This window comes from Numenius arquata, chromosome 8, assembly GCF_964106895.1.
Source record: "Numenius arquata chromosome 8, bNumArq3.hap1.1, whole genome shotgun sequence".
Taxonomy (NCBI): Eukaryota; Metazoa; Chordata; class Aves; order Charadriiformes; family Scolopacidae; genus Numenius; species Numenius arquata.
Genome location: NC_133583.1, coordinates 19,062,191 through 19,176,308, shown reverse-complemented (window position 1 = coordinate 19,176,308; position 114,118 = coordinate 19,062,191). Strand labels below are relative to the sequence as shown.

Here is a 114,118-nt window from a genome sequence, read left to right as displayed (position 1 = left end):
AAAAAGGCTTAGTCTCAGAATCCCGTATGGGTACCTGTTACCCTGATCCCCGAGCACTGCAAACACCATTGCAGAAAGCAGAGCGTGGGTCGCAGACAGAAACCACCCTCCTGACTTAGCTGTACCCGCTGCCAAGGTCACTCAGCTTCTCATCACAGACTGAGGTCTCCGTTCCAACCAACGGAGCAGAGACAGCGTTACCTTAATAACGGTACGGACAGAAGACAACGAAGATCCCGTTTTTAAAGGCTGTGTGTCCCTCTGAGTAGCAGGGTAAGAAGAAAAGCAAACACAAAGGAAGGATGGATCAGAGAGAATTTGCATTTCCTTCCTCTAAAGGACAAGGCCAGAGCTGGCTGCGCAGAACTCCTCTGTTACGCCACTCCAGTGCATCACAGCAGAAATCGTGGTACAAAACAACAATAAAACCTAAAGAGAGGGCCAGGACAATCACGAAGTCACAAGTTTATCTGTTCAGATCATGTACTGCCACATCTGGGCAGCAATGCCTATTTGGGCTCTCCTCTTTCACGTGCAAAGAATTACCAGAAGAGTGCTGTGTAAGATGGCTTTAAAAAAAAAAGAAAGAAACATAAAGAAGGCACCTTGATCTCAAGGAACATAAAGCAGAGGATGTGTACAAAAAATAAAAAATAAAAAAAAAATTCAAGCCTCAGAAGAATTACTACCCACACATTCCCCAGAAAGCTTTGAAGAAAGAAGAGGGAAACAATTCCTTATTATTCATTTTCCATTGCCCCTACTTCCACATTTCCAGTGTAAACTACAAAATGTTAAGAAGTAATCAGCCATATTAAAAAAAAAAAAAAAAGAAGACATTTCTAAGCAGATAAAGCAGCATGCATATCTACAAACACTTCAAGAAACAGAAAAATTTCATTTTCAGCTGCGTCTCAGCAGTGACTAGATGAGCTCAGAAACTTGAAGGTTAAAGACACAACTCAACCCCCCTGCAGCAGGGCTGAAAATCTAACTGTCAAGTATGCTGGGTTATTCCAGCTGAAGTCATCAGTTCCCGCTTTGCCTCCCTCAGCTCCTCAATAACACTGAAGAGTGTCTGAAAGAAAATAAACACGAGGAACAGGCTTTGCGGAGATTGGTATTGGAAGGGGACGCCTTTCACCGCTAGGTCCCAGGAGCACTTTCCCACCAGGCAAGAGACAACTGAAGACCCTACACAATTACACGTGTCACACAAAATAAGTTGGCTTAGTCAAGCAGATGGTAGAAAAGGCCAAAAATCTAAATTAGCTCGAGTGGATTCGTGCCAGTTTACACAAGCCAAAGAGATTCCTTCAGCTCCTGTGCTCTGCTGGTGGGCAGGTACCGAGGCTGCTCAGATAACGGTGACCCCCAGCACCCCGAACCTTCTGACAGCTGGTGGCTTCAGGCAAGGGCTGCAGACACAAAGCAATGTATTATCACAGGTTTTTCAGTGTATTTTAAAACAGCAGCTCATTTTGACTTTCAAATAGCAACAGTGTTTCCTTCCAGCTGATATTCAGCCTTAAAGAAAACAAACATTGTATTACTCTTTACAGGTTACTGTAAAGCTGCCTGTGTTTCCTTACTTTTCAGAAGAAGATGGTCAGCAGTGTTAGCTTTTGTGGGTCTCTGCTGGTCACCTGGGATATCAAGAGGATGTATTTATTCCCATATTGTCCATACTGTGCTATGGAGCAACTCACATGCTATCTGCCGGAAAACATATCAACTATCCCAGCAAATGAAGCACCAACCCAAAGAAAGCCCAAAGGAAAAAAAAAAAAAAAAAGAAAAAAAGAAGAAAAAAAAGAAATACAAACACTACTAAAATGGCAGGAATGAATTCTCATCTACAAATGGGAAAAGCGGAAGCGCTGCAATGTCACCAAACGCTGCAGGTCAGAGAATGACACATGATACAGTTTCTCCATCAGTATCCTCCTCTGTATCATCTCTCATGCGTCATTGTTTGTTGCAGAACCTAAAAAAAACCAAAACCAAAACAAAAAAAAAACCACCAAAAAAAACCCCCACCACACCACAAAACACTTACTGAAAATTGTGTAAAGGAAAGGATATGGGTCCTTGTATTTCTATAAATAAAATCAAACCCAGTGGAGAGCAGCTATCTCAGACTGGAGTACAAAAGGGGTCTAATCTAAGCTTTATTTTTGTTTAGCAGAAAGTACATGTTCTTTCTAAGCTAACTCTCGACACCCGTTCAGCAGCCCCAGCCATATGCAGGAGAGTTAAACAGAAGCTTTCGAAAAGACTTAATTAAATCTTGCAGAAGCCGGGTGAAACAAAGACTTAACTCCTCTGTGCCTATTGTCACGCTGCTGCCCGTCTTCCTCCCTCCCTCCCATCCTCCTCCTCCTCGGCCCTGGCAGCTGGGTGGCTGCTCTCCGCTGCGTGGGGTCTCAGGAGGGCTGCCACCCTGCAAGGTGGCAGTGGGGACATGGCAGGACGGGCAGGTAGGCATTGCACAGCCGCGAGACTGCCCTCGTTTCTCACACCGATCTGACCCAGTTCGGAGCCTTCCGCCAAGGGGAATTACACAACAGGGCCAGATTGGAGCTGCCGCGACTCTTTTATGGCTGAGTTACTCCCACCTGCCCCATCTCTTGCCTTTGCACACACAGCGGCAAGGCGTAATCGCTGCAGGAAGGGCACTTTGCGAGAGATAAACAGATTACCTTCAACTAATCAAAGTTACCATTTGTCTGGGCTTTCCGGGTGTCCTACATGAGACGAACTGTCGAAGATCCTGCCCGGCCGTAGAGAGGGGAGCTGCAGCCCAAGCAATATGCCATAAGGAGGGTTACCAGCACCGAGAAATACAACCCAAACCACCTGCACCACCAGTTTACAACAGAAACCCAGAAGTCCATACAGTACAGTGCCCCATTCAATACCTGGTGAGGCTGCCAAGACAGCGGGGTCAAAACACTTGGAAAAATTCTTCTTGCTTACTCAGGGAGGAGAAAAGAGTTGTCATGTTTATCCTACCCCGGTAGTTGAACCCTGCAATCAACTGCACATCAAATTAACATCCAAGACAGCCTCTCTCATGTATTATGTCCTGTCTTTCAAAAAAGATAAAAATAGTTCTGAAGGTTTTTTTGGGCCTTGCTTTTTTAAGGTAGAACATTTCAGATAGCGAGTAAATGCCACGCGGTGATGAAGGCCGCCTCCTCAGCCCACACAGAAAGGAGGCCCAGGTCTGGACAAGGAAGCTTCAAGGGCTTGCAAATTTGGACACGTTTCTGTTGTCCTCGTGTTTTTCCTCTCACTCTGCAAAGGTTTAAAAATCACCGTTTCTTCTTATGGATGAAGTTGAGAGAGAAATGTGAAAGCGAACTTTTTCCCTTCTAAGTGATAGTTTTTCACCACGAGGTCACACATGCCATGAGCCAAACTATTCAGTGAAACAGCAAACAAACCTCATGGGATCTGGTGACTTTCCCCATTTCTGTATAACATCATCATTTCATCAAAGGACTCATCAGCACTATGAAAAATAAACTATTATTTTACTGGTTTGTAATAGTTAATTAAAAGGAAGGATGCAGGAAAGGGCAGACTGGGCTCCTTCCCAACCTGAGCAAGGAGAAGCAGGATTCCCCTGTACCTCCAGGAAGTCACCGAAGCTAAAGTGGCTTTACAGAAGCTCTTTGCCTGCTACGACACAAGTGATTTAGGCACAGGACATGCTCATTCCTGAGCACACACCCATCCCGTACAAATCCCTTCAGAAAGGGCAGGTTTAACACTAATGCTACTCTGGTGCTGAACAGTAAAGAGGATTCCATCACCTCCCCAACCTCTAGCCCAGCCCAATATCCGGGACTCATCAAGATTTGCCCCTTAAAGCCTGTTTTGTAACCAAGACTTCATGTTGGTCACTGTGGTGCCTGGCCATAGGAACAGGATCAAGCACACTGGCAAATTGCAAGAGGATTTGCACAGACAGTTTCATAAAACCAGGTATTTCAAAGTCAGTGCTGCGTAACGCTCTTCAGTTTCTGCTACACAGTCATGTTTTATGGTAATAATAATTTCCTTTACCTTTTTTCTTTTTTGTTTGGCAGCAAAACAACAAAATGGTTGGTTGGTTGTGGCCATAAGATTTCTCTTACACACTCAGCTCACAAACCAACACTCCAAACTGGATGCGTACGAAGGTAACTGCTGGTTCCTCAGGAGAAATCTCATCTTTTTGCTCAATGGCTGCTAGCACTGTTTTGGTACCTTATAGGAAGCCTTCAGTAACTAATGGAAAATTGTTATAAAGCATACAGATGGATCACTAAAGAAGTCATGAGCTTAAGCTTCTCTGTAAGATAAAAGAAAAATCTTGTAACAATTTGCAAGTTGCAATGTTATTGCAAAATAACAACAAATACTTTTCTGTTCAATTTCAAAAATCTAGAAAGAAATAAACCTGAGATCAATGGGTTTGGACAGTTTGATTCTAACAAACATTAGAACCTCCCTAATTTCCATTATGTAACATGTTAACATCTCCATTTTACATTATCATGTAAAAAACAGCAGGGGAGGTGGGAAATCACTTAAAAGGATAAGTATTTTCTCAAAAAAGAGCCTACAGCGTAACTGACCAATACTAGTCTAGTAGGGACTAGTTTTTAAACGAAGCAAACTTAAGTGTTTACTGAAAAATCAACAGGAACTTCTTTCCCCCAGCGATAACCCCCACAAACTGCATTAAAAGCCATCCTTAACTGATTACTTCGTGATTTAAATCCCTTTTTCCTTTGCCATCTGAGACTGTTAAGACTCGAGCGATACAGTTTTTCAGCTGTGACTCACAGATAACTGGTGGCCACACATTGCTAACTGGGAAGGAAGAAAACAACTCTCCTCCTTCATTTCCTCTTGTTCTAATTGCAACGAAACTAAGTGGCATTGATCCCCTCTAAGTGACGTCTTTACTACAGCAATGTTAAACTGAAGAAAGGGAAAAGCAGCAGCCTGTAAAATTATACACTGGAGAGCATCTCACAGAATCACAGAATGATATGGGGTTGGAAGGGACCTCTGGAGATCATGTGCCAAAGCAGGTTCACCTAGAGCAGGTTGCACAGGAACGTGTCCAGGTGGATTTTGAATGTCCCTGGACCACCCTTCTGAGGTGGGCAAGTGTGCTTCCCCACACAAACATAGGCACAACGCCACTCATCTTTGCCCACATTTGATGAGAGTATAAAGGAGCACACTGCGATTTGTGGAGAGCAGGAATTGAGAGAAAGAATAACAGAGTGCTTTAAAAAACACTTCCATATATCAGTTTCAGGAGTTGCAGGACCTGCTCTTTTATTTTCCTTCCTAAAAGGCACCACAATAGTAAAACCAGCCAGAAACTGGTTGCTCCCTGACAACAAACAACAACAAAAGCTGCTGCAAGAAGGGGTGGGAGAAAGTTAAAAAAAAAAAAAAAAAACAAAACTCTAAAAACAGCCCATAAAGAAAGAAAAGGGAGAGTTAATCCTTCCCCTCTGCTGACATGAGAGTGCCGGAACGGAGAATGTGACAATGAACATTACATAAGGCCCGGCTCCCACTGCGCCCCCGAACAAAACGAGCTCGCGCGAGTCAACGGCAGCATCTGCAGATCATTACACAACCCGGACGGGTGGCAGCCGCGCGCACTGGCGTCACCCACCAACCTCCGGCCACAGCATCCCTGCACTCCCGGAGAGATGCGGGTACACCCCACAGCATCTACGTTTTGTAACCTTTAAAGAAAAAAAAAAAAAACCAAACTTGAATGCTCTTCCTAAGATGTCAGTTCCCACTTCCACACAGGCTTCATAAGGCAGGGACCAGCTCTTTACCTCTGGACAGAGTCAGCAGAAATGGGCAAACTATTTCTATGTTTGTATATATAATTATTTGCCTCAACAGTGTTGCATTGCTTTCAAAAGCAATTTCGTTTAATCACATTAAAGTAGAAATCAACTCTTTCCTTTAAAATACTCGAAACGTCCTCACCAGTGAGCTGCCCTATCTAGAAGAGCAGTTTGTTTTGCACTGCGTAAAATTTCAGGCTATCCGAGGTAAGAAGCATGTGATCAGTTTTGCTTCCAGCTAATTACTGATACTCATCTGGATTAACACCATCACAAATGAACAGAAATTTTGTCTCTTACTTCGCAGAATCACCGTTTATGTTTTTAGCTCTGGCAACTGTTGTATAAATGGCACTTGCATTCCCTGCTAAAGAAAACATTGAGAAAAGGAAACTTTCCTTCCCTGATCACTGTTTCTGCTTTCAAAGCAAACAGCAGTTCAACATAAAAGCCACTTTCAAGTGTGCTTTTACAGGTTTTGCCCATGGTGCTATAGCTATAGGAAAAAAAAACAGCATCTGTGAGAGGAATAAAATCCTAGGAAGAAATTTTAAATGATAAGGAAGACTCAACAGAAGGGCATGGCACGGCAGGATTCCAAATTATATTCAATGCATTTTGTATAGGAGATTAATTTGGGGCAAATTTGCCTACCCTGCATTTTATAAGTCAGCTTGTGGGAGAGGTATGTCAAGCCTTCTCTTTGCAAGTACCCGAACTATGTCAAGACATGAGCCAATTCCACAAGCAAGGAAGATCCAGATAACTGAAAGATCCCTCTAGGAGTTTAAGCTCTTGTTATATACTTAGGTGCCAGCAAAGAAGTTATGTAATAAATCAGGAATAAATTACATAAACAGAAGCAGTAGAACAGAGAGGAGTGAAACGGCAAAGAGCTAATCCCCTCTCCAGTAAAGATCAGTCACTGTCACTCTTTGATGACAAGCTATGGGTTTGGTCACTGAGATATGCCAACACTATGTCTTACCTCCTTGAAGAGTATCCCACAGAAACAGACTGATAGAACTCATAAACAATGTTTTCATCTTTTAGAACGATGAAAATTGCATGTTTTCCCAATGCTGAAAGGCCTAGTTGATCTACCCCGTTTCCTCAGTATCTCCCCATCCACACGCTCTTCCTTCTTTGCCTCCCCGAGAAGCACATTTCGTTACAGGGGAATGATTCATCAGCATTGCCTGTGTCTCCACTCAGGAAAGAAGCTTCCCCATCAGCAGAGGTCCAGGGCAACCCACCATCCCCTGCTTGTGAGACAGACACCAGTCACATTGTCATCGACAGAGGACAAAGCAAACACAGCTTAACTCTTCCTTCGGCCACATGTCTGCGTTGCACTACAAGGAGCTGCAAGGGATTGGGAGGTTGTTTTCAATTTCTCATCTTTCTTCCTCTTTCAGAACTGGACTTAAAACCTGGGGTTTTGGTTTATGCAGTTTTTAGAAAAAGGAAGAATTCGAAGTGGTTTTGTTCCTCTTTATTCCCTACCCCACCTCCAGCAACGATAATTCCACTCACGATGAGAAAGCACTACTTATGCCACCTACAGTTTACTGAAGAAACTTGAACATAAGCGAAAAAAAAGAAAGAAAACTAAAAAATCCTGAAGTAGGAGGAAATGGAAATAAACAGTTTTGAAGTCGCATGATATGAAGATGACAATTAGCATATGTTAGACCCAAGTTGCTCCAGTCTGTCAAGCAATCAGACATTAAACTATTTTTAAGTGGATTCCACTGTAGATTAAAAATTCATTAAAGGATTAAAATCTGTCAGAAACATGGGTTTCTTTCAGAGTCACTCCCTCCAACAGAACATTCTGCTTGCACAGTGCTGGAAAAATTTACAGTAAGTGCCACTTACAAAGGTCACTTTTCTGCTGGTTTTGAAAACAAAGCTACCAAAACCTGTGGATCGTTGCCTTTCCCACTAAACAGGTCAAAATAAACCAGTCACACCGATCCTCACCTATCCTGCCCAAATACATTTGTTTTGATAATATTTAGGACTGACACTATAGGCAGTTCACATGGAAAGCAACGGGATGAAATAATCTCCTGTGGTTGTGTCCTTAGTAATGGAAGCACCACTTTGGTCACATTTCACCAGCCCAAAACCTCCCAATGGCAATTACTGCCTCTCACCATCCAGGACCATCCACACGCCGTTCAGGGCATCGTTTGCATTCACACAAAAACTACCCAAATTAGAGATAAGTATCTGGGGCTCTTTAGCCTGGAGAAGAGAAGGCTGAGGGGAGACCTTATCTATGTTTACAAGCACCTAAAGGGTGGGTTAAAGGAGGATGGAGCTGGACTCTTTTCAGTGGTTTCCAGCGATAGGACAAGGGGAAACGGGCACAAGCTGGAACATAGGAAGTTCCATTCAAATATGAGGAGAAACTTCTTTACAGTGAGGGTGACAGAGCCCTGGAACAGGCTGCCCAGGGAGGTCATGGAGTCCCCTTCTCTGGAGATTTTCAAGACCCGCCTGGATGCAGTCCTGAGTGATGTGCTCTGGGCAACCCTGCTTTAGCAGGGGAGTTGGACTAGATGATCTCTAGAGGTCCCTTCCAACTCTGACAATTCCGTGATTCCGTGATTATTTCACAAAAAGAAACTGAGCTATGAGTCTCAGGATACACGTATTAGATTTTTGGCTTATATAAATTTTGAGTATACAGTTCTACATACTTGACCTTCCTTTCAAAAGAGTTTTGAAAGTAGCACAATGCAAGTTTGGCTAAGGACATACACAAGTGTTAACATAAAGATAATATACCTTGCAGGTCACCATACCCTTTTGGTAAACATATCCAAACGTCCAGTCCCAACATATGTTAAACAGGACATACCCTTATGAAGGAGTACAAGCACAGCCAATGCTGAGACAGGAAGGTGCAACTGAAAAGGGACATATTAGTCAATTATTAAGAAACACTGTATGGTGAATAAGCATCACAACAGTCATCTACAGAAGTAGCTGCTGGCTACTAGACACAACTCTTTTAGAGTAAAAATGTCGCTATCTCCCAAATATATAAATTCACTTCACTTTCATAAATGCTAGGAATGTCTTTTGGAGTACTTGTTCTCACTGAACAGACAATCCTGTATAGATATTCATGCCCATGCAGAATCCAAATGTTATGTTTCCAAGGCTCAGAAGCAGAATGATAAAGATAATTCAGCTGCGATCTTCAAGAAAAACATAACCTTTTGGGTATTCCTTCCCTCAAAGTTAAACACAAGTTTCAGTCAACTGCTTTCCCCAAGTGACCACTTTTTCTATCAAAGCTCATTTAGCGTTTGCAAATGCTGCTTGACTGGCAGCCGTACCCAGCGAGCACGCACAAGAAGAAACTGCAGACAATCCAGTTCTTCTAGCGTCCTGTTGACACGTTACCATCCCAAGCGAAGGGGACCATATGCTGTAAGAAGTCAACATCCCTACCCTCAGCTGCCAATGTCTCCCAAAAACGTAATAGGAACAGAATTTCTTGTCCTATCTCTACTTTTCCTCCCCTCCTCCTGAACTATCAGTTGGATTATTGAATTAACAAGTCTTGAATCAAGTCATTTTACCCAAACTACCCATTTCTCTAATGGTAGGAACTCTTGAGCTTTATTGATTTGGGCTGAACTCTGAAATTTGAAGAGTAACTACAACTTTTCTTTGGATGGGAGTTCTTGGGTACAATTAATAGCATTCTTTAACAGAGAAAACCAGGTACATGGCACTTTCAGAGCAGATCTACTGGCAATGCTGTAAAATCTCACTCAAGTTGATTCACAGTTCTCTCTCTGTTAGGAATGAAGGAGGCAAATGATAAAAGTTCAAGATCGTCTAAAGGATGCACTTTCTCATCACAATAAAAGCATATACATATTCACAAAAAGGTTCCACGCTGGCAGCAGAGATTAACAGCTCTGTATCTCATTCTGTTAAAATAAGCATTTCACTGACCTGGAGTATTGATTTAGTTGAAATACAAGATCTCCTCTCTCATTTTTCACGAGTGCTATGGTAAGTACAGGAGGAAGAAAAAAAAAAAAATTGTTTAGAGGTGCCTTTAAGGGAGACTCAGGAAAAAGAAAAAAAAAACACAGTTTCTTATAGAGTCTGCATGACTAAGCAGATCATCCATTTCCTCAGTGTTCTCTACTCATTATTTGGGTCTAACTTCTCTCAAGTCGTTAACTATTGTCATTACAGAATAAACAAATTCAGATCACGTAATAAAGGCCTTAGCTACTCACATTCCTTGGAGAACAGGATGTGAAGTTACAGTAGATACAAACTTAAAAATGCTGGCTAGGGCAAATCTTACTATGCGTTGTCCAGAGCTAAGAGCTTCCCCCACAAAAAGAAAAAAAAAAAAAAAAAGCTTCCCCAGGAAATTCTCCTCCAGAGATAACAGGACCAGGAGTGGGGGAAAATCAGGAATAATCTTCTGGGATAACAGCTTTTCCTCCAAATATCCCATCTCAAAAGCAGCCAACTTCCTCAACCCCAAATCTTCTCTACTCTATGCAACAACCGTCTTGCCATCCAGTTTTCAGGGCTTTACCCTGTTTGGAGTCACACATAAGCGCTGAAAGGAACTGACTTTGTAAGGTTTATTTTTTGGTCCCTTTCCCTTAATTTGTTGACACCTATGGACGAGAAATTTAAAACCCAACCGAGAACATCACTCATGTAACTTCTTGATTTGAGGAAAATACTCTTTGTTCCTGCTACCTCTCACACCCCAACATCCCCTGCAAAAACAATCCAACTTTTCTTACTTCCTATGCCCTGACTCTTGTGTTTGAGGTTGCTGAGGTGCACAACCCTGGCACTTTTTATTAAGGAAGGAAGTAATATACAACTCTTGTGCTACTTCTGGAAAGGAGAAGCCACAGCCAGCCACCTTTTCACACAAGCATTAAGTAGCGATGCTGCAAGAGTAATCTAAACATCTGGACAGCTGTATTACACTAGGAATGCCGTTTCTTTCACTTTCATCTGCAAGTGATGCAAATAATAAACGCAAAGACTAAATAAAAGACAGTGATAAACAGAAGATGGCAATCAAAACCTCATGCTAATCCCACCAATTAGAGAGACAGTGACATGCCCTGACATTGACAGACAGTTTTCAGATTTCACAGGCACCAGAAGGGTAATAAACATTTGGCCTTGATGAAATTACCCATTTTCCCTCTTGCTGATTGCAGCTTCTCAGGCCTCAGACACACTCACTCTCTGCACCAGCTGCTCTCTCTTTCCCACTAGCACATCATTCCTGAATTGTGCCAGCACAATTATCTGTGTGGCTGGACAGCAAACTGATTCTGCTGAAAAAAAAAAAAAAGAAAAAAAAAAAGAAAAAAAAAAAGAAAAAAAAAAAAGAACCCCCCCCAAAAAAAAAACTGGAAGCAAAATTCAGTTCCCAAACATAATTTACTACAAAGTTGCATGAACAGCTGTGCAGGCACAAAGGAAAATACAATCAGAGGGTGGGAAAAAGCAGCCCTGGGTATGGGCAGATCAAGCTGGCATCACTGTCCACAGGGCCAAGGTCTTAGCAGCCAGGATGCTGCTCCAATACAGGGGATGGACAGCGTTTTGATTTGACAAAGTGAGACGGTCTTTGTAAGTAAACTTCCTTACCTCGGTTACACCACCAATCAAAAGGATGTTCATGTCTCACCTCGGATACGTGCACCATTCTCATATTTAATCCTCTCATTTGTCCCCTTCTTTAAATAGTCCTGGCATTATTAGGTGGTTTGTGTCTATTTCTGAAGTTAATTTTGTTGGTTTTTTTTTTTTCTTTTTAATTGAAAAATCAATGCAATTGCCACTCAAAGGGCAAAAGTACTAGAAATTATATCACGCAGTTAGAGACCCTCGCTGTGCACTGTTAACATCTCTCTCCCCATAGCAAATACTTCTAAACTGCCCAGAGCTCAAAGCAAAACACCGATAGACCTCCTCATGTAAGTCATGTATTTCACGTATTTAATGACAGCCTCTATGAACAGGTCCCTGCAATTACATGTGGGTACCAGCATTAAAGGGGCAAAGAAGGGATAAGGCTCTGTTCTGGGGAGCAGGAAGATAAGCTGCCCTGACCTAGAGAAATTGGTAACTAGCACTGACAGAAATTTCTCCAGGTCAGGGCAGGTCCTCTCCTAAACGCACTCAAGTAAGACTTGTGAAAGGCACATCTCGATGTGGTGACAAAGGGAAGTGAAGCAATTTGCACCGTGAGAACAAATGGGTCATTTCTTTAACCTCATGAAGAAGAATTTGCTTTGGCCATGACACCCACGCCTGAAATCAAGGGCTAATTTTTAGTATCCTACTAAAACAAAATCACTTCCTTCAGCCCTCTACCTTTCTTTGTTTTCATGTTGTATCTTATTACGTCTGGCATAAGTAGATATTCCTGGGATGTCCTAGAACATAGACATTTCCCCAAGATCTTCTTCAGGGAATCAATATTTTTATTTTATTCTTGATCTCAGAAACCTTTGCTTTGTTCCCAGTCTACGCTACATTTTGCTGCCTGCTTGAGAAGCACAGCTCCTGGCACACACTGCTTTCTCCACTTGAGGATGAACCTTCCCACAAGAGCAGCTCCCCCTCCCCAACCCATTCTGTGCAACCAAGGGCTACCGTGGAGTTCTGGCCATAAATACACATATTTATGGTATACATAGCCTCTCCATGCACACCCCCTGCTTGCTTTGTGCTTGTTTCACTCAACACTTGAACTTCACCTAAACTGCTCAAGGAGGCATAATCACCTTTGTCGTGAAGTCCTAAAAGCCTTCTCTCATGCTTTCTCCTGCTAGGAATGAAGTTGCCGCTCCAGAAACCGCTACTCTTGGTCTCTATTTTTTGATCCAGGCCACAAGTAGCCCCTTCCAATTTTTATAACCTAATACTAAATAATGTCATAGACAAGCAAAGATAGAGGTGAGAAAAGACAGGTTCCCACAGCAGCCATGAGAAAGACACCTGTCTGGTATAGGATGCAGAAGGAGTTCCAGCACAGCAAGAAAAAATGAAGTTGAAAAAACTTATCTCCCAAGTTCCGTAATCCTTCCTCCATCCCCAAAATCTCATCCAGACTCTTGGACAATTAACTGTTTCCCCTCAATCTTCCCTGCCATAAATGAGAGAGGTGGAGTTAGCTGATAACACTCATGGGGAGCAGCAGCATGAAACTGATGGGACTTCACAGAGGAACAGGCAAAAATTCTTTGCTTCCCCTCTGCCCCATCCTTTTTTATTGTCTAAGACAGTAAACACACATCAAAAGCCACCCATGAAGAAAACAAAAACTAGGATCTGTGAGAGTTCAAAAAGCCCATTAAAGGGTAGGCTTGAGTTTCTTTTGGCTGGCGTATAGCAAATACAACCTAGCTAAGCCGAAACCCAAAGACAATAAAACATGAAGGTGAGATAGCAATATTATTTTTATTCAAGGAGAAGACATCAGAAATTTCAACTTTCAAATCCATTTCCTGTAAGTAAAGATGAGGGGTTTTTAATTAAGTTGAAAAAAAAAAAAAGAGTTAAAAGTTCAAAAGGAAGATTCATTATTTCTGGAAATCTAGAAAGAGCATCAGTATTCAAAGTTGAGGGATTTTGTACCAGTTTGGAGTTTCCTTAAGGAAATCAGGAAAAAACGTTAGCCAAATTGCAGCTTCTTCATTTTCATCTCTCATTCTACTCTGGTTCTCATGTTGTTATTGTGGAAAAACTGCACCAACAGTTGTAGTTGAGGCAGCAAGACGTGAAAAACTAGAGAATTCCATTAAAAATACGTGACAGTATATTTTAAGGAACACTATACTCCAGAATACTTAAAAAACTGAAAGAAACCAGCAACAGATTTAGAAATAGAAGGATCATTACTTTCAGAACCATTCTAGTTCACAATGACTACGTTTAAGAGGGGAAAAAAAAAAAAAGGAAAGAAGGGTCGAGTTTAAGCTTTGTGTCCTCCCAAGTCTTGTCTGCTGTGGAGGCTGACAGCCCTCCAGAATGACATACAAAGCTCAAAAATGTTGTCTAGACTATGATTGTAACTCATCACTGCTGCCTTGCTCTTGCCAATCACCCAAATCTCAGGACACCACAACGAATTGCATTAACTCTCCAAAGTTTGCGTTGAGGCATGAGACCCCAGGCCAGATGCAAGACTCCACCAGCCCTTCAGTGATGCAACTGCCTACAACAGCCACAGGCGAGGAGACAAATGCACACGTGGGGAAGGACTTTCTAACTTAAAACACTCCTAGAGAAGAAACAACTGTAAAGAGAAGCCAGAAGAACACTTTTTTCTAAAAAAAAAAAAAAACAAACCAAAAACAAACAAAAAAAACCCCCCACCAAAGTCAGTGTGAGAATGTAAGTAAAGAAACTCTTCACTTACAACAACTTCTGTCTCTCTCTCTTTACTGCCTTCTCTTTGTCAGCAAAATGGGTCAGACAAGGTAACAGTATGGAGAGGGAGAGACACAAAAGGAGAGACACACCCCCTCTAAGAGCAAGGAAATTCAAAGATTAAAATACAAACAGCTTCCCTCAACAAAAGGATTTTATCTCTAAGTCTTCCTGCACAGTACAGCCCAAGAGTGCAGAGAAAAGAATACAAGACCTTGCTTGTCTTGATGAAATAATAATATAAGTAACAGAGGGGGAAAGGTAGCACTCGGCTGGAAAATGCTCTGAGGAGGTGACTTCTTCCAGCAGGACAGGCTCTTTCAGTGATAAGAAAGTCATTTGCTATAGCACCTGCCCTTCCCCAAAACCAGAGCTACTGAACATACATATTACGTCTGATGCTTGCTGGAAACATCTTTTCTGCATAATAGCTGTTTGAGGTACGCACCCATCTCCTACCAAAGTCAAGGGAGCACCTGGGAAAAGGGCCATCGAGCAGGAAATCTGCCACAAGCGAAGCATCCGGCTCCCGCAGGCTCTATTTCCCACGGCCCTCCCTCCGCTCACACAACAGGCACACACTCGGCCTGTCATAGGGGAAAAGATGAAGATGTCTGGAAAGGTGGCTACCAGGAGCAAGCTGCTGTCACAACTGGCCTAGTTCCCATCACACTCCAAGAAGGGTTTAGGAAAATATCCCAAACCAATTGTCCTGATGGGCCACCGAGAACCCACAGGCAATCAAATCATCTCTGTCATGGCCAACACAGAAGAGGGCTCAGAGCTTTTTTTTCTCCTCTCTACGTCCTTCACCACTTTGACAGACAGGACACAACAGAAACCATTCCCTTTGGTGGACAAGAAAAACGCTGATTTCCTACTGGCAGAGAAACACAGGACACTGCATCCTTATGCACTGACCCTCAAAACTACCTCTGCCACCATGAACACGTGCAATTTCTTCCCCCAGTTAAAAAGTAATTTTTACAGAACATAATGACCTAGCCCCCAACACTGACAATATAAAGTTTACCTCTCACTACTGGTGAGTAGACTTCTTAAGAGCACGTTATCAGATTTTTGAGGAAAAAGACTGGGGCAGATATTCCAGTTTGTTCAGGAAATGAAACAGTCATCCCTGTCTTTCTCCATACAGTCCCCTCCTTTCCCCACCATCAAAAATGATAATGCTTCCAAAAAAAAGTGATCACAAACATTTGATTTCATTTAAGTTCATGGTTCATACAAGCACACTTATTTCCTTGACGAAAATGTATACTTAATAGATTTAAGAGAGTGCTATAAATGAACTAACTATCATAATCAGATCATTTGACTAACTCTGGTTTGGGCAAGAAGACAGACCCAGTTTGAACACAACTGGGCGAGATCTGTTTGGCCTGTGCAAATACTCCTGTACTTGTGTGTGAGTGCACATGGCGTGTACATTCGCACAGTTACAAGTACATGAACAGTGTACATGTGCAAATACTCCTCATACATATCTTTCAAATGATATTTCATCCTGACTTGATGACTCTGAGAGATGGAGACACCCTAAATTCCCTTAACAATCATAAGCATCTTCCTAATGCCTTCAGTGGTTAATCACATTCATTGTTAACAATCTGTGCCTTTTGCCTAATTTGAAATAATCTCTTTAACTTCCAGGCACTGGCTGCTATCATATCTTTTTCTACTAAATTAAAGAGCCCTTTGGTACACAGCCTATTTTGCACAAAGAAAACTGAGAAACTTTTAAATACCTCATGATAAACTAAATCAATTGAGCACTCTAAGTTTTATAATGAGTGACTTCATCACCCAAGCAACATTGAAAGCAACAGTATCTTCGTTGCTTTTGAAGGTCTCTTTAGAAAAACTAACATTAAATCTGGTCAAAACATTCCCCAACTGATTTCACCTCTCTGTATTTATTCAATATTTCCTGTTATTATGGATATACGTTAGTATTAAAAAAATAATTAGTTTATTTTAGTACCCTTCATATCTACAGTGTTACTCTGAGGGCTCACATACTGCCATATATCTGCTCTGCTCCTGCCATCCTTTCCAAGGTCACTGGTTTCCAGAAGCACAGTTCTTTATTATAGACCTACAGCCTCCCACAACATGGTAACTTTGTGCTCCAGCTCTAAAAAAACCTATTTGGCCATACTAGACCCAGTTACCCAAACAATTCAGAGAACACTGTACAGCTGCCATTCCTTCTTCACGCTTCACCACTCAGCGCAACCTTTACATAACCCACAAATTTATCAGCTCTAATTTCATGTTTTCTTCCAGGCCACTGATCAAAATACTACAAAGCACTAGACTACTATAAAACCCTGAAAAATCCTCCATTCATATTCTGTTTCCCACATCTACTATTTTTAATCTAGGTTTTGACTCAATCACAGAATCCCAGAATCACATGGGGTTGGAAGGGACTTCTGGAGATCATCTAGTCCAACCCCCCAATGACTATACATGAAAAAATATGTGCTGAACAAGATTCGTTTTTCAACAATAACTTTATTGATTAATATTAGAGGAGGAATGAGAATATAATTATCACACAAATCACATATGTGACAATATGTTTGATACAAGAACTTTAACTATCTTTTTTTTTTTTTACCTTCCAGAGCACTGACACTCACCAGCCACATAGAAGTTCCCTTTACTTCACTAATTTTGAGTAAATCCTACCAGCAGCCCTCTATAATCAATTCTTTTTTGAGTAACATCCTGTTGTCCAAGTTGACTCAGCAAGCTGTGTGAGCACCTCCACCCCACAACCCCTTTCCGGGCTATTTCAGGTTCATAGGTTTTGTTTGGTTTGGGGTTTGGTTGGTGGTTGTATCAGCCTTTGGGTGCAACACACAGCTAGAGCAATTCACATGAAATCAACACACCTTAACAACCTGGTTATTCCAGATTCAACAACTCTAAATATAATAACCCACACTTAATTGGTGCTCATATCCTGGATAAGACTTGAGTTTCCCAGAGACTGGTGAAAATCTTTGATGTCTCTAAAACATTATTTCCGCAGTTCTGATGGGCTAGAAAGGCTTTCTTCGCAAGCAAACATTTTAGGGAATTTTTTTTTATTGTCAAGGGAAGAAAGTACAAGTCCAGGTTACGGAATTGGTTGCCCAGAGAGGTGGTCAACGCCCCATCCCTGGAAACATTCAAAGTCAGGCTGGATGGGGCTCTGAGCAACCTGATCTAGTTGAAGATATCCCTGCTCATTGCAGGGGAGGTTGAACTAGATGATCTTTGGAGGTACCTTCCAACCCAAACCATCCTCTGATTCTCTGTTACCCCCACTATGTTTCAATTATTTCCCATACCGCGCTCACCCTACAAACTCTTCGTACCTGATCAGCCACATTGGCTAAGGAATGGAAAGCTTCTGGAGTTTCTGTTAATCAATTCTGCCCTTGTGTAGCTCCAGTTTTTTGTAATTAGATCAAGCTAGCTTTCCACAGAGAATGTCAGGGTAAAGTTATCTGCCTGTAATCTGCCAAATCACTACAAAACCTCTCTAATTGCTTTTATAAGTTTAGTGCCTCTCTTAAGGCTCTCTTGTTATGTAAAGTGCATTGTTTTGCACGTTAGGCCTCGATCAAAGTCCCCCTCATGTCCAGCATAAGTTTCGATGTATTTATGACACAAGAGAACATGTGGATATATTGAGCTTTTCCAACTTTGTTTTTCTACTTATCTGCCAGCAAAAGTCCACCACCTTAGAATCAATTATAGTGGCAGAAGAGAGCTTCTGTTAACATGCTAATACGTGACCAGAAATTTCAGTTACAGCAGTAGAAAGTGTTTTGTGCCAGTGTATTGCATCTACTAAAGGCTCAACCAGGACCACCGCATGTCCACATGCAGAAGAGGAGGACAGTCCCATCGAGTCCTATCAGCAAAAAGCTGGTTCATCACATCAACTCTCCTCTTTTTTCAAATAGGTGTTCAAGAAGCTAATGGTAACTGCACTTCCCAGCCCAAAAACTCCTCCTAGGATTTAGGACAGTAGTAGCGGGCACTGTTTATATGGTTTGAATGCTGTACTACAAGCCACACTGATAGCATCTAACATTTCTCCAGCCTCGTCTTGGAGCAACTGGCTAAAAGTCTTCCCCTTAAGATTTCTGTATCCTTGGACAGTATCTTCAGTCATGAAGTTATTTAGCACTCTCCTCGAGCACAGAATCAATACTTCCTCCAGACAGGTGCATGCCAGTCTTTCCATCTTTTCTGATGTTTGAATAATTAGCTCTCACTAATACCTAAATTGATTTATTCTTCTTTTCTTTGTTTCTGCATTCAAACTTGCAGATATATCTGCAGAATAGCAGCTTTGGGACAAGCTGACAGGCCACTGAAGAATACTTCAAATCACTGCTCCTACTTACACTTTTTAGAGCATGCTGAAAATACTGCTATTAAATTTAAGTGATGTATACTTCTCCCCCCCCCTCCTTCAAGTAAATTCTAGTTACCTTCAAAATGCCACAAGATTTTTGGAAGTGTCAGACCGACCCCAACTCCAGTATTAACTCTGAGCAAGAACAAGATTTAAATTACCACGGCTGCTCTGAGATTACAATAGCACTGAATAAGTCTCTCTTGCAGGACTAAACTGACATTCTGCTATTCTACTTCAGACATAAAATTGAGTCAATGGTACGTCTGACCTTCTAATTTCTAAAAGCCTATCTTCTGTACTTTGAGATATTTTTTCAAAGCATCAATTCTTGTTAAGTTTTATATCCGCATGGTTGGAAGCAATATGTACTTTCTAAACTCCCCCTCTTTTTAATTTCCCCCCAAACTTATTTCAACTGCAGATATACTAATTCTGTTAGCAAATATGTGCAATTAGCATTTGCTGGTTACCACATACGAAATATTGATTGTTAACTTTCTTAGTATTACTTACAATGAGATGTCACCAGCTAGCTAGTTTAAAAGAATGATGACTTAAAAAAAAAAAGAAAACCAACAAAACACCACCACCATATTCTCAAAAGTCCAACCAGCTTCTAAAGGTGCCTGTTCAACAATTTTTCCCCTCTCATGGCAACCTGTAATTCCACCTTCTTCATTCTCACAGTATGTAATGACACTTGATTTCATCAACTAATTCTGCCCCTTTTTCAAACAACAAATGGTATTCCTTTATCATTCCCCTTCACGATTCTATTTCTTATTAAGCATAAAACCCTAGAAATTAAACTTAAGGTTTTTAAAAGTTAACAAGAAATGAAATTTTCATTCATTGTTTCAAATCACGTAAATTTCAGATTCCACACATGCTATTCTACAAGTCCTAACCAAAATATTGATTTCTACTTCTTCTGTGTTGGTGCAAGTAATTAATAAACACCAATTTGAGGGGCAGGGGGAAACCACACTCTATAAACTCTTTTATTTTTATATAGTTAAAAATGTTGCTTAAACACAACAAATTCCTGTCTTGCAATGAGCACTCTCTGAAGCAAACCCAGCTGTAATTAACTCAACATACTTGACAATCAGGAAAATATTATGTAGAAATTATTTTGTGTAAACAGAAAACACACGTCTCAAAATTACGTATGTACCAAGTACCTAGGAATATCAAATGGTACTTAACCTCTGCAGGAACTAAGTTCTCCAGAATTAAGTTTAAAATAAGAAACTTTGTTAGCAGAGAATATTTATCCCACCGGGAACCGTCTCCCAAAAACTTCTAAGCACTTGAAAGAGACAAGTTCAAAGAAATTACACGAACATAACTGCATTCTTAAAAACATTGTACCTAAATGTTTCATTTAACTCACACCCATAAATGACACTGTTTGAAAACACACTTCCTACGTTATTCCATTTTGGATTTGAATGTGATCAACTGGCATTCAACTCAATCCTCATGGGAAAAGTGTCACTCCACCGCCGCTCCCTTCCCAGCCCCAGTAACCCGATAGAGCTCAAGGAGGGATTTGAAACAATGCAATTTGGAGAAACAACGTCAAGGCCACGCAACAGGCAGACCTGCTGGCAGGGAGGCACCACCAGCCAGGGTACCTGTGACGGCAGATGAGTTCAGAAAGGCCAGGCAGTCAACAGTCACCACTAGTGACAACTGGAATGTGTGGGAAAGTATGGGAAAACCACTGCTCAGTGCTGCAGAAGGTGTAATTTGACCTATGGGTGTATACATACACACATATATGTATATACACATTAACGAGGGTCTTTTCAGAGATGCACAGCAGGAGGATGAGAGACAACGGTTGTGTGCATGCGTATACAAATACATACGTGCACACACATGTATATGTACACACCAACACAAAATATAACATATGGCGGACTGCCGGCTAAACGTGAGTCAGCAGTGTGCCCTGGCAGTGACGCAAGCTAACAGCAGGAGCACAGCCTGCATCATCATGGACATGGACCGGTTGGAACGCATCCAGCGGAGGGCCACGAAGATGATCAGAGCACTGGAGCACCTCTGCTATGAGGACAGGCTGAGAGAGTTGGGGTTGTTCAGCCTGGAGGGCTCCAAGGAGACCTTAGAGCAGCCTTCCAGTCCCATTGTGGTCTACAGGAGAGATGGGAGGGACTCTTTATGAGGGAGTAGAGTGATAGGACGAGGGGTAATGGTTTTAAACTGAAAAAGGGGAGATTTAGATTAGATACTAGGAAGAAATTCTTAACTGTGAGGGTGGTGAAGCACTGGAACAGGTTGCCCAGAGAAGTTGTGGATGTTCCATCCCTGCAAGTGTTCAAGGCCAGGCTGGATGGGGCTTTGAGCAACCTGGTCTACTGGGAGGTGTCCCTGCCCAAGACAGGGGGGTTGGAACTCGATGATCTTCAAGGTCCCTTCCAACTCTAACCATTCTATGATCAAGCAACATGGTCGCTCCTGCTCACTTGGCGCTTTTCAGACCGACATGGAACACATCGAGCAGTTTTGGACTCCCCCAGTACAAGGAAGACACAGATAAACAAGAGTGAGTTCAGTGGTGGGCTAACAAGATTCTCAGGGGGACAGAGCACTTGCTGTGTGAGGAGAGGCTGTGAGAGCTGGGCTGTCCAAGCACGGAGGGTATCAAGAACAGGAGGCTGTGCACAGAGGCACGTGGCAGGAGGACACCAGACATAAACTGCAACAGCAGGGGCTGTAGCCTGATGTAAAGAAAGGGTTTTTCCCTGTGAGGACAGTCAAGCACTGGAACAGGGATGCAGAGAGTGATGAATCTTTGTCTTTGGAGGGTTTAAGACCTGAATGAACAAAGGCCCAGTCTGAGCTTTGTGTTGATCCCACTTTGAGCAGAAGGTTGAACTAGACACCTCCTGAGGTCCTTTCCAACCTGAATTATTCTATGACATTAACTTGGACCCTGGAGAACACCATAATGGCCTGTTACAACTTTCTATGCCAGATTATACCTTCAAATCTCCATTAAAATGGAACCGCTATTGAGATGAGAGAAAACATGTTGTTTGGTTCTTCTCCTCAAAGGAGCACATGATGTTCCAGCCCAGGATCTGCTGTACTCTCAAATATCAAAACTGGTATTTCAAGAGATTTTAGGGATGCAGAATTTAACAGTTATCCAAGTGGAGTGTAAGTAGAAAACAGTGGCTAAGCATTCAGCTTTTTTGGGGAGGGAGAAGGTGGTATTCAGTCTGAGGCAGTGTTAACCCATAAAACATCACACATCCACAACAGCTCTTCCTTAAAGCAGCAACCGCTTTTCGCTTTTCTTCTTCACACGAAGCACCTACCGTTAATGAACAACCCCTATATTCTGATGCTGATAAGGTCACAGGATAAGAAGCTAGGCTGTTTGCTCTGTGTATTCAGGATGTATAGCTTCACACCTAGGGAAAGAAGCCTCACTTAGCAAATCAAGGCCAGGTCAAAGCTCCCACCAGAAGCACCTGCAGTAGTCTAAGCAGCCTGTTTTGTTTTCGTCCCTCTGCTGGGTGCTACTGCCCCTAGAGCAGAACTACCAAAACAAAGGCTGTTTATTCTAAACTAATTGATTTTGCATTGAAGCAGACAGAGAGTGCTCACAAGGTCCATTACTCTAAGTCAGGGAGAGGAGTTACCACCTTGGACCAGGCAGCAGGAACATCTTAAACCAATACAGAAGTTTCTGCAGTGATTTCCTATGGGCTAAGTGATTATTTACCAGGTGCGGTGCTTGGATAAGAGTACAAAGAATATTCAACAAAGAATATAATACATTAAGAAAGTTAAAAAGACAAGCAAATGTGATCATTAGCATATTATTAACATAAAAAAAGGGGAAAAAAGAGCTCCATTATTTCCTTTTAAAGGGATTTTTTTTTCCATAAAAATTCCCCACCTGCATATGGACTAAAGTGATGTACTAAGAACTTTTGAAAGCACCAGTTCTGTACAAATCAATGAAGGGGCAGGAGGGGAAATCAATGGGAGTTTACGAGTACCTTATGAACACGAGCACCAAAACATCCAGTCCCCAACGTAACTGCCAGCAAAAGTAACCCATGAACTATTCCATGGAGGGAGCAAGTTAAAAAAGCAGCAAGGCAGGGTTAAGTGAGAGGAGGCAACAGCTCAACACACCGAGCCTTCTCCCTTAACGCTCACCGACAAGCCCCACAGAGACACCAAATCATTACGTTGCATGTCCATTTACTACGGGTCACGGCTCTTCAGTCCCAGCAGGAGGGTGACAGCCGCGGTACCCCGGCACAGCCGACACCCGAGGGGCCACGACACCCCACGGGAAGCAGGTGCGGCCCCCTCAAAACCAGAAACTCCCTTAGGCCCCGAAACTCGGCGGGATGCTGCCGAGAGAGGCCAGGCGAGCCGCCCTGCCGCCCCCAAAGACCCGGGCTCGGCGGTCCCCGGGCGGGCCGCCCCGCTCCCACGGCAACCGGGTGCAGCCCCAGCCCGACCCTCGTCCCCGGGCTCAGCCCCGGGCCCAGCCCAGCAGCCCCCGGCTCCCTCACACCGCCCCCCGCCTCCAAGAGCCGCCCCCTCAGACCGGGTGGCCATTTCCCCGCCGCCCCTCTGGGCCCGGCAGCCGTTGTCCCGGCATTCCCCCCACCCCGGGTGCTCGCTCGCCCACCGCGATAGACCCACACACACCCCGGGGCGGGCGACCGTGGCCCCACGCCGCTGCCCACACACCCCCGGCGGGGCGGGGCGGGCGGCCGCGGGCCTCCGCCGGCGCGCCCACTTCCCGGCCCTCTGCCATTGTGGCGGCGGCGGCCCCACCGCGCCGCGCCACCCCGCTCAGCTCTCACCTCGGCGGGAGGCGGGGGGCTGCGGGTCCGCGGCGGGGCCCCGGGAGCTGGCGGCCGCCCGCCCGCCTCCGTCCCGGTCCTCGGCGCTCAGCCGCCGCTCGGGGGCCGCATCACCCAGCGTCCGGCCCCCCCCGCCACCCCCCGCCGGAGCAGCCGCAGGATCCCCCGGGCAGCAACAGGCGCCTCCGCCGCAAAGGTTCCGCAGGGCGGAGAAAGGTTCCCCCTCGCCTCAGAGGGCGGGAAGGCGGAGGGGACGGGGCGCCCCGGCCCTGAGGGGGGCCCGCTCACCTCGGGGACCGCTCGCCGCAGGACCGGGCCGCTCCGGGCCGCCGGCCGGAGTCCCGCGGGCCCCATCCGCCGCCCGGGCGGGCCTGGCGGTCCCGGAGCGGGTAACAGTGGGAGCCGAGCCCGGCTCAGGGCCTTCCTGGCCGGGTCTCGGCTGTGAGGAGAGTGACCGCATGGAGCGTGGGGGTAGCACCCCCCGAAACACACCGCAAGATGCTGTTAATTAGCCACAGGGTCCCATTGTAATTAAGGCCTCAGGGGGTCTCTCCTCCAGCCTCCCCCTCAAGGCAGGGGTAATACAGAGCCCAGCTCTGGGCCTTGTCCTGTCAGGTCTTAAAAGCCTCCACGTATGAAATTGCTGCTCCAGCGCTGGGCTTCCTCACAGGAGAGAGCTTTTCCCACACATCCAGCCTGAGAGAAGACCCATTTACGTCTACGACTGCTGTTTCTCATCCCCGGGCCATGAACCTGGTTCTTCCACCTCCACACCCTCTCCACAGGTACAGGCCGACCACCACTGAGTCCACCCAAAGTCCTTCTCCAGCTCGACCCACCCCGTCCCCTCAGCCTGGTGTGCCCCAACTCTTTCACAGGACTCACTGAAATTCACCTCGTTCACATATTGGGGGCATCCGAAACTGCACAGGGCGTTTCAGATGTGATCTAATGAGCGCTGAGTAACAGGAGAGCTCATCGCTCATTTCCACTGGCTGGCCATGGTCCCACAGACACAGCCTGGCGTGCTGATAGCCTTCATCATTGCCAGGACACGCTGCTGACACCGCTCCGAGATCGTGCTGCTCATCCTGTACAACAGCAGGAGCCTGGTGTTTTCTTTTGTTAAAGGGAAGGATAAGAACAAGAACAAGACCAGCAGAGAAGGTGCCTGTCTGGTCCCCGGGAAGGTACTCAAACACGCAGAGCCTGAAAAATAGAAGTGGGAGACTGGTGTCTGACCCTGGATATGTAGCGGCACCCTGGGCACGATCAATGTAACTTAACCCTTAGTCCTTCAGGGGTCTCCTGGATTTCAGGGAAGCCAGAGCTGATCCAGAATAAAAGGACCATAACACCACAGAGCCATCTCACAAACAGCATGCCCCTGTGGATTTCGCAAAGGTATGAGGTATCACAGAAAACCTTCACCCTTCTCCCCACCTAGACACATCCACATCCTCCGTAGGACCTTCTTCTGTTAATCCTGACATGAAATTCAAAGTTTTCTTTCCCTGCCCAAGTTCTGTCACACGTCCAGAGAGAGGGATGACAGGAGAGGCTTCAGAGGAAGAGTGGAACAAGTGCAAGTTAAAGCAGGCAGAAGAGCCCCAAGCAGAGCAGTGAGGAGGCCTTACTGGCTTTTATTCCACATTACAACATGAAAAAAACATCACGCTTCAGGCATTTGCTTCACGGTAGCATTGACAAGCATAATCCAGCTGAGGATGGCTGCTTCAGGGGTCACTCCTGTAAGCACTCCAGCAGCTAGCACCTTCTGATTTCTGTGAAGTTAACTATGGCAGCCAAAACAGACCTAGAAAATTATTGTTGGCTTCAATAGATGTATGACCACTATCTTTCAAAGTCAACAAATCTTTGTGATTGGACATCCATGTTGTCCAGTGGATGTGTTGGGCTGGAATCAGCACAGGGGAGCTACTTGCTCAGTCCCACTGCAGTGTTCACCCCCTTCACACAGCTCCACATCGCTCGTGCTTTCTCAGCAGGTGGGTCACAGTCCAGCCTCAGGACACCCACAGTCACCACAATGAAGCAGACATCACCAGAAACTGACACCACCACCAACGTTCAGTCCAAGCAACAAGTGTGAATTATTACTGCTGGTTTGCAACACTGAGGCTGGAGTTACCCTGTCCAGGTAGAACTGGGGTAGAAGGCTCACATGTTATTCCTCAAGGAAACACTTGAGGGTCCCACCACATGTGGCAGCTCTGGCTCTTTAAACAGGTACCAGCTGTTCTTTACCATCACTGTGGAAGATTGGGCTGAAGGAGTGACCCCTCCCAGCATAAGAAAATTAAGAAATTAAATCTTTCAGGTGGAATCAATAGTTCCCACACAATTTTAGCAGAGCAGCCACCACACAACCCTCTAAGTCCCCTCACAGCCTTCCACACATACATCAGCCATCACCAAAAGTGCTATACAGACAAGAGATTGACATGGGTCCTCGGGCTGACTGCTCACCACAGCAGTGTGCCCTCTGTCCTTCCCCGCATGTGAAAACTACAGGGCACCCGCACCAGGCTTTGCTCTGAGCTGGGCAGCTTTAAATTAAGATCTAAATTCCCTTAGCTGGATGTTGGGAAACCCCAAAGAAAAGTGATGTGGAGCACTCCTCCTTTGCCAGGCACCTGCTCTAGCCTGCAGCAGTTATGCCACTCTCAGGGCTGACACAGACTCCCTGGCTTTTGCGAACCCAGCCAGTGCACAGACCCATAAAATCTGTAGAACAGTTGATTTTGACCTGGTCTTCTCATGATGCAGCCACATACTAGTATGAGGGGAACTTTGGCATGTGTGAGCAGCAACAGACCATTTCCCACCACGATGCCAGGTTTCCTCCAGCACCAGCTCTCCTTTAGAGATCCCTGCACGTCCAAGGAATAGCAGAGCCTCATCTCTAGGGACAAATATTGCTGACTGATATCCTACAACTGGACCCCAAAAGAGTAAGGCAGATGCTATCTTATTACAGGAAAGGCCATCAGATTTCAGGGCAACAGCTTCAACTTTTCTCTCTTTAAATGCTCATAACATTTACAGCAGTATCAGTTACACGGATTAGGAGCAGTAGAGGACAATAGTACAATTCTTCTTCCTGAGGTTTTTACAGTTTAACGGACAGGAAGCATTGCTGGTGAGCCTCCAGCTTCTGACGCTCCAACCAGAATCTCCCCCAAAGCTCCCCATCTTCCCTTTGTGCTTTTTTCTGTCCTAGAATCACTTTCAATTAACAGTACAAAAATAAAACCGATGTCATCCATCCCTCCTAAGCTGCACATGCATAATTCATCAACATGCCCTAATTGATTCTCTCATAACCAGGAGCACTTCTGCACTTGGCTATGTCGCTCTTGTCCAGCAGAGCACAATTTATGAAGTTTTATGCAACTTAGAAAAGGCACTTTCAAAGTGTTACCCTTCACAGCTTTTCTGATCAGAGCTTCAAGTTAGATCTCAACATACAGAGCCCTCAGGCCTCAGTTTTGTGTCCAGACAAAAGTGTCCCTCAAGTAACTCTGCTGCACTGGTGTTCAGTGCCCTGACTGGGAGGCCATTACTGCTCTAGATACTCTGGGCCCTCTTCCCACAACAGGGTCTTTAAGAGAGGTGAAAGGCAGGATTTTTTGGGAAGGTCTCCACACCTTTGAATAAATGTTCTGAAATGTGTAATCCATAGAACATGTAGGGAGTTGAAACACCCTTGCAAAAAACTTTCCTTGAAAGTTATTGAAGCATCTCCTAAACCTGCTCACCCTGCCACAGGAGACAAGGCTCTGTGATGGCTGTGTAGAGAGCAGGAGAAAAATACATATCCCATCAGAAGGCTAATTCAGCTTTGCCTTCAGTACCCTGACACTGAAATACCTCTGGATTCTCCCATTCTTAAGCTCTATCCAAGAGTTCAGGAAACTGAAAGCCTGTGATGGGATGCTTGGAAACAGAGTAGATACTATCCAGGTGCAGCCCACAGACATGTTCAAAGGAGCAGGTCTGAATTCCACTCTACAACCCAAGTAGCCAGCAGTCAGCATGTGACACCCCATTCAAAGCAATTAATAAATCACTAATGTCATCGCTGGCACAAACGTGTTGGGTTTGATAGGACCATAAATCACCGCAACTGTTTCTTAAGTACTCTAGTGACAGCATTACAATGGCTACAGCATAAATCCTGCTGCTGGTGGCCATACCCGTTCCTAGATCCCTCTCTTTTAAGTGTTGGGTCTAACCCGTGTTACTTTACCTGACACGGAGGAGGCAAAGTCATTGGTGCACCATGGTGACACTACTTGTGCTTCTTGCAGATGTTCCCTGGCCAGCGGTGCTACACAAGCTCTCTGCATCATACCATTGTTCACCTGCTCCACCACATCTGTGTCACCCCCTTTTCCACATGCCTGTGATTTTCCCAGTTTCTTCGTTTGGCGCTTGCTCTGGATGCTGTTCACTGTTCCCTTGGCTTGCTGCTGCTACACCATCCCACTGTGGAAGAAAGGAACACAGTCCCTCACTCACAGCAGGCACATACAAACTGCAGGATGGGAAACCTGCAGGCGCTGCCAAGCTGTTTCCATCCCAAGAGAAGGACTCAAGCAGTCACACAGAGGGAAGGAAAATGAAAAAATCAGAAGTTCACCCTATTTTTAACATCACACTTAATATAACATTAAGCTTCATGCTGAAGGACTTGGTCAAGGAGTTACCAGGGAGCCTTAGCTTTATGGACATTTAACCAGCATCATGATATCCAGCTGGGATTTCACTTGCACCTCAACACTCAGTCTGCAGCCTTCTCCTCTCCCCACTAGAAGGGGCTAAGGACCAGGCACCAGAGAACAGAAACAAGGGAGTTTTGTTATGAACAAGTTAAAGGTGATCCTCACTACATGAAACAATTCGAATGCTTCCTCTAGATGCTATAGTTTTGCACTAGCCCAATCCATAGGAGATCCAGTGTTGTTACTGAGCAAGATCTTCCTGCTTGGAGAGCAGGCATTTATTTTGCTCCCTTACCCCTATGGTGAGCTGCTTTGGGAAGGATTACAGTATTGAAATGCTGTAATGCCATTGCATAACTCAGCACGGCTCACTCGAAACACGCTTCAGCCTTCAACACCCCATTCTCAAACACTGGGTGATAGAATTGGGCGCAGCCACCCGGAGAAGGCAGCAGGAAGGTACAACAAGGCACCACCTCCTCTAGAGGGAGGTGGAAGGGTTTACAGTTTCAGGTCAGGGAAGGGAGTAGGAAAGATGGGATGATATACAGAGTAACAGGAGGGAGTGAGGGCAAGGCGGGGTGCTTTGCGCACAGGAGAGAAGGTGGTATATTTAAAGAAACAAAAGTAACAAATTTAAGAACTAATACAAGGCAACACAGCTTTATTAGTAAAGGTCACACAGCTGCTCCTGGCAATCCCCACAGCGGGGTATCCGGCTAAAGCAGGACACCCTGCTTAGCCACCCACTACAGGGACAAGGACTGCGCAGCCAGCAGTAAACCCCACCTGCAGAGCCCACAGAGACCCACAGTGCTCAGCCCTCCCCTGGAGGGGGACAAAGTCAAACCTGCAGCTCCAGCACATGCAAGCACATCATTGAATTACCTGCAAAGGCCCATTAGCAAATTCACGGCAAAGTCAAAGCCATTTTAAAATTATGTAGGTTTTTTTTTTCCTTGTTCTGCTTAGCCAGAGCCACGTACCATGGTGCAACTGAGAAGTAAGCAAGCAAAATACAACCTTACAATAAGGCATTACCAGATTCTTGTTTGCTGCTAAGCCCAGCCTCAGAAACCAGATACCTTCACACCCTCTCCTAGGTTCAGCTAGCTCCTTTTAAGCTCTCCTTCCAAACCAGTTGGTTGCAGCAGGTGCAGCAAGGTGAGCACAACAACATCCACCCCCAAAATGCACTGACCCTTTCCTGGCCAGCATGAGCTTTCTGCATCTCAGGACATTTCACTCGTCTAGGACAAGAGGAGGGCACAGGCTAAAAAACCACCTCCTCCCCTTCCTTAGCAGAAAATAAACGCAGTGGCTGGTCAGGGCTGACCTGCCACCAGCTGTGCTTTGGAAGCTGCAAGGACAAGAGTTATATCTTTCCAGCAGACAGCTCTGGGCTACTGGAGGCACAACCAAATTTTTGTGCTGCTCCGAAGAGACAAGGCAACCTCCTTCTGCCAAGAAGCTGGGTCACAGAGCTGGGCGAGGATGGTGTTTGCTTTGCTTTTGCCTATAGCCAGCTCTACTTTTCTGTCATTAGCCGTGGGGCAGAGAAGATGACACGATCCATGACCAATGCAAATATGTTTTCACCTCCACTCCTCTGCCAAGACCTCCTTTCCAATGTTACAGTAAGCTTCTTCCTGGGGAATTAACTTTGATAACACTCCATACACGGGGCTTTTCCCCTGTGTGATAGCACTGTCCCTGTATTAGGCTGCAGATGTCAGGGCCCTCGTGGGCCTTAATGGCCCTGACCAGCCTCACCTGGGGCTTCCACTCACAGCCCCCTTCCCATGGGCACAGGGGCTCTATTTAAACACAGCCCAGGGCGCTTAGTGTTGGATTAGGTCTAGATTTTGGTTGGTGTTACTGAGTATAGTCTGTAGGCTTATTTCTTAGTGTAATTTTGGCTCAGTCTGATCACCAAGAGCTTGCCTGATGATTTGGGTTCTTGGTTAACATTGACTGCTGTCCCTCAGCCTGCCTGACTTGGATATTGTGGTATGAGCACTGACTGGTGAGACCCCTTCCCTGCTTGTCCTGGGATCCCTATGGCTCCTGGTTTATTGTCCCTTTTAGAACAGCAGATGTTTGCTATTGATAGAGAAGTGAGGGGCTACTTTTCAGTCCCTACTCTTCTCCCTGTGGTTGAAGCTGTTGTCCTCTGCTCTCAGACTGCCTGTTGATGAAGACCCTGGGTCTTTGCCATGACTATGGGCTCTATATGAGTGATGCTGATAGGTAGGATGGCTATAGACCAGCTAGAAAGAGTAAGTTTTTTTCTGTTTTGTTCAGTTCACAACTGTATTCTAATTGTTTATCCAGAATCTTATCCTTATGGATGAGGATGGCAAAGAAAGGAGTTTGGGGGGGGATATATGCAATTAAATGACTAATAATACAAAATTTCTTGGTTTTGAGCAGATATACAACAGGCAGAAAATTTATGGGTGGATTATCAAGGTTTGGGAAGAGACTAGTGTGCTTTTCTTACTAATGCTGATAAGATCTATATTTGCTTCAGCATTCTATAGACTCATCTAGGGTTTACTATTAATCTGCAGCCACAAAACAAGATTGCCAGCTTTTCTCTTTTTTAGTATGCTTTTCACTCTCTTCTTTGTTCTTCATGTGGGAGCTAATCTTTTGTTCCTTAGAACACCTGTAATCACTGAAAATTCTTTGATTTAAGCAGCCCATATGTAGGGATTAGTGTTGATTTCACTTTTCATTTATTAGCAGTAGTGCTTCCTTTTTAGTATAGTAATCCTGAGGCAATGCACCATGTGAGACCCCCTGGTCATACTCATGACTGCTTGTTCAGGCAAAGAAGTGTTGGTGTCACCAGGAGCTGCTCCTTTTCTGACACTCCACTGGTATCCATGGTTGCATCTCACCTGGAGCCCTGCAGTCGTTGCCATACCATACAGAGCCTGTTGTACTGGAGGGGTTTCCCCAACATCCTGTGCACTGCAATTCACATTCTAATGTTCAAAATGCCATACAAATAAATGTGAGCCATAGCATGTCCTGCTTTGTACCTACACTTTCTTTGTTGCTATTCTGATGTCCTCCACTGTTTCATTACCAGTAGATATTAGTCACATTTCTTGTGATGCCAAAACATTGTTCTAAAACATTGATGGAGATGAAGATGAACATAATCATTTTAATGGCAGGGATCTTCACAGCAGTTATTCTTGCTTCCCACTTAGTGGGAATATACTGGTGTAATTCAGTGCTCTTTGCAGTCTCTGTGCTCCTGCAGTGGGTGGTATCTCAATTTTGGAATAATCTTACATCATTATAGTCTGCTTTTCCCCCCACAATAGGTGATTTCACTCATTTGGAAAACAACCCCTAAACAACAACCATTTAAACTATATTAAACAGCATTTCTCCATTTCATTGTCTGCTCTGGCTTTACGATTGTTTCTGATGTTCAGAAGCTTAATCTCTGTTTCCAAAGCACACTTTCATTTCTGCAAGGCTCTCAATCTCTGGGACATGACTTAACAATGTAGTTTTGATGGTGGATGTATTTAAATAGGGAAATTATGGAATTGTATATAGGAAGAGCGTAATCTTGGGGCTGCTTTTATGCATAAAATGTCCTGATGCATAAAATGGGAAGGAACATTAATGTGTTATTGTTTCCCGTATGGCTGGAGCCTGGGCAGGTGAATGACCTTCCCTGTTCAAATGCAGTATGACCTGCCCAGCCAGGCCATGGGCAGGAAGGCGGGGAGGACAATGCAATCAAGGGGCTGGGCAATTATTTTTGGAAACTTACTATTTACAGATCAGAAAAGCAGTTAAGGTGACAATATACCTGTTGGAAAAGCTTTGGGAACTGCACAGCATTCCCTTTCATAACCAAAGGGTTATGAAACAGCAAATACTTGCCTTTTAATAGTCTAGGGACTGGGACATGTGTTCAGCATGTGGGGGAAGAGGACTCGGATCCTTCCTGTTCTCCAGCTTCTGGCAGAAGAAGCAGCCTCTGAGATACCCCTCATCACACCCTGTGGTGACCCAGCACAGGACCCATGTAGACGTCCAAATGTACCACTTCCTGGCTCCCTTCTACCCACCTTCTTCATCTACATGGCACTGGTGAGAGCAAAAGTGGAGAGTAGATGGAGCCATACAGTTTACATTACTGTCTGCACTCTCGTCTAGACCACACAAAGAATGATGTTGAGAAAGATTAATTTGCTGAAGTTAATTGGCACTAGGAAGGGGAAGGTATTAGTAACAGTTTTATTTTCAGTTTATTTCCAAGTATCCCAAATAACTATGCGAAAAAGGCAAATTAATCAGCAAAGCGTCCATGCTGCAGCCAAGCTGCACACACCCGTGGTGGGGGATTGTTACAGATGGCTGAGCCTGGAAACACTGCATAGCAACCAGAATTATGTGAATTATTAGGGGAAAAATTAAAAAAAAAAAACAAACCACAAAAGAAGAGACACAAGAAGCCAGAGAATGACTGGAACTCTAGCTGCAGAGGGTTAGAAATCAACCAAGTGTTAGGAGTGTAGTTTACCCAAACAAGTTTGCATATACTTGCCAACAGCTTCCATGGGCATGGCAACCCTGGTGTACTTTGACGTGGAGTCACAAATGGACAGGACATGGGGCGGAGGGCTGCAGCACGAGATGACAGCCCTGGTCACTCCTTTGCACAGCCACTTGCTCCACAGGAGTAAAAAGCAGTGACCAGAGAAGGTTTTTCCATTGATACAGACTACTGGAAGACCACCAAGCAGAGAAGGTGTTTCTGAACATGGGTGCCATACTCTCAGCTCTGCTGGGAGATGAGCTGGAGGCAGGGACTCTGGCTCTCAGGGTGCTTTGATGTTATTAGGAGATCTGTGCTGCTCCCAGGGCTTTGCAGGAGAATTGCCGAGTTCTCTAGTTGTTTCAGGCTGGAGGTATATTCCACAGCACACAAACTTGTTTTTCTTAGTCATCTTTTATTTTCTTAGCGATATTCAACCAGTCCACACCCTGGGTTTACAATTGCTTGCGTACAGTCTAGATGCAGAGCTGAGCAGGAATGGATTGCTCCCAGCTGGTGCTTGCATGGGAAGGAGAAAGCTGAATTCCCAAGAGAGGTTTGGGACACAAGTGCTCCCAGCAGTTCCCCACCATCAAGTAATCGGAGATGGGATGAGAGGCTCTGAGCAGAACTTGCAGACTTGGGTGCTGCGACTGTGGCAGAAGCACAAGGTGAAGTCAAGGTCCTTCCAGAAAATGGAGCTCAGGGATGAGGGGGAGCCACAGCCCTGCCTCTAGCAAACCCGTCTCAGCCAGCTGCTGCCAAGTCCCTCCTCGGGATTATTCCTAACTGAGCAAATTCCCACTATCAGGTGCTATTTCTTGAGGAAGGGAGATATAAGCTGTGGAGTATGATAGTGTCTGCAGGGTGACACATTCTCCTACAAGCACAGGGTAAGGGGTATAACTCCACCAACTACAAAATCCATGTGTTACCAAAATCTTGGTAAAGGTTCAGCCAGGGAAGGCCTAGAGAGACAAGCAGCATTGGAAACAGGAGCAAAAAAATTTCTCTAAAAACGTGGGGAGTTCTTGCAGCCAGTCCAGCAAGCCAAACGGTTTTGTGAACTTACCTGGCTGCAAGAAAGGTAGTTTCTTCTTCCTCCTCCTCCTCTCCCATCTTGCATGCTCTTGGGAGAGAGGTGCTGATCAACTCCAGGCAAGGAGGGAACTAGTTTAGAAGAGTTAGAGCTGTGAGACCTCAGTGCTCTGTTTTTAGCTGTTGCCTTTGTGAAAGGGAGATATGGGGAGTTGCATGGTTAGATCTGGAGTTGCTGCTCTAAAGCAGATGCTAAATATTAATCTCCTGGATGGTGGGTAACCGCAGCTGGTTTGTAAAACTTTCCACAGCAGGCAATGTTGTTCCCTACAGCTCTCCCTTGGGGATTCATCTTCCAGGAGATTCTTCTGTTGCTCGTGGGCAGCATTCCGTAGCCCAGGAGAGCATAACACTGGTTAACAGTAACTAGTGGGAGAAGGTTGTGTATCCTGAGGAGCTCATCAGGCAGGTAGTAGACAGGTGCATCAGGCCGTGCTACAAAACTGGCTGGGAAGGATCCCAGCCAGCACACTGGGAGAGGCTGGCATGGAGATGATTCAAAACGTCTATGGTGAAATCTTGCCTTTATTATCTTAGTCACTAACATCCCACATATTTCAAGGAGACCAGCATTTTACTCCCACGATCCAAAGACAAAGCAAAATAAACCTTGGTACTACTCACAGCCACAATGCAAAACTCTGCTTTATGAGAAATAGCATCCTAGCCTCAAAAAGTAGCTAAACACGCCTCCCTCTTCCTTCCTGGTGCGAAGCTTTGCATCTATTGCTAAAATCTCCTGTGAGTTCTGCTGTCCAAACAGCCTGCAAAAGCCATAAACATCTCTCGTTGCTTCCTCCCATCTTTTTAACTTCTCTTTTGGGCTGAAGCATTGTTTTCCTCCCAGACGACACAGAAGATTACTGCCCAGACACTACATTAAATGTAATGTTGCATTATGATAAGCACACAAACATTAAACACAAAACATAGACTGTCAAATAAGGTAATACAGGGAAAATTCTTGTCAGTCCTACCCAGTTGTACTGGTGATTTGGTAGGTCCAACAGCTCAGAAAGATCTTTTTCTCTGAAGAAGATCTGAAGCAAAAAGAATCAAGAGGAAAAACTCTGTCTTGAAGAAGAATCAAGAGAAAAACTCTCTCTCTCAAAAAAAAAAAAAAAGAAAGATATATTACTTCTTCATGGTGAGGAATAACAGAATTATCCCTCCAGAATGCCCCTATTTCGTAATTATTTGTATATTTATCACAACAATCATATTGCAAGAGGTAGATACATACACCTAAGACATGGTGATTAGGCCCAGAGTAGTGTACCGCTCTTTAGGCAACAGTATTGTTTCCCAGGTTTGAGTTTTGTCATGCAAATGTGACTTGCAATATTGTTGCAAGTCAAGTGTACTAACAATCTCTGAACGATATACACTTACATGTAAATACTCAGTACTAAAACCCACTATTTTTATAGTTTGTTGTTCCTTTGTGTCCAGAAGTGGTAAAAATGTGTCTTTCTCAGAAACCTTTTCCATGACAGAGTGAGGTGGGGGTGTGCCACAGAGAACACGCTGGGCTTTCAGCTTGAGTGAAGAGCTTCAGACCTTCATGTCACCCATTTAGTACCATTTGCGGTTGTTACTGGGTGTCCAAACTGCTCCTAACCCCAGGTCCAGAAGCAGACAGCATGTTTAGATATTTTTCTGCTTATCATTTACCAGTGCTGGTTTTAGAATAAGGATCTGCGTCCCAAAAGGAATAGACCGCTATATAAAATGCCCTGCACTCCTATAAACGCAACTAAATGTTCACAAACAAAGCTCCCTGGAGATGAAAGCCCAGGAGTACGTCTCTGCAGTTGCTAACACAGTGCACCGTGCCCCGGGAGGCAGTGGGATTTTTCTCCTTTGTGGGTTGGCACCAGGCTGAATTACTAAAAATTCAGTGCTTTCCCACTTTCCCTTCTGCCCTGTCTCCAAGTGCTTCTGTTTTGCTCAAGCAAAGGAATTTATAAAACTTTGTTTTTGCTGTATTCCCTCCCCACTGACCAGGGCTATGAAGCACCTCCAAGAAAGAAGAGACACTGTCATCTGCATGAGGGATCAAGCGGAAGAGGGAGAGAAAGAGCCCTCGAGCCGGTGCTGCTGCCTTGACCCGACATTTTGAGTTCAGCAGCAGAAGCAGCGCTTTATGAACTCACCCATGACAGCGGGGATGTGGGTCTGCACCATTAACACCACACGCCGAGGCCCACCTGCATTTCCAAGGTATGTGGGGTTGGTGGTGCTCAGGGTTTCAGTAAACTGCCCTGAAACATCCCTGTCCCAGAGCATTTCTTGGGCCATGGAGGCTGTTCAGGGTCTGAGCAGCACAAGGAGAGGTGTTTGTAGAGGAAGTCATTCCTTTCGGGTGAGAAACCATGATCTGTTTCTTTGATAGGGAAGCTTAGGGCAAGTGTCTTGGGTAAATCCCAGCACAAGTCTCTCTTCACAGCTTCGCAGCCTGTCCCTCTTCACAGCTCTACGTTAGCTCACTTCAGCTGATGATTTTTCCTGTGTCAAAAGCTGCTGAATATTCTATGCTGCTAGGGCAGCTCCAGGGCTTCTTCCTAGGTGTGGCTGAGTTTAAGTTTAGAGAGTGAAGTGATCTGTGTTCAGACTCTACAGTGGTCCGGGTCCAAACGTCTTAGCAATTGCAGTGTTACTGTTCATGAGTGTCTCCTGTAACCACCACCACTGGCAAACCAGAGATTAGGATTACCAAACACTGCAAAAACTACATATGACAAACATCACATAGTTGTTACTAAGACCCTTCATGGAATCCCTTAGGGATAAAACAGCTCATGAGTCCAAAGTTAAACGTTTACACACATCTACAGTGCCTGCAATCATTATAGCCCACCTTCACTAATTTTCTTACTGTTTCCCCATGACTCAAAACTGTCACATACAGACACTTGACCCAATTAACCTCCTGTAGAGAGAAGTCACGAAGAGAACAGATACATAACCTGGATTTAAGGCCTGATAATCTCTCTTTAAAAAAAAAAAAAAAGAGAGAGAGAAAAACAAAACAAACTCCTCCCTCCTCTTAAAAAGTGTAGCTGTCCTAAAACCATACTTTTTCCTGGTTTTGTTTGGTCTTTGTTTTTTAAAGCTGCTGTTGTTAATAGTAATCCCTAAGATCCTTGTTGCTGGAAAACATTAGGAGGAACTTGTTTATATTCCCAGTGTGTGTCTTGCAGGCATTTCACAGCACGCTGTGTATAATCTTTTCTTGCTTCCTCCTGTATGAAGAGTTTTCTTTGCTGATTGAGTGGCTGTTTCCTATAGTAACAAAACAGATAAAAATGGAAAACCCTTGTTAAACCACGAACACTAGCAAGGGATTTTGTGTAGTGCCTGAAATGAACTTTTAACTCATTCCCACTTAGAGAAATGTGTTTAGTCAGAAAATCACTTGCCATTGTCATAATGCCACTTTCTGCGTACTTACTCCATGTACTTAATATCCCCTACTTTTTTCATGTTCTGCCTTTTTTATTCTGTGTACATCATTTATCTTTGCACTTCCACTCTCCCAAAGGCTCTTTCCTACTTGCTGGATCACGGCTGCATCCCCCTTGGTAATACACAGCCTGTACATCACAGGACGCATCAATAACCCCACTTTACAGTGATTTGGGAGAGAGGAGGGGTACAAATACCTGCTTGAAGCTGCTAGATATGAGAAGCTGTGAGAAACTGAGCACAAAGCTCTGAGCAAGACTCTGACCAGTACGAGCTACCGTGGTCAGGATTCAGGTGTCATGCTACTGGAAAGCAAGATGTTTATGCATGAACCTCTACCTCACACAACAGTGATCACTTTGTATTATTTAACTTTCCTGTTGACTTTTAGCTTGCGACTGCAGATGTGCTGTCATTCATATGCTCAGCTAGGCAGAGTTACGTGCTCTTGGCATCAGACTGAGTTCTGAGTGGAGGGTTTTGGCACAAGCCTGTTTGGAAGAAAGCTGTTTGCCTGCTCATGTTCTCATTAGTATCTGAGCTGATGAACCACATTCTTCTGCATTTCTATGTTCCTAGATATAGATCTGGCTTCTCTCTCCAGTCTGGGCTAAATTCTCAGCCAAGACATTGCTTGGGGGGAGCTGGCTGGTGAGCCTTTGTCTGCACTGCTGAGTTCATTTGGAGAGCCTGAGGTGCACTTTCTGCCTGATGGCAAGTCCTGCAGCCCCCGTGAGTGGTCAGAATTGTTAGTGTAGTTGGCCATGATACAGTCTGGTCTGTGATGCTTTCGAGAGTCAACTGCTTCTGCTGATCTGCAGTGGCAGAGCAATGCACAATGGTAGCTGGGACCCCTGTAGGTCTCTCCCCAGCCCCTCGTCACAAATACCTTAGCTGGTCTTAGCTTGTGTTGCTGTGTTAGCTCCAGCCCAGAGAAAAACCTGCCCCAGAACCCATGCTATCACTCTTCTTCTATCACTCTTTTCTCTCCCTGCAAATAACCACTCTTGAACTCCTTTTGCAGCAGATAATGTCAGCCTGCTGCCACTGTCCCTCACTCTGTCTCCATCTGGGAAGCAAAGAAGTTTTATCTGCTGCAAGAAGCTTCTCTTTGCACTTTGCTTGGCCTTTTCTGCTGGAAAGAAAACCCAAATGCTCCCTCCACACACTGGAGCAGGCTTAGCTCTCAGAACAGGTGGTAACTGCATTCCCTGGGGCAACACCCACCTCTGCTGCCCTCTGTGTATTGCCTCTTCACACTCCACTCATGAGTGGTCTCCTTACCAACCACTAAGAAATAGCAAAGGAGAACAGGCAGAATTTGATTGAATTAACAAAACTTTGTCTGCACTTCTACATTTTATTTCTCCACCCAGTTGTTGAATGTTTGCTGTTGCTGGATGCTTGTGCACACAAATGGCTCTAAGCACATCAGTCCCAGATGATTGCTTATTAACTTGCACTTTGGGCTATTTTGTGCTCTTTCCTCTCCTCTCAAGGGGATGCTGGTCTGGTGTGATGATCCTGGTGTGCCACCTAGTGATTGGACTATTCCGTGATCACACATCATTTACCGCGGGCACTGAGGGCACATGTTTTGGCCCCATTTGCCCACAGTCGCCTGGATTGCAGGTAACTTGTGGCAATGCCTGCAGTCTCTTCACTGTGCTCAGTAAGTCCAGGCAGGGAGGATCCCACTGCACTGTTTTCTCTTGCTCACTCCCAGTTTCTATCTCTTTTCTCCCATCTTTCAACTGAAGTATCTGCCTTCTCGCAGAGATAGATAAGAAATGGGAGGAGACCTGCTGGCTGCCAGTTTGCAGGTCACCTGTGGCCATAATCTAATCCACCAAGCAATATTTTTGCACAGCATGTGCAAATTTGGCATTACATACATGGCAAGCAGGTAACATTGGGGAGTCTAGACAGTGTTTAAAGCCTCTGCAGCATAAGGGATATTGCACATATTAGCTGACACGGTACTGCATTGCACCTCATAAACCAACTTGTGAACTATCTGGGCAGATCGAGGCTGGAAGAGTGATAGATGGTACCAAGGCTGGAGCTGAGGCGTCCCTGGGAGAGCTTTGTGTCTGCTGCTCACTCCCCACAGGACCTGGAGGTGATAGGCAGGGTGGAAGGGGGGAAAGTGCTCTGCAGAGGAGTGCATCACAGTCAAACTGGTGTGCAGGCAGACTGACCTCCACTGCATTCCTGGAAAATGTCCTCCGTTCCCAGCTGCAGCTCCCCAGACGTCTGACTTCCCGCCTGGTTTCTGCAGTCCCCCGGGGCATGGGAGTTGTAAAGAAACACCCTCCAGTTTACAAGCATCTTACCAGGGCAGGCTCAGACCCTCCCAAAAGTTTGGTTCCTGGCATTGTACCCTTCCCTAGATGCTGCCAGGGAATCCAGCTGGGTGCTGGGTGCAGTGCTGCACACACACTAGTGCTGAGAAGAGACTGGACTCTGTTACTGGACTTACTACTCACCTGCTATGAGTCATGCAGCAAAATTACGCTGCAGAGCCTGGTAGCTGCTAAGTCAGTAGTTACTGTCTCAGCTGCCCTAAAACAGAAGCTCAGTTGCAAGTAGAAACATGATGATGAGCAAACTGACTCCCACAAGCAGATAGGGCAATTAATAAAAGGTGAAGTGCAGGAAGTCAATAAACTTTGTCAGTGTAGATCTGTGTTGGAGGTCAAGGTAAGCAATTGACTCTCCTGAAAGCCTAAAGGGTTCTTCCTCTCCTCGTAAGGCGGCCACCGGTGAGGAGTCTCTCTGAATGTTGTGAGCTTCCTGATCACAAGCCTTTTTTCTCATTCTCAGAGCAAAGGTGTGCTCAGGCGGGAAGGGGAAGCTGCCGCCTGGATGCTGGGTCTGTGGCATTTGCCTTTGTCAGCAGCTGTGAGCAGGTGACGCATCCCAGCCACATACTTCCACTCTTAGCTGTACTCAGGCACCCTCTGGAAACACAGCTTGTGTCTCCATGGGTTCTCTTACCAGCGCTGGTCCTCCTTCAGTTCTACAATTAATTGCCCTTAAGTCTAGAAGCTTTATTAGAGGCTGATGAAGTGGTTTTATCTTCTCCTTATAAATTGCTGATCTTACCACAGTATTGTGGGGTGATCTGGCGCATGACAGCAATGGAGAGAAGTGGTTATTTTGTTCAAGTGAGTCCAAATCTTGATTCATCCTGAAGTCATCGTTACTATCAGTTGACCATCGCATGTGAGTATGTTGTCTTTCCGGCTGGGGAGTCCCTGGAGGTGAACACCCAGAAGTGAACCTTCCCCTCCTTGCACACCACAGGCCTCTCTCTCTGCAACCTCTCAGCCACAAGATCCCACAGGAGAGGAAGTGCACGCTTACTGCTGGCCTCTTGTTTTCATCGCTCTGCAATCCACAGCAATGTTTTGGGGTTTTTTCTTCAATTTCACTATTAAAGCAAAGTGTCAGTGTGAGGGTGGGGGCTCACTCGCTACATCCAGTGCTCAGGGGGATTTCTGCTGCAGGATTCTCATCACTGCAGTCATTATCCTCTAGTTAATCAAGACTACAAAGTCTGTCCTGATTTCAGCTGAGATAGAATTTTATTTTTTTTTTTCTAGTGGTTGCTGTGTTTCAGGTTTGATATGAAAGGAATGTCAATAATGCATATTGCTTTAGTTATTGACAGGTGATGTTTATATTTTTCAAGGACTTTTTTTGGCTTCCCCTAGAAGCTAATAAGGAGCATGGACAAAACAATGGAACGGCCAATGGAATATTCTGTACCATAGACATCATGCTCGGTATGTAAGTGGGGTTATCTGGGGGGCGGGGGTAATCATGATCACTGCTCAGTATGGTGCCAATTCACCAATTTACCTGGTGGTGAGAGTGATTTGTGTCTTGTATATTCTTTTGCCATTATTGTTATTTTTCCTTTTCTGTTATTGTTCTATTAAACTCTCTTTATCTCAACCCATGAGGGTTTTTTCCCCTTTCATTTCCCTTCCTTTTCTCCCTCTTCTCCTTGCCCTTCCAGGGCAAGGGGGAGAACGGCATGAGCGGCTGCGTGGTCCTGGCGACCAGCTGGGGTTAAACCACGATACAGTCAAATATTGTAAGTGTGGCAGCAGAATCTGTACCTTCCCAAACACTGCCTGGAGGCGGGGGTTTATACAGTTGCAGTGTAAGAAAGGGGGTGAATGTGGACACTGAGGGAGGAAGCATCTCAGCTGGGAATGGTGCCAGGGCATAGGAAGCCTTTCCCTGAGAGGGAAGACCCTGTTTCCTCTTATTTACTCTTATTCATTCTTTTAAGAGAAGAGCTTCTGCCAGCACCTGGGCAATTACGAGAGGACTGCAGCACAAGCTGGGATTTCATTGCTCTTCAAGAGAAGCCAAATTAAAGGGGAGCTCATACTATCTTGGCCCTGCAAAGCAAGCCAGTAGGACTCTCACCTGCCCTGTGGGGAGCAAGGGTGTTAGATTGAGTCCTTCCCAAATATCTCCTGAGGCCTGGAAATGCAGGAGCTGGAGGCCTGAGCACCAGGCAGCTTGTGTAGGGAGCTGTGGCAGAGCTGCCAGGGCGTAGCTGCAAGCTGTCCTACTCTGACAATGTACCGGGCTCTTGCAGTGAAGCAGCAGGCTTCAAGCCCCCTCGCCTGCTCAGGTGAGCCTGGGGACTGAACTCTGCTTTCTCTGAGAAGTTACCCTCTCTATCTCCAGTGCACCGTAGATGCGGCAGGAACTGGAAACTTTAATTTTGCTCTTAGCTCTTTGAACTTGGGTGATGAGGAGATGGGTGCACCTCTGCAGCCTCCTCCTGAATGGCTCTGTGGCTGGTCTACTGGCTGCCAGGTGCCTCGCAGGGGGAGAAGAAGGTGCAGCTGTGGATGGACTGCTCTTCCCCGGATGACAATGCTGCAGGCAGGTCTGATACCTTTGATCTCCAACCAGCCATGGGGGAGAAGTGGACCCTTCTAGGTCTTCCCCCCCTCAGAAGCTGTGACCTTGCTGAGAGTGCATAGATGTTCTCCATGGGTAACTTAATATGCTAGGGGCAAGGGACAGTGCAGAGTAACAACTTATTACTGCTGCAAAAGTACACAGTGCCCCCCAAAGAGCTGGGCTACTCCCACCGCAGAGCCCGCAGGCAAGGAAAAAAGATCCCAGAGGAACGGAAGACTTTGCATGCGGAAAACAAACAAGGATGGGACCATGCAAGGCTGAAGGGTTTCTCTGCACGCAGACTCTCTCACTGCATGCGTGCAGGTATCTCTGGCTGCGGGGTGTCAGAGGAAGGGCCTGGGGAGGGGATGAGCTCCAGCAGCCAGGAGGAAGGGTGAGGATGTGGGAAGAAGAGCTTGCCCTAAAGGCCCGGGAGAGCCTGAGAAAGGCTACAGCCCTATCTCCGCTCCCTGTTGTTGGGCATGGCTGAGAGCAGAGGCGGAGGCGCATGTTCCGCACCGCTGTGGGTTTTGGCTTCCACTGCTAGAAACAGTCCCCGTTTAACTGGGAGGAGATAGGATGATGTTCCTGTCTTGCAGATAACAAGAGGAGAAACTGCTCTGGAGAGGGAGCGAAGGCAGGCATGCTAATCATCAAGCTGCCCTCTCACTAAAACACCCTGCTGCCTACCTGGAAGTAACATTAAGCAGGTAAACAGTACACAGGCCAACACTCAGCCTTGATGTGAGAAAGGAGGAAAATGACAGAGCTGGTGAGAGTCCCTGCTGGGGCCAGAGGACGGGATGGTGGCTTGCCCGCTATTACCAGGGCAGACACCTGGGAACCGGGACCTGCTGCTGCTCAGTGCTCCTCAGCGCCAGCCTGGAAAAAGCAGAGTAAACAGTCTCGCCTGCCTGCCAGGAAAACACCCCTTCGCCTACGAGCCTCTGGGCTGGACTGAAGGGGCGCAATGGCGGCGCCCAGGCGGAACTACAACTCCCAGACACACCCGCGGCCAGACGCATGCGCAGGCTGCTCAGCACGCGTGAACTCCGTTTCCCGGCAGGCCGAGCGCCGCGCCCTGCCCGCCGCCTCCTCCCCCCTCCCTCGCCGTGACGCGTCCGCGTGCCCCCTCCTCAGCGTGGTGACGCGCAAAGTGTGTGCCCGCCATAGCAATCGCGGCCGCCGCGGGGTGTGCGGGGCCGAGCGCAGGGGCCGGGGGCAGCGGCGGCGACCCAGCGGGACATCGGGCAGGTACGGGCCAACGGGCAGGGAGGGGAGCTGGGCTGGGCTGGGCCGGGCCGGGCCGCACCGCGCCGCCGCCGCGCTTTCCTCGGGCCGGGCCGGTTGGCGGCCGCGGCCTCCGCGCCGGGCAGGGGGAGGGGAGGGGGGTCGCCTCAGGCCCTGAGGGAGCCGCCGGGGGAAAGGGCGGGTTGGCGGGCGCGCTCCGCCCCCGCGCTAGGGGGCGCCCTGCGAGGGGCGGTGGGGCGCTGCGCCTCGTTTCTCCCCCCGCGGCCTGTCAGCCCGGCGGAGGGGGGGGGGGGGGCGGGCCTGCGCCGCGCCGGCCCCGCCCGCCCCGGTCCGCCGCTGGCCGGCCCGCCCCCGCCGCCGGGGCTTTTCTTCCTCCTGCTGGGGAAGGGAGGCTCTCCGGCTTCGGGGGTTCCCCCCCTCTCCACCTACCCCCTTAGCTAACCTTTAAACCTTCGGTTGGAACGGGCAGTGCCGGCGGTTCCTGCCGTTGGGTCCTGGCGAACGGGGGGTGGGGGGACGGGACGTGCTGCCGCCGCCTTAGAGCCCGCCAGAGCTGTCATGAGTCTGGGTGCTCCTCTAGGGAGGTAGGGCCCTCGGTTTTCTCTCCAGGCGTGTGAGGAGGAGTGGGTGTTGAAACGGAGCCTTGTGTTTCGTACCTTCCCTTGTAAACAGCAGAAGTTTGTTCCTGGTTTGGATTTTTTGTGCTTCTCCTGGCAGATCAGCACTTAGTTCCAGGTTTGTTTTGTAAAAGCAGAAATACCAGGAAGCTAAATAACTTCGTGGCTTTCTCTGGCCTTAAAAATATTCCAACTGTAACAAATGATGAAATTTTAAACAAATATTTAAAGCAACGTTAGGATTATGTTTTGTGGTAGCCACCAAATTGGAGTTCTGTTAGGGGTTAAAGTGGGAAGTTGAACAAGCAAGGAGTTCCCTCAGAGCTTCACTCGTGTATGATACCAAAACATGATTTTATTCTCCATAGATTGTGAAGATTTTGTTAATTTGTGGTACACTTTCTTCCACGAGTGAACTTCAGTGTTGACAGCTCATTATGCTTCAAGCGTTAACTTTGGTATGGTTGTTTCAGACTCAACAGGTTTAAGCAAATAGCTGTCTGGTATCTCATCCATTTAAAGAATAACTGTGATAAGAGCAAGCTAGGTTTTTTTCATAAAGTAAAGAATTCTTTGTGTTAAAACATAAATATTGAAGAACATACACATCAAACAGATCAGCAAATCTGTATTTAACTAGATTCCAACTCATGAGCTCTTAATTTTCCCTTATGGGGTTATGCTGTTACGTTAAACTTCTCATCTACATTATGTCCTCAGCCATACTTAGAGTCATGTTTAGGAATAATACAAAACATGATTATTTAAGCTTGGTCAAAGTGTAGTTATTAGAGTTTGAGTTGGCTCTATACATGTGGATGTGCAAATCCTCTTGTAATTTGTGTCCACATATGAATATAAATGTGCAGTCTTCCTGCAGAGTTGATTAAAATTGATATTTTTTTTCCCCTAAGGTATGATTTTTGGTTTTATGTGGCTCTCTAATTTGTCATTAAAATTGTTGCAGTATGGATTTTGCACTTGTTTCCCAAGTAACCAAATTGTTGGATTTCAAACGTTATGAATAGGTTTGTTTTCGTACTTTAAAGTGCATATCTCTATCGAAGGCAGTGCATTCGGAACCTCATAATCCTTTTCATGAACATGACACGTAATCAATAAGTGACCTGTAAGAGTGACCTGTAGTAGTGTTGCAGTTGGTGTGACGCTCAAATATGTTGTGGAGCGAAAGGGTGAAGCTGAACCGCTTGAACTGTAGCGTGCGCTTATCAAGGTTTGCAGTTGGAGGTCAGCGGGACTTGTGTTTCTTCGTTGTTCAGAGGTGTTTTAAGTGACGCAAGCAGTAAGGTGTCTGAGATCTCAAAAACCTGTGAGGACTCGTAGGTATCTGTGTCTGACTACTTCTTTGGGTTTCCCTTTTCTGTCAAATTTTTACATCTTCGTTCAGAAGAGTAAAATGCTCACAAAACCTTTGCTGTGATATTGGAATATGAAGTAGTGTTAAAGCAATGCCGCATGCACCACGGTGTGCCAAAACATGCGCGTGTGGATTCTCAGTGCGAGTGTTCACGGTGAATGATAGTTCAGGTTGTAAATATTTGTATTTCAAAGTCAAATCTTTTGAATAGCACTTTCATGTTTTGTTTATATTGGTTCTATTGGTTCTAAATATAATGTTTTGGTAATAGCAGTGTTTGGAAAAAAATATGCCATTCCTTAGCTTATTAGAGTTGAAATCTGTAGTAGGCCGTGATTTTCAAAACTTACAAAAATAAAAAAAAAAGAATTAACCTCCCTGTAGTTTTACATCCACAATGGGATAGCTGCTCCCTGCTCTGCTCGTTCCTGGAGAGCAATTTAAGGTTGAATTTGTTCACCAGCTTGTCCAAGGGAAATAGTGAAAGTCAGAGTTGCTCTCTCAGGCCTTCCTCTCCAACAGGCCGAGTATATTTCTGACACACTGAAGTTCATACCGTTTATGATCTTCTCCTTCCTGCAGAGTTCTTCACTTTAATTCTAGATGGAATCCTTGAAAAAAGTGAAGGCAGTAGGAATTGCTTTGGTTCTTGTATTAAAAAAGTCATTCACCTGCCATAATATTCCATCCATGTATATTTTACTGCTAACATTCATTAAGATGAGAACTGTGGAAGCAGATGCTTTGAGGTAATTTTTGCTATTGCTGCTTTTTGTGGTGTTATGTAGAGTAGTCAAATTTATTTGAATAAATTGGGGGAGGGATAAGCATTCAGAATAGATGAGATGCCTTGGAGAGATATTTAATTTCATTGCTGTGTACCAACAGAAAGGATGGGATTTTTATGTTTTAACTTTATTTCAGGAAAATAGTCGTGTGTCAGTTATTTAGATCTATAATGTGCTTTAAGTGAGGTAGTACTCTGGGTTCTAGGAACAGCTGCGTTTTTTCTGTTTTCGCTTTGTTATGGTATAGCACTGGGTGTCCCAGAGGGCAACGTGGGCAGTTCCTATGGTCTTCCTGGCTGGAACTTTGTTGACCTGTTGCAGGTATTGCTGGACCTTTCTTATTTTCTAGCTAGAGTAATTTAGGGTTTTTAGGGGAAGCAAACTATTCAGATTGCAGTAGAGCCTATACAGGTCTTATAGAAGCACTGGGGTCGCAAGGCACTTTCTTCTGTATCCCTTGGTTATAGAATGAAGGTGGAGATGTCTGAAACGGTTGAATGCAGATACACTTAACAGCACTTGCATTCTGAGGCTCAGAGTAGATTTGTCTGAATGTTTATCTGTGATGTTTAAAAGCACAGAAGTGCTGCTGGCAAGTGGTGTTCAGTTAATGAAAAAGGGAATGGAGCTCTATGAGCTTGGAATAGTTTTCCTTTCCAAAGGTGTTTTGGGGGTGTGTGTGTACAATCTTATTATGTTTTGTTGCCTGCATTTAGGTAGTGTTTTTTCCAAAGCAATTTGTGCATTTGCATCAAATTTCCCAGTCTAGTTCTGTGATGAATGAATAATGAATGCTCTAGATAAAATCATAATTACTTGTCATTTAGAAAGCATCATCTTTCTTTATGCTTAGGTAGAGTTTTTTGTTAGCATATGCTCGTTTCATATAGTACTTATCAAAATGGTGTTCTTCAGACTGGGTGTCTTGTAGTCACAGGCTTATTTTTCTATAGTCTTTAGGTGATGATTTCGGGGGCTTTTTCTGCCAGTTTTATCTTCAGCCAGGTGGTCTTCACTTGCCTTCCATTTAACTAACCAGCCACAATACACTAAATTCAGAAGCACCTATGAGACAGGAGGTAGAGCTGTAGGGTTGTTCATCCATTCCCCAAATGAGAAAAGATTTTAAGCAAATTAGAGGTATCCAGCACTCAGCTAAAACTGGTGATGTTTTTCAGAATGAACTTGGGCTATAAATGGTTATGTAATCTGTGTTGACCTATAGACCCTTTATAGTCTGTCATTTGCCTGATTCCTGAACATGTATTTCAGGAGTTGATGTGTATGTCACTGCCTTAAATATATTTGTATTTAACGTCATTTTGGAAAGTTCTTTCTCTGTGTCAGTTATGACAAGCAGATATTTAATTTGATGGCAGATGGATATTGGCCAAGTTATGGCTAATGAAATGCTGAAAACTTTCATGCGTTTATGGACATGAAGGAATTTCTTCTGCTTTGATTTCTTCCCCCCCATCTTCAATACAGGGTCAATTTATAAATTTGGATTGGGTGTTGCTTCCTCCAGAAGTTACAACTCTTCACAGCATTCACAGCAATCACAGTCTGTCAGATTGGAAACTAAGGGCATGGCAGTGTTTTGAGACAGATTGTGTTCTAGTTTGGTCTGTTAATATTTCTAGTAGATTGTTATCAGACTGAAGAAAACTGACGCCTGGAAATTTAGAGGCTTAAACAGAATCTAGAGTGATAGTTCCCTTCATTAAATGGTACCTTAACAAGTCACTCAGTACTGTAGGGGGATCTCACTTTAGAGGATGGGAAGATAAATCTTTTGTCAGCTGCTGTCTTGCAAGGCTGATAAACCTGAAGTAATTGCTCCAGTGCTGCCTCCTGTGATCATTCTTCCTTCTTACTGGAGCCACTGACTGTCTTTGGAAGCCTTGAGCAAGTAGTGATGGGGTGACCTGCTCTGTTTCCCAGCTACTGCTCTTTTGGTGCTCCTTCCACTGCCCACAGCTGCTCAGAGCTGCCGCTTTCTGCCTCCTTGGCAGCGTGAAGCTAATAGGATTCTTGGCACCTTCACTGCTGGCTGGAGGGTGTTAAACTGGAGTAATGACACTGATCATAATCTTGCTGCCCTGGCTTTGTGTTTCTTGAATAAATCCCTGAGCAATACCAAAGGACTAACTCAGGTCTGCTCATGGAATTGAGGTAGAGTTTTAAAAAGCTTCAATACCGAACACAGTTGCGGTTAGGTGTGCATACTTCCCATCATGATCAGAGTTGTCATACACCAGTTAAGACTTGTGTTCAAAGTGTGCATGTGTTCTTTATTCTTCAGGCAAAGGCCAAAAAAGAAACTTCCAACTTTTAAAGTGAACCTCAGCAGTATTCTGTCAATCTTTTCTCACTCCTTGTTCCTGAGTATCTACTTGCCTCTTCCAAATGAATTGTAATCTAAATCTAATGGATTTAGATTATTTCAGTGTGGGATTTCTCATTTCTCATTTTTCTGCCTTTTTTTTTTTTTCCCCGTGTTTGCTTGTTACCTCTGCCTTAGGCTAAGCCATGACTTCAGGATCTGGGCATGTGGACTCCAAGGCTGAGCTCACTGCATTGCTTGAGCAATGGGAGAAAGAACATGGCAGCGGACAAGACATGGTCCCTATTCTCACCAGGTAAGATCTGTTAAATAAATTCCTAAATTTGAATACCTGAAGTTACTTAGGAGCAGCTTTTACTCTGGTTTTGCTTTACCTGTTGGTAACTCATTTTCTTGGTCTGGAACTTGAACTGTAAGTGTGGTATTTAAATACACACATCTTTTGGTAAGAAATTTATATTGCAAAGATCTTAAACAGACGATCTCTAAAACATGAATTTAATTATCTGAAATAATAGAAGTTAGAGGAGTCATGAAATAGTTGAAATAACTTCGGTATCTTCACCTGAACCTTGTAAAATGTTAATCAAGATCAAAAGCTATGAGAATGTTGTTCCGTCAGAGTGGTGGTGTGGGTTTTGTGATTGTAGTAACATTCATCAGATTAAATGAAAGGATGAGAGCAACTCCTTGGATGAATCAAGGGGATTATCTTGAGAAGATTTTATTGAAGCTCATAGGGCATGTTTAAAGCAAAATTTTAAAACTTGATTAATTTTATTTTTAACTGGATGTTGATTGAATGGCCTTGTATGTGTGAGGAAAAATTCCCTGGACCAATAAATTATTTTTAGGAGATGTGTAGGTACCAGCAACACCATTAATTATAAGACATCTCATATTACAAGAAAAACATTTCAATTGTCAATTGCATTTGTGGTTTCCCAAGCCCCTTGGGTAAACTGATACTGAGCTTGCTTTAATAGGAGATTCACAGAAATTGCACCCAGTTCCACCTCACGCCTCTGCTGGCAGACCTTGGGCCTGCCTGGTATATGCAGAAGGACTTACTGCACTTGTACATTAAGAGAAATCCAGGTTTCTGTACTGCGCTGCTCTGTGGTGTTGGGTCAGACAAGTCAGTGCACAGATTCTGAGCTGGCACTGGGTGGAAATAACAGGAATCTGGTGGAGCTTCTTTGCACGGATCTGTGCCATGTCTCACCTGGCAGGCACAACATTTTTGCTGTTCTTACTATGTTTTAAAAATAGCAGCGTAGAAGAGGGAGATGAGCAGCAGAAAGCCAATCCTAAACACTTGAAAATGAGTAGGTCTCTTGAAAATCATGAAACATGTTTTGGTGTATCTTTGTGTATTGTCTGATTTGTGTCTCGAAGGAAACATATGTGCTATTTCAAGGCTTTGTCTTGCAGGCATAAACAGCAGAAACTTGCTATATTCTAAGAAATGTAAAGAAATTTGAATAAAACATGTCTTTTCTTGTGTTTATAGCAGTCTGGCACTTCTTGCTCCCTCTCAGCTCCTTGAGTTCCCTACATTATTTATGCCTGGACAAGTCTGATAACTCTTTCTGTTCTCTAAGGGTTCTATCCAGCAGAGTGATTATGGATGGTGAAAGCTTGGGTATTTTGGCTTTAGTGGAGATAATAGAGATTTATTTGAGGTAGATAACAAGGGGATCTACTAGCTCTGGCAGAAGTTGGATTTACAGTGCTTCAGGTATCAACAAAAGCCATGTATCTGTTTAGAGTAGAGGGTTTTAAGTACAGCATAGGTTTAAAAGAATTTGCTGGAAGAGATGCTAGGAATCCTCACCAACTGGAGCTTGTGTTAGCTGATGTCCTGAGGCAGGGTAGTGCCCTTGCATATTGTTTTAGACTTACAGAGGAAGCTGTGGTCATGCTTGCTGGTGAGTGACGTTTTTCTACTTCCTTCCGCCTTCTGAGCTAGATGGAAGAGAACTTCCCTGTGAGGATGGGGACCTGTTGAATATGATGCTGAGACAGCGTATGTGAGAGTGCGGTACTGAGTGTTTCAGCAGTAAGAGGACAGATCTGTGCAAACTCTGAAGTGGCTGGAGAACCAATATATTGCCAAGTGAATGAAGGAAATCTCGAAACCTGAATAAAAGTTCTGTGGTTTTGTGAATTGTTTTTCTGTTAAAGCCCTGTGTACCATGTGCCTACGTTATGAGGCAGGAATGAGCTTTGTTAGTTATTTGACTCTCCTGTTGCTTCAACTGAGAATTGACAAAGCTGTTGATCTAGATAGATTCATCCAAGTCACTTAACTAGCATGTACAAAGGTGGTTTGTGAAAAGAAGGGTATTACAAACAAGCTTGGTTGTTGTTTTTTTTCTTTTTGAAAGTCAATTTTAAAGAGGCAGTGCTTTTATTTTGGCCAAACAATTGTGACTATTTGTCTCAAAAAACCCTGTCATTGATGATTCACGTCCCAGTTTCATCTAGGCTGTGATAATTTTGTCATCCCCGAAACCACTCGGCAGCTTCAGCTGGCATGCTGTTTGGCTGCCTACCTAAACAGGATGGACTGATGAGAATGTAATGCTCGCTTTCCCTGCTGCTTGTCTGTCCTTTCTGGCACATAATCAAAATGCTGATTATCACCTTAAAAGACCTGACAAGTCCAGGGTGCAGCTTCTCAACTCCAGTTGTCCCAGTTGTCTGTCAGCAGGCACCCCTCAAGCCATTAGTTCTCATGGCAAAAAAAGAGGAGCTGGCAGTGGAGTATTTAAGTAACTTCTTTTGACAGAAATTCATGAGAGCTCACGCTGTGCCACCTGTTAGCAAGGGACATAATTTGCATCTCTTCACATCCAGACTTTACTCTAAGTAAATATTGGAACTCCACAGGATAAACAGTTTGCTGAAAGGTAATTGTCAGATCAGAGGCAAGCAGGAAAGTTCTCTGTTCATTCCTGTAAGCTAATTTGTTGTTCGTACAGTCTGGGCAGGCTTCATAACATCATCCTCTGTCATACTGGCAAGTCAGTGTAGTTTACAGAGACAGAACTAAGTACATTTTTGCCTCTAATTGTCCCTGGGAGCACAGGATATTTTCTGGAAAGTAGCAGGAATGGAATAGAAGTCAGTGGCATTCTCTAAGGGAAATCCTTAGAAAAGACAAATATTTTTCCAGGGGTTACTGTAACCTTCCAGCAGTTTTTCCCTCCCCTACAACTCTGCCTAGATCTCTACCCTGAGGCATTAAGGCCTTGTTTTAAAATGCTGTGCTGCACATAGATGCTCTACCCTACTCTAGACCTCAGAGTCTAGAGTAGACCCCTCAGTAGAGGGGAGGGAATGAGATTTTATACCAAGGAAATAAGATTTAATTTGCTAGTGTTTTTTGAATACTGCTCTTTATTTCAACTCAAACTGCATGTATTTCTGCTGTAACGTTTAATGGAGAAAGGCAGTGGATGACTATGGCATTATTTATTGCTTGAACATCAGATAATCTCCCTCTTCTTGATTTTGTTTAAATAAAAATAATAGCTAATTCTCTTACTGCTCATTCTAAATGAAGTAGAGCATAGGATTTCTTGTGTCTGCTGAGACTGCTTCTCAGTTTAGGGGAAGGCGTAACTTCAAAACAACCTTCAATTTTTGTCTGATATGGAGGAGCATTTAAAGTATTTTGAAGGTCTATGAATAGGGAGCTGGCTGAGTTTCTCCTTGTCTTATCCCTTGAGGTAGCTAACACATGCTAAAAAGTTGAGCTTTGAATGGAGCTGATGGGATAAGCTGAATTGAGGTTACACAATAGTTTATTAAATATTAAATATTTTTATTATTACACAATATTATTGAAATTTAATATGCAAAAATAACAAAAAGTTGTGTAGGCAGTTTGAGCGGCTGCCCCTGGGCAGACTGAGTGGGAAGGAGGACTAAGTCAGCTGTACAGAACTTAACTCTACTGCAAAAGAAAGACTATGTGATGGTGAGAAGTGCTACTCAAGCCCTTGATTTACTCTAGTTCTCTACAGTATGTGTCATAGAACATCACCAGGACTCTAACATGAATAAATAAAAGGTATTGGCCCCTCCAGAGCATTGTGCTTGTGCATCACTGAGCTGTTGATATGGGTTCAGCGTGTTTTGGAGCAGGGGGTGTATGTGTGTGAGATATGAAGCAAGTCTCTTTTCTCATCCCTCTATTGTGAACAGTCTGAAATCCTCTGGTGGCACTGAATACTGTTCAAATGAAACCTGATAACTGTTTTATAGTGCTTTGACAGACGGGGTGTTGTAAGAAGCTGTGTTCTAGGAGAAGACCAAGTGTGAATTCTGCTCATCTGTTGTTGTTCCTTCTGCAGAATGTCCGAGCTGATTGAGAAGGAGACTGAAGAGTACCGCAAAGGGGATCCAGACCCATTTGATGACCGACACCCAGGTAAGATGCCCTGAATGGTTTTGGCAGCACCAACTCTGTCACAGCAGATACCTGGTAGTTCTTATTTAAGAGAAGCAAGTTTTAGCCTGAATGTGCCCACTGCTGATCAAGGTCTGATACTACATTTACAGTGCGTAATTGTGCTCTGGAGGGCTGATATCTGGCAGTTTTGATGTTTGCTGCAAGATTTTGAGGCCCTGAGTAGAGTTTTGGAAGTGTGTTTCAGAGACTGATTTATGACATAAGGGTATGATCATGTTAACAAGTTGTAGTTAATGTGAAGTAGTAGATGTTAGACAAGACAGTCTGTCTCAGATTATCTTGAATTTGCTTTGTTGAGTAAGTGCAGTGCTTTAGAATACTAGTCAGTGGTGCTTTTACATACAGTCACTGATGCTTTTTATCTTATTATCCTTAGATTTTATTTTATTTTTGGAAATGCCTTTTTCCAAGTTACTGGAACAGTTTGCTTGGTGTCTGCATCTTCACTGTCTACAAAAATGACAGTTTAATACTATTGGATTACTAGAATGTGTTGTGCTTTGACTGGTAGGAATTCTAGGGAGGTAATGCCTACTAGAAGAAATGTGAAGTCAGTGAATAATTCATATGATTTCTTCTGTAGTTTTTCTTCTGAGAAAGGTCCTGCTGACTAGAGTATTCCACAATCAGTTCGAAGATAGCAGTTCAGTATTGATCTTGACATCTTGAGGTAGATAGTTCAGTCTTTTTCTGTTTCTCCCACAGGTCGAGCGGACCCAGAGTGCATGCTTGGTCACTTGCTGAGGATACTCTTCAAGAATGATGATTTCATGAATGCGGTAGGTTTGTTCCGAGAACTGTATCTGTTAATTCTTGACACCTTCTTGTGGGTTTTGTTTACTCTGTGCTGGTTCACCTCAGTACTTATTTAATATTTATTTTACTGGTTTAGGGATTATCTCTTCCATAGCAGTGGTTTTTAAAATAGGTTTAAGTGTGACTCATTTGCCACTGTTAAAGTGACTCAAGGAAAGGGGAGTTCATGAGCTGTGCAGGAGTGCTGGAATATGTGTAGTAACAATTGAAATTAGTTCTTTTCAAGGTTTATCAGTCTCTTTAAAGAAAATGTAGTTCCTCTAACACAAGTTTAGAAGTATAATTAATTTCTGTAGTAGAAATTAATACCAGTAATTCCAATGCCTTTTCTCTGACTACTTGGAAATGATGGACTGCCTGTCGGGGCAGAGGAGTGTGTCAGCTCTAGAAGACTCAGGCAGAGGATTAAGAGGCAATAGTATGGCTTCTCTCTTGCATTGCTACACTCTAACATGAGTTAATAGTTAGAATTTTTGTTACCCTCACCGTCCCTGCAAGCACCTGTATCAGTACACGTTGCTGTAAGGATTCTGTCAGGTTGCTTGCGTGTACTTTTCTGTCTTGAACTGCAAGCGATAAGCAAGCACAGATGCCATTAAAAATGTGCATTTTTAAATGTGTTTTTTTTTTTTTTTCAGCTATTATCTCTTCATGTTTAACTGTTACTGAACTGAAAATTTTTTCTAGGCATTTATCTTTACAGATCAGTTCAAGATAGATATTTAGTCAGTGAAGAGCAGATCAGAGGGGAATTCTGTTTCTCTGAGAAGTAATTTCAACTTCTGAGGCACAGGAGGGAGCAGGTTAAAGGCTAGTCATCTTTAGATCCAGGGCTTACAAACTGACATTTCTTTCTTTATTGTTTTGCTGCTGTGGGAGTTGTAAGGCTTCCGCTGCGCTGGTTTTGGTCAGAGCTGAATTTCAAACCGATGCTGTTCCTGATCTTCTCTAGCTAGTGAATGCTTATGTGATGACAAGCAGAGAACCTCCATTAAACACCGCTGCCTGCCGTCTTCTTCTGGATATCATGCCGGGACTGGAAACAGCTGTTGTCTTTCAAGAAAAGGTATCATCTGTACTAAGGCTTGGTTTTTAAGCTTGGTGTATTATGTACTCCAACAGTTCCTCCCCCGGGAGAAAGCAGTAAAAAGCTGTATTGAAATCCTGTCTCTGGGAGACAATCTATTCAATCTTACTAATGTTTTGGGGCTTTGTGAGGTTGGCTTGTTCAACTGACCAAATCTTGGGTATTTCACAGCTTGTGAGGTATAACAGGAGTGATTCAAACGCAGGAGCTGGAACTTAATGTTATGTTTTGGGAAATGTTATACTTTGAATTATTTCATAGGCCTGTGACTAGAGCAGGCCGTATAGAATGTGAAGACTTGCTGTAGGAGTCTTGCCCAGTAATCCCCAGCTATAGCAGAGTGATAGCATTATTGGAGCTAAGTGATAAGCAAGTCATACTTTAACTAAGCAGTCTAAAATCCACATGCTTTGTGGGGATTATCTGGAGCTGTGATGGACAGCTGAAATGGACTTCTGTATGTTGACAAATGTGGTTTTCTGAAGGAATGCACGGAGGGTTGAAAGTGAGGAGAAAGTTGGTTTCACTCCTGAGCCCTGGTTTCCTTATCTGTAAAAATGAATGTAATGTTTTTTGTAAGTTTGGAAATCAGGTAGTGCTTTGTATAAAAGTTCCAAATCAGTTTCTTTACTATTGGAAATACGGATATGAAATCTAAAGCATGATAAAAGGAAAGAATAATGTGCTCCTTTTGTTGACAGATTGAATTCAATTTGAGATATTTGTAACCTGTCCAAAGGCTAGGACTGTGAGGCTTTGATCAAAAAAAAATTAAAAGCAAAACAGTACTTCCCTATTTGTGGAGGATATAGCTTTTTTCCAGAGACTAAATCTTTCTGTAAATTGAAATTAAATTTTTAAGTTAAGTTTTGCACTTAAGGACTTTTTTTCTTTTGACTTGAGAATATATAGAGCTCTGTTACAGCATTTTGAGTTCCTGTACGTAGGGGGCTTTAGGATAGCTCACAACTGCGTTTGAAGAGGGTACTTTAAAGAGGTTCTCTAGCGGCCAAGGTATTTCACATCTTATCAGTTTATTTGTTTATTTATTTAATGACATAAGAGCATTTAAATAATAATGCAGTTTTATTTAAATATGTAACAGGCAACTCTTTAAAAAACTGTAAGCTGAGAGTTCTCATTGAAATGTATGTCTATTCATTATTACTTTTAACTGGGGTTTTATTGTATTGTACCTATGATTCAAATTATGTGCAAGATTCCTGTCACAATAGTGATGTGTTGTTGTATGATGTTTCAAAATCCAGTAGTGATTTAGAGGAAAAAAATCAAATTTTTCATTCTAAACCATTGTCTTTTTAGTTCACTATTTTAATTTTTAATTAACAGTTATTCAGCCTTGTTAAGAAATGTTGCCTGTCAGGCTGTGTTCAAACACCGATGATTTTTTTACTATTAAAATTATTAACCATACTCAACATTAAGATTTTCATCTGTACACGTTGATATACTCGCACGCGTTTCTCTCTTCTCCAAACATTATGGATTTCTGACTATGTTGAGAATTGTTCTTTTGGTTGGTGAGGAGTCATTAGTGTAAAGAGTTCCTCTGGCACCAGGTAGCTTGTTGATTTAAGTGACCTTTCAATTTCGCCCTAGTAAGCTTTTCCTGAAATGTAAGAAATTTACCCAAATTCCATTCTACTAGGTGTAAGCTCTTTGTAACAGCTTCTATGAAACCTGCTGAATTGCTTGGGGTTTATATTGGTGAAACTGACAGAAGCTTTGGGCTTGTTAGTTTTGACTGATGGATTTATATCCCTAGTGTTTTGCTACTTCTCAGGCAGTAGGTCGACTGGCCACTTATGAAGACTTTTGCAGGTGTACAAATCCTAATTCCAGATATCTGATGCCTGGGAATAGTTTTATGCAGCTTAAAAATGTTAGATTTATTTCCTTTTTTTAGTTCCAGATATTTTTGATTCGTTACATGATTGGTAGGATATCTAGCCTGGTCATTACTAGAGATCGGGAGAATTGTTACCGACAGATGCTTTCACTGTGACTGAGAAGTTAAAAATGAAATCTGTTGGATTTGCTTTCTTATTTTCTTCATTCTAGGAAGGCATAGTTGAAAATCTCTTCAAGTGGGCACGAGAGGCTGATCAGCCACTAAGGACATACGCAACGGGGTTATTAGGAGGAGCCATGGAAAACCAAGATATTGCTGCAAATTACCGGGACGAGAATTCGCAATTGGTAATGATCTCTTGATCACTTTCCTTTTTTAGAGGGCAGATACCTTTACCTTTTTTTTTTTGTTGTTATTTTTATTTGTGGGTAGCTCACGTTCATGAGTATTAACATGGGTCATACAGTGGTTATAATAATATCTGTAAGAGTCAGTAGCTCATGACCATGCGTTTGCTGAGGCCTGGGGCATGCAGCCTGATTATTCTGTTATACCGGTTGTGTTAAAAATGCCAATGGAAACCTAAGGAGGCAAATACTATACTTTTTAATGGGACTCATATTCATAGCTTCCTTAAGGAAAAATTTTCAGAAGCTTTACATCTGTAACTAAACATTTCACCAGTTTAGTGTTGATTCTGTATGATGTTGTCATGGTTTAAGCTCAGCCGGCAGCCAAGACTATGCAGCTGCTTGCAGGTTGTCCCCCTTTCCCCAGAAGGGCAGGGAGAAGAGGGAGAATAAGAGGGGAAAGGAAAGGGAAAAAAAACTCGTGGGTTAAGTTAAAGACAGCTTAATAGAACAATAACAGAAAAGGAAAATAACAATAATAATAACAATGGTAAAAGAATATACAAAATACAGTAATACAACACAAGTCACTCTCACCACATGGTGAATTGGTTCCCCAGGAGTGACCGTGTATTCTAGCCCCTGGCCAACCCCCATTTATATACCAAACATGACATTTACTGTATGGAATATTCCAGTGGCCACTCCATCATTCTGTCTACGCTCCTTCTCAGCTTTTCTGGAAAGCTGAAAAAGGTCCTTGAATAGTATAAACATCACCTGGCAACAACTAAACCAAATATGTATTATTGCCATTCCTTTTCTACCAAATCTGAAAACACGACAGCTACTAGAAAGAAAATTAACACTGTCCCAGCTAAAACCAGGAGAGATGTTTATCAGCAATTGAGATGACTTTCGGAAGAAGGTAGGATAGTCAAATTTGTCTCCCAGGACAGTGTACAGTATGTTGAAGCCTAGGTGAGTTCTAATTCTTGCACAGATAAGGCCTTTAAAAATAAAAGCGTGACCTCAGGTTTTGTGGAACTGCAATTTATCCAAGGTGCTGCTTCAAAAGGGAATGTTGCCTTTATTCTAGGCCGGGCAGGCATGATGGAAGGATGGTGTAGGCTGGTGTGTGGTTCTGTTAGCACTAGTATAGCTCATCTGCTCTTAATGACTTTCAAGCCACTTCCTGCTCATGCAGGAGACTAGGTGCTGATATTTTAGAATGAAAGTAGCTGTAGCAAAAAGGACTGGAGTTTTCTTTTTCACTTTGAAATCATTATATCTTTGGGCACATGTACACCGTAGCATGCTTGACACTTTATGCTGTGGCGTTTGTTGTATGATAAGAATAAAAAAAAAAAATGTGAGTTGCATGATCAAAGCAAGAAGTATGTTCTCATGCATGCTTCTTTTCTGAAACAGGTGGCTTTGGTGCTTCGACGGCTACGAGAGTTACAGGTCACTGAAATGACTACAAAACAAGAAAACAAGCGTCCCAGTCCTCGGAAAGTGCCATCAGACCCTCTGCTGCCTCTAGATGAAGAGGCTGTGGATATGGATTATGGGGAGATGGCAGTAGATGGAGAGCAGGAGGAAGTTCCTGGTGATATGGAGATCTCCTTTGATCTTGATTCAAGTCACAAGACCAGTAGCAGAGTAAATTCTGCTACAAAGCTAGATGATGGGGGACTGAGAAAAAGCAAATCAGGGAAACAGCATGAAAGAGACGGCTTCCGGAAGGCCAAGCAAAAGCTGGGCTTCTCTGCTTCAGAACCAGAGCGGATGTTTGTTGAACTGTCCAACAGCAGCTGGTCAGAAATGTCCCCATGGGTGATTGGCACTAATTATACACTTTACCCTTTGACTCCCGCCATAGAGCAGAGGCTAATTCTTCAGTACCTGACTCCCTTAGGGGAGTACCAAGAGGTGAGCATACGAAGATGGGAGGAAGCACTCTGTGCTTGAGTTCTCCTGACATAACCATGAGTGGTATTGTGGGGAAAAAAATTGCAGAGGTGTTGTATCTCACTGATGTTTACTGATACGATTAAGATCAGTAATCTTCCCTGAGTTGTTAATGACTTTCAAATTGATGAAGTCATTAGTTTGAGTATTACTTGGTAGATGATACTCAAATCTGAACCTAACAGTTGTGTGGTCTAGTAGTTGGAGCATAGCACTAGGAATTTTATTCCTGGTTTCTGTTAAGTTTGGTGATGGTTTACATGACACAGGGCAAGTCACTTTGAAATACAGACATTTTTCCTGTTTCTTCTGGTGGATGTGGTAGACTCCTGCAATTAAAAGTCTGAGGAAATAATGAACTTGAAATGCTATATGAAGTGGTCTGTGTAACCTCTGCAGAAGTTCTGATGAGAAATGACAGTGCCAATGTTATGCAGATGCTTTTCAGAGCTGTTGTTACTTACACGGACAAAGTAGTTGTGCAGTGTCAGATTAACCAAAATGCGTTTCCTTTTTTTTTTTTTTTTTTGAAATAAACCTCAAGTTAGCATATGTCTGCAAGCCACCTTTATCTCTGTCTAATCTTTTTTTAGGTAGTTTAACTTGACTTGAAATAGAACAAAGCAACACAGTTCTGCTTTGTGATATACGTGTCGTATGTGTGCACGTGTATGCGTTGCTTCTGTGAGACGAAGAGAAACCATTATGCCCCTAATACCCTGCATGCTGACTGGATCGCTTCATATGCCAGCAATAATAGGATATAAGAATAGGAATTAATACTATAAAGCTGTTACACAAAGAATTACATGAAGGGTTTTGGTTTGTTGCCCTGCTCTCCTGTTTTTTTTCTGTTCAGTTGTTGGGTAGTTGTCTTTGCACAGATGAAAAGTGGAACCTATCGCCAGGGTGGTATCTGTGTGGACTTGCCATAGCTGCACTTGAAGGAGAGTCTTAAGATTTCCCTGTGGCAGCTGTCATGCACCTTGCTGCAGTCAGCAGATGTATTACAAGAGGTCTGTTAACCTTTATTGCTTCCTATGGATGGAGCTGGTTACCACTGACCTCTCATAACAGGTATCTGCCAATAGGGGAAAACTGGGGGTTTGAGCGAGTGAAAACCAAACCAGACTGTGTATTTCCCATGAAACATTCAGCTAGTCTCCCTTTTTTATTTTTCGCAGCTACTACCCATCTTTATGCAACTGGGATCAAGGGAGCTGATGATGTATTACATTGATTTGAAGCGAACCAATGATGTGCTGCTCACTTTTGAAGCCCTTAAGGTAAATTACTTTCATAATGCATAAAATGTACCATAACATTGTAAAAGCGTCGAATGTATGGCTGCTGCATATGTCAAAGGCAAATGCTTACCTTCTTTAGGCCTGTGTATCTTGCAGGGTTCACTGGGATTGGAATTGGCTTTCACTCGACTTGAATGCATTGTGGTTTGGTTTTATAACTCTCAAGTATTTGAAATTTAAAAAAAAAAAAAAAAAAAGGAGGGGAGGGGGTAAAAAGATCTTAATTTTGCAGGAAGTGCCAGTAATTCCACTTGCTGTCTGCCTATCTGAAGATGATAAAAATTCCTTTTTCTGTGAAATGCTAGTGTTCCTGCTGCCCTTAGATGGCATTCCTGAGTTGTTCCACTGCCTGTCATCTCAAGGGACGTTTGTGAGGAGTAAGAAGCATAAGGGTCTTACTCCCAGAAGCCCCAGCATGACATCTCTGAGCTTAATGTTTGAAATACAATAGCTTTGTGTGAGTGGTCTTTAGATTGCCTCCCCGAGGTACAAAACCACACAAAATAACCACCTTCAAGCCAAACCTGCAGTGCAGCAGCACAAGTTATATTTGTCTGTGCATTGTTTCCCTTTCGCACTAACTTCTCTGTGTCTGGTCCTCCAGTGTCATCTTTATCTCCGTTTAATTGTCATTTGTCTGAGAATTTATTTCCAAGGAACAGTGTTCCTACCAAAGGTGTAGGTTACCCCAGTAGGAAGTAGGTTGTGGTTTACAGTGGCTCTTACTGTTTCCTCCTAAGGTGTTGGTAATACAGAAAAGTAAAGCGTAGTAAACTTCAGTGCAGCTGCAGACTTCCATTTTAAGAATAGCCTTTAAACTTAATTTTGTAAAATTCTTCTTGCCAGCAATATGATGTATACAAAGTGTAAATGCAAATTTAAATATTTCTTAGTGATAATAGAAAGTGAGTTAATATGAAAAGAATAGGAAGAGTTAAGGTGGCCTATTGGATAATTTCTGAGTTGCTCTGCTTTTCTTGTATTTCATTTGCAAGATGTGTAAAACAAAGTGATAGTGCCTTTTGGGGGTTTTGTTATTGGGATAAATACTACATTCTGCCGTTAAATATAATGGGAGGAGGAAATAAGGTGGACAAAGCACGGAGCGCTTGTTTTTTCTGCCTTCTGTATTTCTGTGGGGCAGGGGATGGAACTGATGACAGTTTGAAGAATTCCAGTCTAATCTGCTTTTATCCTTCTTTAGCATTTGGCATCATTGCTGCTGCACAACAAGTTTGCAACTGAGTTTGTTGCTCATGGAGGAGTGCAAAAGTTGCTGGAGATTCCTCGTCCTTCCATGGCAGCAACAGGGGTCTCCATGTGTTTATATTATTTGTCTTACAATCAAGATGCCATGGAGAGGGTAAGAGGCATTCTTTTACTCCTAACTGCAGTGATTCCCATCATTTCTAAGTGTTTCTACCTGTGTTCAAACAGTGAATAAAGATCTCCGAAGCTAAAAAGGAAATTTATATAGAAGACTTTGGTATGTGCAGAGGCAATAGGAAGTATATAAATAATGGTGTATTTGAGCGTTTTGTTTCAAGGGTGTAGATTTCGGTTCCAGTTCCTAGGGAATGAACAGAAGACCTCTATCTTGTTGTCCTTGTCTCAACGCTTTCACCACCCTTTTCATTGTAGTATTCGCTCTTCCCCTCAAGAAAGAAAAACTCCACCATTCTCATTTGTCTTTCCCATCTGTTCCAACAGACTCCTATACCCGAGATTGGGTTTTTTTCCTTGCACAGTCCCAGTGTGTATAGCTTCAGTGTCACACAGTACCTCAGTCAGATTCCAGACAGCAGTGCAACTTCTGTGGTGGTGTTAAAGTGCAGCAGGTCTGGTCTGTGTTGTTCAGAAAATCAAATTAAATGACTCTAAGGGTTCTTTGTGACCTGAGCTTATAAATGTTAAAACAGCTGATAATGAAGGTAAAGTTCCTCGTCTAATATTTAAACACAGAAAAAAAATTGTTAAAAGGAATCCTCCTCTCAGTTCAGTAGTGTTCCTCCAGCAAGCATCCCTTCAGACAGGCTGATGTGGCAGCCCACGCTTAAGCCTCAGTTAAGTTTCCCAGGTATTTTAAACAGTGATTCTATTTACTTTTTTATTTTTTGTACTGGCAGTAGCATGTCTATGCTGATCTATGAACTAATTCAGTTTATTCTAAAGTTACTACTATGCCAATTAAAAAAAAAAAAAGAGATGAACTTTCAGCTTATGGGAGCATCCTGCTCTGATTCATTCCAAGCAGCTGCAAAGTTGTAGCCTTAAGCCTTCCAGCTCTACTTTGAGCGATGGCTTTTGATTCCTGGCCTGTCCCTGGCATTGTCTAGGTTTTTTGGGTTTTTTTCAGCTGAAAATGCAAACAGTTAAACTAGTGACTGTACATTTCTGCTTATTCTTTCCTAGTTTTTTATGCTGTCTGAATGTGTGTTGTGATTTAACATGCTTAACACTCCTGAGCACGTAGAGGCTGGACCGATAGTGATTGTTTAAGGCCGTATCTGTTTGGATTCTGCTGGCATTTGTGTTCTGCAGGCATTTATATGAGCAAGTTCAAAAACCTTTTGGTAATCACAGTTGATCAAGGCTGTCTGTGCCCTGTGTTACATCTCCCTTATGAGGGCAAGAAAGGTGAAATTGGAATAATGTTCCCTCCACTTCATTTTGTCCATTATGTCAGAAAGGTGGACCCTGGCTGCGTATGCCCTGCTTTGGTGTTTCTCTGAACTTTGTCACAAGAAAACTCTCTGTGCTCCCTTTTTTTCATTTTTTTTTTTTTCTCCCTGATTCTGTTTGCTGCTTGCATGGTTGTTCAAAAGGAAACCCAAAAGCCGTGGCAGTGTGTGCTGCATGAGGATTCCTTCTGCTTGACATCCTCAGGCCATGTCATAAAACCATGCAGCTGCTTTGTAGTGACACTGTCTCATCTGCCAGATGTTATTCCCAATATCCACAGATAGCAGGTAGAGCAGGTTTCTGTGGTATGTTCCTCTCTTTTCTTTGGATTTCAGAGGAAGCCAGTTTCAAGGGTCAGTCCCTTGTCACTTAGTCCATGTCAAGCCTCAGGTCTTGGGGTGGAAGCATGGCTGGAGCTGGTAGCACTGTATTCTCTTGAGTATGTCCAAAAAGACCAAAAAAAGTCTGCTAACTTGGCATATAGCAGCTGGTGCCAGTGCTTCAGCACTCTGCACTGTTCCTCTGGGCCCTGACCCTGGCACAGGGTTCTGAGTTCCTCTTCATTAGAAGCTAACAAACATATGCAAATGTGCAGTTCTGAGCACATGGTCTGCACATCTCAGAGGCAGGGTCTGAGAAAAGAGAGACTAGTTCAGTTGTCTATTTCCAGAAAAAGTCAAGCTTTTGAATTGCATTTGATGATCCTTGAAATTACCCTAGACTTCAGTGCTACCAGAGTGTGCTAGAACTTCACCATAGCGTATGATACTCTTACACTGAGAAGAATTTTCTTTCTTCAGTGGAAAATTCTCTTCCTTCTCTGCCTGTAGTGAAGCATTCTTTGGATAGCTTGAAGTAGTACAGAGAAGGACTCTCTGGAATTATACTGCACTAAGACTGCTGTATTTGTTGTGTTTAGGTATGGGAATGGACCAATTGCTAGTCTTACATTGTCATATCACAGCCTTTATTAGTCTCACAGGGGCTTTCTTTTGGTGATCTGGAAATGGGACTTTTTATTTTGTGTCAAGCTGGGAGTAACTGATATTTGTCCTCTGACTGTTTGCCCCTCAAAGAGCCCTCATTCTCGAACAAATTCTCTTCAGCAATGAGTTTGAAGTCCTTCTCAAGAATGTTCTTTTGCGTTCTAGGTGTGCATGCACCCCCATAACGTGCTTTCAGATGTAGTAAACTACACCTTATGGCTAATGGAGTGCTCCCATGCCTCGGGCTGCTGCCATGCTACCATGTTCTTCTCCATTTGCTTCTCCTTCCGTGCTGTCCTGGAGCTCTTTGACAGGCATGATGGCCTTCGTCGTCTGGTTAACCTGGTAAGGCTTGTAATTTTATATGGTGAACAGGGTCATAGGGTCAGGTTTTGCACCCTTTACAGTACAACACAAGAGAGTTCTGTTCTTTGGGTTTGCTTGGGGTTTTTTCTTCCTCAGTTCCCAAGAAATGGAGAAGTGGGGTGAGTTTTCTAAGCAACACACACGTGGATGCCTTTATCTTTATTATTTTTATGATGATGATGATTATTGTCCAGAGACTTGCTACCGTTTGAGAGCTTTTTGGTGGAACTCCTGGATTAGGCAGTAATTATTCAAACTGGTGTCTTAGTGGTAGTTCAAGTGTTTCTCACCACTCCACATAGGTGTCATGTACCCTTCTGGATGCAGATAAATCCAGCCTTGTTCCAGGAGAGGTACAGCTGTGTGTGTGCTGTGGTAACCATGGTATTCCATGAGCACAAATTATACAGTTTATGTACAAAAGCTGGTACATCTGCATCGTATTGCTGCGCAGTCCTAATATCTTGGGTTGTATCTAACTCAGGGACATCAGCACTGCAGGGTGTAAGCATATTTGTGTTGTGTAATTTAATGCCTAATAATATTAGGCACAACACAGCCTCCAGATCTACATTGATGTAACTTCTGGATTTCTTTTGTCATAGTGAAGGAGGGGGAATGGTTCTTTTTAGGCTTAAATCATACAGATAGCCTTTTCTGTTCAGGCAGCTTTTGTCAGCTCTTGAGCTTGTTTGTCTTGTGTGGCAGAATAAAGATTGTTTGGGTTTAGTACAAATGCAGCTGAGAATTGTAGGTGATTTTTTTTTTTTTTTTGCCGAAGATTGAGCTGATGAAACTTCTTTTTTCCCCACCCAACCTCTTTCTGAAGATAAGCACTCTTGAGATCTTAAACCTGGAAGACCAAGGAGCCCTCTTGAGTGATGATGAGATCTTTGCCAGTCGCCAGACCGGGAAACACACCTGCATGGCCTTGCGTAGATACTTTGAGGCTCACCTTGCTATCAAACTTGAACAGGTGAAGCAGTCGCTCCAGCGCACTGAAGGTGGCATTCTGGTCCATCCACAGCCCCCCTACAAGGTGAGTAGCATGTGGCAAGCTTTTAACACGGTCGTTGTGTTTTTCAAGTGAATCCAAGCTGCGGGAGTACGTGGGTGTCCTTTGAAGCCAGTGGAATAACTAGGCACTGTGATTTATAGGGATAGGGACTTTTTTATTTGTACTCTTTTCCTGCCTTGTGGAATGACACTGCAACAGGAAAAAACAAAAGAGCCTTTGAGGTTCATCTGAACTATGTTTGATTAAGGTTCCTGCTCACCTGCTGTGGTTCCTTTTCCATCTTTGAAAAACTTCAGTTAAAGGCAGGTTGTTGTTTGTTACTTGTGGGTTTTTCTATGCTTTTCATCTCTGAAAGGTCAAAATCTGTATGCATAGAAAAGTTTTTCATAATGATGAAAAACTTGGAAATAATTTTGATTTGATAACCACAAATGAAATTTGTCTTTCGGGCACTATAGATTTTAGGAATAACCTGGGAGATTCTTGTGTTGACCGTGATTTTTTTCTGACTTTATCCCTGCAAAGTGATATTTTTTTGGTATTGTTTTAAAACTGAATTTTATGGCTGCTTGTTATGAGGGAGCACATTCAGCTCTGATTTCTAGTTTAATATATGATGATTTTCTAGGAGAACGGAAATAAGAAAACATCAGGGTTTCTTTGCTTCTGCAAACCACTTATTTTCAGTAACTAAAGAAATGTGTATAAGCTGTTGTATTCTTGTGTAATTTAAAAAAAAGCAAGCTTGTTAGGAGTTTCCTTTTTTCTTTAGTATGTTTTGTAGTCAGAACTTAGAAACTTTAAATATTTTTTGCAGCCTTTTTTAATATTTTAGCAGAAACATACTTTGAATGATGGTCTAGTAACTCCTAGAGTAGTAGCTTAAAAGCAGAGTAGAATTTTAATTTAATGTAACTTCTTAAATTGGCCTGAGCCTTCTAGGACTGCAGAGAAACTTTAAGGATATTGTTCTTAAGCTTATTATTGTATATGATAGGGACAATTGCTGTATTCCTTTATAATTGGGAAATAAAACAGAAAGTAAATACTTAATCTGCAAGAGACATTGGTAGACTGCTCTGTGTAGATGCAGTTTTCAGTTAAATCCCAGCAGTGGGGGACTTGATGTGCAGGTTTGCAACCCTTGTGATCTCTTTCTAATGCTTCCAACTCACTTCCCTGCAGGCCTGTTCATATACTCATGAGCAGATCGTAGAGATGATGGAGTTCCTCATTGAGTATGGTCCAGCACAGCTCTACTGGGAGCCAGCAGAGGTTTTTCTCAAATTGTCTTGCGTCCAACTCATGCTTCAGCTCATTTCAATAGCGTGCAACTGGAAGACGTACTATGCAAGGTGAGCTGTTTGCTGTAGAACTGTATTTTAGTACAATAAATTGTGACTCTTGGACAGGACATAACATTTCTAGATTTTTCTACCCCTCTGATAGCATTTAAAACAGGCACACACTGGTTAGTGCTGCTAGGACCTGTGCTGTGGCTACACAGTGATTACGAAAGCTAACACTGTGGAAAGCAGGACTAAAATTTTGAGGTAGAGGGAGGGATGTCATGAGATTTCCGAAGAGCCAAAAACTCAGGCTTTTGATTTCTGAGAAATCAGCATCATAGTAGAGCTTAATCACAATTCTGTGTCACTTTCTGCCTGACTCAAAATTTGTTTACCTTTTTGTTAGAGAAAGGGTAGAAAACCTTCAAAATAAAGGGTGAAGAAATCAAGACAGACCTTAATCCTGGAACTAGGTGGAATGTCTATTTGGATGTATAGTAAGTTTAGCTGACTCAAGAGAGGACACCGTATCGCTTTGTTGATTTCAAGTTTACTGAGCAGATATAACTGAGCCAAGTTGAGTGAATATGCAACAAGCCAGCATTTGAGAGAGGAAAAAGACTGAAGATTGTTACTGTGTGTTGCTCAGGTTCATGTCCCTAGATGATACACCACCAGCTGCTAAACTTCAACATGTTGGTAGTTGCCACTTCTAAGTTTCTCCTTTGTCTTGGCTGCAGACAAGCTGTGGGGGGAACCATGATTTTCTGTTATCTTTTTGTGCCACCTCTTCCCCCCGACTCCCTACCCCCAAAAGATCTGCAGCATCTTTATTGTTACAAAAGAAAGGGAACTGCCAGCAGGCTCAGATAGAATACCTTTAGGATCCTGTCCCCAGTTCAAAAGGAGGATGGGTGCAAAGTTCCAGCCTCTATTCATCCTAATGACCATCAGTTCCCCAGAGTAAATCTGTAGTCCTCTCTAGAGATGTTCACTGGTGAGTCACTGTCTGCTATAAGTAGTTGTCATCAGTAGTATTCTTGTCACCAGGACTTGCTCCTCCTTATTTCTGCTGCCTGCAGGAGCTCCTTGCCTAACTTAACTTAAAAGCCTTGGAAATCTGTTTTACTTCTACAATCCACTGCCTCCCTCTCTCTCTCTCAGGTTGCGTTCTCCTGGGTAGTTTCTGTTCTCTTGTTTCTTACTCTCTGCAGCTGTTCCCTAATTGCTACCTGGGTTAACTCCTACTGTTCCATACAGGCTTATAAACCTTCCCCCCCTTTTCTTGCATTGTTCTGCCCTTCCACCACTTGCTTAACAGCCCTTTTTATCTTCCACACACCTGTGTTTCTCTTAAACTGGTGCCTAAGTTAATGCCTTTTTCCCTATCACAATTGTCTGTTTTACTGCTGAACAGTTTCCTTTTACTTCAGAAAAACTTCCTTCCTGGTTGACTGGTGACAGAGTATTTTAGACAGCAGTGTTTCACAGCTAAGATGTAGAGTTAAATTAGATTTAGAAGTTTAATTTAGAATGCTTTTTTTTAGATAAGTCTTAACATTTTTATTTTTATAAATACAAAATTACAGTCTTTTTAAGAGTCTGTGGGCAGTGTGGGATAAATGTTGACAGACTGCAGGCTTCAAGTCTTCTGTGGAGAACAGCCCTTTGAGTGGAACATTCTAAAATCAAAAAGGCATCAACAAATACATTCAATGTGACTGACTTACTCCTATTTGTTGGAGTAGGGTAGATTGAATACTATTTTATGTTGTTGGAACAACTTTGTGTGTACACCTCTAAGAAGTCCTTCTGTTGTTGTCTTCCAGGAATGACACAGTACGATATGCTTTGGATGTACTAGCCATCCTGACTGTGGTTCCTAAAATCCAGTTGCAGCTGGCAGAACCTGTGGATGTGTTAGATGAAGCTGGATCTACTGTTTCCACTGTGGGTAAGCTGAATATGGTCCTGATGACTTACACACTTATCAATTGTCTTCTACTACATGGTTTTTCAGCTGGCTGTTTCTCACCTACAGTGAGATAAGGGTTAAAATAATTCATGTGTTCAGAGTTGTTATCAGGGATGCAAATAAATGGGAGAGTAGACTGTGGTTAAAATTGTGTCATGATTAGCACTGTGATTGGATTACACATTTGGAGGCATGGTCTTTGACTTGCACTTGTTTTCAAGAGCTCATTAAATACAGATGGAGCCAAATCTACTTTTGTAATGGGACTATTGGGTTTCCTCAACTTCCCAGAAATTCAGGTCTCCTGGGGATACGGCATTTGAGAATATGGGAGAGGAACAATTATTGCTGTTTGAGTTACGCTCTAACTGGCTACCTGCAGAGTCAGTATGCAAATGATGAGATGAGCCTGGATCAGATCTAAGGCTTATGCATTAACTGGGGCCTGACTTTTTTTAAAAAAAAGAAAAATAAAAGATGGGCAGAGTACTAGATGTAGGCAAAAGACAGTTTCTTTTGCACAAAACACTTCTCTAGACAAAACACTAATTCTTTCTTGAGTGAGGGTTTTGATCTGAAGCAGACATGAAACTAACAGGAACTGTGAGGGGAAAAAAACAAACCCAGAGTTTCATTTTTGCTTGACTCCTTTTTGGAAGCTGTGATATGATTTGTTTTATTCACTTCATAACATGGTCCCCTTCCTTCCTCTCTGTTTTCACTTTGTTAACATTTATACAAGAGTTGTTTTCTGCAGTAAGAATCAGAGGCATGCCTGTGCATCTTTCTCTGTGTCAGATTTTGCATTCCTAGGCCAATCTTCTCTGAACGATTGTTTGACTCTCTACTTACTGATGATGAAGTGGAGGAGCATCAGCGTAGGAAAAAAATTTACCAGCGAGGTAGAAAAATGTGTCTTACACTAGTTAGCAGAGCTTCAGAAATTCCCAGAATGAAGAGAATTACCTATTTTCCTCAAATTTGCTGGAGACTTCCTTGTATGTCTGATGAACCATGTAAAACACGTTTTAGAGTACTAAAAACCCTATTTCTTTCCCTCACTAGGTATTAGTATCATCCTTGGAGTTGCTGAGGGTGAATTTTTCATCCATGATGCCGAGATTCAGAAGTCAGCCCTTCAGATCATCATTAATTGTGTATGTGGCCCGGATAATCGGATCTCCAGTATTGGCAAATTCATCTCTGGAACTCCTCGGCGAAAGCTTCCTCAGGCCCCCAAGAGCAGTGAGCACACGTTAGCTAAGATGTGGAATGTGGTACAGTCCAACAATGGTATCAAAGTGCTGCTGTCATTGCTGTCTGTAAAGATGCCAATCACAGATGCAGATCAGATCCGAGCGTTAGCCTGCAAAGCCTTGGTGGGGCTCTCACGCAGCAGTACTGTCCGGCAGATTATCAGCAAGCTCCCCCTCTTCAGCAGCTGTCAAATCCAGCAACTGATGAAAGAGCCGGTGCTTCAGGACAAGCGCAGTGAGCATGTGAAGTTCTGCAAATATGCTGCGGAGCTGATAGAGCGTGTCTCGGGGAAGCCATTGCTGATTGGCACAGATGTCTCTCTGGCTCGGTTGCAGAAAGCAGATGTGGTGGCCCAGTCAAGGATCACGTTTCCTGAGAAGGAGCTGCTGCTCCTGATTCGGAACCATCTCATCTCTAAGGGTCTAGGAGAAACCGCGTCTGTCCTTACTAAAGAGGCTGACCTACCCATGACTGCAGCATCTCATTCATCTGCCTTCACCCCTGTTGCGGCTGCTGCCTCTCCTGTGACCCTCCCTCGCACTCCTCGCATAGCTAATGGCATCTCAGCTCGTTTGAGTAGCCACACTTCCGTAGGTTCCACTGCCACCTCTGTCCATGCTCAGGCAAGGCCGTCTGCATCCCAAGGTCCACTTGCCCTTCCAGGTCCTTCTTATGCCACCAACTCTCCTTTGATTGGCAGGATTAGCTTTGTCAGGGAGAGGCCGTCTCCCTGCAACGGCAGAAAAATGAGAGCATTGCGACAAAAATCGGACCATGGCGCCTACAGCCAGAGCCCAGCTATCAAAAAGCAGCTGGACAGACACCTTCCTTCCCCACCCACGCTGGACAGTATAATCACAGAGTACCTTAGGGAGCAGCACGCCCGCTGCAAGAACCCTGTTGCCACCTGTCCCCCTTTCTCTCTCTTTACTCCCCACCAGTGTCCTGAGCCAAAACAGAGGCGCCAAGCGCCAACTAACTTTACCTCACGGCTGACCCGCAGGGCAGCCTTTCCGAAGTACGGAGGGGTGGATGGTGGCTGCTTTGATAGACACCTTATATTTAGCAGGTAAGGAAGGAAAATGTTTCTTGATCCCTGTCAGGATGTGCCAAAAAGCCTTACCTGGACTCAGGCTGTGCAGGCCCACGGCGGAGTATCCTTGGAAAGAAAAGTGTTTTAATTCAACAGTGACAAGTGGGAAAGCCTTGAAAGGCATTTTTAGAAGTTGTTCTGTTTCTCTGGTCCTTAACACTGACCCTTAGTAGTAGAGCACACTTTATTTTCAGTATCATATTAATTCATTAGCAACATTGACTAATGAAGCTCATAGCTCTCTGCTCTCCTTTGGAAGGTAAGTATGTAACATGGGAGCGTAGCACAGCCTTGAGGATGATTGGCTGACAGATGCAGGATGGCAGAATCCATATTTTGCTCTTTCAGCTGAATCCATGGCACCACAAGCTGCTAGCCTTTTTATGTGGTCTTTCTTTGCTGAGGTTAAATTGGAAGATGATGTAAAGTTTATAAAAATAAAGATCACACATAGATGAGAGCAGTGAAACAAGAATCACCTTGGGAAATTATGATGACAGGAGGTTATTTGGCTGATGTGTCGTGCCTCCTTGAATGTTTCAGAACTGCTAGGAAAAATATTTGTTAGCTGTCTGTACTTATCCAGATGATGGCATTGCAGATTATCCATCAGTCCAACTCTGAAGACAGACTGCAAGTGCTTCAGCTTAATGATGTGCTTTAACAGAAGTACTTAATAGTGCAAAACAAACCCTGAAGGATTCGTTGCAAAGGCTGTTGTAACGTCCTCACTTGAGCGCTAGTTTTACAATTGACAATTAGCTTGTCCTAGAAGAAAGCTGTAACTTGCACCTACATGGTTTTTAAGGAACTGGATTTAATATCATCACACAGCATTTCAGTTTTGCTTTTTTTCGCTTTTGGGTGACCCTTGTATTTCTGCCTTCTCTAGGTTCCGTCCAATTTCTGTGTTCAGGGAAGCAAATGAGGATGAGAGTGGCTTTACCTGTTGCGCGTTTTCTGCAAGAGAACGATTCTTAATGCTGGGCACTTGCACGGGGCAGTTGAAACTCTATAACGTATTCAGTGGACAGGAAGAGGCCAGTTACAACTGCCATAACTCTGCCATCACGCACCTTGAGCCATCCAGGGTAAGTACGCAAAGACCCGTTCTGAGTTTTAGAAGTTCTCACAGCATAAGCCCTGATACGTTTATGGCCTGCCTGGATACGTGCATCTAAAATGCACCTCCTGGCTGGCCTGCAATGCCTGTCGTTAAAGTACTCATAATAGTTACATACTCCCTCTCTGTGAGTTCTACAATAATTATTTTTTTTTCCCAAGATAATAGAGAAGATGCACAGTGGCTGTGAGCCAACAGAAGTAACGAATATGTATGTCTGGAAGCGGAAAAATGCTTAAACTGACTATGTATTTAAGATAAATGTGAGATAAGATACCAGAGTTTGTATAACCTCCCTTTGTTGGAGAAAAAAATCAGGATAATCCATGCCTGTATTTTGATGCCCTGTGAGTGGAGTTCACTCTGCTTATAAATCAGTTACGTTTTATTTCTTCTTAGAATCATACCCCAAAATATTTCTATCTGCTATAAACATCATAGATCGTTTCCATTGTTGTCTGTAACATTTTTCTTTGTCTGCCAAAGGCTCTTTATATTATACATAGTATTAGATACCTATACTTTATCCCCCTAGGACTAGATTAGTAAGCACAAAATCTGCTATAGTTCCTAAATTCATCTTTTAAGCGTAAGTTAAAGCGTACAGGTAAAACAATAACCTCTCTCTTCCCTGGTTTTCTTTTCCCTTCCACTCCCATCTGGCAATACAGGATGGATCTTTATTGCTGACATCTGCTACGTGGAGCCAACCTCTGTCTGCATTGTGGGGAATGAAGTCTGTCTTTGATATGAAGTAGGTATACTCTGATTCAGCTGTGGGGTATGTTGCAGCTAGAAGAACCTTCAGTATAGGCAGAAACCCTAAGTACAAACTCCATGAAAGAACAGTACAGCACAGCTCTTACAATATCTCTTGTGAAAAAATAAAATGTGTTCCCTTTCTTATGTTTAGTATCTTCCCTATTTTATTTGGTACAGATAGTTTTGCTAAATTCTAACTACCTAAAGTCCCATTTAATGCAAGATAGATCAGTAAAATCGCTGTTGTCCCCGAAGGCAAATAAATATGTTTGTATTTTTATTCTCATGTTTGTAAATTATTTTGACAATCTTTCTGCAGCCAGTTACAGAATTTTACTAGTATGGTGATTTGCATGGTGAAATTGTCAGACCCTGGATACAAGCTGTTACTGACCTGGGTAAAGCTGTTTAAGATTGATTTCAGTATTTACAGTTGTTCCTTTTCATAAAAAATGGGTGGAAGGCTCTTTGTTTTTAAAAGGTTTGATTGTTGCCTGCCTTAGTTGTAAGCAACAGTTTTGGTGTGACCTGTTTTAGGTCAGCTAGAGGGCATTCTTCAGATAAAAGGTTTAACGTGCCTCAGGCCTGCATGTGTGTTTGAACGTTCATGATGCCATTAATTACTCCCTCCTTTAAATAGTCTTAGGTTTTTGGCAGACCCTGTTGATGAAAGGTCCGTGATTTTGCTGCTTGTGTTTTTTTTTCACTGATCTGCTGTAAAGGCTGTGTCTGTAATAGATATTTTCCTGCAAATGCCAGTGGAGCATTTTAGCATCTTAGTATGCCATGGTCAATGGTGAAGTAAAGTCTTTCCTACCTTGTTTGTTTTCTGCATTGTTGAAACCTCTGCTGGAGGTGTTGGGGCACTGTTTGGTTCACACAGGTTGTTTAAATCTGCAGTTCCTTGATTCCTTACTGACTCTATCTACAGGCATTCCTTCCCTGATGACCACTATGTGGAGTTCAGCAAGCACTCTCAGGACAGGGTCATTGGCACAAAAGGAGACATTGCCCATGTAAGTACCAATACAGGTCATGGTTGTGGAGCTGTGACAAGAATATAATTCTTCACGGGACATCTATTAACAGATCTGGGTGCTGTGATGCTCTGTGTAACTGATGAGCTAAGAGGATTTAGAGGAGAGCTTTGAAAGTGTCAAATAATTTCTCAGTAGCTCAGTCAACAGCTGTGGGAAATGCCCTATCAAAGTGTGCTTCTTGAAAGCGTCCTTCTTTTGCCCCCCCAAGATTTGCAGCTTGCTTTTGGGTAATTTACCAATATATTTTCAGAGAATGCAGTTGTGTTTTGTATGAATACCTGCAGTTTTGACAGATGCAGGCTTCAGAGTGCTTCTGCTTCTTCTCAGTGTAATTTGCATTCATTATAGGCACTGTCTCTTTTGAAAGAGTATTTGCATAAAAAATTATCATGAAATGTAACTTATTCAAATTATTTATTATTTTAATTCCCTTATTTGTTTAAGCAAACTATCCATTCCTGCCCAGTTTTTAACTTGGATTTATCTGGAAGTCAGATCAGTTCATGTATTGTGTTTATCCGGTAAACAGATTTGTTTTCCAATTCTAGAGGATTTTTTTTGGAGCACAAGTCTTACGAAGAGAGGCTGAGGGAGCTGGGGTTGTTCAGTCTGGGGAAGAGGAGACTGAGGGGAGACCTTATTGCTCTCTACAAGTACCTGAAAGGAGGCTGTAGAGAGGCGGGGGTCGGTCTCTTCTCCCAAGTTACAGATGATAGGACAAGAGGCAATGGCCTCAAGTTGCGCCAGGGGAAGTTCAGGTTAGATATTAGGAAATATTTCTTTACTGAAAGGGTTGTCAGGCATTGGAATGGGCTGCCCAGGGAGGTGGTTGAGGCACCATCCCTGGAGGTATTCAAGAGAGGAGTTGACATAGTGCTTGGGAATATGGATTAGTGTTGGGTGGTGTGGTGGTGTGTGTGTGGGTTGCGTGTGTGGTGGTTGTTTTTTTTTTTTGTTTTTTTTTTTTTTTTCATTGTTTGGACTAGATGATCTTAAAAGGTCCCTTCCAACCTCTGTGATTCTGTGATTCTGTGATTCCTAAGTTTGAATGAGAGCTCGGCTCTGAGGGATGTTACAGATCAAATTTATCTGAGACGATGGTCATAAACCCTTCATACTAGTTAAAGCTTTTTTTATCTTTTTATCTTCCAACGGTTTCTTGGGGCAAAGCTCGGAAAGTTGCCTTTTCATGTAAGTGCCAGGAATTTTAACTCCTTTTCTATAGTTTCTGGCTTTTTTTCCCCTCAGTGTGTGCTTTGGAATTTTTATGTTTGTAAATACCATCTGCTCTGAAAGCAGTTCCATTTCTGAAACAGTTTCTGGCTAAGTGGTAGCTTGTGACTGCAGCTTCACAGCCCGCTTTTCATAACGGAGTTAGTTTCTTTGGAACTAATCATAATTGTATTGAAATATATCAGTGAACCTGCAGTAAGCTAACTACTGGCCAGAAAATGTTGTGAGATTTGGTTCCAGCTGTGAAAAACTACTGAAGGACTGATAGGAAAGGTTATCTTTGGAATGCTCCTACTTGAAATTGAAAAGCAAAATGGGAAATGGAGTGATTCTGGAAAGGGGGACATGGGGTGATCTTAGGCACAGGTATATTACAAATCGTGACTAATCTTTCTTTTTCTTTTTAATCTAAAAGATCTATGATATTCAGACTGGCAACAAGCTATTGACTCTGTTTAACCCAGATCTTGCCAACAACTACAAGAAGAACTGTGCCACCTTTAACCCCACTGACGACCTTGTCCTAAATGATGGTGTCCTCTGGGATGTTAGATCGGCACAAGCCATCCACAAGTTTGACAAATTCAACATGACCATCAGTGGTGTTTTCCATCCCAATGGGCTAGAGGTCATAGTCAACACAGAAATTGTATCCTTTGGCCACTGCAGTAACTGATGTGCTGGGACATGAAGAATTTGTATTGATAAGCAAGTAGCTGTTTGCAGAAGTTGTATTATTGGTGTTACAGGGTATGTATGGTAACAACAGGTTTTGTCTGTGAATCAAGTAAGTAGGGACTGTCAGACAAGTAGCTAATTTAAATCTGGATTCTGCCTCTGATATGGCCTAGAGGAAGTACTTAACACACAGAGAGAGCAAGAGAGATTTTCTTTTCTAATATACTCTGTGGTACCTGTGCTCTCTTCACATCCCTTACCGAGACCAACCTGGAAGCTCTGCAGTAAACTCACGACTGGCAATGACACTTTGAGAAAGAGCTTTTCCATTTTGAACATGTGGAAGGGATTGTGGTGCTAGTATCCGACTCCGGTTCAGTCATATTTGCGAGGGGGTGGCAATAAGGTTTCCTGAATGTAATTAAATCAGTTGTTTGCCAGTGTGTTGAAAAGGAAATAGCAACTTTCAATTGTTTGTTGCTCCTTAGCCTGTGTTTTTTCAGTGGGACCTCCGAACTTTCCATTTGTTACACACAGTACCTGCACTGGATCAGTGTCGTGTGGTCTTCAACTATACTGGCACAGTTATGTATGGAGGTAGGGCATCTCAGTCTTATATTACCCTCCTTGGTCACCTCTGTTTTGAGATAAGCAGATGCTTGTTCGGTGAAATTGGAAGCTTCAGAGAGTCTGTAACTCCAGGCCTTCCTGGCATTTGCGAACTGGAACTTTTTCAGGGTGTTTATGGGACATGTATTGCTGACAGTTTTCTCTAACATCAGCAATATCACAACTCATTTGTGCAATTAAAAAATCAAACTATTGAAAAAGAAAATACGTCTAACAGCACATCTGATGATGCTTGAGAATATAGTTTTGTTCTCTGTGTTGTTTCAATGATCTGCAGTATTAATAAAGGCAGCTCTGGAAGAGTAGATATTAAATGGGTCCTGCCAAGCTATTAAATAAAAAAAATTAATGTCATAGTTTGATTTGATCTTAAGTTGATTAATGGTAATGATGAATGGAAGGTGGATTTGTGGAATAATGTTCCCTTGTATCAGCTATGTTGCAGGCAGATGATGAAGATGACCTTCTGGAGGAGAGAATGCGAAGTCCCTTTGGCTCTTCTTTCAGGACATTTAATGCAACTGATTATAAACCTATAGGTAAGAGAGGAGCAAGTAGCTTGGTGTGGAGGTTTGAACGTTTATTGAAAATGCTGCTTAGTAACGTTCACTTCCTCCTCTCCTTTGCACGTGCAGCAAAACAAATTCTGCTATGACCTGTTCTGGTTGCAGCACGAGAGTTGGATTTAATGCTGAAATAAGTTCAAGTATCATATCCTGTTCAGTGTGTGATTGCAGTTCTGGCTTTATTTTCCTTTCCCATTTCCAAGTAGGGCATAATCTGAGATAGTAGGTCTTTTGGCCAAGATGTCATTGGTCTCATTTCAGGAACGGCTGGGTTTTTTTTGATGGGGGGAGGGTTGTTGGTAAGGTTTGTGGTTTTTTGTTTGGTTGTGGTTGTGTGTTTGGTTTTTTTTTTTTTTTTCCTTTTTTTTTTTCCTTTTCCCAACAGCATTTCCCTATGCTGGTAGTTAAAAATGCTGTTAGTTTGGCCTCCAGCTTGCAAAACTCCTGGAGCTAAGCTAATTGCTGCTATGGACATAAGCAAATGTAGCTTTTGCTATTGAAAGGAGACATGGCTCATAACTCAGTGCCTTGGTTGCCACCTATCCTGGAAGGTTATCTGTTCTTTACTGTGCTTAGAGAAGCCAACAGATGTGTTATCAAAGGAGGAGGCACTGCGCAGAGCAGGTTAAGAACTTACCTCGCTATTTTTTGTGACAGTCCCCAACATTTCTATTCTTTATTACAGGTTGAATTAGTTACAAATGTTTGTGTAACTTTTATTTCGGCTGTTTTTTCTTATCCACACATTTTATTATCTGCTCTTAGACACATACGTAGTATAGTAATAATATGCAGTTAACCAGTGAGTTTGTTTTGTGATGTTTTCCAGCTACAATAGATGTCAAGCGGAATATCTTTGACTTGTGCACAGACAGCAAGGACTGCTATCTGGCTGTCATTGAGGTAAAGGAGCTAAGAATAAACTCTGGGCTCTGTAGCTCTAGTTTCAGTGCAATGTTTTTATTTCTTCTTAAAACCTTCAGAAGTAGTGATTCTAGAGTTCCTACTGTTACTCATGTCCTAAGCAGTGGTGATGTTTTGGTGATGGTAAAGATGCTGTTAGTTTTTTGCTGTCCACACACAGCGGTCTTGTTTTTCTGTCTCTGATTCCTTAAGCTTCTAAACACATTTGCCTCTCTTCTTCAAACACTTCCCACTATACAATGTGCAGAGGTTTTCCTTCTCATAAGCATAGAGAGAAATGCATTTTTTCCTGTTTATAACAATAATTTCCTATTAAAATTTGCATTGTACTGAATAACTGGGAAATGCGATCTTCCTGGGGCTTCCCATGGAGCTTTTCTGTGAATCACTCTTACTGTTCATTTTTCACTTGTCTTCCTAGCAAAAGTCCCAGAAACTAAGGATTTGAAGCAAAAATTACTGAGTGAAACTTCTGGTTTTTTAGGGGGAAAGTCAATTTAAATTAATGGGTCCAGTTCTTTGCCCAGTAATTTGTTGTCTGTACCCAATTTGTTGAACCTGACTATGTACATGTAGTGACTAATTTAAAATCCTGTCAGCGTAATACTCTGTGAACCACTGATCCTTACAGACCAAAAAAGTGAGTCAAGAATTTGTCGTAGGGCAAGCTTCATGTTTAACTACTGAAGTTGGAGTTGTCAAGGTTGTGAGGCCAAGATACGAGAATTTTCTTTTAAAGGAGCCATTGAAAATGTTGCGTCAGTGTGTGTGGCAGCAGTGGTTGCTGGGGCGTCAGACTGCTGTCTTCTGGAGCTCTTGCTATACGACAGCTTTTAGCATTCTCTCAAGGCATATGGTTCAATGACATGATATGATAGGGAGGCAAATTTGAAAGGAAGTGGTGTGTGGTTAGGTGAGAACTAACCCAAACTGTGTTACAAATCCAGTGAAGGCCTTAAGTCTATTAATAAAGAGTGTAACTTGTGGATGACGTGAGCAGAAAGTAGATATTGGTTTTAGTGCTAATTGTACTGCTGCTGATAAATGGGAGGGAAGGATTTTGGTAATGTTTCTTTCACTGAGATCAGATATAGCGCTGAATGTGAAGGCTGAGCTTAATTCCTGGGACTAACTGCTGTGTGGGCATCTCCCCTTCAGAATCAAGGCAGCATGGATGCCATGAACATGGATACAGTTTGCAGGCTGTATGAAGTGGGCAGGCAGCGTTTGGCAGAAGATGAAGAGGATGAAGAAGAAGATCAGGTGAGAAGTATAGCATTAACCTGGTTCTTCAGGAGCAGCTGTTAGCCATCTATATGCAAGAGGCCAGGGGTGTTCATTTATTACCCATAAAGTACAGATGCCTCGTTTGGTCTCACCTAATGTGAAGTAGATCACTTTACTGTCAGTGTAAACTAAGACTATCTATGCAGAACATAGATAGTAACTTTGTGCACTGTAAGCCAACATGATAATTTGTAATTTATTTATTAATTTCCCTAAGTGTTTCAGTCTTGATCAGAAACTTTGCTCTTTATTCTGCTTGTTTGTTTGGTTTTTTAAAATATTTTGACACCCAACGGAGACAGTAGCATTTGAGGTTTTCCTTTTTTTGATTCCAAGTCTCATATTTGGGCATAATTTGTCACCAATTTATGAATGAGACACAACTTGTGACTAATGCAATGAAAGTGCACCATACTTCTACACAGCCAAAAGCTTTAAGAATTTTAAAGAAAGCTGTAGGTTTGCACTGCGATGTGTTGGTTTTCCTTCTCAGATCAGCTGTTTGATCTCTGGCAACTTGACAAAAGAGTTAAGAACTGCAATAAGAGCTCCTCAGGGTGCAGTTGTTAGAATACACAGTAGCACACAGTACTTACTACAGCACGGTGAGAATTAAAGACAAATTTGTAGCTTTTTGGGTGTCAGGTTTTGTTTGGTTTTGTTTGTTGTTTTTTTTTTCTTTTGAACAGGCAAAGACCTTATGCTTCAATTCCCTAAAGATTTTAAATGCATTATTCTCTGCTCTTTAGTGTTTGCATTCTAGTAAGTCATATATTTATATCTCCTGTGAGAAAAGCACCTTTTTCCAAAGAATGCCAGAAGGTAATATTTTGGTGGGTTTTCCAGACTTTGTGGAAAGCTGGATTTCCGATACCCTTTCTGCCTCTGAATCTTCCTGTTGCTAGGTTAAAACTTTGACTTTCTAATTCAGGAGACTGGATGGCAGATCCCAGGAAAGAGTAATTTTCTTTGCAGTTGGTTGTTATTATTACAGTTTCACTGTAATTCTGAAGAGAAAGCAGTAGTACTGTTTTGCATACTCAGTTTGCTGTTCTGTACTCTCAATGTGCTATAAGGTTGCACTTGGCATTCTTATGGAATCATCGGTCGCTGTTTCTGTCCCTAGATTGGATGGATTCGGTTTAGGAACTTTTAGGATGGGTGAAGACTAGAATTCCTTAGGAAACAATGTGAGGGGGGGGAATTACTATTCCTTCCAAAGTGTTTCTACTTCCATCCAGTGCTTGCCTCAGGCGAGTTTCTATTTTTGTCTCTGCTTCCACTGTTTGTTCACACTCAGTATATTTTAGTAAGGTTATTCAAATTTTTCTTTACAAAATTCTCAAAAAATGGTTTGTAGCTGAAATTGATTTTGCATTGTACAATGATTGACTAGCAGCTACCGAGACACTGTTTTGCAAAATCGCCAGTAAGTGTTGCCTTAAGTGGAGATCTGTGTTTGTATAGAGGATGCGGTCTGAATGCTGCTGGTTGCAGGCTGTTACACCAGGTCCCAAGCAGAGATAATGTATCTATCATCCATCAAATGTCATTGAGGATGCTCCCTGTCTTACAAATGGAGATGGCCCCAGGCAGAATTGAATTACGCTAAAAGCTTTTCTGTAAAGCTTAGGGAGTATTCAAACAAAGCTGCTCTGGGATCGATTTGCAAGCTAAGAGTGACTATGTGGTACTGCATAATTGCTGCTTTTTATGATCTTAATTTCTGGGGTGTATAGATGTTTCCTAGACAGTAACTTCTAGGGATGATTACAATCAAGTTTCTTTAGTCAGAGAGATTTGGGTTTAATATAAATGACACTTACAAACGCAAATTCAATTCAATCTGTATCTATGTGGCAAAACATAAACTAAACCCCTTGCTCTCTCTCCCGTAGCTGTTCACTGCTGTTCCTCCAGGTTTGTCCTAATTTTAGGCTTACAAAATACAGGTTTTGTCTCTATAGAGATATCCAGCATTGAGCAAGAATGAGTAGAGGTTTTCCAGAATAAATACGGAATCTCTCTGGCACACTTCTCACAACAGTAATTTGTTTCCTGATGAACGGGAGTTTTGTGTGTTTGCAGATGCTCACACATATGTAGGTGTTTACTCCTTACCTAGACAGTTTCTGTGATTTAGGCTTTGAAAAACTGGAAATAAACTTTCGAACTTGTTGGTACTTATCACAGGTATTCTAGAACACCTTCTGGCTAAAAGAAGATGCTTTCTGATCTCTTTCATTAAAGTGGTGAGGGAGGAAATCCATGTGAATCAACATTACTCTGTTATCTCTTTGGTCAAGATTTTTAGAGCAGATATTAATCTTTTTGGCACCTGTATCTTCACACCTTGACTTTATGCATATTTATATATTTGTATGTTATCTACATGGGTCCACAAGTACAGTTTTTTGTCTGTACAGAAGGTAATAAATACTCAAATAGAAGCAAGTTTGATGGGCAAACCTTGCTTGGAAGTCATGTGATGCAGAGTAAAATTGCTTTAAAAATTGTGCTTGAGAAAAATGAAGAACTATGGAGAAAAACGTCTGCCTGACATCTTTTACTTTAAATTTTGATGCCTTATGATGTCAACTGATAGCTCTGTGACAGATTTTTCTGAAAGACTGAGAGCTTGAAAAGTGAACCTAGCTGGGTTGTTTGGCCTATGGAAATCTTTCAGTTCCTTCTCTCATTTAAGCAAATAAACAAAACAACTGTATTACTCCCTCTTTCTAAAGGCAAACCTTGTGAAATCAACTGATCTGTCGCATAAATTACCCTCAAATTTAATGATCAGGCTGACGTAGCTGAGTTGTGCATGGTACTGCTGCAGTAATTGTTTATGGGTTTGTTTGAAATACTTGAGAATATCACCACTGCAGCTGGGTGCTTCCTCAGCTGTTACACCAGCCTTTCATCCGAGATCTCTGGAAAACTGCCTTTTCCCAGTTATGGCCAGTAATCCAGAGTTGTCAAGCCTTGTTACACGGAATAGATGCTAAATGGGCATTGATACTTCGTGGTCTGTGCTTGCTACGGTAACTGAGGGGAAAGTGAAGATGTAACACTCTTAGCAAGAGCCGGTTGGTGAGCTTTTTTTGTTGGATGTTTTACTCCAAAAATAGTAGTCTTTCTGCCTTGAACTTTCATGAGTTTTGTGTATTATTTCACTGCTGGGTGAGTATCTAAATGGGTCCATCAGTGACTGACAGTCTCGCTCACAAGTATTTGCAAAACTGTTCAGTCTACGGGGAAATAGGCAGTTTCCTATTCTTCAGTCCTGCAGCAAGACCTTCCTCTTGTGTTTACTACTGTTTTCATAGAGTCCTTCAGAGTAAGACTTGGCAAAAGTCAGATGTGTACCTGAGCTACTGGTCCAGATGCTGACCATCTTTTGGTTGTTAGCTTGCTTATTTCTTATTTATTTCCCTTTCTTGGCCGATTAGTATCCCCTGTTTCTCTCAGTAATCTACTGTCTTCTGTAGTGAGACAGACCAGGAATTTCAGAGGGAGTGGTGCAAAGGAAAGTGATTGTACTGATCTGGCCTAGAAATGGCGTGAGGCAGTTGCCACGGGCGAGAAAAGGAGACTTCAGAAATATTAAGTGATCAGAAAAGCTAAAACCAAGGGAACTGGCTGACCACAGAGTAGACTAAAAACTGTGAAACTTAAGTCTGGCTGATGTGATCTTCTGAGTGGGTTACAGGATTTTCAGTCTGTGCATTTTTACCTCTTTTTGTTTTAGTTTTTCTTTCCATACTAGTTCTTTAAGGCCTATTTTTTCTCTCTGTGGTACATGCGGATGGTGTTGCATCTGTGATGCTCAAGTAGTATTCTCAGTTATCGTCATGTTCAGAGGGATTTTTGGTTTCAGCAGCAGATTGCTTCACCTAGCTGTCCCTGTCCTATAAAGTGTGTTCTACTTCTTTTGCCAGAACTGAAGAACTGTTAATTATCCTGCAGTGCTTCTGGGCTATCGAAATGGTGATGGTAGGTGTGTAATTTGTCTTTTTGCATTGGTTTAGAAAATTCTAGGTGATATGAAATGAAAACTTTGGAGATAAGGCAATAAAGACTCGAAAGACAATCGCTATTCTAACATGTTTTAGCCAGGATGGAGAATGTTTTTCCTCAGCTTTCTATGTGGTCTTTGTAATCCCAGTTTCTACTTTTATTTTAGGACTCTTACCCTATCTGCCTGCAACAGCAATTCTCTTATGCTTTTATTGCTGTTGGCTTGATAGAGGTTTGCTTTTATGCAGATACTTATTTGCTGAGGAAAAAAAAACCACAAACCTTAATCCATATTGGCACATGTATTTGAGAACCATCAGATTGTGGTGGCACTTCGTCACTACAAGCTGCCTAGAAAAATTTGTCATCAGGGACCCTTAGTTTTTCAGGAACTGTTCCTGTAACATCTGAAAATATGGTTTGTTTTGAAATTTTGCTCGAGATGAAATGCTTTACAGGATAATAGCTAGGAACAAGTATTTTCAGACAAATGTCTCAACTGATAAAAATATACGTGTGTTTATTGCACACCTTAATAGAGTCTTAGAACTTAGTTGCAGCCGGGGAGGCTGAGTAACAAGTGGTTTCCATCAAAAATCTGTTTACTTTTGAATGGGCATCCTCTGAAATGGATATTTAAAAACAAAAAAAAACCAAGAAAGTTTTCCCAGTACTTGCACTTCTTCCCACTTTTTTAGATAGTACCAAATGACTGTGACTGCTTCAGCCTATGCTGCTGTTTCGGAATCTAGTTTCACCAGCTGTCAGTTAGTGCAAACACAGGAGATTCTTGCAAAGGGAAAAGTAATTTGAGTTTTCAGAAGGCTAGGCCTGGTATTATGGAGTAAAACAGCTTCAGCAGAGGTAAAAGCATATTCTGCCTGTTCAGTGACAGAAACCAAAGGTTGACTTCCTCTCACCTAACACATCTTTCTAGAATTCCCAGAGCAGTTGGGATCCAAGGAAATAAAAGCTGCCCCAGCCGTGATGAGAAATATCAGTCAGAAGCTTGAGAAAATAAAGGAACAAATTCTTGTCCATAGAGGGAAAGTTCACTTACCGGCCAAATTTTGAAATTCTTTGCATGGTATTGGTTTTTGTCATGCAATTAAAGGAATGGGCTTATTTTTTTGAGTTGAGAGGGTGAGATCAGTGAGAGGAAGGAAGAGAAGCAGATTCAGAAATTACACCTAGTTCTGGACTCTTTATATTATTTCTGAGCCCAACAGCACAGAGAATATAATAGTCACAATTTTATCCCTAGCATATCAACTGCGAAATGATAACTTGCACATGCCTCAAAGAGGACAGTGACTTTGGAGTTTGATTATCATCAGGTACCTGCAGTCATGTTGCAATGAAAGTATTTCATAGGCAAAACCAGAGTATTGGTCAAAAGAGTCCCAATTGAACATGCCAGTCCAACTGAGTCCCAGTTACTCTAAAGTTTTTATCTGTGTCATGGATGGGTTTTTGTTCATCACAGGTAAGTAGTGATTGTTAGACAAGCTAAACCTACTTACATAGACTAAGAGAATAACCACTTTTTTATTTCTTCACTCCATGTTTTGCCTCTGACATACTGTATGCTGTGTGCTGTTTCCTGTATTAAATCTGCACATACCTACATCTGCATACTAGCCTATGGTAAGACTCCTTGCTTGTTACATATAGTAACTTCTGTGCATTAGTTTTTAGCTCTGTGACCTCATTAATGGCTATGAAGAAGTAGAAATTCTAACACTGAAGTAGCTAAGAAGGTAAAAGTAGGTGCAGCCCTGTAGTGGGAAGGAGGTGAATACTTAGAATGAATTTAAGGTATGATAATAAAAAGTGAGTTTGGGCTTGCTAGCTGAGGGGAAAGATGGAGACTAGGTAACCTAGGATGTAAAATTCCTTACATGCTTGACCCCCTAGAAGGACTGTTGGCTATATTAAGTGTTTTCCACTGCCCGTTGTTCAGGGAGTGTGAAGAAGTGGGTAGGAGGAGGAATTGGATAGAAACTCTAAACTGACTGAACACCAGACATTGTCACTCCTGAGCTCATAGCAAAGGATCAGAAAGTACCAATACGCTGCACAGATGCTTTGGGAGCAACGAGAGCAACTGTCAGCAGATATGACGAGGAGATTGTGGAGAAAGATAAAGCTAAATCAAGGAGACACTCCTCTGGAGCAAAACATTCTTCAATGAATTTGTATTTGAACAGTGATCAAATGTTCTTTTTTATGAAAGCAAAGCCCCTTCCCATGCTGGAAATAGGTAGTAATTAAAACAATACTGATAATCTGGAATGAGACCAGATTACTAAAAATTAGTTTGCTTTTCTCTAAGAGAAACTTGGGGAAGGAGGGTGAAAGAGAAGTAGTAAAGTAGTAGGTGGTTTCTTGCAAAAGCAAGTAAATTGAACAATATAATGAGACTCTGGGAAACATGAATTTCTTTACAAAAAAAAAAAAAAGACTAGAGAAAATATATAGTTTCTAGAAGCAGGCGCTTACTAGCAGACGATTAAACTTAGCTACAAATAGCCAAAGGTGAATTAAATATGAGCCAAAAGATTTGTAAAAGTGGGAGAAGCTTCACTGATATTTGATTAACTGTTTTGCAGGTAGACAAAAGGCAGCCTCATAGGTGAAAATAAGAATAGTTAGAGTAGAGTAATATCATAGAGCATAGTAATATTAATACCATATAGCATAGCAGTATCACGCTATATGAAGTTACTCTAACTATTCTTACTATTCTAACTTACTCAAACTGAGGGGTACAATAGAGGTTGTGTTTTCAGAGGAAAGGGCTGTTGCTGGAAAGCACCTGCAGGTGAGAGGTGTTGACTTGGAAGTGCTGACAGGAGATGAGCATGGGACTGGGACAGGAGCAGCTCCGAGATGATGACAGCTGAACAGCTCATAGAGCAGTAGCAGAGGAATGTGGGCAGAGAACTATTGACATAAATACTTGCTTTGAACTGTGAATCAGCTCCTAGTAGAGGAAGAAAAAGTGAATGAGGTGTTAGGTGAAAAGATGAAGCTTTTTGTAACAGCTGAGACCATGTCAAATAAGCAAAATATCAGTGACCTGTCCCAAAACTGAGTTAAGGTTTCCAAACCTAGTATCACAAATCGAAAAGGCCTGTGAGATTTTCTCTTGGCAGGTACCAGCAGGCCTAGTGTCAATTCGAGAGATCATGTAACCTGCAGTTGAGGAGTCTCAAATTCTGTTCGTCTGGTCATAGAAAAACTTTTGGATTCAAGAAATGTAAGAAAACTCCATAAAATTCTTAAGAGTGCTTATAAAGCAAGCTGGTGTATTTTTATAGACTGCAGATCTGCAGTGCTGTGAGCCATACTTCCTGAAGGCACTTTGTACATACACTGATTTGGTGCTAAAATACAGGGCAGACAGAAATATGTTAAAATAAAAAAAAAAAAATAATCAAAGTTCTGCCTAGTTAACATGCATTTTGCATCAGAGTTTGAGTAAGTGAAAGACTAGGATTTTCCTGAGCCTTTGGATGTTTTTTGAGAGATGAACACCAGTGAATATACTAAGTATCAATAATTCCTACTACCCAAAAAGACAATTTTTGTGAACTTTATATGTGCAAAATGAATGGGTAAAGGGGACCAGTAAGAAAGTCTATGAAAGGTGTGCAAACATGCATACAAGAACAATATGGAAGAAAATACATAAAGCTTTAACAAGAGCAAAGGGTATTTATTAAGCTTTGAACAGGCTGTAAATACTGGCAACATGAAGAATTAGGTCAAGTATATTTTTGTTACAGTGCTGCCACTCCTATATATACCATTCTTTAAGGATGTTTTTTTAGGGTTTTTTTTTCTTTGTAGTTGTAAGTGATAAATTAATTGAACCAAATCTGCTTGACTTTCTGAATCTTTACATAAGATTGCAAACTGGTAGTAGAGTTAAGTTACCAGTAATTTTCTTTGAGATGATCTTGAGATAATCCTTTACTTTGTAATCAACTTTTCTGATTCTGTAAGTTAATGTCCAGCTTTTCTTGTACTACTAATATCTCTGTAAATGTGCCTGTCTGCAGACATGTTAAAAAGCTGATGGGAATCACTTTTGCCCTCTTAATCATCCTCAAAGTAATTCCAGTGTCATAGACTGTATGTTGAAGCTATTTATGTGCTACTGTGTAAGTGAACTAGTGAATTTTGCAATCTTATCCTAGAGGAACTGGTAGTTCCTGCATCCTTTATACTTGTCTGAAGTGTATAACTGATGCTACTATACGTGATTGACTTGCATTCTTAAGACTTTTTGAGATAAACTGTTACAAACCCTTTGTATATATGGTGGTGGGGTTTTTTTCAGCCTAAGCTGGTCTTTATTAGTTAAGTCAAATTAACTCTTTAGTTGAGCCAAACAATTTCTAGGTTACTCTGGGGCCTGTCCCTGTGTGGACATCCTACTTACATCTGTGCGTAGCTATAACACACTGAAGTTGCAGCCTCCCTCTTTGTTATCCCCTTAGAATTATAACCAGGGTTTTGTTCTCTTGTTCACTTTAAACTGTAAGCTTTGTCTTTGTTCATTGCTTTATTTTTGCAGCCTTTTTGCTTTAACTGGGGTGAATCAGCACTGTAAGTATTTATGCAGAGAAGTGGGGCCAGGAAGCCATTTTGTGTATGAAACAGGGTGGGCGTTTCTTAGATTAAAATTCCTATATTATAGTTGCGATGCTGTGTTTTTGAAGAGCAGAAAGAGTTGGTCGTTCAGGTGTGGTGATACTATAAGGACCTCTGCATTGCAGCTGTTACGTAGTGATATCTGTGTATGCTGGAGATGAAAATGAGTAACACTGGTGTACGGTATTGTAAAGACAACACAGAAAACCCCAAGTATTTGTGTTCACTATAATATATTACGTAATAATAAAATTAAAACATATCTATATAATTACAAATTTGAGTCTCATTAGGGGTCAGGGGGTACTGTAAAGTATTCTATTCTTGGCATCTATCAAGGTAAAGCTCCCTTAAATTAATCCTACAAGCAATTAATATACCTGAATCACTGTGTAACTAAAATGGGTGGCAATGACATCCTTAATTCGAAAGCTGGGTTCCACCATGTCCCTCTGAGTGTTGCCCACTCTATTCAAAAAGGAGCAGTAGATTATTTTTTGTCTTTCTTTTTTCCTCCATCATAGCCTCAGGTTGGGATTGTTTGTAATTTTACCTGAGTTCCATATGAAGTGAGGGGGTTTGGTCTGGCTGCGTTGTAATAATAGAGCACCAGGCTGCAGGGCGGGCGCACGGAAATAGCAGGCAGTGAGTCAGAGTGCTGATAGTGAGGTAGAACGTTGAGTTGGTCAGTTTGTGATTCTGCAATACTACCCTCATGTCTTCTGGAAAGATAACTGGCAGCTGTGAAATCATTTCTGTTGGAAAGGGAAGAGAATATTGTCTAAGGAGGCAAAGGAGGAATGCGAGGACTGTGAGCAGTTCAAGTTCTGATCTAAGCAGCTTTTACAGAGAACAACTCAAATAGAAGAATATTTTCAGGCATCTAAAGGAGTTAGTGATGGCTAAAACCATTCCTTGATACTGTTTTTTAAGTCCTGTGGAGTGTGTTGGTCCATGGGTGTTGTGGATCACTTTACTCCAATGAGGAAGACGAGCACAGGTACATGCTTGTTTTGCATAGGTGTGCACGCTGGCTCTTTTTTCTAGCAGCACCTGTGTCATCGCCCAAAGCTCTTGGGAACGGCTGATCAGTAGGTAGGAGTTTACTTTTGCAGGCGTTCCCTTCACAAATCCAGTTATGGTTTGGAATAACTGTTCTGCCTGTCTTGCCTTGTGACCGTCCACAAGGATTCTTTTCACTGCTCTGACTCAGTATGTTTGCAGGAGCCGTTGGAGAAGGCATGGGTCCCTTATGTGAGCCAGTTATGGTATCTGATGAGGATACAGCCTTGATATCCATTGGCAGACTGGGTATCACTTACATGTGATGGTGTTAGGTGTGAGGAGAGACCAAGTGGAGTCTTTCTCAGCTGTACGTCCCACGGATGGGTTTTGGGTGCAGAAGCCCAATGTGCTTTCCTAAGAGAGAACTCCCCGCATCAGTGCAAGCCTTGTGTCTCTAGAATGGCTCTAGACAGAGCTCTGTGCTTGGAGATTGTTCAGAAGCTAATGCAGAATTCATTTGCCTGTTACTTAGGAGAAGCACCACATTTTCCACGTTCCTGTTTGTGTTCTTTAAAACATGACAAGGTGCAGGTTTTTCACTACTTGTGATCCCTCCTCGTGAACTGTGTTCTGTGTGGCTCATTCAGCTCGGTAAGGGATGCGCACTGTGCGCATGTCACACTCTCTCTGTCACACGTGACTTCTCATAGCGTGGTTTTCACACTATTTCCTGGTTTACCAAGGACAGGTATAATTTAGATCTTATCTTACTATTCTTAGGTGGTTTTTAAATGAGTGTGGCCTGATTTTAATTGCCTACTTCAGGTTGAGTAATTTAAACTGGAACGGTGGAAACATTGATTTTGGTTCTCTAGTCTTTTGTTGCTACTTGTATTTTCACAAAGGATTTTTTTCCTCACTGGTAGGTATAATCCTTCAAAGTTAATTTGCAGCTAATTATACACCATTTCTGTGTAATTTGGCACTTATTCTTGTCAGCCAGAAGAAATATTTAGCTTTATACAACTATATTTCATTTCATTTCATCCTGTATTTAAAGGACGATATTGCTATATATGTCTTGCTTTAAGCTTGAATGAAGATGTTGATGAAATAGTACTTCAATTTCCGATATATACATTAAATCTGAAACGTAATCAAATTCAGTAGTTTTGACATTTTCTTTTAAGTAACTGTGGGCTAGATACTTAGGAAAAAAAATGCTTTCAGAAATTCCACAGGTGTGGACACTAAGAGGGTACCTAACTCATTTCAGAATCCTTTAGGTTGCAACTACATGGACTCTAAATTAATCTCTCAATACACTTTTTAACCTAATGTCTACAGTTCTGTGTTGATCTCCAGACACTGAAAAACTTGGTTTAATTTTTCCAAGCTTTTTAAATAAATTGATCTTCTGCTTTCCAGCTTCAGAGGTGCTGACTGAAAAAGGAAAATAAACTCTCCTGCCTTTTCAGTTTTAATCAGTTTTTCAATTCTGAGTAGAGTAATAAAGTTTAGACATTGGTCTCTCTGCAGATACTGCGTAGAACAAAAGTAAAAGTCAGGCAAAAGCTATTACACTCCATTCAATATATTTTATGGAAAATTAAGCTCAACATGGCACTGCAGTTTAAAACTGAACTGCAAGTAAGATATTTCCTCTCCCAGCGTATATACAATTCAAAAAGCAATATATGTTCATTTGAGGACTCATTGACTCAAAGTAAAGTTTGTAATTGCCTAAAATAAACATAGGCGTCAATATAGGTTATTTTAATTTTATACTTAATACAAGCTCTTTCAGAAAGAAAACCGTGTGTAGCAAACCAATGTTTTTTATACTGCATCTCCATTTAAATAATACGGCGCTTCTAGTCAGTAGAGGAGACCTGGCTGCCTTTTGCAGGTGAAGAAACAATAAAATTTGCCCAGGCTTTTTGGCATTCCTTGTTTCTTTTGCCTATGACAGATGTTGGATTCGTGTGGGTGTGGTGGATTTTTTTTTATAGCACTGACTGAAGAAAAAGCAGGTTGGGGAGACGACAGTAAGGTCTTTTTTCCTTTGTCCTTTTAGATCTGAAAATGCAGCAGTCTAAGCAGCACTGTGAGTGTGGCGAGCTTGAGGACCAAACTAACCCTTGAAGTGGGTTGTTAAAACGTATCTTAACTGCTTCATAATTTTGCAAAATATGTACCCTCCCAAAACAAAGGGGCAATTAAAGCTGAATGACTTGAGAGCTGCCTTCCTGCCACATGAGAGCATTCTGTTAGAGAAAAAGGGTGTGAGCCTGAGGAGATGTGCAGGTATATTGAACTCTGACTTTGAGTCTTGGAGAATTCCTGGAACTTGCCTTGTGATGGCACTTTTTGGCCTCTCGTTTGTCTGGAAGAATGATAGGGCTGTAACAGCTTCTTCCCACTCGGTTTTAACTGTTAGACACGGATTTCTGGATTTGGTCTGCACAATGAGAAATTCAGTTGCTTTATTGAATGCAAATTCTTATGGTTTGATAGAGAAAGATCTTGATCCACAGGTAAATACCAAAGATTGAGGCTTCTGAGCTGCTTTAAACAGTTCTATCATCTGAAAATTAGTGATTCGGGGATTGATTTAGGTTAATAGCATCTTTCCCTACATTCTACATCTCATCTAAATCAGGAATGCCTGAGAGGCTGAACACCAGTGCTGCATGCTGTTTGATGCCAAGTAGAGGTTTTGGTCCAGTTGAAACTAAAGCAGTTTGTACAAGACTAGCAACAAAGCCATGGATTAACAGGCCTTATCGCATGTCCTTCTCAAGAGCGCATTGTGGTGACACGTGCTGATGGCCAGTGTTGGAGAGGAGCTTGAGCCAGTGGTACCTGTGTGGCATTTTGTGGATAAGACTTTGCAGGCCTGCAAACAATGTAGCATGTGTCATGGTCTGTAGTTGCGGAGAGAAAGCGTTTATAGGGGTGATGGGAAAGTGTTAATAATGTGTGATGTCTGGATCTGGGGAGAAGTGAGAACCATAGGTATGTTTTCTTCAATCCTTATTCCATTTTACATTTCCTTTAATGTCTGCAATGGACTATTTTTGCTGTCTTTATAGGAGGAAGAAGAGCAAGAGGAAGAAGATGATGATGAAGATGATGATGATACAGATGACCTTGATGAACTAGATACAGACCAGCTGCTGGAGGCTGAGCTGGAGGAGGATGAGAACAACGAGAATGCTGGTGAGGATGGAGAAAATGACTTTTCTCCCTCCGATGATGAGGAGCTTGCCAACCTCCTGGAAGAGGGAGATGAAGGTGAAGATGAAGATTCTGATGCTGATGAGGAAGTCGAGCTGATTCTTGGAGATAGTAAGTGTGTGCCCGGCTTGGTTACCACAGGTGACAAGGTGACCTTGTCCTCTGTTTAATGTCCTGACAAATATGCAACATCTAAGTCTTGCCTGAAATGACTTAGCTGACTTTCCCCCTTGCTGGTATGAATGGCACAAACCATGATGCTTGTTCACCTGTGGCCTCTCAAAGTAATCTGTTGGTAAAAACACCTCTTACCTGAGAGAACAACTGTGAGTTCTGGAAAGGAAGGTACTGCCTTTCTTCAAGTGCTCCCAGGTGTGTGTGTGAGAACTTCAAGGCGGGCCAAGAAACTCTCTGTGAAGAAGTCTTGCCTGATTGCTGGGCTGTCCTGCCCTTCAAGGGGACACTGGTTGAACTGTTACCTCACCTGTCTTCTCTGCCTTAGTTGTACCTGTAACATACAAACATTTTTGGTCCTTGGTGCTACTCTTTCTCTTTTCTAATTGCTCAAAGTGCAAAAGCAACATGACCTTTCTGACTTCACTTCCTTTTTAAGATTGTTCTGAAACTAACACAACTTTTGGGATAAAATTTAAATTGTTCTCTTTTTCTGGCGTTCCACAAATACAGAAGTTTGAAAAGTTAACAAAGTGTATGTGTGGATGTGTGCGTATAAGAAAGAAAGTTCTGAACTTTTAATGTTGCAATTTGATTTGGAAAAAGGCTTCACAAGAAAGAGGTGGTGAGTAAGATAGCATCAGGCTTGGGATTTATGACACCAGATTGTGTTCCCTTTTTTGCAGCACAGTTTTTGAGTATGTGTGGCCAAGCCACTCAGTTCTTTTTAATTTCCAAACTGTAAAACGGGGATATTGTAGTTCCCATAAGTTAAAAGGTTGGTAAGGATAAGTAATTACAGCGTGCAAGGTGTTTGAAGTCCTGCAGTGATAGGAGATTAATGTGAGAGCTGAGGTGGGAATCAATCTTCTCCGCCACCGCGCTGGAGGATTAAGCGTGCCAGGCCTGTGTTTTGGCACTAATGGGGCTGGCAGGCTCATTCATAGCCCTCTCTCCTGCTTGAAAGTAGCTCAGGCGTTTTTAAGGATGTGGCCACGTCAGGTTGCCAGAGTTATTCTGTGGGCTCAGGCTGCTGTTCTCTTCAAGGTAGTAGGTATACAAATACCAGGCCATATAGGACATTTACATAGCTCAAATTCATTAATAGCGTATTGCGGTTCAACATTTGGGATTGCAGCTAACTTCTGCCTGTCCCAGTAGCTGGCAGGACCTTCTTGACCCAACCCCACTTGTGTTCCCTCAGGGGGTGCAGGGCCAGAAGCTATTTAGAGAGCACCCAGAGTGCTGTAACTTCAGTTGTCCAAGGGGCAGAATGGAAGGGAAGTTCAGGCCATTCCAATAACTATTCCTGTAACAAAACTAGGTGCTACTTGACATTTAGTTATTTCAAGTGTGGAGCGCTGTGTATTATGAAATGGCCACATCTGTACAGTGTTTATGGACAGAACCACTTGATTTGAACTTTGATCTGGTGTCACTGTGGAGCTACTGCCAGCCCGTCCTGGGGCTGTTGGGTTGCTTGGCAGCATCTTTGGGAACTTAAAGTAGGGACTGCAGCTTTGCCAGGCTGATGTATGCATGGTCCTTGCACGGGGTTTGATGAGTAGGGTTCTGTGGCTTCTTCTCTGTGACTTCAACTGGCTTGCTTCTGTTTCTCATGCAGCAAGAGCGATTAAAATTTCCCCCTCTAATTTGCTGATGCTGTGTTCCAGAATTAAAAGTTGTAAGGGCACTGACACTGTTGCAAAGTGCAGATCTGAGGCAGGGTGACGTATTTAGAGTCCTTCCTACTGCAGACCCTTGCTGTACTCTGGATGAATCTCCATACCATAGCAGTGGGTGTGCTTCAAAGAACAGTTGAACCAGGGGAGTGAGTGGCTTTGGTTCTTTGTGCTTTAAAAGAGGTTTTATTTCCTTTTCAATGATAATCCATGGAGAACCTTTTCAGTATCAATTGGTCTTCCTCTTCCTTTGTTGCCACCTTGGGGAGGGTGGATCTGTCTTATCCAAAGCAGTTTATGCATTTTGCAGATCTTTCAAGAGCTTGTTCCTGGGCCAGTGGGGTGTCCTTATTGAAATGCATGTGTAACATAGGGTGGAAGAAACATATGGAATTCTCACCAGCAGCATGGCTGACTCGTTTCCTCTTTTCTTCCATAATCGAAAATGGCAACTTCCAGGCAGGTCTTTAAGCTTCTGCCAAGCAGTTAACTGCAATCAGGTTTACTTATAGACATAGACCTCAAAATTGGAAGGTTGCATGGTAGACTGGAGAAAAAAGAGTTAGGAGATCCCTTTCCTCTGGTTTTCCTCTGGTGTTTAAAAAAACAACAAAAAAACCAACAGCTTTCTCAGCCCCTCTTCTCCAGAGTTTCTGGATTGTTATTTCGCTTGTGCTGCTTTCCCTTTACTGCGTAAGTGTAGCTGCTGCAGCACCAGCTGGTGTTTTGCCAGTCCCTTTACATGGCTGTAGCTGTTCTGGGAGCACTGATGACCCTTCAGATCACAGTGGAAGGGCAGCTGGCTGATCTTCAGGGAGGAGGGTTGGGGGAAAGGGTTTTTGTACCCTCTGCTGCTTGCCTGTGATTTTTTTCTTTTCCTAAGGAAAGCATCTGAGAAGGGGTGAACCTTCCAGAAGGCCTCGCTTACCTTGACAGGCATTTTAGAGATCCAGTATAACTGAGAAGGCTAAGAGGAAGTCTTGGTGTCTTTTTTTTGTTTGTTTTTTTAACTATTTTTAACACCTAGTTAACTGCAGCATCCAATGAATTCATATTAAGAAAAAGAACCAACGTCACCTCTAAGGTAAGGCAGGAGACCTCTTGCTGCCAGAGCTGCTACCACTTCCCTCTTGCACAACCGAGGGAAGAGAGATCTTAAAACATAAGATAAAAAGCAAATGTGTGTGTGTGACTGCTTCTGGCAAATCCTTTTGTGTCTTCATTCTGTGCCACAACGAAGAAAACCAGGAAAAGCACAATTTTCAGGTCACCTTTAACGAGTGCCATGTAGTTAGATTCATTGCGGAAAGCTTTGGGTTGCTGGAGGAAGGTTCTAGTTGTGAGCGTGTAGATTGCTTCCCCCTCCGTGGGGAGGTCTCCCGCTGTGCTGTGCGGAGGGGAGCGACAGGCCAATGAGAACCTAATACTGAGAAAGTCTGGGTCTGACTGCGTAATGAATTACCCCCACACACATTATACAGAGGCCATGTTTCACCACATCGGGTTGGTGGAACTGCCAAGCTTGCTTTCCATGAGCAGCTGTGAGAAATGACTGCCAGATTTGTCCAGCCCCCCCATGAAGAGGTGTTGCACTTAGATGTAAGTTGTGCAGGTAACTTACTGCTGGTGTCCTTCTCCCCAGCTTATCATGGGGGAAACAGCCTGCCAGCTGATGGAAACTGCAGTTGCTAAAGCTGCTCTCCTCTTGACCCTCTGTTTTAACCAGGGAAGGAAAGCTCTGGTGCAGATTTGCTAACTGCTTTTGATGGATTTGAAATGCACTAATGGTGCTAGCTGCCTCCGTCACTGCTGGGGGGTTGCTGGTCTCAGGCAGGTGGTGGCCATCTCCTGTAACTACGAATGCATTGCCTTGCTTAGCAGCCCTGGCAGCTGTGTTCTCCCACAAACCAAACATAACCTACATGTCTCCTTTTCAGCCGACAGCTCGGATAACTCTGACCTGGAGGACGACATAATCCTGTCTCTGAATGAGTGAGGAGTGACTGCCAGGCGGGGTGTTGGCAGGAGGAGACCATTGCTTCCCAGCAGAAGACCGGAGACCAAATTGGAAACCGATTCTGAGCACCCCAACCTTTTTTTCTCCTGGGAAAACCTGAGGAACTCCAGCCCATCCGCTCTCTTGGTTTGAGTCCGTTTGAGGCTCGTGGCTAAGTCTGAGGCTGTACAATAAAGAGACCTGGGGTTAGGCCTCTTTTCTCTCTGCCTTTTTTTTTTTTTTTTTTATTTTTTATTTTAGGCTGAGATGACTCTCCTCTTCAAGGAAACTTCTGAAGATATTTCACAATATATTTTCTTTGTATAAAGTTCTTTCCTAAAGAACAGAAATAGTTTTATATAAAACAAACAAAAAAAAAACCAACAAAAAAAAGGCAGGTGTTCTAGTAAAGAGGGGATGAACTTTGTATTCCTGTAGTACCTTGTTACCATGGGGTAGGTTCAGGGGAGAAAAAATGTTTAAAATTAAAAGAAGAGGCATTTTTATGCAACTACTAAGTGAAATAAGAGGATCATGGTTTCTAATATTGTTGAGGAGTGAGAATATTTTTATTTTAAATATGATTTTATTTTTAAAGAAAAAAAAGCAACAGGTGTTAACACCTGCTAGTTCGCCAGTGTGTTTCAGATGCTTTTGTCCTCCAGGGAAGAACCCTGGGGGTGTTTGTTAACTGAAAGTACAGGCTGTTTAAAGTGGATTCTCGCTGTGATACCAGCTGTAGTGGGAGGCTGAAATCCTGGCTTGGCCTAGTCAGAGCCTGGTATTCCTGAAGACATGGGAATCTGGGATTGAAGTTTGAACCCTCTTTCTCCCCTCTGCCCTTTGTGGTTCAAGTTTTTTAATCTTTTTTTTTTTTTTTTTCCCCCTCCCTCTTGCCCTCTGTGTGGAAACTGCAAATTGAAGGCCTTTTTTCTTTAATGTAAAGTGTATTTATTAAAAAATTAAATACAAACCCTGTCTCTGTTTATGGCTGTGAATTGTAGCCATGCATTCCTCTGTCACCCGTGCAGAAGCGGTGCTGTGTGCCCCCGCGGGGCTCAGCCGGAGAGCAGCCCAGTGTGGCTGGCGCCCGGCCGCAATAAGGAAGGGCAAAGTAAACAAGGGCTGAGATTTGTGAGAGCGCAGACTCCGCTCGCGGGGAGTCCCAGCGCTGCACGACACATTTCGCAGCGCCCCCGGGTTCAAATGTGACGTTGGTTTGCCTGACAGCTTTGGATTCTCAGTGGGGCTGTGGGCAGCGCCGGTGTGTCCTCGCTGCGCCCTGCAGGAGCTGGAAGGTGCTGTTAATGCCGGGCTGTGATTTTGTTTGGCAGTGCAGGAGACGATGCACGCTGTGGTTCAGCTGCAGGGAACTCAGCACCTCGGTGGTGCGAGTCAGAAGGCGGGAGCAGCCTCATCCACATGCGGTTTGGCATTCTGTAGGCTGCCTCGTGGCTGTCCTGGCAGAAGGCAAATGAGGTGCTGCTGGTTGTACATGACAAGAGGCCCTTCCCTTAGAGGGGGATGAAAAAAAGTTGCAGTTGAGTGTTTGATTTGACTGTACAGCCCACAAGTGCACAGCGTAGTTCTGTCAGTCGGAACTGGGAGGTAAGTAAGTGTGCTCGTCGCTTCCTTGGACGAGGCTGTTAAACGTGCTGTTTATTCCCAGATGTTCAGGTAACACCCGCTCAACTTTCTACCCTTTCTCTGTTTTGGCCACTTCCAGATTAGGATTTGAGGCAGAACAGGGAGCTGGAGGCTTCTCACTCCCTGACACTACAGGAGGTTTTCCACCGAGAACTGTGCTCATTTCAACTGAGGCTCAAGGTTTCACTGCTTGAAGAGGAAGGATTTTCTTTTTAACCAAGAGAAGGGGTACTTTTTCTTCCCTCCAGCATCACATGTACTTAATGCACTTAACCAGGGCTGCTTGTTAATAATTAAAAAGAAAGGTTCTGCTGCAACTTATAATGGATAATTGTACCCTACAGAGTCGATAAAGACGAACGAGTTGCGATTACTACCACATTTAAGACCAGCAATTGGAGCAGCATTCTGATTAAATGAGGAGATTGGAAATCAGATATGCCATCCAGCAGCTGCGGGAGCAGCCTCTGCCTTATCAAAAAACATCTTATGCAACTTTACCTTAGAAAATGTGCTGCTCAGGAAGAGGAAAAAAAATAAAAAAAAAATAAAGCGTGTACTCAACTACTAATGACAGAGAGATACAGTGCCAGATGTCCGTATCTTCTTCTGGTGTTACACCACAGCTGTAATCAGCTGCATCTGTTGCTGTTTTGGGCCTGGCTGTCTCGGAGACATTTACCGACTAGTTTTGTGAGACAGAGCCAAAACATCTCGGATGGAGCTCCCGTTTATAAATTGGACTTGAATCTGGGCCACTGTAAGTATATGTGCCATCCCTCCCCTCCCACACCTATCCCAGCGATTGAATAGAGCCAGAGGGAGCATCCTTGGGCTTTAGCCTGTGGGTTTGGAGGCAGCCTGCAGGTCACCCACCAGTGCCTGCCCAATGAGCCCCCTCTGCCTGTCTGGGACTGGTCACCCACCAGTGCCTGCCCAGTGAGCCCCCTCTGCCTGTCCGGGGCAGACTCTCGGCCTCTCTGCTTATCGCAGAGCTGGCAAAGTTAAATACACAAGCGCAGGGGGGGCTGCCTGCACCCTCTGGTACCTCCTTTTATTCCTTTGGGGCATCATTTAAGAGTGCTGGGGAATAAAGTGGCTGTAACAGGCTGGGTGCAAAATGGGGATTCAGCAGGGATTTTCGTTGGCTTGTTTTGTTTTTGTCGGGCTGTAATTCTGTATCTGCTTGGGATGGGGGAAATCTCAGCGTTTGGAAAATCACCTCTTCCCCTGGCATCATGATTCAATCTATTTAAAAGCATAGTGTTTGGAAAAAGTCCTGTAATCTTCCTGAACACACACCCTGTGTTGTGGATGTGAATTTCTTCTCCCATTCAGGCATTGCAGACCTTGGCTTAGGGGGTGGAAGAGGCATGTAGAAGTCCTGCCAGCTGGCTCAGACACATACCTACCTCTCTCTGCAATGGAGGGCAGCCTTTCCAGGAAGGATGCTGTGTTTCCTCTGGTGATGTGAGCAGAGATGATCCTGTTGCCCCCGCATCCGCATGGTCCTCTGTGCCCGGACCGTGAGTAACTGCTCAGGACGGACGTTTGCAGCACCCCTCTGTGGAGCAGGCTGTGTAACCATCGTCCCGGCACCCTGTGAGGCTGAGTCTGTGTCCCTGCAGCGCAGGGGGGGGGGGGGCTTAAAAAAAAAAATCTGGTGTAGGCCAGGGCTTGGAGAGCAGGGAGAAACCTCAGGGCCGGTCAGGAGTTTAAGCCGTGTGTTAGCTAAGGGTAGTAATCAAGATATGCTGGGATCATCAGCACTGGTGGGCACCGGGGACAGCCTGGGGACAGCCCTCTTGTCCCTGTCTCTGTTGTAGTGAAGATAGCCAACACTGATGTTAGAGAGGCTTTGTAAGACAGAACAGTTACTCAAAGGGTGTTTAAAAGGGAAAAAAAAAAAAAAAAAGAAAAAAAGGAGCAACTCGGTCTAAATACTAATGCTCTCAGAGCAGCAAATACACCATCCCACACCCTGGTCCCGCTTTGAGTTTCAGGTCACCCTCAAAGAGATAGAGACCATTACCCTGCCGCAATGACCTTAATGCTACTGCTGTAGCGGGCTGAAAGACACCCGTCCCCAAACAATCCCCCAGCGCTGTCCTACCCACCATTCCCAGCATCAACGAGTGTCTTGGCCCTCCCAACGAGGGCTGTGGTGTTCCATCCCCCCCACTGTCTATCTTCTCCCCAGAACTGTGTCCCATCCCCGTTTAAGGGCCAAGCTTTGCAGCGTTATTTTGCTGTCACTCTCTATCATCTCCCCTTTTCCAGGCCTGTTTCTCATGGAACCAGCCAGGATGCATGTGTGAGGGGATGGGATGGCAGAGAGGAGCCTTCGGCCTCAGCACGGTCTGCCTCCTCAAGCGCTGGCTGTGGCTCACTCACGCGCTGGGCAGCTGGGAAGGCTCAGGTCATCAGGTTAGAGGGCTGACGCTGCTTCTCTCCCAGATGTTTTTCCAGGACTCTCTCTGATTAAACTCTCTGATTTCTCATTTCCACCTGGTAATCTGTTTGCAGGAGGGAGGTTTGGTGGGCCTCCATTCACGCACACATGCTCACAACTCTCAGCTGCCTCACTAGGAACAGAAACCCCACCATTAAAAATCTTACCCAACCCAAAGCATGACGATGTTTCTCTTCCAAAAAAAACCCCAAAAACCCCACCCCACCCTATTTTATTATTTACTTGTCTCAAAAGGAAAGTGGGAGACGGGGGTACTTCTAATGCTTCCCTGCCTTTGCCATCAGGCAGCTGCAGCTTTTATCGTGATTCTTTTCCTTCCGATTCCTCACATTTGCACGCCATAACACGTACACACACACACGTACACACACACACGTACACACACACAGACCCACACGAGGCTGCTCCACAGCAGCACGGGCTACAGCCCCCTGCCAGCAAGAAGCCGGCCAGGCGTTTGTTACCGCAGCACCACGCGCTCTGCCTCGGACACCCCCAACACGTAGGATACTCTGACAAAAAGCTCTAATCACTCTATGACTCTGGCCATAAGGGGTATTTAATAGCACTTGGTTTCAGATAACACTTAACGGTTACAATTGTTGACATTTGGCACTGTCTACATCACAACAGCATCGGGGGACTCCGTCACAAGGTGAAACGTCGGCGTCCCTGTAACCGTGTAAAACCGGGGGCAGCCCAGCTCCCCTGCGCTGTGGTGTCCTGGCAGGGTCCCTCCTGTGCCCGCTGCAGCGAGCCTGGAGATACGGCCCGGCTGCTGGGAGCCACAGAGTTGCTCCTCTGCTCCCCCAGCCTGGGCTGGCTCTCCTGGAGCCCTGTGCTCCCAGCAGCCCGGCCGGCTCCCCTCCTGCTGAACCAGCCCGGACAAACCCCTCCGTGGCCTTGGAGCTGCACTCGGGCCCTTATGGACAGAATTACGTTTTCTGGGGTACAGAAGATGCATCATCAAGTGAAACACTAACCCCCTTGTGATCACACTAACTCATCAGATTGACTTTTAATATCATCACAGTATTAAATGTTAAAAAAGAAAAAAAAAAAAAACAACTCAACAAACCAACCCTACTTGTTGATATCAAGGCATTATTAAATTAAGCAACCGCTCGTACATCATCAGCTGACGATGTCCCTACTGTGAAACTGCAGGGTTAAAAAAATAGAAAAAAATAATAAAAGCATCATTAGACTGAGTTATGCTCCCTGCTATACGGGTTTTGATACCGATCATACCTGAGAGCACAGTTTTAAAAGGGCCTTTGGCAGCCGGCAGCAAGCGACTCGGCTTGGTCACAGAGACTGGTGCAAGAAAGACTCTGCTTCTCCCAGGACTTTGTTCACTTGCTTCCCACCAAAACAACAACAACCAACAACAAAACCCAACCTGGAAATTTAAAGAAACTTTTTTAAAATGTAGTGTTTTTAATCCCACGCAATTTTCTGTAAGACTCCTAAAATCTACAGGCATCATTTTAAAAAGTAAAAATATCCCCAAACTGAACAGTGTGGCTTTTAACCCAAATTTGGACTAGGTCCCGCGTCCGTCCATCGCTGAGCCACCAGAGGTGCAGATGCTTCTCTCCTGAACAGCTGTCTCATACCACAGATAGAAAAGGTGATGGAACCATCCCATCCTAAACTTCAAATTTTGATCTCCAGAGTTTCCTACAGTCATAGACAGGTTACTTGCGGTAACATGACACGTTTTTCAGACAGCCAGGCATGTTTATCTCTTTTTTTTTTTTTTTGGTAAGCCTGCAAATAAACTTCAACTTTAGGGAAAAAAAAAAACAAACCAGTTTGCTGTTTGTCTTTTCTTTCAATAAAGGATTTCAGATAATGCAACAGGATCAACTATGCAAATGGGCACCTACAGTTCACCAAAACCTTTGTGCCCTTTTTTCTTGCTTGTCTACATCTACTATAGCCCCAAGAGGGTTTGCCCTTAAATTATTATTTTTTTTCTCCTGCTTTTTTTTTTTTTTTCCTTTTATGAAAACTGGGAATGTCAAGCCTCTTTTCCTCTTTTCTTTTTTTTTTTTTTTTTTTTTACCCAGGAACTTCTGTCTGACTGAGACGCGTTATCGGGTGCTCTCGAACCTCACAGAATTGAATACAGAGTTGATTCCGCAGTAGCAAACCTTTCACCGAGTATTAACTGTATTATTTTTTCCTCTGCGTAAAACCCACTTCTATTCTTGATCAGGGTTTGCTTCCCTGGTAGCTGGCTTCCTGGGAAGCTTCTGTCCTCAAATAGAGACTCAACAGCATCCAGACTCAAAATTTATGCAATCAAAAGCAAACAGGACAAAAAAAAAAAAAAATTAAAAAAAAAAAAAGATACAGAACCAACTTTTCAGTCTCTCCTACAGCACAAAGAACAGCCCTCCCCTTCCCCCTCCCACCTTGCAGGACATGTATAAAGAGACGGAGGAGCTGCAGGAGGCTGGGGCTTGAGAAACTGAAATGGGTTGGGACCATCACCTTCCAGCTCCTGACAGTGCAGGGAACCAGCCCTTCCCGGGCCATAAAAACTAGGATACCGCACAAGTTTAGAAATCCATCAGTGAACAAGGCTTTACTGACAACTTTTCATACAGTTAAAAAATAAAAATACAGAACAACAGCGGACAGTGTCACATATTAAAAACGAATAAAATGGGCTCTATTTAAATGGTATTAAAATTAATTAGAAACTAAAAATCTTACCACTTTGGTCGAGGTGTTTTGAGCCTCCACCAAAATGATCAGCCTTAAAAACAACTGGGTTGTGTGACACACAAAGAAAACATGGAATTTGAAGAGACAGTGTGGGCTAGGCAGTGTCTTTGACTATAACTATCACCATATGTTCTTCTTCTAACTTTCCCAATGTCCTTAGTGCTGACTGGAGGTACTGCTGAGAGAATTCACAGGGAGGGAACGCGTAAAGCATGCCTGTGCTGTCTCTGCCCTTCGCCCCTCCCACGGGCAGGCTGATAACCCCAGCAGCCTGCTTCTGTTTCAAGTAGGAGACCAGATTCCTGAGAAGCCGTCGCTGCAAGCCGGGCTCCACGACAGGGAAGGTCCCCTCAGCCCCTGCCCCTGCCGGGGCGGATTGGGTCGCCAGGAGCACAGCGTAGCCGTTGGGGCTGCCTTGTTTGATACGGCGAGTTACTTCATCCAGCTTGGGCTGGTCGAGCCGAAGTCTCTGCGCGATTTTGAGCTGCGTTAACTTCCCGCCAGATGAATGATCTTTAAGGAGTCCGTTGATGACACCCAGGTCTCCCTCCAGGATGTGCATAGAGGTGGGGAAGCAGCTGTTTTTTAGCACAAGAAGCCCGTTCCAAGCAAGCTGCAGTGTCTGAGCGTATTCCGATAAATTCTTTAGCTTTTTGGTCTCAGATTTTGGCTCCTCGTGAGTTTTTGATTCCGATTCACCAGTTCGATGATTGCGTTCGCTGTCCCTTTTTTTAGGCTGGGGAGCATCGGATGCCTCACGATGGGGTTTCTCCTCAGTCGCGTGACGATTGTTCTGAAGGGAGTTACTCTGCTCTTTCTCGGCTCCGGATTCTGTAGTGTGGTTCTCCTTGCGAGCCCTCTCTGGGCTGCGGTCTAAAGCTGGCCCACTGGCCTTTGTCCTGCTTCTGTCCTCGTAAGGCGAGTGAGTAGTCCTCCCGCGGTCGCTGGAAAGACTCCGGCGTTTCCGCCTCTCTTCCCACGGTTTGGGCACGCCGCGATCGCTGTCGCTGGCCCAGCGCTCTCCGCTCCGGCTACGCACCGATCGGCTGTAGCTTTCCAAGTTGTTTCTGCGTTCAGCGGTTTTGGCAGGGCTGGCCCAGTCTGCCTCTGCAAAGCTCCTGTCTCTGTCCGAGTACAGGAGATGCGGAGGAGTCCTATCTCGCACCCTCAAGTCTTGCTCCAGGCTTCTGTGTCTGCTGTACCCATCAGCTAGCAGTTCGTAGTGCACGGGGAGCGGTGCCGGCTGGTACTGCTGCGGGTATCTCGTCTCTTCTGCTTTGGCAAAATCCACTCGGAGTCTCCTCTCCGGTCCACCCAAAGGAAAGCCCCTCATCTGCGCGCAGGCCGCCTGGGCAGCGTCCAAGCTTTCGTACTGGATATATGCGAAGCTGTCTCCCTTCACGTAGTCAATAGTCCTGATGCTGCCGAAGCGGTCGAACTCCCTCGCCAGGGCAGCCAAGGAAGTACTGGGACCAAGACCACCCACCCACAGCCTGGTAGTAGGGTTGGCTTTCCCGTAGCCAATTTTGATAGGGTTCCTGCCGACAACGCGGCCTGACATGGCAACCTTGGCCCGATGCGCCATGTCCAAGTTCTGGAACTTGAGGAAAGCGTAAGCCCCGCCTTGGCCCCGGGCAGGCCGCTTGATCACCACTTCTTCGATGATGCCGTACTTCTCAAAGGCGCGCCTCAGCTCCACCTCCGACACATTGTGGTCCAGGTTGCCAATGAAGAGGTTGCGGGTTGCTCTTTGATCATCCTCCGGCATCAGGTCTTCTTCAGCCACGATGGGATAACTGTAAGGGCGGCCGCGCTCGTCATACAGCCCGTAGTAATCCAGGGCCCTCTCCCGCTCCCGGGAGAGCCCGATGGCAGCTGCTTCCAAAGCGAAGGCGGCTGCAGCGGCGTGAGCGTGCCTGGGCCGCGGCTCCCGCAGCAAGGGGCTGGTGACAGGAGAGAGCGATCTCTGCTTGTACTGGTAGGTGCTGTGGATGGGCGGCAGGTACCCCAGGGGCTCCGGAGAGGGCGCGGGGGGCGGCGTGCGGCTCCTCCGGCCCCCGCGCAGATAGACCGGCTCCACCTTGAGCGGCCGATCGTAGAGGAGCAGCTGTCGGGCCCGGGCGTGCCGGCGGGCGTCGCGGGCATCCCCGGGGTGTCGGAAGTTGACGTAGGCGACGCGGCCGAGCTCGGGCGTGTGGGAGAGTTTGACACTGATGTCCCCGGCTCCCCCCCCCGCGAAGCGCTGGAAGAGGCGGAACAGGCCGTCCTCCAGCAGCTGGTCGGGCAGGGCCGCGCTCAGCCCGCTCACCAGCAGCGTCTTGTACTCACAGGAGCCGGGCGGCTCCCCGGTCAGGCCCGCCGAGCCCCCCAGCGGCGCCAGCAGCAGGGAGGGCGCGGCGCCCGGCGGCGGCCCGGCCAGCAGCAGCGAGGGGGCCACCACGGCGCCCGGCAGGGCCTTGGCCTTGGGCACGCCGAGGGCCCGGGACGAGGAGGAGGAGGAGGAAGAGGAGGAGGAGGGGGCGGCCTGGCTGCCGCCGCGGGCGGCCGAGGCCGAGCCGCTCCCCGCCGGGCGGTGGTTCGAGTCGCCGCCGCCGCCGGCGCGCTCATCGCCGCGGTGGCTGCGGGAGCTGGAGCCGCCTCCGCCGCTGCCTCCGCTGGTGGTGCCGCCGCTGGTGGTGGTGCCGCCGCCGCCGCCGCCGGGCGTGGACTTGTCCCGGCTGCTGCGGGAGGCGCCCGAGCTGCGGTGCGGGCCGCGCCGGCTGCTGCTCTCGCGTTCGCGTTCCCGGGGCCGCTTGGCGGCGGCGGCGGCGCGGCCTCCCCCAGCCCCCGGCGGGCTGGAGTCCCGTTCGCTGCCCCGCTTCATGGCGCCGGGGCCCGCGGCTCAGGAGACGCCTCCGGCGGCCGCCGCCATCTTGGACAAAAGGGAACGAAGGCGGCTCCGGCCGCCGCGCCGCGCGGGCCCTACGTCATCGCCCCGCGCCCCCGCCGCATGGCGGCGTCAGGGGCGCGATGGCGCCCGCACAAGCGACGTGACGCCGCAGCGCCTCCCGCCCGCACGTGACGGCGGGGCGGCCAATAGCGAGGCGGCGCGCGCCGGGCAGAACCCCGCTCCTCCCCCCCCCCCCCCAACTCCGTGGTGAGGGGAGCGGGAGAGGCCTGAGGGGAACGTGAGGGGTCGGGGATGGGAGGGGGGACGGACGGAGGGGACGAAACGACGACGCAATCACGTCACACGTCACGCGTCCGCCCGGTAGAAACCGTTGTACTTTAATGAACGTCGCGTACAGCGCGCGCCGCCTCAGCTCCCGCTGCCGCCGCGGGGCGCACGCGCGCACGCCTCGGCCGCCTCAGCGCCGGGCCCCGCCTCAGCGCCCGGCCCGGCCCGGCCCCGGTGGTTCCCCTCCGGTCCCGGTGGCCCCCCCCCGCCTCCTCCTCCTCCCCAACCCTCAGAGATCCGCCCGGGCGCCGGCGGCCCGCGGCGCGTACTTGGGCATCAGTTCGTGGATGCGTCGGATGAAGTCGGATTTCTCGGCGCAGCCCTTGCAGGCCTCCCCCCAGTCGTCCAGGATCCGCCGCAGCTCCTTGACGCGCAGCTTGCGCAGGTCGGCGGTGCTCAGGTCGATCTGTTTGTCTGCGGGGATAGCGGGGGGAGAGCAGAGCCGGGCTCAGCATCGCACACGCCCCCCCCCCACCCCCCCGCACCCCCCTCCGCCTCGGGGGGGGGCAAAGAGAGGGGGGGAGCCCGGCCGTGAGGGGTCCGGCGGCGGCTGCTGAGACCCACACAGGAGGCCAGGAAGCCAAAACAGGCGAGGGATGAGAGGTGCCGGGCTCCCGGAGGGTGGAAGGACCGTCTAAGTTAGGCTTTTGACAGCAGATAAGGTTTAAAACACTAAAAGTCGTTAGTAGAAACCAGAAAGCTTGGTTGCAGCTTAGATGTAGGAGATCCACAAACAGCCCTGAAACCTCCTTTATTACATCAACAGCAATACTTCAGTTCTCTCTTCCACTGGATAAATAAAAGGCAGCAGAGTGATGTCAGAGGAGAGATAACAAGTGACAACAACAAAAGGCTTTTTAGGAAGCAACAGGACATTAGTGTGAGAAACGAGAAGTATAAAGACCCACAATCCAAGGGGTGTCTCTGGGGAATGTGGGGGCAGAGACAGAGGAGAGCAGTCAGGAGGAGGTTATTTCCAAGACTGTTCTTCAGATCAGTTTTTTCAGGAAGAGTAAGTCATCTAGGAACGCGAGAGTTCAAGGAAGGTGGTAAGAAACAGAGTGCTGAATGCTCTGAGCAGGCACTGGAGGAGGTGAGAAAGAAGTGTTTATCAGCCTGCTCCTGGCAAACGTAAGAGCAGCGAGGACTACAGAGCTTAGCTAAGGGCTCGAACCCTGCGTGTGAGACATCATCCCAGGCCACAGGGCACACTTGGCTGCTCCCCACGATGAGCTTTACTGCAGGCTCTCCTAAATAAGATACTCCAAATAGTGATGTGAGCGCAGTAATGCCAGTATGCCTGGGAGTTAGTTACTTCAAGGCAGACCAGTGGCTCTGCAGGAGCTAAAAAGGGTTAGTAGACAACAAATCGTACTTGAGCATCTCCATAAAACTCTCTAGGATGTTTATGGAGAGCAACCCAGGTTGTGCAACCTAATTTGTCTAGTGACCTTGCTACAGAACTTAGGACTGAGGAGTTTTAGCATGCTGTTTTACCCCAAATGATCCACACCCCAGAAAAGCATGGGCATGTCCTCTTATGCCGGCAACTCACCGTATTTTAGTTCACAGATCTGACTGTCTTTCTTCTTTAGTTTCTCACAGATCTTTTCCACTGGGATGTGATGACTCATTGGCTTTGATACCTCGTTAATGATTTTAGTGGCTGCATCACTTGTGGCCCCAACATAATAGCACTAGAAGGAAGAAAAGAATGAGGTGGAGACGCATGGAAAAACACTTCTAAAAAGTCTTCTTCGTTCAAGGAGAAAGACTTCCTGAGGGGTTCCCCCTCTGCATTTCTGATGGTGTCTCTCTGTAGTTCTCTTCTTAGGGAGAGTTCAGGGCCTTTTCCTTGGGGCTCTTCATTCCAGTTTAGTAAGGGCAATTTAGTTTTCTTTTATTTAGCTTTCATCTAAACAGCCGAAAAGCATAAATATTTTAACAGCGTATATAGCACCCCAAATACAGTTTAAGGGACAGCAATAAAAGCTTTGTAATCCCCAGCACTTCAGTAAGAGGGAGAAACAAGGTCAGCCAGTAAGATGTCTGTTGACAGTCTTTTTTTTTTTTTTTTTCCCTAGGGTGAAGAGATTGAACTCCTCAAGTCTTATCTGATAAAAAAAAATATACGGGACCAAGTGTAGCCACAGAGCTAGGAATAACACTCCCGGAAGCCATAGTGTACAAACTCAGAAGCACTAGTTTCCCCTTGTTTGCCAAGTATTCTACAACGTATTCCCTCAAGAGGCGAGTATCAATACTACTACTACTTACCAGGCGGTTCTCTTTGCCTTTTGCTTCTTTGCAGGATTTCAAGAGCTCCTTTTCAATACTGGCAGGTGTGAACTCAACATCGTTGTCCTTTAGGCTCTGGTAGAACCTTCCCAGGAACGTGACACACACTGGAAGGGAAGATGGATGGAGTTATCTGCCACTGCAGTAAGCTCGTGGCAGCTCTTAGAGGGAAACAGAATAAGGGATTTGGAGAACAGAACTTCCAGAAGCTGCATTAGCAATCCATGACTTCACACACATTTCAGTTAAGTCTTTCAGAGCACACATAAATCAACAATATGCCCCGCTATTTTTGGTGGGTTTTGGACGATCTGAGAAAACAGATCCATGGACGTGTCCAGTGCCTTCTGTCCACTGTCCTGAGCGAGCAGCAGGATTCAGATGAGGGACACAACACAAAGCGGTGCCTATGCAAAAAGGTAAACTTAAGTTTTCTGTCTTATTCTTGCTGCTTTGGGAAGCAATTTGTGAGACCACAGCCTTCAAAACCAGTTCTGATTGAAAACCAACTCTCGCTACAGAATCCTGTTACAGACTCCAGGTGTGGTGTTTTTAGTAACACAGTATCACCCGTTAGCAAGTTGGTTCAGTTCGTGGGCAAGTTATTTCCAAGAGAAAAAGAAAGAAATGTGATCACACGCTCTCTCCACTTGGCACTTTTCTCCTCTCTTCATTCCCACACGCTTCTGAATTGGCTTCAGATTGAAAAAGGGAAGAGTCTTAAAGATAACGGAACTCCCACAAGTGCAGTTGAGAGGACAGATCCGAGTCCCTGCCCGTGGGGAGGGCAGGTACAACTAAGTCCTTGCGCTTTCCCTTCGGCAGCAGTCAGCTCCAGACTCAGCCCAGCATACCCGCTGTGCCTCGCTGGGGAGGAGGGCCGACGGCTACCTTGACAATGGCACGCAGGGTCTGTGTGACCGAGGGGGGACACTGCCAGTCGGCCCAGTGTCAGATTTCGCTCATTCTGCTGCTCGCACAACTCGCCTGCGAACATCGGCATCGCCTGGACGGAGAGCTCTGCGACCCCACCAGTTCCTGCAGCGGGACCTGTGGATTCTCACGACTTCCCAGGTGAGTGACAAGTGCCAGGCACTGGCCTGCCTCTAGGGGAAAGGCACAAGTTATGTCTTTGATGTGATTTGTTTACCCCAACAGGAAGGGATGGGCAAATATTATTGTCATTAGCAACTGGTATTTAACTCTGAACAGGAGCTACGGCACAGGAAATGGGCAAATACAGGAGACCGAGTATGACCGTCACAAGAACAAGTAGAAACTTACTCTCAATTTAAGACTAGAAGTAATTATCAGCCGGGCCATACAGGAAAACATTTTTTGGTATGCATACAACAGCATGATGTACCTCACATCAGTTTGTCCCCAGTGACAGACACACACTGATGTCCACTGTGCGCTGTTTGGAAGTGAAAACCTTTGGAAAGAATAGAGAGGGTGCAGGCAGCGGGACCGACGGCCACAGCAGAAACAAGTTTCCCACCTAGTACCTAAAGTCCTGATGTACTGCGCTCCCTCCCCTTGCCAAGGGGAAGGGGTGAGCGTTAGCTCCGCAAACTCCCGACCGGCTCCTACAGCCCCACCTCAAGTTTTTTCCTGCTTCACCCGGGGAATCTGTTCCGGACCGAGAGCGGTGTAATCCGCCGTGCGGCTAAACGGCCCCCACCCGGGGGTGCGGTGTTCAGGTGGTAGGTACAGCGCCCGCTGTGTTTCAGATCCGCTGAACGCCGCCCCTGGTTTTAGGCATTACCGGCTGCAGCACCCCCGGGGAGTCCCGGGGGAGAGGGGCCCGGCAGGCGGCCCCGCCCGCGCCTCCCGGGACCGGCGCTGTTCCTCCCCGAGCTGCTCCGCCTGCCAACGGCACCCGGGCAGCGCTCCCGGCCCGGCCTGCCGGCACTTCGGCGGACTTCGGAGACTTTCCTGACGCGGGAGGAACCGCTCCCGCCGGCTCGGCCCGGCCCGGCCCCCCCGATCCCTCACACCAGCGAGCGGGCCGGGCTGCGGCAGGCGGCGGCCTCGCCTCGCCTCACCTCGCTTCACCTCGCCTCGCCTCACCTCACCGGGCCCGGGGGCCGCCAGCCCGGCCGGGCCCGCCCCCCCTCCGGCCCGGCCCCACTCACCCTCGCACTCCCCGTCGCGCAGGGCCCGGCTGCCGGCCGGCAGCAGGAGCAGGGCCAGCGCCGCCCAGAGCCCGTGGGCCGCCCGCATCCCGCCTCGCTCGGCAGCCCGCGCTCACTGCGCCCGCCGCACCGGCACCGGCACCGCCACCCCCGCGCCGCCGGCTTCCCCCCCACTCCGCCGCCGCTCTCGCCCCATTGGCCCGCTCCTCGCCCGGCTTCCACGCTGCCCCCTCCCATTGGCCGTTCTGCTACCTCCACGGGAGAGTTGGCGGCCGCTGATTGGGGGAGGCGGTGGAACGCGAGTTTCCCCGCCTCCCTTCGCCGCCATTTTTGTTAAGGGAAAAACCTCCTCGTGCGCTTCCTAAGGGTTGCCTGCGGGCGCCATTTTCCAAAGGGGCAGATTCTCACACCTGCGGCTGAGGGGCGCGGCGAGCACGGCTCTGCCGTCGCTCGCCGTCAGTAGCTGCCTTGGGGCTGTGCTGAGCGGCGCCCGTAGGGCTACGGCTGCCCAGGATGGGCGCCGGGAGTAGGCGGGCAGCGCGGGATGTCCCTTCGCCTGGTGGCTGTGACAGGGTGGCGGTTTGGGGCGCGCTGAGGTGAGGCTGAGGAGACGGCCCGAGGCCGTCGGGCAGCGTGGGGTTTGGTGCCCATGGGAGCTTCAGGCCGTTGTGCTTTTCTGGGTTCCTCGTGGGCCGAGGGTGTGTGGCGAGAGGCCGCGGGAGGGAGCGTGGCAGGGCAGAGGAGGAGCCGCCTGGGTGGGCGGCCATGGTGGGTGGCCTGACTCCTGTGAGGGGCGGTGGATCGGGGGCGGCAGGGACCGGCTTCTCAGCCTTAGCGTCGACACTGATAAAGTGGGTGGTTTTTGGTGATTTGGTGGTGATAAAGTGGGTGGGTTTTGGTGATTCCAGGCCTGGTGAACCCTGTGAGTTACAAGGCCTCAATTCTTCGAGGTGGGACGGCTGAAAGCTGAGTGGTTAAGTTAACAGCTAGTGAGTGGCTTCTTTCTGGCTTTTTTTTGTATAGCCAAGGAAAAAAAAAAATTTAATATATATTTTTTAATTCCTATCCTAGTTACTGTGCCTATCACCATCTGTTCCCAAAGCCCTCACAGGATGTGCTGGCAACTGCCTTGAGCAATCCCCAACTCTATGAATTTATAACTTCAGTCCTTTGGAAGTTGTAGGCTAGTTGGGGAAGTAGCGCACCCTATTGATTATTTCTTCTATTAGAGCCTATATGTTAAACTGTACGTGTCCTAGGATATCATTCTAGTAAAGGAAAGTAGAGACAAAGTCATATAGCCCTGTGTTACAGTGGGGGAGTGCCCATCTTAGCTTTGTGGGTTCTCTTGGTGCAGGAAGACTTAACGGGGCAGCCTAGTTGTGCCTGCCCCAAGCAAAGACATGGGGAATTTTTCAGTGTCTAACTTTTCTTGCAGGTCATCAGCTGCAAATGATAAGCCTTGATGAGGAGAGAGAGGGAGGAAGGGAGGAGGAGCAACCTGGTTCAGCAAAGGTCGCGTAGCAGGTGAGCAGTAATTAGGATGCTGTATCTTGCCAGTGTGAATACATCACGTGTGTTTATCAGATAGAAGAGGTGGCTTTTCACCTTTCTAGATCTCATTAGAGATCTAGATCTTTTCTAGAGATCTTTTCACCTTTCTAGATCACAGCTGGTGAGGGAACCGACTAGGGAAAGTGCCATACTGGACCTGCTGATAGTTAATTCAGAAGGTCTTGTGGGGGATGTAAACGTTGGAGGTCGTCTTGGACAGAGTGATCATGAAATGATAAAATTTTCAATTCTTGCTGAAGCAAGGCGAGGGGCCAGCAAAACTGCCATGTTGGACTTCCGAAGGGCAGACTTTGGCCTCTTCAGGAGCATGGTTGAAAGTGTCCCTTGGGAGACAGTCCTGAAGGGCAAAGGTGCCCAGGAAGGCTGGTCGCACTTCAAGGAGGCACTCTTAAAAGCGCAGGAAAGAGCCATACCCAAGTCCCAAAAATCAAGCAGGAAGGGAAGAAGACCAGCCTGGCTAAATAGAGAGCTTTGGCTGGAGCTCAGGAACAAAAAGAAGGTTTATGATCTTTGGAAAAAGGGCCTGGTAGGCAAGGAGAAATACCAGGAAGCAGTGAAGATATGCAGGGGGAAAATTAGAAGGGCCAAGGCTCAAGGTGAACTCATCTTGGCCACTACAGTTAAGAACAACAAAAAGGGTTTTTTCCAGTATGTAAACAGAAAAAGGAAGATTAGGGATAATGTGGGCCCACTGAGGAATGAGATGGGCACCCTAGTGGTGGAAGACACGGAGAAGGCAGAGTTGCTGAATGCCTTCTTCAGTCTTCACTGCTAAGGCTGCCCCTCATGAACCTCTGGCCTTGGAGGCCAGGGGGAGGGTATGGAGAGAGGAAGTTTTTCCTCCAGTAGAGGAGGACCAGGTTCGGGACCACTTGGCCAAACTGGACATTCATAAGTCCATGGGCCCAGATGGGATACACCCACGAGTGCTGAGAGAGCTAGCAGAAGTTATCGCTGGGCCACTCTCTATCATCTTTGAAAGGTCATGGAGAACAGGAGAGGTGCCTGAAGACTGGAGGAAGGTGAACATCACACCAGTCTTCAAAAAGGGCAAGAAGGAGGACCCTGGGAACTACAGACCAGTTAGTCTCACCTCCGTCCCTGGGAAGGTAATGGAGAGACTCATTCTGGATGTCATCTCCAAACAAGTTGAAGAGCAGGGGGTTATTGGAAGTGGGCAACATGGGTTTACCAAGGGTAAATCATGCTTGACCAATCTGATAGCTTTCTATGATGCCATAACTGGTTGGCTGGATGAGGGGAGGGCAGCAGATGTCATCTACCTTGACTTCAGCAAGGCTTTTGACACTGTCTCCCATAACATCCTCATTGGGAAACTAAGGAAGTGTGGGCTGGATGAGGGGACAGTGAGGTGGACTGATAACTGGCTGTGTGACAGGACCCAAAGGGTAATGGTTTATGGAACCGGTTCAAGCTGGAGGCCTGTAACCAGTGGTGTCCCCCAGGGGTCAATACTTGGTCCAGTCCTGTTCAACATATCCATCAGCGACCTGGACGAGGGGACAGAGTGTATCCTCAGCAAGTTTGCTGATGATACCAAGTTGGGTGGGGTGGCTGACACCCCGGAGGGCCGTG

At 44.5% G+C, this 114,118-nt stretch overlaps 3 protein-coding genes across 3 annotated transcripts; 1 reads left to right on the top strand and 2 right to left on the bottom strand.

The window, feature by feature from the left end:
• Positions 1-49,042: 49,042 nt before the first annotated feature.
• DCAF1 (DDB1 and CUL4 associated factor 1) lies at positions 49,043-97,385 on the top strand. The gene is made up of 23 exons (XM_074151899.1): positions 49,043-49,152; positions 53,222-53,298; positions 54,046-54,119; positions 55,109-55,222; positions 57,326-57,463; positions 58,898-59,401; positions 60,625-60,726; positions 61,952-62,110; positions 64,581-64,760; positions 65,611-65,820; positions 66,985-67,154; positions 68,918-69,042; positions 70,129-71,389; positions 72,306-72,504; positions 73,208-73,290; positions 74,230-74,314; positions 75,987-76,220; positions 76,753-76,846; positions 77,314-77,418; positions 78,275-78,348; positions 79,528-79,632; positions 92,439-92,694; positions 96,377-97,385. The coding sequence occupies exons 1-23, from the start codon at positions 49,043-49,045 to the stop codon at positions 96,433-96,435; spliced, it is 4,518 nt and encodes a 1,505-aa protein (XP_074008000.1). The 3' UTR covers positions 96,436-97,385.
• Positions 97,386-102,630: 5,245 nt separating this feature from the next.
• RBM15B (RNA binding motif protein 15B) lies at positions 102,631-106,157 on the bottom strand. The gene has a single exon (XM_074152236.1). The coding sequence runs from the start codon at positions 106,155-106,157 to the stop codon at positions 103,389-103,391; it is 2,769 nt and encodes a 922-aa protein (XP_074008337.1). The 3' UTR covers positions 102,631-103,388.
• Positions 106,158-106,540: 383 nt separating this feature from the next.
• Positions 106,541-111,136, bottom strand: MANF (mesencephalic astrocyte derived neurotrophic factor). Its single transcript, XM_074152406.1, has 4 exons — positions 110,948-111,136; positions 108,789-108,916; positions 108,067-108,208; positions 106,541-106,925 (listed from the first exon to the last, which is right to left on the bottom strand). Exons 1-4 carry the CDS (start codon positions 111,033-111,035, stop codon positions 106,741-106,743), a joined length of 543 nt encoding a protein of 180 aa, XP_074008507.1. The 5' UTR covers positions 111,036-111,136; the 3' UTR covers positions 106,541-106,740.
• Between the last annotated feature and the right edge of the window lie 2,982 nt (positions 111,137-114,118).

What these genes read in the sequence shown, in the direction of transcription:
- DCAF1 (XM_074151899.1), top strand. Translation starts at nt 49,043, where the DNA reads ATGACTTCAGGATCTGGGCATGTGGACTCCAAGGCTGAGCTCACTGCA. An exon ending in TCATAGTCAACACAGAAATT is followed by an intron (nt 76,221 to 76,752) that starts GTATCCTTTGGC and finishes GTGTTTTTTCAG; the next exon opens with TGGGACCTCCGAACTTTCCA. An exon ending in GCTATCTGGCTGTCATTGAG is followed by an intron (nt 78,349 to 79,527) that starts GTAAAGGAGCTA and finishes TCTCCCCTTCAG; the next exon opens with AATCAAGGCAGCATGGATGC.
- RBM15B (XM_074152236.1), bottom strand. Translation starts at nt 106,157, where the DNA reads ATGAAGCGGGGCAGCGAACGGGACTCCAGCCCGCCGGGGGCTGGGGGA.
- MANF (XM_074152406.1), bottom strand. Translation starts at nt 111,035, where the DNA reads ATGCGGGCGGCCCACGGGCTCTGGGCGGCGCTGGCCCTGCTCCTGCTG. An exon ending in AAGGCAAAGAGAACCGCCTG is followed by an intron (nt 108,209 to 108,788) that starts GTAAGTAGTAGT and finishes TCTTCCTTCTAG; the next exon opens with TGCTATTATGTTGGGGCCAC. An exon ending in GATCTGTGAACTAAAATACG is followed by an intron (nt 106,926 to 108,066) that starts GTGAGTTGCCGG and finishes CTATCCCCGCAG; the next exon opens with ACAAACAGATCGACCTGAGC.